The sequence below is a fragment of the Leucopleurus acutus genome (genome assembly GCF_964270905.1).
Source record: "Leucopleurus acutus genome assembly, chromosome: 4".
Taxonomy (NCBI): Eukaryota; Metazoa; Chordata; class Mammalia; order Artiodactyla; family Delphinidae; genus Leucopleurus; species Leucopleurus acutus.
The window spans coordinates 29,268,808-29,412,986 of record NC_139146.1 but is presented as its reverse complement, the minus strand read 5'-3'; positions in this window follow the sequence as shown (position 1 = coordinate 29,412,986).

Here is a 144,179-nt window from a genome sequence, read left to right as displayed (position 1 = left end):
GGTTTACTGCCCGCCGAGGACAGAGAAATAGCTCTGAGAGACCGGCTCCTCCAGTTCTCCCCCTTCTCCTCCCCGGCAAACCAGATCTTCTCCAAATTTCCAACCACAACGCAGCGAGCCAAGCGTTTAACGTGCGCCCCCTTCTCCGCCACGAGCAAACCGGGAGAGGTGGGTGGCGAGGGGCTCTGTCGGGGTGGGTAGAAGAACTGCGGCTGCTTTAAAGACGGAAGAAAAGAAAGGTGCCCGCTCCTCAGGCCCCTTGGATCTCGGCGCCTGCCTCGCTCCACGCTACCCAGGGTACGCCGGCGGCGGAAGGGCCCACCTCACTCAGGTCCGGGGCTGGGGCTGGGGGGCGGGCGATACCCGGCTGCGCAAGGGGCGGAGGCTGGGCAGGGAGCTGGGGGGGTCTGGCTCTGGCGGAGTCGCATTTCCCGGCTCCTCGGCCTCTCCTGGAAGGAGCCGGGGCCCAGGGGCCTCTGGCCAAGGTCGCTGCCTAGAGGAGGGGCTGCCCCGCGCGGCGGCGTGGGGCTCCAGGGATGGGGACCGCCAGGCGGTTCCCCCACCCGCTAGCGTGGACGCGGGCGGGGGCTCTGCCGATGCTTGCGGGCCCGGGGCCCCAGAAGTAGCAGTTTGGCGGCTCCAGATTTAGTGATTCTGCAGTAAAATCACAGGATTAGTCCCTGATTGAGATGTCTGTTCATGAGATATTACAAAATTCATTATCACAGCTTTCTACTAACTCGATATGAAGTAACACAGATGGGATTTTATTAGTCCAGACTTCAAATGTTTACTTATGATAATTTCAGGGGAAATTTGCATGTCATCATCATTTCGATAATCTTTTTTTTTTTTTTAACTTCTGAATTGGCTGCATTATTAGCCGGTAGCCAGAGCTTTGCAGATGGTAACTGCAAATAGTTTTTATTTTTTTTAATAGTAAAATATACAAGAGAAAAAGATCGAGTAGCTCAGTGTAAAGTCAGTCAATTATTACACATTCTCCCCCCACTCCCAAGCTTCAGTGCTGAAGACCAAACAAAGCAATACAAAACAAATCTTCAAGAACTCCTCTCTAAAGACTGAAAAGAAGGTCAAGGCGTGTTTCTTAGCTCACTCCTACATGTCCTTATGACTTGGGGATTTATTTTGCAGTCAGAATGAGTCCTGAAACCTGCTTTTTTTTTTTTCTCCTTCATATAATGACCAGGCTTACTAGATGAATTGAGTCTAAATATCTGGGGAAGGTAATTTTTAGAAAGAGACCTTCAATTCCTGCCTGCTGATCCTTAAACTTGCCCTGTCAAGGCAAGTCTTACAAGACAAATTTGGCTGCCGGATTTAGAGACTGGCTTCAATGGCTAATCTCACAAATTAAGATGAGCAACTTTTCCCGTTGGGAAGTTGTTCTCACCCCAAAAGTTCATGTCCTGCTTGGAATGTATACGCCAGGCAATCTTGTTTTGGCCAACGTGAGTTTTCTATTGTGAGCTTACTAAAAAGCACGACACAGCTAATGGGAGCACCCAGAGCCACACTGGCGCAGGCAGGCAGGCAGGCAAGCCCTAAGGAATAAAACAATTTACTTAAAAATTATTTCTGCTGACTGCCAAAAGATGAAATTGCAGGAATGAAATATAGTCCTAATAATTCCACATCCTTTCACATTTCCCTCCTTTCCATTCAAGTTGTTACCCTATAACAAAATCTTTAATGGAAAGTTTAAAAATAAACATGGCAAGAACATATGTTTTCAATGAACTAAATTAGTGAGATTAGTCAGTAAATTAATTTGCAGTGGGTAATCATTTAAGGAAATTAAAATACTGCTTAACATAGTTCTGTATTTTAGCAGTTGAAGCCTTCTTTTAAACCAATTAATATCGATGCTTCAGGAACACTTGAGGACAAACATGCTCAACTTGAGGAACAAAGCACCTGAATAATTTAAGTGTAGTTTTTCTGAGGTAGAGCAAAACATTCCATAAATGAAGTAGCTATTTCATTTTTAGGGAAGGTTTGATTGTTGAAACCTTGTATACTTATTTTGTTACATCAACAAAAATCCTCAATCTATATTGCTTAAGTGCTTTGTTTCCTTGACATAACTGGTATTTGAATTTTTAGATGGATTTCCTCCAAAATGATATTAAAAGCATCTTTAATTCTTATTAATGGCCTAAAAAGAATGCAAGGAAATCTCTCAAAATCAAATTTTTCATAAAATATTTTAGAATTATGAATTCCTATATTATTTTAATTCATGATAGTAAATTTCTTTAAAAATTTAGTTTAGTAAGACATGCTACTTGCACAAATAGAAAAAAAGAGTAAAATAAAAATCACACTACCCTATGATGGTTTGATTTCTAAACTGCTTAGGAAAGTAAAATCATTAAATTGTAATAAAAAAAGAAACATACTTCTCAGATTTAGAATCATAATTTTTTTCTTGCTGGACGGTTGGAAAATAGTCCTCTCCCCTGCACCCATTTAAAATGTATCTCTCGAAGTGCAAGATTGGAATTGACTGGTAATCAATTTAAAGGATTTATAATCCGAAGTAATTGTGTGAGCTTGGCATTCAGGCCTGGCTCCCAGGTAATTCGCTTGGGCCTGAGAGGTCACTCACTGCCAGTTAAGATGGAATCTTTTTCCAATTGGTAACAATGGGAAGGGGGCTAATCTTCCAATAGCTGAAACTTTGTACAGAGCCCTTTATCTTGAGAATGCTAATCCTCAGTTTGAGGATTTGTCCCTGTAGTGTTGGCACCAAGACTTAAGGGAAGATACCTCCTTTTAAATGCCAGCCATGGTCTCGCTTCCCACTCGACTTCAGCACCCCGTAGATTGTTAGCGTCTGTGACTGGGGACGAAAGGAACAGGGCTTTGCGAGGTCTGTTTGCCAACTGCGTTACCTCGGGGGAAAGGCAGCCCCAAGAGCCACAAATCACCTACGGTGAAGATTCTCCAAAGTGGAACAAATTTCCAAACTCGCATTATCTCACATCCCTGCGGGAGAGACGGCCTCCACTTACCGGCTACCGGGAGAGAGCTGCTGTCTCCGCGTCCCGCCGCGTCCCGGAGAGATTTCCAGCGAACCGAGGCACGGGCTGCACCGCAAACGCCCGAAAGCCGGGCCGAGAGGGCGGCGAGGCTCCGGAGGGCGCCGAGTTCCGAGGGGGTCCAAGGGCGCGCAGTGGCCTCCGGAATCTAGCCGTCACTGGCCGTTTCTTTCTGCTCTTCTCCAGCTTTCTCGCTCGCTCTCGCACTCTCTCTCCCCTCCCTCGCTCTCATCCCTCTCTCTTCCCTCAGCTCCGACTCCGTGTGGGGAGTGACGTGACGTCAGCAGAGATTCCACCAAACTCCACTGCACAGTGGCGGGCTGGCGGGCGGGCGGGCAGCCGAGCCGGCAGCGCGGCGGGCGATCAAGGGGCGAGCGCAGCGCTTGGGCGAGCGCGGGGGGAGCCCGCAGGGGCGACGGGAAACGGGGCAGGGGAGAGAGGTGGAGGCCGGCGGGCCGCGGAGTCGGGAGCTGGAGAAGGAGCCGGGAGAGCGAAACAGGAGAGGGAGCCGGGCAGGGCGCTTAGACAGGAGCCGACTGAGCCGCAGGCGCAAGCACTCCCACTGTGGAAAGGAGCACAAGAAGGGAGGTTGGGAAGGAGGAGAAGAAAAAGGAATCTGCGCCAAACCGGGAGCTCTAATAAATCAGAGGGGGAGCGCAAGGGCGTCGGGGAGACGGAAACGTACTCCTGGGGGGTGGGGTGGCAAACCCAGACGGGTAGGGAGGAAGGGATGGAGAAAGTGGCCCAAGAAATGGAACAAAGGACAGTGTACATGGGTTTATCTGGGGGCAAGGCTTGTGGGGTGTGAGTTTGAATGTGCCTCTGTGTGACCTTCTTTCAGGCCTGCAGGGTTGACGAAAGAGGTCATAGAAACCAGGGATTGCGGGGGACACTGGAGGCTGGAGAGAAGGCAGGCGGGGTGGGGTGAGAGAGGATGACTGAGGAGATATCCGGAAAAGTGGGGATGAGCGGGGGGTCGGTGGGGTGACTGGGTTTGGGAAGAGGGTGGGAGAGAGACAGCGAGAAGGGAGCGAGCAAGGCTAGTCAGCCGGGGAAGGCCGGGATGCCTGGCCCAGCACTACCAGCCGGGACACCGGGCCCGAGATCAAGGCGGGTGGACCAGACGCGCAGCACCCGGTGTCGGCGCGCAGGTGGGCATGGCCGCGCACTGACCAGTGTGCACGAAGGGATTGCGCTGGACGAGGCTCGGGTGTTCACTGAGTCTAGAATTTCCTCTCCTGTACCTACACTCAACAAGTTCACTCCGGGTCACGGCTATCTCATTTTTTAAAATGACGAGGTTAAGGTTCCTGGCGAGCATGGTATTAAATTGCAAGGGATGATGGGGTGGGGGGGAAGGAAGCTCCCCTCAAATCAACATTTGCTCCTAAAAATCGAAGAACGTGTGAAGTTAGAGGGGTCACCCTCCAGCCCAACCCCGAAAAGTGTGCCCTACTTTTAAACCCTGATTTTCCGATTTCCAGCAAGAGCTTGTGTTTTGGTAGTGAGAGGATATTTTTGCTCTGTCCTGCCTTTGAGTGGAAGGACTTTTAAACACGATTCGCCTGGAAGACCAGGTGCGAAGGCTTCTGCCAGGCATATTGGACAAAGTACTTTTAATCTCAAGGGCGTCCTGTTAATGTATGTTTTTGGAAAGTGTTGGAAAACAGCCATAGCTCCCAGTTCCGTATTCCCACCCATATTATTTCCTGCATAGGAGCAAAACTCAGCCAAGGCCTGCCATTAGAGAGTCCCCCCTTTTGGTCCTCAAGAGAGGATAAAATGCCCTGTAAAAGTTGTATTACTCTTCCTAAATCAGTATACCAAATCTCATAATTTTAAGAAAATATAATGACATTGAGGGAACGTGTGTGAAACGTATACATTTTTGAAAGCCTGGCATTTAAAATAACCCAGGTCACCATATAGGTGCTGGGCTTTTCCTACATTTGGGGGCTGTCTGGAACATGTTATGTGTTTTCTTGAATTACTCCATGTTTTGAATTCATTTGAGTTAGCAGTAAAAACAGGCAAACAAACTCGCTCAATTTGTTTTGAGTGCTAAATCCCTTCACTTTGAAATAGCTAACAGTCGACAGATGGACTCATTTTATGGAACGGGTTAGCCTCTTCAGCCACGAAGAAAACTGACGAGAGGTCTACATTTTTAAGCCATTTCTAACCTCCACGTAACATCCGTGAAAACTCAAACTTTCTCTCTTTACCGGTGGAAATTCAAGACAGTTTTATTTAAGGGGAGAGAAATGAGGGGGGAATGCCTACGTGCTGTTTTTACTTTTATTTCTCCTCTGTCCCTGAGAATTTCTATTTCTGGTTTCTGAAATCTTGCTGAGGCAAGAAAATCAAATTTCTTCAAGTCCCACGACTGAAATCTAAGGTCACAGCATACCACATAATGTAGTCCAAGAAAAACATTTTCGTCTCTGCCCATCAAAGACTTTTGCTGCCTCCTCAGCCCCCTGAGTTATGGGTTAAATGTCTCCCTCCTTCTTTTCTTTTCATTTTGTAGAGATTAAGAGATGCTCGGAGCAGAACAGCCTCGCCTGCATCTGGAGGCGAGGATGAGGCATCTCATGGAAAAGTGGGAAAAGAGGGAGAAAACCGGAGACGGGAAGATTCAGAGACGCGCAGAGAGACAAGGGAAAGAGAAAGGGACTGCGCTGCAGAGACGCGCAGATAAGCGCGTGCCCCCTCCTCCCCCCTTTCAGGATTCAGAGGTTTGCAAACCAGGGCTGGGATGGAGGGGCTCCGGGAAGCTCACATTCCCCTCGTCCCCCTTCTGTCTGGAGTCTCGCCCGCCAGGGGCTGGCTAAGCCCAGTCCCGGCCGCCGCAGACACCGCGCGGAGCTTTTGGGTCCTCGCCTCGCCCAGCGCCAGTGCAGCTGAAGTGAGCAGCTGGTGGGAAATGTAAATGGCCCCTGGAGAAACAGAAGATACAGAATGATTCCCATTCCCTCCTCGCGTGTGTGGAAGGGGCTGGACATACGTTTCGCGCTCCTAATCCTTCTTTTACATTTTTAGTCATACTCCTATTAAACAACTAATTAATGCCCAGAACCACCAGGGAGTACGTTAGGCATGCAGCGGAGAGGCAGGGTGCTGGGGGGCTACAGACCACCAAGCTGATTTAAGACGTGGATTTCAGGTTTTTCCCTCTTCAGAGCACAAATGGAAGAGTGGGCCGTGGCGCTTGTATTTAGATTCCGATTACTTCAAATTAGAAGGGGGTGGAGGGAGCGTCCAACCAAAGCAAGCAATTCCCTGCCTTGCAGATGTAAACAAGATTGTAGCATCAAAGGTACCAGCTCCTTAAGGGCCAGATCGCCTGGCTGGGAGCCGGGTGTGGGGAGACACTGGCCTTATGTATCAGTGAATTTCAAGGATGTTACACTTTTACATAAACAACTCCGGAGCCGATCGCCTGGTGAGACTCACTGTTCTAGAATATCTTAAAAAAAAAAATTTCCCGGAAGTAGATACTCTTTTTACTTTTCCAAAATTTTGAATTATGTCTAAAGATAATAACCTTCCAGTAAACCAGTGCACTGGCCCATTTCCCCCAGCCATTCCTTCTGTCTTTTTGATGATTGAATTTAATGTGTGTGGGACACAGAGGATTAAACATAGCACACCGCCCCTCCAAATAAATTAGCATAGGAAGAGTGGTGCTGGCTACATGGGGTTCCGAAAATTTTTGTGAGATTCTGAATTATGCCCCTCCCTCTAATGTTTTGAAGCCAGTGACAGAACTGTTAGAATAGAATCGAATTGTGAAGCTCAGAGAGGACATAGCAGTTTGTGATCAAAACTCGTCAAAACCGAGGACAAGTGTGGGGCGGCGACATCTGCCACCTCACTCTCACCCAAGAGTTAGGATTTGGGAAAGGTACAGTATTATTTTCAAGCCCGCCTGTGACTGCCTGCGTGCTACCATTTACTTTCTTCATTCTGGATTATGATTTCAACCCTGGCAAGCAATTTCCCCAGCTCCTTATCTGACAACAAGAGAGTATGTAAATACCAATGGCTAGAGATGTTTAACTGCCTCAGACATTATTGATTTGTTGGCTGTTCTAAATTTTCTTCCCAGTCCAGGTCTTGTTTCCAAATGGTCTATTCAGGAGGCTTGAGGCGTCCCTCCGATGCTACAATACAATAATTTTTTAAAAAGGCATTTAAGATGAACCAATTGATTTGCATATAAATTAAAATTACTATGCGTTGCCTATTCTGGTGTTTTATAATCATTTCGAAATTAGTACTTAACCACTTGAGCTAAAAGAATATATAAATGTCTGTATTGACTCACTAATGAATTACCTAATTAAAACGTCTCCTCCTGATGTTGGGCTCTGGAAAGCTTGTTAAATCAAGACATATTAGGGAGAGATGAATATTGGAAGGGTAACAGACCAAGGTCTGGAACTCAGAACGGAGTTTCCGGTGACCCCAAGCTTTAATTTTGGAGCGCTGGCCCTTTTCTGTTGTTAATGATTTTGTGCTTGTTAGTAAATAAACGAAGTGGAAGAAGCGCTCCGGAGGCCGCGATCGCTCTGGCCCTTTGCTCTGGCAGGACCTTCCAGCTCTGACTTAGAAGCGCTCAATCCTGGGAGAAGCTGGGCCAGCCCGGGAGGTGTGTGGCCCCGCGGGCGGCCTGGCCAGCCTGCTCTTCTCCTTCTGACTCTCCGGCTGGCTGGTGAACCGAAGCAGCGCTCTCTCCGCCTGATCCGAGAGCTGGAAGTAGAGCCGACATTTAATAGATATGCTAACTGAGCACTTACCTTCGTCCTGAGAATAGGAATAAAAGGTAGCTCTTCTTAAGAGAGGCGGTGCAAAGGCACGCTAGGAGTTCAGAAAAGGCTAGCAGCGGGAAATCTGTAGCCTGGGGGCTCGCCAACATCCCCTTTCATTTCAAGCACTTATTGATTTGCTGTTGTCATCTTTGGCGACGCAGAAGGACACTTGAAAGAATTTCTGATGGGGCTCTGATCTGAGAAAGGAGGTGACCTGCCCAGGCTCTCACCAAATTCTTAATTACCACATCAACTGCTTTTTTTTTTTTTTAAATCCCCCATCCCACCTTCTTCCCCCGTGGCAACTGAGTTTTCTTATCCTGAACTTTTTAATTATTCAGGAACTTCCTTACCTCTCATTGGCTTCCCTTCTGCAGCAGTTTTCTATTCGAATCTCCCCCACACACTGCCCCCCATGGTAGGGTCTGTATATTGATCCTTCTGACCTTTGGCACATCTGGGCCTTCCACAATCTCTCAATCTTTTTAGATTTGAGGTTGGAAGGCTCCACCCTCTCCACTATGTGCACATACTCAGAGATACGAAAACTTACACAGACTGTCCTCAAACCCAGGGGATCTAACAGATGTTCCCTTTTCAGTTGTCTCTTGAAATCTGAAATGCCTGCCTGATTTGAACTTGGATACCGCTCTCTCTCTTTCTCTCTCTTACTCATTCCTCTTTCAAAGCTGTTTGAACAATTGTGCACATGTGCTGGCAACATCTCCACCTACAATCTTTACCAAACTGTAAATAAAGAGGAACTCATGCAGTAGATTGGTATACAGATTGCTTTAGTAATCAGAATCCCCAATTTCAGGATTCCTCAATCAACTCTGGTTATCATCCACATTGAATCATTCCAAGCAGGAGACCCACAGGAACCTGCACTGTGGAGCAGTGGGTAAAACCACAGTAAAAAGAATAATTTTAGGATCATTTCATTAGAATGCAAATTAGGTTTCTGGGTTCTGTTTGTAACCACTTAGTTTCAGTATATGCAGAATTAGGAAAAATATGTCAACATGGTTATTGGCAATAAAGAGGAGGAATACCTTGGTCTCATCAGTGAAAAGAAGACCCACAAAGTCTACAAGTTTCAGTCATTCATTTCATTTATAATAATGGGAATAAATAAGACATAAACTCCCTTGTATATTTTATGTACATCAATCAATCTGAGTTCCCATTAAAAGTAGCTATACAAAATTTCTTTTAATTTCTGATAACAACTTTAGAAGGTAAAGCCATAGCAGCATGGTGAACTGGGGGTAAATCCCTTGAGTTGACTGTTTCTGTAAGCTCAGAGGTGTAATATTGTTTGCCTGTGGCCTTTCTAGACTATCTGCTAGGGTTTATTAGTTCTTACCAGACTTCACATCATTGTTTGAATCCACCTTCATTATAGGGCAAGTTCAGTTACTATGCTGATTGTGAAATAGACTTTTCTGCCAGTATAATCTTGATTTTCAAATAACAGAAATCTTTAGTTTAATATACAGAGCTCTCAGTTTTCACTTCCTTCAGAACTTCCAGTTTGATTGTTGCAAGTAATAATAATTTGTATGACTATATGTACTCCTTTTACTTTTTTGTGGAGTGGGTTGTGTCCACTAACACCACCACCACCACAGACAATAAAATATAAAAAGTAAGATCATTTTTGTATAATAAATCATACTTGAAATGCATCTGACTTAATGTCGTCCTACAAATGTACCTTGTAAACTTTCTTGGACTTTCTAGCAACTGTTTGCAGCAATAGGAACAGCTTTTCTCACAGACGATATTCTCTTTGCTGGGTTCTCATTTCTGGAGGAGCGGCCTTTAGAGCAATGAAGGAGGAAGAGGACATTGGAGGCTGTCAGCCATTTCAGCAGAAACAATCCTGAGTTCAGTGAAGTGACTGATGCAGTGGTCAGATCTCCCACCCTGACTCTCTCTTAAATCGGAACACTGAGTTCCTCACTGTGGGCGCCTGAAGCACTTGGTGTATGTGTAGATTCCTACCCCTCATCGCGGTCTTCACCATGTTGCTCTATAGGTCTCTGGTTCAATGATGTTTTGTGGTTGTAGCTCTCGTACTTATTATCACAATCTCAACATTTAGGTTCTGATGCATTTATGTGAAAGTTGCTCTGTTAGTAAGCTCTAGCATACAGAAGAGATGGGACAAGTGAGGACTCACCAGAACTCTAATTCAGATATGTCTAAATAGCATTGACTGTAAAAAGTCTGGCAATGCTTCTGGCTCCCCAGATCTCTGCTCTAAACTTCACATGGACCCTGAGAAAAAGCCTCTGACTAATGAGACCTGATAAATTCTGAGTTTAAGAAGTAATAGCGTTTGTATTGAGAACAAAGTGAAGTCAGGAAACCTGTTACATACCAAATGGGCCTGATCATTTGAATTGGTAATAATGGTAATAGCTAATATTTATAGAGTGATTAGTTTATTTTTCCATTGTATTGATCATCACATTTATTTTTTTTATTTTTTAAAATTTTATTTATTTATTTATGGCTGTGTTGGGTCTTCATTTCTGTGCGAAGGCTTTCTCTAGTTGCGGCGAGCGGGGTCCACTCTTCATCGCGGTGCGCGGACCTCTCACTATTGCTGCCTCTCCTGTTGCGGAGCACAGGCTCCAGACGCGCAGGCTCAGTAGTTGTGGCTCACGGGGCTAGTTGCTCCGCGGCATGTGGGATCTTCCCAGACCAGGGCTCGAACCTGTGTCCCCTGCATTGGCAGGCAGATTCTCAACCACTGCGCCACCAGGGAAGCCCCATCACATTTATTTTTCATACTAATATTGTAAGATAGGTACTGTCATTTTGCAGATGAGGACAGTGAGGTTTGGAGTGATTGTGTCATTGGCCCAAGGTCACCCACCTGGTAAGAGCGAGAGCTTCTAAGCACTGGAGTGCAGAATGAGTAGGAAACTACTTCAGATCGCGTAGGCAGTAAGTGGCACAGTGGGAATTTGAATCTAGATTTTGTCTATCTCCAGAGTCCCAAATATTAACTAGTACACTGAACTGGTGGTAACCATACTGGAGGGTCAGAAGCCTCTGAGGGAAAGAAATATAGAACTTCCATGTAGAACATGTCAAAAAACAAAAGGAAACTGCAGAGACAAGAAAAGCAAATATATCACCCGGGGGATGGAGAAAGTCAGAAATGTCTGAAGTTCTAGAGAGGAGGAAAAGAGAATTGACTGAATAAGAGACAGTAGGAAAGCCAAGCTCCAGTATTTGTCCTGGGCAGGTCATTCCAGGAAAGAGAAAGAGAAGTTCATGGATGTCTGTGAACAATAGGAAAACTACTGCTCAGATGGTCAGGTTGGCTTGAGCCTAATAAGATCTAGAAATCTAGTTTATAAGAACTCTTTCCCAGAGATTCCAAGGGAGGATAAAGTAACTGAATTGAGGTTTGAGTAGCTTTATCCTAGAACCAAAGAGAGATGCAAGTAAGGACTGAGTAATAAGAACATCCATGTTGTAGGAACATGCAAGTTGAGTGGGGAGTGAAATCTAGAAAAACCTGTTAGGAATCTGGTTATTGGTCTAAACCTTGCCAGGCTAAAGGAGAAATGAGATTTTACCTATCATCACCTACCTCTGTCTAGTTTGCACCCTAGTATCTCCATTACTAGAGTGAAGTCATTTGAAATTTCAAGTGAGATGACTTCCTGTGCTGAAGAAGAAACCTTGTGTGGAGGGGTGTCAGGAGACAAATGAAGGGGAGAGATAATGATCCCAAAGACACAGTTTGTGAGAGCAATGCTGGACCAGTTGTTGGTAGAATGTTAGCCAGGAGAAAAAGCCAGGGAGCCTTCTACCAGGTCCATTTCAACACCTCAGGCCAAAGGTTGGGAACCCAAAGGTTATTCCCAATTCAAGCTTGTCCTTTTGTCAAAAATGAGCCAACATTGGCTCCATTTGGGCCTTTTCCAGATGGGGTAGATAAATATAAGTGTATGTATGAATTCCCAATGTTATGAAGCACAGGAGAAAAAAAAATAGAAGAATCAACCCAATTCCTTGTTTTCTGGCAAAAATTCTCTTATTCCTTTGTGATACGTGTAGAATAAGGAAACATGAAGAGAATGTTCATACAAAGAAAAGTGGTATGAGTTCATTTCAAGGGGGATCTCAACTTGTGCTGTTACAGGAATCCAGACTATCTCCTGTAAATACCATGGTATTTTTGAAAAAAATTTGAGGACACACAGTCTTATTTTCCATCTCTGTCCTCTGGGTTCCATAGTATTATTTTTTTCCTAAACCGGGAAGAGAAATTAGGATCCAAAGAAAGTAAGAACTAGAAAGGATCTAGAGGATGCCCTCCTCCCTCAGCCTATGTTTAAATTAATCCCAGAAAGATAGCCAGTTACCCTTTTCAGCAAAGAGCCCCTTAAGGTCCTTTGGTAATGCATTTGGATGCTTCATAATTTCACATATACACTGTATATCTGTCGGAAGGAATGATGTCATGTCAAATAGCTCCAATGAATAGAGGGCATTTTTGCCAGACTCTTCCAAATTTTCCTATGTCTTTTACCCTCAAAAAACTATATGAAAATATTATTAGCTTCATTTAACAGATGGATAACTGTGTTATAGGGACTTTTAGAGAGGTACCCCTGGTTATGCAGCATGATGTTGGAAGAACTAAATTAAAGTCAGAAAATTCTACGTTCAAGACTTTCCTAGCAGACACGTCACTTCTTGGGGCTAGTTATGATTTTTCTCTCTTAGTAACGTACACGTTTGATTGTAACTCTATCTGTCCCTTCTGTTTGTCTGCCTGTGTGTAGTTTATCTTTTAATCCATCAATTTATCTATCTCCTTGCTGTTTTTTTAATTCACCATAAGTTAACCAATGTTGATAAAATTTCACCCTTACCATGAGTGCTACTTGAGCGGATTGAGATGGTAGTCATATTTTTCAAATATCACATGTAATTAACAGCGCTGCCACTGTTTATGTGCCATGATTTTGTTCTTATCTGGGAATTGTACACATATCACACCTTCTGTCATGAGGGGGCCCGCCTACACTTGTTAGCACGTTTGATATTTATGCTGTCCCTTGGGAGGATGTTGATCATTTTGTTCATGTCACTCATGACGTTATAACAACTGCCTTTTTGTTTAGATGTGTGTTTTCTCACAACTATATTTAGTTTTCTTTCCCAAGCCTGACTTCAAGATACTGAAGTCACTGATTCACTTTAAAATGTTTACATTTCCTGTAAGAAAGTGTTGGAGTAATCCTGGGATGAGTATGATTTTGGATGCATTCTCCTTATCTGGATATAAATGTTCTTTCTTTTTTTAAATCCACATATTCCAAAATTTGGGGAGAAGTTCTTTTTCCTGAATGTAATTTATAAACCCAAAGCAATAAGATTCTTATTCATTTTCTTTTTTGATATTTGCTCTCCTTATTCTCCCCTGAATTATTTCTTCTTTACTCTCAGATCTGCATTCACTGAAAGCATTTTGTATTATCTTCCTCTCACAGGAGAGCAGCTGTGAATTGTACAGGTTAAAGCTGCATCCTCTCAGTTCTTTATTCTTTTTTGAATAAATATGTAAATCATATACCCTTTCCTCATCCTCCATCATTTCCAAATCCACAAGAATATGTGGAATGGAGAGAAGAGAATCAAGAAAGGAAAAGGAATGACGTGACTCAACTAAAATGAGAAGAAAGCAGAGGCAGAATCTAGGATTGTGGTTCAACAAGATGATTCAGTTAATTTGGTAGATTCATTTTGTGGTGATTTGTTAAACTGAGTTCTAGACGATGGAAATGTGTTTCTCGATCTCTAATGGGCATAAACTGAGTTTTAAAAGGCTAACCAAATCTTTTAATTATATGCAAATAATCACAGAAAAAGGAAAGAAAGGAGAGATGGCTAAACAGATGTGGTAGGGGGCCGGGTTGGGGGACGATGAGAGAATTTTAGAGCCTACTGGTTTGCAGATTGACTTTAGGAGACTGTTTTTTGAGTATTTTGTTTCCCATATTAAATTTAAATAGGATTGCATTTTTTAATTGAAAATTTACTTCTAATTTCAGATGAAGTTAACTTCTCACTTCCTTAACCATTTTGTTGCCCATTATTTGTGTTGTAAGGAATATTATGATTTAGTTTAAATGTTGCTATCTTAGTTTTTTTCCTTTAAACATATGTTTTGGAGGTTTGAAAAAAGTAGGAAAGTACATTATTTCCAGGCCCTTCCAAAGATTATTTCACTGAAAAGCTATAGTCCAATCGCTGAGCTAGTCCCAACCTCAGAGGGTTTGCAGGGTTTGAAAAAAGGCAAGGATGGGAGTTGGACCCGCTTCAAGGCTGCTCTCGCTTTGCTTTACTACCGAACCAGCAAACCTGAATCTTACACAGGTAGGGATATCTAGGAGAGTTCTTCAAAGGAGCATATGTCCCAGAAGTTCCAAGTTTGAAGGTCACATAGCCCATGTAGAATGAAGAGTCTTCCAGGACAGAGGAGCTTGAGGAGGGATGCTGGGATAGAAGCAGTGGAGCCCTTCAAGGTTCCTTCTCCTCTGTTACCATGTGCGGGAATCTTTGCTGCCCCCCTAGGAATCTGCTTCTGTATTCTGTTTATTACTGATTGGGTCATTGGCCTATGTGGGCCTGGCTATGGCCCATAGATAGTGAAAGGCAAAGACATGATATGTGGAGTCAAAGATTTGGCAGAAAATAACCAAAACCAACATTTCTTTGTAAATTTTCTTTTTTTTTTTTTTGCAGTATGCGGGCCTCTCACTGTTGTGGCCTCTCCCGTTGCGGAGCACAGGCTCCGGACGCGCAGGCTCAGCGGCCATGGCTCACAGGCCCAGCCGCTCTGCAGCATGTGGGATCTTCCCGGACCGGGGCACGAACCCATGTCCCCTGCATCGGCAGGCAGACTCTCAACCACTGCGCCACCAGGGAAGCCCTCTTTGTAAAATTTAAAAATATATATTAATTATGTCTAAAATAGGATGAGTTACTGATCTGGATAAAATTCTTGGATTTTAATTGATTTATGATGTCTGATTTCCTACCTCAGGTGATAAGCAGATATCTGAAAACTGTGAAACTGACGTTATTCTGGATCTTCAAAACAACTGATAACCAAGGTGACTGTGCTATAATAGCCACATTATTATTATTTTCTTTTTTTTACTACTATTAGGTTTTAGTTGATAAGCATTACTCTTGAGCTGAAAAATATCTCACTGTTGTGGAAGTCATTGACTGTGGTTTTCATTACTATTCTGAACTATGCATTTTTTTGAGTTTTCTTATTCTTGCCAGACTTTTTTCCCTTTATGTTTGAGTTCATACCTATGTTTAAAAACACTAATGACAAATAAGCTGCCATAAAACACTTAAGAAAGCTAAATCAGATCTCTCTATCCTACTTAGAAGTAAAACAATTAAATTTTATGATAGAGTTTTGTTACATTTAATTTTTAACCCTTTTAAATTAAAAAACAGTTTAAAATAGTCACATAATTATGAACATATTCTCCCTGTCTGTACTCTGTATTCTATAGAGAGAGAAATGAATATGTGTTTAAATATTCCCAATAGGAGGTCCATGTAAAGCATTATGATTTTAAATAGGCCACCGTGTATAAATGTGTGTATAAATATTTATGCACATATATACATACATTATATATCAACATTTCCTGTAAGTCCTATCTGCTTATAATTTTGACAACAAAGACAAAGAATAAGATTAATAATAATCAAAATGAGAAAATGCTTTGACTCAGTTAAAGAACTCTATAAATACTTTTAAATCACTTAAAATTTATTTATAAAAGATGTTGCCTCATTCCCTAATGAGCTCATGTAGTCCTTGTTTAATATCTAGCACAAAATTTAACTGCATACTCATTCAGTATAGGATAATGCTTAAATGTAAAATCAATGCTTTATATTTTAACAAAGCATTGTGACGTATTGATGAATTGTAAAAGAACAAGCAATCCAGTTTAGACTCTCTCTGCCTCTCCTACCCCTAATCTCTTCATTCATAGAGGTAATTTTCCAATAATAATAAAAGCTATTTAGAATATATTTAATAAAGGATTGACTCTTAGTTTAAATAAGAGTAAAGTCCCTATGGTAAGATTCTTAGTAAGGGTTATAAGGGAGCTTTTTATTTTTCTTCCCCAAGAACACCTTGGCACAGTTACACATAATTAAAAAAGTATATGGCTTTAATCTGAAGCTGACTTTTCTTTGGAATAATGTTGGTGAGAGTTAATGAAAAACTCCTTTTCTCAGGCCAATTAAAAAAAGTAAGTGACATGGTCTTAGTAGCATAAAATGATATGTTGAAATATTTTTAGATCATGTATCATGTGCCAGGTTCAATCACTAGAATGTTTTGGCCCTGGGAAGGTAAAAATAATCCCCTTTCATTCATCCTAATACTCAGTGTCAAAAGAGCTGGCTAATTATTGTATTGTATTGAAACTGTTTTGAAAGTACAAGAAATTTGGAATTTATGAAAAATTTTATTTCTCCCTAAGAACATTAACTGTTCTGGATTATATTCAGTATATTTTGCTACTTGCTTTTAAAATTTATTTATATGAAAAAAAATTGGAAATCGGATTTGTTGTCCTCTGTCATAATGAAGAGAAGATTCCCAAGTGATTTGGCTACAGCTTGCTAAGCAGGTTATCTTGTAAAAACCAGAATGACAACAACAAAAAACACCAGGTAGAATGACGGGGCCCATTAGTGAAAGTCAAAATTAAAGAATATTTTAAAAGAAAGGCTGTTTTATTTTTTTTTCAAGTATACATGTAGTAACCTGGGTCAGGCTCCTAAGTGCTACCTACTTGAGCTAGTCGTGCTGCTTCAGCTTAATTTTTGCAATAGGGAAGAAATAAATAAGTAGATAAGCCGGTAGAGACAAATGAGTGAATCCAATTGATAGCTCTGAGAGCTCACTCAAATTTGTCAAAATTTCTATATTCCTATCAATTGTCTATATTTTTATTGTCTTCAAAATAGCTTCAATATTAATGCAGTGTCGAGGGAGGAGACCTTCAAGATGGCGAAGGAGTAAGACGTGGATATCACCTTCCTCCCCACAAATACATCAGAAATGCATCTACATGTGGAACAACTCCTACAGAACACCTACTGAAAGCTGGCAGAAGACCTCAGACTTTCCAAAAGGCAAGAAACTCCCCACGTACCTGGCCGTGTGGCTGACAGGGTATTGCTGTCAGGCTTGTGCCTCTGAGGTGGGAGAGCCGAGTTCAGGACATTCGTCCACTAGAGACCTCCTGGCTCTACGTAATATCAAACCTCTAAACCTCTCCCAGAGATCTCCATTTCAACGATAAGACCCAGCTCCACTCAACGACCAGCAAGCTACAGTGCTGGATACCCTATGCCAAACAGCTAGCAAGCCAGGAACACAAACCCACCCATTAGCAGAGAGGCTGCCTAAAATAATAATAAGGTCACAGACACCCCAGAACACACCATCAGATGTGGACCTGTCCACCAGAAAGACAAGATCCAGCCTCATCCACCAGAGCACAGGTACCAGTCCCCTCCGCCAAGAAGCCTACACAACACACTGAACCAACCTTAGCCACTGAGGGCAGACACCAAAAACAATGGGAACTACAAACCTGCAGCCTGTGAAAAGGAGACCCCAAACACAGTAAGTTAAGCAAACTGAGAAGACAGAGAAAAACACAGCAGATGAAGGAACAAGGTAAAAATCCACCAGACCAAACAAATGAAGGGGAAATAGGCAGTCTACCTGAAAAAGAATTCAGACTAATGATAGTAAAGATGATCCAAAATCTTGGAAACAGAATGGAGAAAATACAAGAAATGTTTAACAAGGAACTAGAAGACATAAAGAGCAAACAAAGAGTGATGAACAACACAATAACTGAAATTAAAAATTCTCTAGAAGGAATCAATAGCAGAATAACTGAGGCAGAAGAATGGAAAAGTGACCTGGAAGATAAAAGAGTGGAAATAACTACTGCAGAGCAGAATAAAGAAAAAATAATGAACTAACACATCATTGTAAAGCAATTATACTCCAATAAAGATGTTAAAAAAGAATGAAAAGAATTGAGGACAGTCTCAGAGACTTCTGGGACAACATTAAATGCACCAACATTTAAATTATAGGGGTCCCAGCAGAAGAAAAGACAAAGAAAGGGGCTGAGAACATATTTGAAGAGATTATAGTTGAAAACTTCCCTAATATGGGAAAGGAAATAGTCAGTCAAGTCCAGGAATCTCAGAGAGTCCCATATAGGATAAGTCCAAGGAGAAACATGTCAAGACACATATTAATCAAACTATCAAAAATTAAATGCAAAGAAAAAATATTAAAAGCAGCAAGGGAAAAACAACAAATAACGTACAAGGGAATCTCCCTAAGGTTAACAGCTGATCTTTCAGCAGAAACTCTGCAAGCCAGAATGGAGTGGCACGACATATTTTATGTGATGAAAGGGAAAAACCTACAACCAAGGTTACTCTACCCAGCAAGGATCTCATTCAGATTCGACGGAGAAACTAAAAACTTTACAGGCAAGCAAAAGCTAAGAGAATTCAACACAACCAAACCAGCTTTACAACAAATGCTAAAGGAACTTCTCTAGGCAGGAAACACAAGAGAAGGAAAAGACCTACAATAATAAACCCAAAACATTAAGAAAATGGTAATAGGAACATACATATCGATAACTACTTAAAATGTAAATGGATTAAATGCTCCAGCCAAAAGACATAGACCGGTTGAATGGATACAGAAACAAGACCTGTATATATGCTGTCTACAAGAGACCCACTTCAGACCTCGAGACACATACAGACTGAAAGTAAGGGGATGGAAAAAGATATTCCATGCAAATGGAAACCAAAAGAAAGTTGGAATAGCAATTCTCATATCAGACAAAATGGACTTTAAAATAAAGACTATTGCAAGAGACAAAGAAGGACACTACATAATGATCAAGGGATCAATCCAAGAAGAAGATAAAACAATTGTAAATATTTATGCACCCAACATAGGAGCACCTCAATACATAAGGCAAATGCTAACAGCCATAAAAGGGGAAATTGACAGTAACACAATCATAGTAGGAAACTTTAACACCCCACTTCACCAATGGACAGATCATCCAAAATGAAAATAAGTAAGGAAACACAAGCTTTAAATGACATATTAAACAAGGTGGACTTAATTGATATTTATAGGACATTCCATCCAAAAACAACAGAATACACTTTCTTCTCAAGTGCTCATGGAACTTTCTCCAGGATATATCATATTTTGGGTCAGATATCAAGCCTCGGTAAATTTAAGAATATTGAAATCATATCAAGTGTCTTTTCCAATCACAATGCTATGAGACTAGATATCAATTACAGGAAAAATCTGTAAAAAATACAAACACATGGAGACTAAACAATACACTACTAAATAACCAAGAGATCACTGAAGAAATCAAAGAGGAAATAAAAAAATACCTAGAAACAAATGACAATGAAAACACGATGACCCAAAACCTATGGGATGCAGCAAAAGCAGTTCTAAGAGGGAAGTTTATAGCAATACAATCCTACCTCAAGAAACAAGAAAAATCTCAAATAAACAACCTAACCTTACACCTAAAGCAATTAGAGAAAGAAGAACAAAAAACCCCCAAAGCTAGCAGAAGGAATGAAATCATAAAGATCAGATCAGAAATAAATGTGAAAGAAATGAAGGAAACAATAGCAAAGATCAATAAAACTAAAAGCTGGTTCTTTGAGAAGATAAACAAAATTGATAAACCATTATCCAGACTCTACAAGAAAAAAAGGGAGAAGCCTCAAATCAGTAGAATTAGAAATGAAAAAGGAGAAGTAACAACTGACATGGCAAAATACAAAGGATCATGAGAAATTACTACAAGCAACTATATGCCAATAAAAGAAACAACCTGGAAGAAATGGACAAATTCTTAGAAAAGCATTACCTTCCAAGACAGACCAATCACAAGCACTGAAATTAGACTGTGATTAAAAATCTTCCAAAAACAAACGCCCATGACCAGATGGCTTCACAGGTGAATTCTATCAAACATTTAGAGAAGAGCTAACACCTATCCTTCTCAAACTCTTCCAAAATATAACAGAGGGAGGAACACTCCCAAACTCATTCTATGAATCCATCATCACCTTGATACCAAAAGCAGACAAAGATGTCACAAAGAAAGAAAACCATAGACCAATATCACTGAGGAACATAGATGCAAAAATCTTCAACAAAATACTAGCAAACAGCACATTAAAAGGATTGTACACCATGATCAAGTGGGGTTTATCCCAGGAATTCACGGATTCTTCACTATATGCAAATCAATCAATGTGATACACCATATTAACAAATTGAAGGAGAAAAACCGTATGATCATCTCAATAGATGCAGAGAAAGCTTTCGACAAAATTCAACACCCATTTATGATAAAATCCCTCCAGAAAGTGGGCATAGAGGGAACTTACCTCAGCATAGTAAAGGCCACATATGACAAACCCACAGCCAACATCATTCTCAGCGGTGAAAAACTGAAACCATTTCCTCCAAAATCAGGAACAAGACAAGGTTGTCTACTCTCACCATTATTATTCAGCATAGTTTTGGAAGTTTTAGCCACAGCAATCAGAGAAGAAAAAGAAATAAAAGGAAACCAAATCAGAAAAGAAGTAAAACTGTCACAGTTTGCAGATGACATGACACTATACATAGAGAATCCTAAAGATGCCACCAGACTACTAGAGCTAATCACTGAATTTGGTAAAGTAGCAGGATACAAAATTAATGCACAGAAATCTCTGGCATTCCTATACCCTAATGATGAAAAATCTGAAAGAGAAATTAAGGAAACACTCCCATTCACCACTGCAACAAAAAGAATAAAATACCTAGGAATAAACCTACCTAAGGACACAAAAGACCTATATGCAGAAAACTATGACACCAATGAAAGAAATTAAAGAATGATAAAAAGAGATGGAGAGATATATCATGTTCTTGGATTGGAAGAATCAACATTGTGAAAATGAGTATACTACCCAGGGCAATCTACAGATTCTATGAAATTACCAATGGCATTTTTCACAGAACTAGAACAAAAAATTTCACAATTTATATGGAAACACAAAAAACCCCGAATAGCCAAAGCAATCTTGAGAAAGAAAAACGGAGCTGGAGGAATCAGGCTCCCAGACTTCAGACTATACTACAAAGCTACAGCAATCAAGACAGAATGGTACTGGCACAAAAACAGAAATATAGATCAATGGAACAGGATAGAAAGCCCAGAGCTAACCCACACACATATGGTCGCCTTATTTTTGATAAAGGAGGTAAAAATATGCAATGGAGAAAAGACAGCCTCTTCAATAAGTGGTGCTGGGAAAACTGGACAGCTACATGTAAAAGAATGAAATTAGAACACTCCCTAATACCATACACAAAAATAAACTCAAAATGGATTAAAGACCTAAATATAAGGCCAGACACTATAAAACTCTTAGAGGAAAACATAGGCAGAACACTCTATGACATAAATCACAGCAAGATCCTTTTTGACCCACCTCCTAGAGAAATGGAAATAAAAACAAAAATAAACAAATGGGACGTAATGAAGCTTAAAATCTTTTGCACAGCAAAGGAAACCGTACACAAGACCAAAAGACAACCCTCAGAATGGGAGAAAATGTTTGCAAATGAAGCAACTGGCAAAGGATTAATCTCCAAAATTTAGAAGCAGCACATGAAGCTCAATATCAAAAAAACAAACGACCCAATCCATAAATGGACAGAAGACCTAAATAGACATTTCTCCAAGGAAGATACACAGATTGCCAACAAACACATGAAAGAATGCTCAACATCATTAATCATTAGAGAAATGCAAATCAAAACTACAATGAGATATCATCTCACACCAGTCAGAATGGTCATCATCAAAAATTCTACAAACAATAAATGCTGGAAAGGGTGTTGGGAAAAGGGAACCCTCTTGCTCTGTTGGTGGGAATGTAAATTGATTCAGCCACTATGGAGAACAGTATGGAGGTTTATTAAAATACTAAAAATAGAGCTACCATAGGACCCAGCAATTCCACTACAGGTATATACCCTGAGAAAACCATAATTCAAAAAGAGTCATGTACCCCAATGTTCATTGCAGCTCTATTTACAATAGCCAGGACATGGAAGCAATCAAAGTATCCATCGTTGGATGAACGGATAAAGAAGATGTGGCACATATATACAATGGAATATTACTCAGCCATAAATGAAATTGTGTTACTTGTAGTGAGGTGGATGGACCTAGAATCTGTCATACAGAGTGAAGTAAGTCAGAAAGAGAAAAACAAATACCATATTCTAACACATATATATGGAATCTAAAGAAAAAAAAATTGTTCTTAAGAACCTAGGGGCAGGACAGGGCTAAAGATTCATATGTAGAGAATGGACTTGAGGATATGGGGAGGGGGAAGGGCAAGCTGGGCCGAAGTGAGACAGTGGCATGGACATATACACATTACCAAATATAAAATAGATAGCTAGTGGGAAGCAGCCGCATAGCACAGGGAGATCAGCTCAGTGCTTTGTGACCCCTTAGAGGGGTGGGATAGGGAGTGTGGGAGGGAGATGCAAGAGGGAGGAGATATGGGGATATAAGCATATGTATAGCTGATTCACTTTGTTATAAAGCAGAAACCAACACACCATTGTAAAGCAACTATACTATAATAAACGTGTTAAATAAATAAATAAAATTTAAAAATTAATGCAGTGTCAAAATAAAAAATAATCAAAATAAACCATGTACTTCCCAGGCTGTTTAGTCAAAGATTTAAAGATCTTATTCAACACGTTCTTTAATTTTACCAATAATCTTGAGGAATAAGCAATGAATGTAACTATTTCCATTATAAAGATGAAAAACATGAAATTAGCTAAATTTCTAAATGATTACCTAGACTACTTGCATGATTATTGCTGCACAGTTCATGTATATAAGCTTTGGGAGGCCATGGGCTACGTATTATTAATCTCTGTGTTCCTAGCACAATTCCTTGATATAACAATTGCTATTGTGGAATGGAAGAGTAAACGAATCAAACTGACAATCTGTCCTTGTGATGAAAATAATCAAGACTAAAAAGGACCTATTTGGCACTTTCGATAATAATAACTGAATTGGACCGAATTGTTGGCAGCCTTGTTCATTTAAAAAAAATTTTTTTTTAAATTTTATGTTTCACTCAAGTCAAATTGCCCATCTTGGGTCTGTTATGTGGATACACAAATACGTCTTATCTATTGATTAATGGGACAAGCAGCTCTTTACCAGGCAATAGTGTGAGACTATTTTGTGCTCTTTAACATTATTTTGCAGTTAAATATTTCGTTAATTTAGAGTGACACTTCTCTCATTCTCAAGACTGAAGTAATAAGCTTTCTTTTTCATATGTATATGTTTTGGATGATGATCATAGCTCATATGTAATGAGTATATTATACTAAGCAATTTATTATGTTGGTACTATTATTGTTCCCATTTTGAACGTGAAAAAACTAAGACAAAGAAGGACAGTAACTTTCCCAATTTCTCACAAAAACAGAGAGTGAGCAAATAGTTACAAGCTGGGATGCAAACCCAGACCTGTCTGACTCCAGAGTTCAAATGTAAACACTCACTTCAACTGCCTCTGTCAATGAAGAGTATAATTTTAGCACGTGTACTTTTTGGAAACTTCATCATTATAGTTAGGAGCCATAGGAGTATTTTCTTGGATGACAGCTGTGGGAAAGGCTTGGGCATGAAAAAAATCATCAAATATTAACAAAACACAAATTATTTCAGAAAACATTCATTATGCATCTTGATATCTTGGGGGCATAGGAAGTGGTCACACTATGTAAATTAGGGGAAGGTGAATGTGACAATGGAATAGGCTTCTCATTCTTAAGAATATACCCTGTCATTATTTTATTCAAACCACCTCTAGTAGCAGATTAGAGTGAGAGTCCAGCTTTCAGCCTGGCTGTGGTGAGAAACAGAAGAGTCTATGTACCATTGCATTCAGTCTTTCCATGCACGTCCCAAATGTCTAATGAGATTCCTCTCCTGAGTCTGGAGAGGGGGCCCAATTTCATTTCAAGCGACTTCAGAATCAACTTCTCTGCTCCCACCCTGATCTTCTGTCATCTTTTTGTTTATATCCAAATATTCTTTGACATACATTCTACAGTTAGTGACAAAATAATTGCAAATCTGCTTCAGGCAACATTTTGGTATGAATAATTTCAGTTTAACCAATAAACAACTGTAAATGATAAGCTCCTTGCCTGGAAGGGTTGCCAACAAGAGGGAAAAGAAAAGTACAGGAAAGCAGGTGAAAAGTGAACTTCAAACACTTTCCAACTTTGTTTAAGGTCCGACCTGTTTACTTTCTCCTGGGCAGGGCAAACGGAAGGAAACAACACATACCAGGCAGCTGCCACAAAATGTCTTCCATACCTTCTCTAGTCGGGGCCTCACCATTTTCCAGTGGAATATGCATTCTTATGGTTTTTCCCATTTTCCCCATGAGCAAACAGATTCTGGAAGGTTAAGTGAATTGTTCAAGATCTCACAGAGTTGGGATCAATCTCAGATTGAACTGAATGAAGAACTCACACACTTTCTTTTCCAGCACAATGTTCCCCTAGCACAGAACAAAATCAGGTGTCCCGAGTGGCAACTAGGCAGTTCTGCTTCAGCTTAGTTATGCCAGGTTTCTTTCTTCTCTTCCTCCTCCTTCTTTTTCTTCTTTTCCATAGGACAGACTTTGTATAAAAGAGTTTAATTTTGTGGGGGCTTGTTAATTTTAGCATCACAGAGAGATTTCGGGGATTTGTTTTAGTTAATGTAATAGTTTATTTATCGATGTACTTATTTATCGATATACCCTTCCTTTTCCTGGCAAAAAGAAGGCATTCAACAGCATTTGCTGATTGGAAGACTAGCTGTGATAACATTACTTTTGTCTGTTTTCTAACTGTAGGCTTGCTGGGCTTTAAGATATGCGTGGAATTTTCTGTAGAATCATAAGATATTGAGGTTGGAAGAGTACTCGAAGAACATTTGAGCAATGCCTCATTTACAGATAAGAAAACTGAGGCCCTAAAAGGATAAGAGAATCATCCAAGATCACATGCATGCTTATCAATATTGTTGGGACAGGTACCCAGTGCTCTTTTCTGGCATGCTCCCTACAGCATCACTATACAACGTCTCATTTTAGCATTTTTCTTGATAAGGTGAGTTCTAAAACAGTGTACAACTCCATTATATTTTTCCACTTACCCTTCAGATGGAGTAGAGTTGAATGGTGGTCCCCTAAAATATATATCCACATCCTAATCTCTGGAATCTGTGAATGTCAAATGATTTGGAAAAAAGGTCTTTGAAGCTGTAATTAAGTTAAAGATCTTGAGATGATGAAATCATCCTGGATTAGCTTGGTAGACCCTAAGGCAGAAGGAGACTTGAGACTGGCTGAAGAGAAGACAGAGGAGAAGACAAGGTGAAGATGGAGACAGAGATTGGGGTGGTGTGGCCACAAGCCAAGGAAGCCAGGATGTGCCCACTAGAAGGTGGTAGAGGCAAGGAAAGATTCTTCCTAAAGTTTCTGGAGAAGGTGCAGCCCTGCCAACACCTTGATATCTGACTTCTGGCCTCCCAAACTATGAGAGAATAAATCTCTGCATTCAGCCACCCAGTCTGTGATAATTTCTATTGTAAATGAATTCGCTAAGTGATATAATGTGGCTTTGCTTCCTGTCAAACCTTCTACTTGGACATGATTTTCTTTTCTTTCAATTACTTAATCTTTCTGTGCCTCAGTTTCCTCATCTGGAAAGTGGAGATAATAATGGTACTTTCCTGATAAGCTTGTTCACCCTCAGTGAACTGAGTTAATCTGGGTAAAGCTTTTAGAGCAGTGCCTGCCACACAGTGAGAACTCAATAAATGTCAGCTATTATTATTTATTAGAGAGAAATGCCTCTGGTTCCTGACTTCTATGAGGAAGGATCACACCTATGTACTCCCAACCTTTTGACCAGTTTCTTACTTCTCTTGGTGATGTGTTTGCCTAGTGACAGCCATTATTCCAATTTCCTTGATTGTGGGGAGCTAGTCTATTAAAGTCCATGAGCAAGAGGGGATGTGGTGTCTTTCTCTTTCACTCTCCACTCAGAGAAATGGAGAGTGACTTGGGTAAGCAGGTCTGCCTCATGGTCTCAAACTTTTCCTCAGGCGGGCTCTTCTGAAGGCTAGACTGAGGATCAGAAGTGAACAAGTCAGTTTTGGTTCTCACAGTAAGCTAAGTCCTCTAACCTAGTCTGTATCGGTAATAAAGTTGATATTTTTGTTTATTAGCTGACTCTTTTGTCTTCTTATTTGTTCAAAACTTCTTATTTGTTGAAGTCCCTTGAAAACACCAACATGGTTATTGTTAGGGAAAACTTAAGCCAGAATGGATGGAATCTTGCTTAAGGAAAAAAAAAATCTGTGTCTAAGTAGGTGCCTCAAATGCTTCCCAGTGTTTGAAGGCAGAATGCAAGGTTGAGGACCCATGCTCCCCTCTACCTCCAATTCACCCACTGAACTAACTTGTTCTCTTGTCTTTCTAAAGCTTTATAAGTCAATCAGCAACGAAAGAACATCAAAAGTCACTTCTTCAAACCCACGTGCTCCCCTGACAGATGCCTTTAAGGGCACTGACAATTCCATACTGCAGAATGAGAAAAATCCTGCAGCGGAGGGATCATAAACAGAAGATTTTTATTCTTGAGCAAGCAAAATGAAAATTCAGCAAACAAATGGAAGAATCAAGATAAAGACCTAAAAGATGAAATGGGGACGCGAACTAGATAAAAATGAACATGAAACAAAATCCTCTCAACACTCAGGCAATTACACTGGTCCTGTGGTGAGTCAGAGTGAGCAAAATACTCCTTTAGAGGAAAGTGTTCCTGCTTGTAGGAATACGAACATCTTGCATCTACATATTACTTTAGACTACACAAAGTGCCCTCACATCTGTTTCCTTATATGAGTTTTATACAAACTCTATGGTGTTTGTAGAGGATTACAACAGATGTGAAAAAAAAGGACACTCTGGGAGGTAAAAAAAAATCATCTGACTTACAGCTGATCAGATGACGGGTGTCTGATCCAATAACAGATGACAGTTCTCCGTCTTTTGTCACATTACCGTTTCTACCACTTTGGGTAATAGTTAGAGTAATACTTAAGCTATTTTTTTTTTTTAGTGTTTTGGAGACTATGACTCTGCCAACTCTTATGACATTGAAAAAATTATATATCGTTGTTTACACATGAATTCTGGAAACACATGAATTTTTCCACCAGTGCCCGAATTCAGAGGACTTCCCTTTATTGGTTTATAAATGGGAGATTTGGATTTGCTCATTTTTAAATAGTGGTCCAGAATAAGAGGACTGTCTGTTTAATTACACTCAAGGGTGTTATAAAGAATGGTTCCACTGTTAAGGGTAGAAGATGTATGACTAGAAACAAAAAAATTGAAGGCCGAAAATGAGTTAGCTGTGAGTTTTATCACAGAAACAATCTTGTTTTTAGGATTAACTAGAGTCCTCAGATGTAGGTTAATAAAGAAATTAACATGGTACTTAAATCACAAATATACATGTATTTTAGAAAGTAGTGGTCAATTCTTACCTTGCTGGGACTTGTCCTTACTGTTGGTAAATGGATGTCACCAGCAGGTTGTGCTGGAACTTCACCTATCAAGGTATCAAGACATGTTTCCCCCACTTACTATTTGACAAATATCTTCTGCTTGCTTGCTCCTGAGGGTGAAGTTCCAGAGGATACTGTATTCCATGCTTATGGATGGCAGTATCTGACAGGGTTCTCAGAATCTGTGCTTGGTAAAGCCATCTGACAGTCTATCGCCCTTCTCCCCAGGTCTTTCTTCATTTCTGGATTTCTTTTTCTTAGCTTTCTGGTCTCCATCAGGGAGTTGGGCCCACCTTCTACTGTAGCTGGCTTTGGGGGCTTGTTTCCTGGTCTCAATCCTATAAGCTCTATTTCCTAGAGTTGAGTTCCCTTCCCTATCTCCTTCATATTGCATTCAGATATCTCCTCTAGTCAATGTTATGGTCTGTAATTGACTCTGAAAATTAACATTATAGCAAATCCTGAAGCATTTCATTCTTGCATCAGCTCAGCTGAGGTGCCTCCTGATCACTACTTTTCTGGCCTTAAGTTTTTGTTGTTTTTGGATGGTTGCTCTTTTGCCACATTTGGTGAAATGGACTGCTCATTTTCTGCTGAAATGGAAGTTGCTGTTCCTTCTCTGCGTCGCCGCCCCCGCGCCGCACCCCCCCCCCCCCCCCCCGCCACCAAGTCTACTTGTTTCCTTCTTCTAGATGCAATCCCCTATACTCAAACATGCTCTTTTGCTTTTGTGGTACCTTTCATTTATGTCATTTTTTAGAGTAACCTCAACGATAAGAAATAGTGGGATATTACCTTAAGAATAGCTTGCAATCAAGGGTATTGATAAGACTTTGTAATAGTGAATAAATATAGTAACTTTTTTTTGAATTTTATTTTATTTATTTTTTTATACAGCAGGTTCTTATTAGTTATCTATTTTATACATATTAGTGTATACATGTGAATTCCAATCTCCCAATTCATCCCACCACCACCACCACCACCCCCCTGCCAGTTTTCCCCCTTGGTGTCCATACATTTGTTATCTACATCTGTGTCTCAATTTCTACCCTGCAAACCAGTTCATCTGTACCATTTTTCTAGGTTCCACATTTATGCGTTAATATACGATATTTATTTTTCTCTTTCTGACTTACTTCATTTGGTATGACAATCTCTAGATCCATCCAGATCTCTACAAGTGACCCAATTTCGTTCCTTTTTATGGCTGAGTAATATTCCATTGTATATATGTGACACATCTTCTTTATCCATTCGTCTGTCGATGGGCATTTATGTTGTTACCATAACCCGGCTATTGTAAATAGTGCTGCAATGAACATTAGGGTGCATGTGTCTTTTTGAATTATGGTTTTCTCTGGGTATATGTCCAGTAGTGCAATTGTTGTGTCATATGGTAGCTCTATTTTCAGTTTTTTAAGGAACCTCCATACTGTTCTCTGTAGTGACTGTATCAATTTACATTTCCACCAACAGTGCTGGGGGTGGGTTCCCTTTTCTCCACACCCTCTCCAGCATTTATTGTTTGTAGATTTTCTAATGATGCCCATTCTAACTGGGGTGAGGTGATAACTTGTTGTAGTTTTGATTTGCATTTCTCTAATACTTAGTGATGTTGAGCAGCTTTTCATGTGCTTCTTGGCTATCTGTATGTCTTCCTTGGAGAAATGTCTATTTAACTCTTCTGCCCATTTTTGGATTGGGTTTTTTTTTTTTTAATATTGAGCTGCAGGAGCTGTTTATATATTTTGGAGATTAATCCTTGTCCGTTGATTCATTTGCAAATATTTTCTCCCATTCTGAGGGTTGTCTTTTTGTCTTGTTTGTAGTTTCCTTTGCTGTGCAAAAGCTTTTAAGTTTCATTAGGTCCCATTTGTTTGTTTTTATTTCCATTACTCTAGAAGGTGGATCAAAAATATCTTGCTGTGATTTATGTCAAAGAGTGTTCTTCCTATGTTTTCCACTAAGAGTTTTATAGTGTCTGGCCTTACAATTAGCTCTCTAATCTATTTTGAGTTTATTTATGTGTATGGTGTTAGGGAGCATTCTAATTTCATTCTTTTATGTGTAGCTGTCCAGTTTTCCCAGCATCACTTATTGAAGAGACTTTTCTCCATTGCACATCCTTGCTTCCTTTGTCATAGATTAGTTGACCATAGGTGCATGGGTCTATCTCTGGGCTTTCTATCCTGTTCCATTTATCTATGTTTCTGTTTTTGTGCCAGTACCATACTGTCTTGATTACTGCAGCTTTGTAGTATAGTCTGAAGTCAGGGAGTCTGATTCCTCTAGCTCCATTTTTTCTCCTCAAGAATGCTCTTTGGCTATTCGGGGTCTTTTGTGTCTTCATACAAATGTTAAGATTTTTTTGTTCTAGTTCTGTAAAAAATGCCATTGGTAATTTGATAGGGATTGCATTGAATCTGTAGATTACTTTGGGTAGTATAGTCATTTTCACAATATTGATTCTTCCAATCCAAGAACATGGTATATCTCTCCATCTGTTTGTATCATCTTTAATTTCCTTCATCATTGTCTTATGGTTTTCTGCATACAGGTCTTTTGTCTCCCTAGGTAGGTTTATTCCTAGGTATTTTATTCTTTTTGTTGCAGGGGTAAATGGGAGTGTTTCCTTAATTTCTCTTTCAGATTTTTCATCATTAGTGCATAGGAATGCAAGAGATTTCTGTGCATTAATTTTGTATCCTGCATCTTTACCAAATTCAATGATTAGCTCTAGTAGCTTTCTGGTGGCATCTTTAGGATTCTCTATGTATAGTATCATGTCATCTGCAAACAGTGACAGTTTTACTTCTTCTTTTCCAATTTGTATTCCTTTTATTTCTTTTTCTTCTCTGGTTGCTGTGGCTAGGACTTCCAAAACTATGTTGACTACTAGTGGTGCGAGTGGACATCCTTGTCTTGTTCCTGATCTTAGAGGAAATGCTTTCACTTTTTCACCATTGAGAATGACGTTTGCTGTGGGTTTGTTGTATATGGCCTTTATTATGTTGAGGTAGGTTCCCTCTATGCACACTTTCTGGAGAGTTTTTATCATAAATGGGTGTTGAATTTTGTCAAAAGCTTTTTTGCATCTACTGAGATGATCATATGGTTTTTCTCCTTCAATTTGCTAATATGGTGTATTACATGGATTAATTTGTGTATATTGAAAAATTCTTGCACACCTGGGATAAATCTCACCTGATCATGGTGTATGATCCTTTTAATGTGTTGTTGGATTCTCTTTGCTAGTATTGTGTTGAGGGTTTTTGCATCTATATTCATCCGTGATATTGGTGTGTAATTTTCTTTTTTTGTAGTATCTTTGTCTGGTTTTGGTATCAGGGTGATGGTGGCCTCATTGAATGAGTGTGGGAGTGTTCCTTCCTCTGCAATTGTTTGGAAGATTTTGAGAAGGATGGGTGTTAGCTCTTCTCTAAATTTTTGATAAGATTTGCCTGTGAAGCCATCTGGTCCTGGACTTTGGTTTGTTGGAAGATTCTTAATCACAGTTTCAATTTCATTACTTGTGATTGGTCTGTTCATATTGTCTATATCTTCCTGGTTCATTGTTGGAAGGTTATACCTTTCTAAGAATTTGTCCATTTCTTCCAGGTTGTCCCTTTTATTGGCATAGAGTTGTTTGTAGTAATCTCTTATGATGTTTTGTATTTCTGCAATGTGTGTTGTAACTTTTCCTTTTTCATTTCTAATTTTATTGATTTGAGTCCGCTCCCTCTTTTTCTTGATGAGTCTGGCTTTTATCAATTTTGTTTATCTTCTCTAAGAACCAGCTTTTAGTTTTATTGATCTTTGTTATTGTTTCCTTTGTTTCTATTTCATTTATTTCTGCTCTGATCTTGATGATTTCTTTCCTTCTACTAACTTTGGGCTTTCTTTTTTCTTCTTCCTCTGGTTCCTTTAAGTGTAAGGTTAGATTGTTTACATGAGATTTTTCTTGTTTCTTGAGGTAGGCTTGTATTGCTATAAACTTCCCCCTTAGAACTGCTTTTGCTGCATCCCATAGGTTTTGGATCGTCGTGTTTTCATTGTCATTTGTCTCTAGGTATTTTTTGATTTCCTCTTTGATTTCTTCAGTGATCTCTTGGTTATTTAGTAACATATTGTTTAGCCTCCATGTGTTTGTGTTTTTTACATTTTTTCCCCCTGTAACTGATTTCTAATCTCATAGCGTTGTGGTCAGAAAAGATGCTTGATATGATTTCAATTTTCTTCAATTTACTGAGGCTTGATTTGTGACCCAAGATGTGATCTATCCTGGAGAACGTTCCATGTGCACTTGAGAAGAAAGTGGAATCTGCTCTTTTTGGATGGAATGTCCTATAAATATCAATTAAATCTATCTGGTCTATTGTGTCATTTAAAGCTTGTGTTTCCTTATTAATTTTCTGTTTGGATGATCTGCCCATTGGTGTAAGTGAGGTGTTAAAGTCCCCCACTATTACTGTGTTACTGTCATTTTCCTCTTTTAGAGCTGTTAGCAGTTGCCTTAGGTATATAACAGGTGCTCCTATGTTGGGTGCATATATACTTATAATTGTTACATCTTCTTTTTGGATTGATCCCTTGATCATTATGTAGTGTCCCTCCTTGTCTCTTGTAACATTCCTTATTTTAAAGTCTATTTTATCTGATATGAGTATTGCTACTCCAGCTTTCTTTTGATTTCCATTTGCATGGAATATCTTTTTCCATCCACTGACTTTCAGTCTGTATGTGTCCCTAGGTCTGAAGTGGGTCTCTTTGGATTAGATTGAGCTCTAAATCCCATGATGTGTCCTTATAAGAGAAAGGAGAGAGAGACTTGAGACACAGAGAGACACAGCGAACAGGGCTAGGTACAGAGAGAGGCAGAGAATGGGGTTATTATGCTGCCACAAGACAGGAAAGTCAGGAGCCACTGGAAGCTGGAAGAGGCAAGGAAGGATTTTTCCCTAGAGTCTGCTGACAGGGTGAGAGGATGCATTTCTGTGGTTTTAAGTTGCCAAGTTTGTAAGATTTGTTATGACAACCCTGAGAAATTAAAACAAAGGATAACGATTTTTTTAAAAAATTTAAATTAAGTTTTACTTTTTTGAGGTACCACTGGTTTATAACATTATATGTTTCATGTAACACTTATTTTTTTTAAATGAACAAATTGGAGATTCATCTAAGTTATAAAATGAAATTTAAACACAGACCTGATGATTTCTTCTTGGACATTGTGTTTATGCCAGACTTGAAAGAAGTCATTAAAACCATTACTCTGTCATTTAGAAAAAAGTCATTTTCTCCCAGAGTATATTTATCTTACTGGGATTCTTCTTATTAGTACATGAGAAATCCATTGTACTTAAATATAGGTATAAGTGTCTCTTTGAAGATTTATCAGCTGGCTAACGTTCATCGATGAAAATCAAATGAACAACTTTTGATTAATATGATACTGCCTTTCCTGGACAAATGGATGAAGTGTTTCACTCTCTTCAGAAGGAACTCAGGTTCTATAGCAACAAAAAATAGCAATTAGGATTGGTAGTAAAACAGAATGGCTACAAACACCATTTATCAATTTTGTAGGATGGCAAACACTATTTTAAGAATCAGTTATTAGGGGCTTCCCTGGTGGCACAGTGCTTGAGAGTCCGCCTGCCGATGCAGGGGACACGGGTTCGTGCCCCGGTCCGGGAAGATCCCACATGCCGTGGAGCGGCTGGGCCCGTGAACCATGGCCGCTGAGCCTGCGCGTCCGGAGCCTATGCTCCGAGACGGGAGAGGCCACAACAGTAAGAGGCCCACATACCGCAAAAAAAAAAAAAAAAAAGAATCAGTTATTAAAAGAAACAGGATAGCTGAATATTGGCATGCCAGTAAGTATATTGAACTGATTTGCCGCTGGTAGGGATGAACTTTAGGTGCTTTGCGTGTGTGTGATTTATGTGCTTTATTTTCATAAACATTTTATTATTTCACCAACTAGAGACCCACTAGTTTGTGAACATTCTACTCTCAAAATGTCACCTGGAGAGTAAGGGAAGAGGATCTGTTCCCTTGTTAACTGGGATGCATTGGATCTCGTGCATCTCCCTCTTCTCTTTTCCCACTACCTGAATGACTTCCTGTGATATTTAGTACCTATGAGAATATAATACATATTTTTTTCAGGTGTACAGCAAAGTGATTCAGTTATATGTATATATATATATATATATATACACACACACACACACACACACACACACACACATGTTCTTTTTCAGATTCTTTTTTCTTATAGGTTATTACAGAACATTGAGTAGAATTCCCTGTGCTAGGTCCTTGTTGATTATCTATTTTATATATAGTAGTGTGTATACGTTAATCCCAAACTCCTAATTTATCCCTTCCCCTCTTTCTCCTTTGGTAACACAACATTGTAAATCAACTATACTTCAACAAAAAAATAAAACTGCATACAAACAAAAAGTTGTACAAGAACAGCAGCACTGTAGGAAATATCTCCAGACTGGAAATTACCCAAATGCCCATTAACAGTAGAGTGGACAAACAAATTGCACATTCACATAACAAAACGATATGGCAATGGGAATAAATGATCTATAACTACATATAACAACATATGTGAAAACAGTTGAAAAACATGATGCTTAATAAATGGAGATAGTCACACTCACACACATAAAGAATACAATACACATTTTTTAACATAACCTTTTAACATAAGGATCTAATGATATGTCCCCTGCCTCTCAGCTTGGCCTCTCTCTCCCACCCCAGGTTGCACCATCCACAGGCATGTTTTTTCAGTTCCCTGAACGAGCCTGACTCTCACGTGCTATTCCCTCTGCCTGGAACACTCTTTCCCCAGCTCTTTGTCTGGTGAACTCCTATTTATCCTTCAAGTCTCAGCTTATGTATAATGCCCTCAGATAGGCTTTTACTTTGTTGCACTTATTAATTTTTAATAGTTTAGTTTACTTTTTAAATAGTCTGTTTCCTTGTTAAATGTCTGCTTTTTGCTTCATAATCTCCTTAAAGAGTGTAGCTCTTGTTCTGTACTCTTTACTTCCCCTCTGTAATGTAGCCCAGTACTTGGGACATAGCAGGCACTCAGCAAATGTTTGTTGAATGAATGAATGAAAACAACATTTTTAGTGAGGTTACTGGATATACCTTAATAGCTCAAATTGCAACTTCAGACAAACGAAGGAAATAAATACAGTTATAATAAGAAAAAAAAGTCTAGGTTGATGGTAAAAGAAGAACAATGTTTCTCAATTCTGGCTGGTCATTAAAATCACCTAAGAAGATTTTATAAAATGATGATGTGCAGACCTCATTCCAGAAGTTCTGATTTATTTGGTCTGAGATGTGGCCTGAACATTAGTCTTTTTGTAAATTCTGATTCTGATGTGTGGCCAAGGACAGAAAAACCACTGGCGCAGATTCTGGGTGGTAACTAATAATAGAATATAATGTTTTCCTCTGATATCTTCTTTCATTTTATTGGTATTAATAATTTCATTCTAAGTATTCTGAACAAAGATGACAGTGATTGGAAGGAAGAAAGATAAAAATATAAATCATGATATTTGGTAAGTTCTCTTGACATAGATATCCACAGCATATTTTGTATAGTGAAATATAAAAATGCCTTGCCACAAATCGAAATTAGATTGAATTAACAGCATTATACATTGGATTAAAAAGGAGTAACTTTGGTGACTGTTCTTGCAAGCAGTGATGTAAGCCTAAACTCTGGGAAAATGGAAAGTGTGTCAGAAAGGTCTACCTTATCTTTTGTTACTTTTTCAAGAAACTGATGTCAATTGGAGACAGAAAATCCGCATTTCTATCTTCCCAGAAGTAGAGCCTAAGGCATTCCTACACAGTAAGATGTTACCATGCAGGAATGTCCTAGCTCTTTTTTTTTTTTTTTGAGCATTTTTTAAAATCTTTATTGGGGTATAATTGCTTTACAATGGTGTGTTAGTTTCTGCTTTATAACAAAGTGAATCAGTTATACATATACATATGTTCCCATATCTCTTCCCTCTTGTTTTTTGAGCATTTGTAATGGATATGTTGAGATGACAACAAAAAGTTCATGCTTAGAGGGATTGTCATTTCTGGCCTGTGGGAAGGTCTCAACAATTGTTCACTATGAATTAAAATAAATTTAAGGTAGACACCAATCAGGAAAAAATAGAATCCATGGTAAAAGTAGCAATCGTAGGATAAAAACTGTGCTCCCAGTGTACAGAGGAGGGAATCTTTTACTGGAAAATAAGAGAAAGTTCCCCAAAGTAAGTGGTATTTGGAAATCTACAAACTCCCTGATCAATGAGAACAAAGTAAGAAATTCCATGTGTCTTAGTATCAAAATCAGTGCAGCGGTTAATTTGTTTCCTGTTGTATATGCTCTTTTTTTTCTTAATGTGAAAACCTTTTCTTCCAAGTGTTATTTTTGTTTTAATTGAAGTATAGTTGATTTGCAATGTTATATTAGGTTCAGGTGTACAGCAAAGTGATTCAGTTTTACATATATATGTACATATATATGTATATTCTTTTTCAGATTCTTTTACCTTATAGGTTATTACAAAATATTGAATACAGTTCCCTGTGCTATACAGTAGGTCCTTGTTGGTTATCTGTTTTATATATAGTAGTGTGTATGTTAATCCCAAACTCCTAATTTATCCCCCCCCTTTCCCTTTGGTAACTGTAAGTTTGTCTTCTATGTCTGTGAGTCTATTTCTGTTTTATATATAAGTTCATTTGTATCATTTTTGTTTTAGATTCCACACATAACTGATATCATATTTCTCTTTGTCTGGCTTACTTCACTTAGTATGATAATCTCTAGGTCCATCCATGTTGCTGCAAATGGCAAAATTTCATTGTTTTATGGCTGAGTAGTATTCCATTGTATATATATACATCTTCTTTATCCACTCATCTGTTGATGGACATTTAGGTTGCTCTAACTATACAAATGTTCTGGAGGAACAAACACCACGGTTAGGTAGGAAACATGCTGTGCTGAGCTAAGAGGAGTGTGCTCTGGTGGAGAAACATGAAAAATGAGGACTCTTCTGAGCGCTCTTAAGAGTTCAGCCTAAGGGGCCCTTTCTCCCACGTTCCCAGTGAAGCTTGCCCACACCTCCACTATAGCAATTAGCTGATTGCATTGTACTTGTTTGTATGTCCTGCCACGGCCTGTAAGCTCTTTGAGGTCAGAATGACACTTTTTATTTACTTTGGTATTTCCAATATTTTCCATCCTTCCTGGCACACAGTGGCCACTCATTTGCAATTTCTGAATAAACGGACTTTTGAGTCTGATAGACTTGACTTGTGTTAGCATACTGGCTCAGTGATAACTGTGACTTTGGGAAATTTCCTTTATCTCTTGGGATGGTTATTTCTTCATCTGTTAATTAGAGATAACCTTTCAAATTTGTTACAAGAGTACTTGTTTTGGCCAGGTAGGGTAGATTGAATCATTGGCCTAATTTCTTCACCTCTCCCTAGACCCACAGCCTTTGCTCTGTAATCTTGGAGTTAGTTTCTCTCTACTTGAATTTGGTCATGTGTCTGGCTTTGGTCTATGAGGTGTTAGCTGATGTGGCATAAGCAGGGGCTGGAAAGGTGCTTATGCTACTGTGTTGCCATCTTGCACCTGTGCCATTGATATGAAAAGAATTTTCTTTGGGATGCTGCTGCTCCTTCAGTCTGAGTTTCATGATTAATACATGGATCCAGGCAGAGCTGACTGGACCCCAGCCCCCAGCAAGGAGCTAAGCCCAGGCTGACCCACAGCTACAGGCAGAGTCACCTTCACAGCCCCAGCCTGAAGTGAAGCTGCCACCACCGCCTGGCAAATCTTTGAGTCAAAGTTAAATGCTACTTGTCATATGCCACTGAGATCCTACAGTTGTGTTATGCAGGAATACTTAACTAATACACCAAGGTTTCCCAGAAAGTAGACAAACTGAGGCAAAAGTTTAAGTGCTTCCCCTTTTAAATAAAGAGACATAAGAAAGGAGCTCAATCTTAGGGAAACAGGAGTGAGGGGACAGAAGGGGAAAGAAGGAGGAAGCACAAATAACACACTTATAAGAGGTGGCTGATACCATGCTGTAATTAATGGTAGTTATTATTATTAATATTGTATGGGGAACTGATCGAAATCTTTCAAAGATAATTCATGGAAAAGCAGGTCTTTATGTTTTGCTATTTTCAAAAGTGAAAATTTTGATTTGGGACAATGGGAAAGTGAGCAATGGCTGTTTTTTCTCACTTCTTTTACTTTTAGGTAGTCCAGTTCTTTGCCTTGCAACATCTTTAACACGCTCTCTGACTTTGTAGATATATTTCTACATAAGGTCACTGGAGGCTCTGCAAGCATTTCATAAGTGAAATAAAAGCCTGATGTTTAGGGTCTTCCCCGGTGGTCCAGTGGTAAAGAATCCGCCTTCCAATGCAGGGCTACGTGGGTTCAATCCCTAGTCGGGGAACTAAGATCCCACATGCTGCGAGGCAACTAAGTCCTTGCGCCACAACTACTGAGCTTGCACGCCTCAATGAGAGAGGCTGCGTGCCGCAAACTACAGAGCCCATGGGCTCTGGAGCCCATGAGCCACAACTAGAGAGAGAAAACCCACACGCCACAACTAGAGAAAAGCCCGAGTGCTGCAACAAAGAGCCTGCGCGCCGCAACGAGAAAGATCCTGCATTCCTCAGTGAAGATCCTGAGTGCTGCAACTAAGAACCGATGCAGAAAAAAAAAAGCCTGATGTTTACATTGTATTATAACTGTAAAATGAAATAATTGACAAATAAAGAAAATAAGACTTTGGGTGATGTTGGAAACCGAATGCTTTCTTTCTTACCTTTGTACTATAATTTAGGAGAGGTGAGATTTAGGCTAGTGGTCTGAAACGATGAACTGTATAGGCACTAATTCTGATGAATTTATGACCAGATCTTTAGCAGAGTCATAATAACCGGGAATGCGATAATAAAACTAGGAAGAAGCAAAAAAGAAAATATTTGTGGTAAAGAAATTGATAAGCACGACTTTTTAGACTGAATATTCCTGCTGCTAAGGTAGATCTAATTTAGAGTTTCTTTCTCACCAGTGGGGATTTGTTTAAAGAAGGTACTTGAAATACTAAAATCTGAATACGTGTGGTTGAAGATAAAGATGTGTACTTCTGGGAAAAATTAACAGCATTGCTGTGGGGCTAACCAAAAACCAAAAGTTACATAAGCCTAGAGTAAATGGGAGAAAATGAAGACATTTAAGAGCCAGATGGAGCTTTGACCTGTATTGCTGGTCACACACCAGTTTCTTAAAAAGCCCCAACACACACTAAACTTGCCAGCATGTATTGAAAAATAAATGTGGTACAAGAGTGTTACATCTTGTATACCAAAGGATAAAGAGAATACTTATTTACTGACATTTATGGCTAATATAATCCTTAGAGTGCTTAAATTAAATGTTAAAGTTAATCCTCTTTCTATAGTAAACCTCATCAGAATTTGGATGAGAGGACTCAGGGAAAAAGCAAAGTCTTGGACACTAAATATCATTTTCAAGAATTTCTTTAAAATGAATAACCTAAAAAAGGGAAATGAAACTTTCCATAGGACACATGCCTTTGGAGCTTATTTTGAATAGAAATTCTTTATTAGCAGCTACATAAGGAAGGTATAAAAAGAGGACATTTTTTTTCTGCAAACTATAGATATTCACATTTATTTGAATTCTTTTTTTTCCTTCATAGATCTTAAAATGTGATTTTCTCTTATGTTTATTCTGACTCACCAATAATGTTATTAGTAATTTAAGCCCTGGTAAAGCACAGGTTCCAGAGCCCTGAGAGGTAGCTTGTAAAGAGTTGGTACTTAGAGGTAGTTAGCTGATTAGATGTTAATATAAGGTGGTGGGAAGGGAATGATCCTGAGGCCAGCTATACCCCCCTGTGAAAATGTCCTCCTGATGTGAACAAAACCCGACCCCTTCTCTCTCCTGCCAGCCCGCAGTGGTTCTGGCGGGGGGTAGGGAGGGGGCAGCACTGCTTGGGCTGGGCTTCCAGGACCCAGAGCTAGGTGTGTGGAGTGACTGTCCCAGGTCGCAGGGCATGACGCCAGGGACACTGGGGTTAAGGGCGGAATGGGAAGTAAAGGAACTGATAAAGCTCTCAGCTAAGGCAGATGGCAGAGAAAGAAAACACAGAGCTGGAGAGAACTGGTGGGTGTGGATCTGATAACAGCAAAAGTGAATGAGCAGGTTTGAAAGGTAGGGGCCTGAAGAAAGTTTTTAGAGACTGTGACCTTGGCTGAAACTGCTTCAGACGGTCAAGCAGGAGTGTGTGTGCTGTGCTGGAGCCTTCCTCGAGCCTTCCTCTCTCTCTTGATTAGCCAATAGGCTTCAAAGAGAAGGATGACGATGGTCAATCAGGAGGACACTCCAGGCTTACGAATCCGCAGCACTGTTCATTTGTAGACCATCATACACTTGCCTTGGGAGCAACATTTTCAATAGAGCAGAAACAAATGCTTTGAAATAAGGGTGAGAAAAGAGATTGTGAAAGTTTTCGCATTCAGACGCTAAAGTTTGTGGTTTTTATGCGTTTTCTTTTTCCCCCAAGCCACCGCACGTGCCTCTAAATGCTTTCTCTGCGGGGAAGAAGAACCTGCAGTCTGGTGGTCCCTCTTCCTCTCTGGTTAGGAGAGGGGCACAACCGGAGAAGCAAGGCTGGAGACTGTCAATGCAACCATGACCGCGACTGTGACCACAATGACCACTGTGGACACTGCCAAGGCCAGTGCTACTATTAGAAATAGGGCCCTCGTCCGCAGGAATCTACCCCTGCTTTTTTTGCGGGCCTCTCACTGTTGTGGCCTCTCCTGTTGCGGAGCACAGGCTCTGGACGCGCAGGCTCAGCGGCCATGGCTCACGGGCCCAGCCGCTCCGTGGCATGTGGGATCTTCCCGGACCGGGGCATGAACCCACATCCCCTGCATCAGCAGGCGGACTCTCAACCACTGCACCACCACGGAAGCCCTACCCCCTGCTTTTTAAAATGTATATGTGTTTCAGGGAGTTTCATTTCAGAACGGAAATATATTGATGTGAAACTAAGATGGTAAATACTTTGGTAATGTGTTAAATCACCTGAAATTTATTTCATTCCTTTTGAGTCATTTTTGAGGCCTACATGGGTGCAGGGGTGACACTCCAAACACTCAGCAGACTGTATGGCCTGGGCCTGGCCATCGGGAGAGATGTCAGCAGGGCCCGGGAGCTCCCTGCTCTGCCAGGCGCTACCTCTGGGGTCAGTGTCAGGGGCGCCCAGGGCAGGGAGATGACACTGCTGGGGCTCAGAGCATCAACTGTTTACCAATCAGTATAGAGGTATTTCCATTTTGTACCCACGGGTTGGCCCTGTGAGCTGGGTATTAGTCCTTCCTTATGCTCGTCCTCAGCCTGTGTCACTTTAATGAACTCCGTCAGCTCGTCAGCATTGCACTCTGCTGGACTGTTTATGTCCCCATTTCCACAACATGGGCTGTTTTTGTTGGCTTCTGAATAGTATTTCCCCATGCCTGTCCTCAAAACGTGTTCATGTTAAGATATGCACTCAAAGGGTGGTCTGCACAGCTCTCAGTTTCTTACGTTATTCTATGGTTTGGGGCTCGGTCACGTTAACTCCTTGTATCGTACAGAGGATTGAAAATCTAACATACCCAAAATGTTTTGAGATCTTCAAATGATTGTCAGGAGCCGAACATAAAGAGAAACTTTTCAAATTCAAATTCTTCTGACAACCTCTAGCTCCCCACAAATGGCTTGTGTGAAGAGCTGAGAGAGTGCTAACTGCCAACATGTGTTTTTGTTGAAATGTATTTGCTAATGTAAACAACTTATGCCTGCCAGTGGCACCCGGCACTGTCACGTGAGGCTTGCATGCTACTTGGAGAATGCTCCTCTCACAAAGATTAATACATGTAAATCTGTGACTCATACTTCTGTGCTCACATGTGTCTCATGCAATTAAAGAGAAAGGCAACTCATTTACATTAGGCCAGCATTCGGAAAACGTCAACATTTGATCACTAGAAGCAGAAGGAAAAAAAAATCAATGAAAAATAGGGGGGAAGTTCAGAAAAGGTGAATTAAATGATAGGGTATTTTTCCCCTACATCTTTTAGTTTGAATTTTTTTACTGCGACTCTTTTTTTTTTTTAAATGCAGAGTATGTTTTTCAAGTAGCTTAGCCTTGAATGTTGGAAAATGAAATGGCTTAGGAGCTGTTCTGCATGTTTAACTAGATAGATCATAGCTCTTGACTAACAAAATATTCTAAGGCAGTGGTTCTCAAGCTTGAACATGTGCCAGAATCACCTGGGAGCTTCTTAAGACACAGCTTGCTGGACCTCCTCTGCAGAGTTTTTGCTTTAGTAGATCTGGGGTAAGGTCTGAGGCTCTGCCTCTCTAACTAGTCCCCAGATAGCACTGCTGCTGCTGGTCTCCAGGACTACACTTTGACAACCATGGAAAGGCAGAGGTTATCAAGCTCTGATGCACAGCAGAATCACCTGGAGAGATTGGAAGCAAAACTCAAGCTGGGGCTCCATCCCCAGGCCTTCTGATCTGATTAGTCTAGGGCGGGTCCTAGGGAAATGGTAATTTTTAAAAACTCTCCAGGAGCTGATAATGCCCAGCTGGTGCTGGGAGCCACGGCCTAAAGATTAATCACTAGCATTGGATTTATTATTGGATGATTTTCCCTGAATATTTGATGATTTTGAATCTAGGAGTAATGTTTGCACTCTGCTATAACCAGCTAAACGTTTTTTGAGCGACTATAAAATTTGGTGGAAGCCAAACTTATTTAAAAAATAAGAGCTACATTCGTATCACAATTAGCAGGTACTTTAAAATAATGACAGTTTCCTCTTAATTCAGGTGTGAGGAGGAGAGAAGGGTTGAGACTGGGGTCTTACCCCCTTTTCTCTACATCACCCCCTCCCACCTCACCCTCATCTCCAGTTTCTGAGCCTTCTTCCTTTTTTTCAAACTTTTGTTCAAAGGTCAGTTGGCTGACTGCTTGACTGTCCTCCATGTAGTAGGTGCTGTAAACAGGAAAAGCTCTAAGAATGGCCATAAGAGAGCTCAAGGGCACCCTCTAGGGGTGGGGTGATTTATTTTACAAGGTACTGCTCTGGGAGTCAAATGACCAGAGTTCAGATTCTTACTACTATCTCAGCCTAATGGATCTGTGATCGTAGGAAAATCGTTTAATCCTGTTAAACTTCACTTTTCTTAACCATAAAATAGGAATAACACCTACCTCTTGTGAGTTTGTTTCAAGGCTTAAATAAAATGGCAGGGATAGGACGTTGATCTCCTTGTTGGCCCCTGACACCAGAGCTCCCAAGACAATTTGACCCCACAGAAGGCACTTGATGACTGTTGGTCAAATTAGAACAAAGTTTTAATTTGTTTTTTTTTCAGAACTGTAAAGTACTGAGTCAAAAGAATTACCCTGAGGGAGCATGCTCTCTAGCCTCAAGCTCTCTCTGTACTTCCCCTGCACTTTGGCTTACATCGTTCTTTGGCCTGTATTCAGCTCAACAGGCATTGAGTGTTTACAATCAGATGATGGAAGCAAAAGTTGATTTAAATGCATTCTTTCTCGCTGGAGTAAACATCTGATTATTATCACATTTCATTTCTCGAATATTCTTTCAATAAAGAATGCAAAATATAGCCTGTTGACACCGTTCCTTTTCCAGAACTTCAGAGGTAATTCTTTCTCTCGGTTAGGAAAGAGCTGTTAGCAGAAGTTAGGAATGAAAGTCCTGAGTTTTATTTATTCCTAACAGTACTGTGGTACCTCATGCTTTATAAATAACCTTTATTAACTTAACATTGGCACGCCTCAGGTTACTGGTGATAATTAGGCCAACACAACATCTTTCTCTCTTCTAATAATAATTTTTCTGTTTTGTTATAAACTTGGACTGATAGAGTAGAACCAGTCTCACTGAATGAATTGGGGTGGGAGTTAGGGATGTCTCATTTGTCAAATTAGATGATTGTGAGAATGGAAGGGAGCCAGATTTCGCTGTAAGAGCAGTAGACTTCATATGCTTGACAAAGGACATCATTGAATATTTCGGTTGAATAAGTTTTACCATGACATATAAAGTTCCTTGGTTAATGAATACTTGTTCAATATTATCAGAGCCAAGAGGATGGACATATGCATACATGTAAAATATAGGAAAAATCTTACTTATAATCTTACTTTATAAATTATTTTGTAGGGTATGTTATGTGTTGATGCCTTTGTGCAAAGCTGACATGTTGATCCTACCTCTTTATTTTTTCTGAATAGTCAGTATTAAATGAGAAATGATTACACCATAGCTACTTAAATTTTTCACACAAAGTATTTATTTTTGAAAAGACAGAGCATTTCTATTATATAGGTAATGCTATGACGTGATATTTTCTTGTATTGGTACAAACAAAACCCTCCCAAAACAACTTTGAAAGGAAATCCAAGATTTACAAAATGATTAGAAAGTTCTAGCTTTCCCAAAGCTGGGAGTCTCAGAGAAAGCTCCTTTCCTCTATCCTCATGTTCCCCCCCCCCAACCCCCCCCCCCTCCCCGCCAGCCTGGATTCAACAGGCAACAGCTTTTTTTGCAGTTGTAAAGTTAGCCTTCAAATATAAACCAAGGTCCTGGGCTCCATTACTGTTTCTGGCCAGAAAACTAGAGTCAGTGTTATCTCTAAGTTTGTGAAATTCAAAAAAAAACAGCTCTGTGGTGGCAGGGCTAGAATTTTATAGCCCGGGTAAGGAATGCCATTGAAGTTGTCAGACTCATAAACTTAAAATGTTTAGATCTTTTGGAGGGAGGCAGCACGGTGTGATGGTGGAGGTAAAGAGCACCAAGTCTACAGGACAATGTTTTGTTCCTAAGACTCAAATATTTTTACAGCTTTAGATCGTGTCTTCCAGCCTCAGTTTCTCCACCCGCATAATGAAATAATTGTGAGAATTAACATACCTTTGCTTAAGGTCTCAGCTTAGATGCTACTTTCTCTTGGGAAGCCTTATTTGAACCTCTGATTTTTGGTTTGCTGCCTAATTTTTGAAAAACCACCCCCTGACACCCTTCCTGAAACTCGCTGATGACTTACCACACGGTTCCATGTTCGCCTGTTTACTTCCTTTTCTACTCCACTTCTTCAGCCACCCCCCCTCCATCCCCCATCCCTTCAGATTATAAACTCTGGTCTAAAACTGGATTTTCACTGTTATCATTGCAGTGCCTAGCCTTGTGTCTAGGTAGTGGGACACTCAGTGCAAGTTGATTAACAGAATAAAAGAAAGAAAGAACAGATAATCTTCTTAGTGCCCAAGGACAAGTCTATGTAATGTAATTGTTACAAGATTAAACAATTTTTTTTTTTTTGCATGTGTATGTATGTGTGGTTGGCAAGTGAAAATAGTCTCATTAGCAGGGCTCCAAAAGAAAAGAGAAGGTCATGCTGGCGAATCATTCTTAACAGCCAGAATGATTCATGGAGGTATGTGAGCCTGGCACACACTCATGGCTGGAGTGAGGGGCAGGGCACAGCTGCTGTGGGAAGCTTTCTCCCTGCTGGATGGACAGCCTTTACCCACGAAAGGAGGGGAGGTTTCTTCTGTCCAACATTCATGTAGGACACACCATATGACTGTGAAGGGACTGGACAACCCACACTACTTCAAGTTAGTTGAGTTCGCGAGTCAATAATGCTAATGTTTACTGAGCATTTGTTATATCCAGATACTTTTCTATGCACTTAAATGATTGATTCGGTTCATCTCAGAATAGAGATTATTATATTCCTCTTTTAGAGACTTTTTAAGACACAAAGAAGTGAGGTAAATTGCCTAAGTTCATCTAACCAGGAAATGGAAGACGTAGGCTTCAAACCCAGACAGTCAGCCTCTGGAAGCGTGGAACCTTCTTGCGATCCCACCTCTCGGTAGTAGGGCCGTCCGTGCTCTCAGCTAAGCAGCTAAGAGGGCCAGTGTTTCTATCAGTCAGTCAGCCAATTGATCAGTCACTACTTGGGACTACATCTTGGTGCTGCGGGAATCATCAAAACAGTGGATGTCAAGTCCCTGTCGTGACAGCTTTGTGGTCCTGCAATTCAGGCGCGTTCTTAGAAAACATTTCAAGACGGTATAATTAGGTGCTTATTTGCGTGGTGTGGTGAGTACCCTTCATGCCCAGATACTGAGAATCATTCCTGCCCTCCTGGGGGTGAGTTGTGAGGGAAAAGCGTTACCTACATGCATCCCTCACCTGAAATGATCCGAACTGCTGATCACCACGGCATCACTTCTGCTCCTTTGAGGAAAAAGGGTGCAAGAAAGACTGGCTTGATTACCCCTGAGGCAGGGGAGGATTTTTTTATGTGACTGGGAAAAGGATCAAAATGATAATGATGATATAATCCCAGTAACAACAGCAATGAAGCTAGCACTTACTGAACACGTATGTGCCATGCACTACTCTAATACGTATCTACTCATTTACTGATATACCTATTCGGTACAAGGTAGGTACTGTTATTATTTATATTTTGCAAATGACAAAACTGTGGCACAGAGGGAGAAAGCAACTTCGGTGTTAAAAGACAAAGTCTGGACTTTTATTTATTTTGCCTTAACAGTCATACTCTGTGCCAGAGACTGTTTCAAATGCTTCACATAGATTAACACATTTGATCCTCATAATACACCCATTTCACACACGGGGCAACTGAGGCAGAGGGCGATTAAGTCACTTGTTGAAAGCACACAACCTAGTAGTTCTAACCAGCGGCCTGTTTGATGTGAAAGCTTGATCTTGTAACCATTCTGCTCTTTAGCCTCTGCTGGACTTTTCTCTCATGACTTACCGAGACTGCCTGGGTTTTGTGATCTGAAAAATGACATCAACAAAAGTAATACCTATCTTATAGGATTAGATGTGACGGCTTATGTGAAGTATTAGCACAGGGCTCAGGACATTGTAAAAGTTCAATATGTGTGAATTTAGAATGTTACCAGACTTTACACATTTTTATTTACTTTCGAATTAGAACTAGGTCCAATCATTTATTTTTCACTTATTCGCTGGGTGGCTTGGGCAATGTACTTAACTTGTCTGTACTTCAGTGTCCTCCCCTGTAGAATGGAGGAAATTATTTGATTTAGTTAATTATCTCAGAGATTGTTGTGAAGATGAAATGAGACAATCTATTTAAAGAGCAGAGCTCTGTGCAAGTGCTCAATTAATGTTCACATCTATTACTAGGAGAAGGGAGGGCATGGAGTTGGGAGAGCCACAAAGAATGTTCACCATGGAGACTTCATGGTGTCATTAAATATGGGTGACTCACTCACACAGCAGGCCCAAGAGTGGGGTCAGGAGAACCATTTGCCAGGAAGACCTGATCTGCCATCATCTCCTCAGAGTCCAGGAACCCAGGGAGCCCGTGTGCAGGAGCCAGGCAGCCCTGGGTTCTCGTCTGCTCTCTGTGCAGCTCTGGCAAATGATTGCATCACTCTAAGCCTCTGATTCCTCATCTGTGCAATGGGGATAATATCACTGCCTTCATGGAGTTGTCAGACGGGTCAGCTGAGATATTGTATGTAATTCACTCGGCACAGTGCCTGGCAAATAATCAATGTGCCGTAAAGGTTAACTATCAGGGTTACTAAAAGTTGTCATGGAGGATGAAAAATACAGCCTCATGACTAACACAGTCGTGTAACCGTTTCTGACTAATGCATGGCCTACTCCCACGCTCCTAAGGACTTTCATTACGCGGTTAGGCCCTTTGCTGTCCCGGCTACAAGTTTGGCCTTGGTCACAGAGTTGGGGAACTATGGAACTGAGAGAACAATGGGTAGAGTAGAACAAAATTATAGAGATTGTTCGGTTTGAATGTTTGCTTTAATAAATCAGAAAAATGAGATCATAGCATTTAAGGGACATGTGCAAGATCAGAGACCTGAGTTTTGGTCAGTAAGGTCAGAACCTGTGTCTTCTGGTTCCCATACTTAAAAATCTCCGTTGAAGTTAACAAGCAGATTTCTAAGTCATTTCAATTTTATATTGCTGTGGTGAGAGGTGCTAAATGCAGCTGTAATCACTTAAAAGGGTTAGTATGCTGACTGAGGTATTGGGAAGAATCTGATTTCATGAGTTTTTGTTTATTGAGGAACCATGATCCCACAAATGAAAGTTTTATGTGTACATGTACTTCTTTACAAAATATGGTTAGAACAAATGTAGAGACCTCACTCAAGATATGTGAGACCATGAATTGCAAAAAATCAGAAACAAACAAAAATCCCCCAACTCAACCAAAAACTGTTTCAAAGTAGCAGAAGATTCCCTTAGACTTGAATGCTGTCTTTTACTAATCTCAGGAAAAAAGTTATAATTACCAAACAAACTATATCATTTCAAATTACTTAATAAGTGTTTCTACATGGGAAATTTATATATTACTTTCAATTTTTTAATTCATAGAAGATTTCATCAATTAGATAAGTTGATTTTTTCTGTTTTTAAAATCATAATTTAGAAAAGGAGAATTGAGTAGATGATATGTTAATTTACCTGTATTAATGAGGTGTCATCTATGGGATAATTGCTAAGTCTAGAATTTGTTTTACATTTTGAAATAAATCTCAGTTTTTATACCAATATTATTAATATTTCAGCCACAGAGAAATCACATGGTGCATTGCACAGTAAAAGAAAGAGGAATATAAGAGAAGATAAGAAAAAGTTCTATTTTAAATGTAACTCAAAATTACAGCCATGATCTCCAATGTCTTTTAGAGTAATCCTTTATAGTTTAAATACCATAATTGTTTAATTGAACATTATGTATTTTAAACTCATAAACCAAGTGTTCTTGTGTTTAAAGGTAAAATCCAATAATTTGTCCCATTTAGGATTATGTTTGACTGCAAAGAAAGAAAACACTCCAAAATCAAAGTGGCTTAACAACATAAAAATTGATTTTTCTCTCAGGTAAGAGAAACATAGATGTCGTCAGCATACAGTGCAGCCCCGAAGTCAACAGGGCCTGGACTCCTATCATCCTGCCTTATCCTCTGTCCGGAGTCTGGTCTCTGTTTATTGAAATCTGTTTCTCTTCTTCTTCCACAGTCATAGAATTGTAGCTGAGATGGGACTGTCCAGGTAGATACTGAATTTCCTAGTTTCTCTTGTAGCTGGATGTGGCCATGTGATGAAGCTCTTGCCAATGGAAAGTGAGGAGAAGTGAAACTGGCAGCTATCTCCTCTCTTGCCTAAGAGGACATCTCTGATCCTGGCCTTCCGCCCTCCCCCATTCTGGCTTTGTCTGGACGGTGATAGTTAGAGTGACGTTGGAAGCCACACAACAAGGATGACAGAGTCACTATGAGCCTGAGTCCTTGGCTGATTGGAGCAAAACCGCCCATTGCCAAAGCCCTCGCTTCGATCCATTACACAAGAGAGAAGTAATCTGTTTTCTAAGTCACCAAGCCTGGATCTTCTCAGTTGCAGCACCTTAAACTCTCTTAACTAAATATCAACTTAGGTACGATTCACATTCTCAAGGTTACCTCATGGTCCAAGATAGCTGCTTGGGCCATCTGTGCGTGACAGTTCCAGTTGTCATATCCATGTTGCAGAGCAGGAAGAGGGAAGGCAGGATGACAAAAGCTCTCTCATCTTAGTCAGGTCCTTTCAGCAGGCTTGCTGGAAATCACCCACTTAACTGCTCACGGGAAAGAACTTTGTCCCATGGTCACACCTATCTGAAAGGGATCTTTATTTGGGGAGGCAATATGCCCAAGTAAAAGGTCACAGTTTTATTCCCCAAAAGGATATTGAGGGTAAACAGCTTCCATTCTCTCCCACAGATGACTTTGTCAGGTAAAAGGTAAAGATTCTAACCACCCCACTGATCCTAGAGCCTTAATTCTTTGACTCCGAAAAGTATCAATGAGGAATGTAATTATTCTTCTTATTAGAAATTATGCTCTTCATAGCAGTTGCTGTGTGTGTGTGTGTGTGTGTGTGTGTGTGTGTGTGTGTGTGTGTGTGAGATAGTATAAGCATTTTCGGGAAGAGAGATGGTGGGGTTTGTCAGTGGTAATGAAGCTGACAAGGGCCGTGCTCTCGCATGATGCTTTTTGTTCAAAGGGGAAAATACAGTTCCTCCAGGATTCAGAGAATGTCATCTTTCTCCCAGAGTTGGAGATATTACAGATGTTGCAGCTTCCCCTTGGGAGATGGCCTGCCAAGGGGATCTTACTCAGCTGATGAAATATGTTTCTGGATGGCTGTTTGTAGTGTGTTACACTGTAGAGGAGTATCTCTCTTCTTTTACAATTTATATTGTTAAGCCCTCAAATAAACTCAATGTAGGGATTTTCTAACTGGCTTCCAGACCCATATCTAATGCTGCCACATACAAGATGTTCAACGGTGCCCTTACAATGTAACATAGCTACTGGATGGTATGTATACATGCTCTGGACAGTGGTGAGAACCTCAAATTTCCCGTCATGTGGGATGTCTTTCTCGGTATCTTTGCTGTGAGTAGTATTAATCCAAATAAATTCCATGCATACATTCAACCCAGTTTTGATTAGAACTGGGTATGATTCATTTCAACCTTAGATTTAGTGTCCTCTCACTTTATTAATGTAGTGACTGCCTAAGATAGGTAAATGGAGAGAGAACTGAGAAATGTTCTCTTAACTGTCACTTTCAAACTATCATTAAAATAAACAGTAACAGTTTCATCATCTTTTCATATCTTCCAAGTATTAAAGTGATACCGTGTTCTTAGCGGGCCAAAAAGTACATGATTTCTCTAATAGGGTGCAGAGACCATTTATTTCTCATGGATTGATATTTCTCAATAAAGATAAGGTTTCTTTTAATTACAAATTAGTTCTTACACTTGTCTTAAAAGCAAGTGCTTAAAAAATATCAGTAGGGGCTTCCCTGGTGGCGCAGTGGTTGAGAGTCCGCCTGCCGATGCAGGGGACGCGGGTTCATGCCCCGGTCCGGGAAGATCCCACATGCCGCGGAGCGGCTGGGCCCATGAGCCATGGCCACTGAGCCTGCGCGTCCGGAGCCTGTGCTCCGCAACGGGAGTGGCCACAACAGTGAGAGGCCCGCGTACCGCAAAAAAAAAAAAAAAAAAAAAAAAAATCAGTAATATATTCATGAGGCTAGTCACTCTGGAGCAGTCTTTGTAAGCTAATTTTGAGCTTGCAGCTCTTACTTTTAGGAGTGGCCGGTGACTTAGTGGCTCAGAAATGGGGTTGCAGTTCAGGTGGAACAAGAGCCTCATTATTACAGCAAAGTGTGAGAAAAGAGCTGCAGTTGAGTCGAGGGAAGAAGGCGATGCTCTGTTTGCAATAACTCTTCAGGGCTGGATCTGTGGCTGAAACAGCTGGCTGTCTTCCTACATCTGCTTTCCCTTGTTTCTCTAATAGCAGAAGTTTTAGCTGGGCCGCCCATGCAACTAGGTGTACACAGGTGATGGTGTTCTAACCAGTAAGATATTAGCAAGAGTGCTGTGTGCAACTTCGAGACTGTGTCCTTAAAGGGAGAGAACGTGCATTTTCCTTCTCCTCTTCCTCTCTCTGCTGGCTGCAGTGTGGCGGGAGAACTGCAGCTGGAGCAGCTGTGACTGAGCCACAAGCTAGAAGGAGCCTGGGCTCCTCGTGCCATGGAACTGCCACACCTGTTGGATCGCTTGGACTGACACTTGAGAGAGAAATAAATGTCTATCTTGTTTAAGACACTGTTAGGTTAGGTCTGTCTACTACAAAAGCCAACCAATATACCATAAATACAAGGGGCATAGTCTTTCCAGTGGTGCAGTCCGCATGCCTCATGGTCCAGTAACAGATTCAATAACTTTTAGTACAGCTGAGCTTACTCACTTCCTCCTCATCTCCACCAGAGACTTCCACTGGGGCAGCATCTTTTCCTGTTCAGTGGTATGTAGAGCTGAATCCTAGTCCAAACCCATGTTTTTCTCCTGCTGACTAAGGAAAAAACATCCCAGGTTTCTGGAGAGAATGAGTAGATTTACAAGGCAACAATCTGGTCTTGGGTAGATTTCACGATCACTTCCAAGACTGATATTTTTCCTCCTCATGGTCTCCTGAGTCTCCCTTAGTCTGTGGTAGAAAGTACTGACCTCCAAAACCTCTAAGGTTTTTTTTTTTGCGGTACGCGGGCCTCTCATCGCTGTGGCCTCCCCCGCCGTGGAGCACAGGCTCCGGACGCGCAGGCTCAGCGGCCATGGCTCACGGGCCCAGCCGCTCCGCGGCATGTGGGATCTTCCCGGACCGGGGCATGAACCCGTGTCCCCTGCATCGCCAGGCGGACTCTCAACCACTACGCCACCAGGGAAGCCCACCTCTAAGGTTTTAACAACTCTTGTTTCCCAAAGTTTGCTCTTTCTCAGTGTTAGATCCAGCATGGCAAAAAAAAATTCTACTCTAGTTATTGAATTGGCATGGAGCACAGAAGAAATCAAATTTATTTGTATCATATCTACACGATGCAATCACATCTATCTGATTGATCTGACCCCAAAGCATGTTTTCCTATTGAGATTTTACTCTCTCTGCTCTGTTTCTTCACACAGGGAAGTGTAAGAGGCAGTGTCTTGGTGGAAGAGGTCTCAGGACCCAGAAGACTTTTGAACGCATCCAGGGTGGGCTATTTACTAGCAGGGCTCTCCGATTCTCAATTGTCCTGGTCAGATGGGATTTTAATATTTTCCCTGAGTGCTTCAATAGACTCATTCTCTGAGGAACCTTTAGGTGCATGGCAACAGTGAGGATAAAAGCACCTTGAAAATCATTAAGTCCTATATCACTGTAAGTTAGGATGAGACTCCATGAATTTGCTCTTGCTGGCCTCTGGTGAAGGTGTTTTTTTAATTCTCAACCGCAGATGTGAACTTGGATTGCATTTCCACAGACAATCTAAGCACATCTCTCAATAATTCATATATGTTTACCCTCTTTCCTAGGAAATCTCCTCCCTCCCGACCCCCCAAACAGGTATCTAGATAATTTCTTCAAGTTACTTCTTAGTTTTGTCTATAGAAGATGATCTTACAGATCTAGGTCTTCAGAAGTATAAATGTTAAACCAATGGCACGTCAGAATTATAGACACATATCTGGGGTTAAGTATAGTTGCTCTCCTTGGAAGGCAAGCTTCCGTTTCCTTTGAAGAAAGGAGCTAGTGTTGGTTGCTACTCCCTTTCTGTATCTTTATTTTCTGTTTCCCTCTTTTATAGTATTTGTTACTTAATATCGTCATTACGGGTTCACACTGAAGAGTAGCAGGTGTTAAGCTTTGTACCTCGGTAGGTATCCAGCATACAGTAGTTTTTCATTACATGGACGTGGAAAGAAAGAAAGAATGAATGAATGAATGAAGGTAAATTGCTTATTTGGGACAGGCAGTACGTCAGGGACAAAATACAGATGAGTGTTTTACTGGTGATTAAATGACACTGAGTCAGTCTCACCCGTATCACTGAAATTGAGACCTTGGATGTTTAGCTCTATAGGAGAGGCATATGGGTTAGAGAAAAAAGTAAATGAAATAAGTCGCTGACCTTGGAGCAGGAAATACAGCATGGAGAACAGAGTTAAACGTCTGTGGAAAAGTAGTTTGGAAGCTTGGAACGGGTCTGGTGCTGTGTCAGGCTTGCTGCTGCAGCTCTGGGAAATATCTCGTTCAGAACCATACACTTCAGCCTCTGTAAATAAATCACTGAGAATTATTTATTCCTGCTGTGTCTGTAGGCTTTTTTTTTTTTTTTTTTTTGCCACCATATAGGAAGAGCAGACTCCTTCAGAAAAAGACATTCATATCTTTCTCAAGTATTTTAACAAGTGATCATCTCAGAAGCATTACTTTATTTTAACCAGACAAAACTTAGGATGCCTTATCTATTATAAATTGCTTGGGGGATAATAATGTTGTTCTGTAACTTCCTTTATTTGATGATTCTTCACGCAGGTCAAGGAAGAATGTTTAGGTGCCAAGTCATAAAAAAAAAGACCGTTTCAAGCAGGGATGTCAGTGGGTACATAAAAGTGAACAACCAAGAGAAACATTCATTAAGGGTAACGTTCTAGTAGAATCAGAGAAAACTCACTTTTTGCTACTTTAATTCTTCTCTCCCCTCCCCCAATTTCAACCATATGACCAGGTTGAAAAACACAGAGAACGGGAGATTAATCATTAGTAAAAACACACCCTTTGGGTGCTCCCCTCGTTTTCTGAAATTTGAGTGAGTAAAAAATATGTAACATTTAATCAGAGTGGTTGATTTTTTCCATTAATGTACAACCCCCCCTTTCCTTTCTCTGATGCCTTTTGAAGGGGGGAAAGGGTGATTTTCTGGCTCCACTCACGTCTAGTCAACCTTTATCCTCTCCCTCTCCCTTTTCAATCTCTAGGGTGTCTTTTGGAGAAAAATCCACCCCAACACACTGTTCTGGCATTCATTATTTTCTTTACTTTTAGATACTATTGATTTCAGAAACCAATCTCAACATATGACTCAGTTATGTTAGAAAGGACTGTGCTATGTTTTAGATCTTTTTCAGGCTTCCTCCACAAGCTTCCAAGTACAGGCTAAGGATATGTTCCTTTCTTTGTACTTGAAAAAATAATTTTTATTGGAGTATAGTTGATTTATAATGTTGTGTTAGTTTCTGCTTTGTATGTTTTACTGTGTCATTTTTTCAGTAGTAGTTGAAAAATGTAGTTTTTTTCAGTAGTTTCAGTAGTTGGTGATCTAAATTGGCTAAAAGTCTTTATTCTTATAAGGGTATCCAAGTGGTTTTATCCCTCTCTCTTACTCTTTCCTTTTCTTTGTTTCTTTCTTTTTTCCTTCTTTCCTTCCTTCTTCCTTCTTTTTCTCTCTTCTTCCTTTCCTTCCTCCACTGCCCTCCCCTCTTCAGATTCTCAGGACTTGCACTAGATGCTAGGAATTAAAAAACTGATAAGAAAAAAATCCCAGCTCTCAGGAAACGTGCAACTCTCTCTACACTGCTAATTCCCCGGCAGTGGTGAGTATCCTCGGGAGGGTGGAATAGTGTGCAGGAAGGAAGACCAGAGAAAGCCCTACTGCCAGGGCTGGAGGTGGCAGTTTCCCTATAGGAGGTAGAAGAACTTGAACCCAAAAAGGAATTCTCTAGGAAGATTTTACAGGGTGAAGTGGGAAAGATAGTACATGGAGAGGAAGGAGCAAACTCAAAGATAAAAAGAAAATGAGAAGTTTGGGGAGATGCAAATTGAAATAAATACAGAGGTTGGCCAGAGTTGGGGCCCAGAAGGTCTGATAAGGTCTGCAGATGAGTTTAGACTTGGACTGTAGGTATTTGGAGCCATTGATGACTTTTCGAAGTGGAGGCACCTGCCCGGCTGGAGGGTTAAAGTTGAAGGGGAAAGAAAGGGAGGGAATGGAAAGAAATAATAAAGGAGTATTGCAATAGTCCAGGCAAACATTCATAAAGGCCTCAGCGAAGGCAATGGGCAAAGGGTGACAGTGCGGAAATGAACCTGTGGCACGTCTGCAGTCCACTGGACAGGATGGATGGACCGACGTGGGAGCTGGGGAGGCAGGAGGAGTCTCCAAGCACAACCAGCTTTCTGTCTGTGACCCGGTGCTGTCTCCTGAGCTGGGTAACACTGGAGGTGGAAGAGGTTTTGGGAGATGAAAGATGAGGAATTCTTGGCACCAGGGCAGCCTATATCGTGACGCTAGCCAGCCATCTTGCCAGGGGAAGCTGTTGCTGGATAGGAAAACCAGGAAAGCTAGTTAAATCCATACAACCATTCTGATATGTCGGTGAGGAGGCTGGAAAACCACACAGCCAAAAGTACCTTCATAAGTCTTGTCTACAAGACAAGTAAGGGGCAAGGGAAAGGAGAATACATTCTGAGTTTGGGAATGTAAGGAGATTTTCCAGTAAGGTGATGATAATTTAATTATAAAATTGACCTAAAATTCTGATACTGCTAAGTGCTTCTGATACTGATACTCAAAACTAATAGAAGAGGCTTCCCTGGTGGTGCAGTGGTTGAGAGTCCGCCTGCTGATGCAGGGGACATGGGATCGTGCCCCGGTCCAGGAAGATCCCACATGCTGCAGAGCGGCTGGGCCCGTGAGCCATGGCCACTGGGCCTGTGCGTCAGAGCCTGTGCTCTGGAACGGGAGAGGCCACAACAGTGAGAGGCCCACGTACCACCAAAAAAAACCCAAAAAACTAATAGACGAGAAACAACCGGAAACAACTCACCAGAAGCTGATTAGGAGAAAAAATTGTAAAAATACATCTATAGCCAGTACTTTGCATCTAGATGAAAGCATTGGTTGGGGATTAGACTTAAAATAACAGTAGGATGAATTTTATTAATATCAATATATTTCTAAAATATTTTCAGAAGACGAGGAAACGTTATGCCCTACCTTCCCTAAGTTAAATAAATTGTACATCACATGCCTCCTTTTTCTCTTGCAGTTTCAACCGCTAGAAAACGACTCAGCTCTATTGTCTTTAAACTTCATTTCAGGGGTAAAGAGAACTTGATTTAAAGAAGGCTTTGTGATTATTGAAGCTGCAGAAACACAGCATTGTTACATGGTCAGTAGCTGAGGACATACAACCTATCCTTAAAAAGATCCAAAGAATTTCGGATTTGAGCACCTCTAGGGCTGCATTCAGGCTAGAGCAATTATCTAACTAATTGGGCATCCCTCCAGAGGACTGGTTACCAGATTGCACTGGGTTCATGCTGAACTAGCAGTTATTTCATAAGGATTTTCACTAGTGCTTATCTGCATGTGTGGAATTCCTGTTCAGAGGTTGTTTTTCTGAGCTGGTTAGTTGAGCCAGATTACAAATTGACTCTGTTTGGTGTGAACAGAAACCTATTTACAATGCAGATCTTCCAAGCCACTTTTCTGGTTAAATTAAGTTATCCAATAATTTTTTTGCTATTCTTTAAAAAAAAAGTTCATGTCTATAAAGTATTTTCCTTTATAGATTTCAGGTTGTAAAGTAACAATGTAGACTGCCTTGAAATCTTTGGAAAATTTACATTTCTCTCTAGAAATTAAGTATAGGAATAAATATTACCAGAACTAATTTTAATTGATCTATAAAAAGAAGGAATAAGAAGTACCAAAAACTCATTTACATAACCAAGAAAAGCAGATTTATCTGAATTGTGAGTTTGAATCTTGTTAAATTAGGTAGATTTCTGAATTTTCTATGTTCACAGAATTTTTGTTTTTTCAGTTAACAGAACTCCTTTTACATTAAACATTAATACGAATTAAACATTACTTCGTCATGAAAACGCTAATGATTTTTTTTTTTGGCAAACAGACACCAGGTTTTTTTCTTAGACTGTATTATTAATTTTGTGTCATCACAGAAGGTAGCCCAGTTTTATTTTGAGATTGGTTTATTTTCCCTGGACATTTGGGATGAATAGCTCAGCATAACAAATTATTCTATATGCTCTAGTTTCAAGCGTTTAAAGTGGAATCCAAGTTTTAGCATCAGGAACCAATTAAATGATAGTTAGATCTGACTGAAAAATTAATGGTCCAGAACAGAAACTGTGTAGTTTTTTTTTTTTTCTTTTTTCAGTTTTTTTCCCCTAGCATTTCTGTTTTAAATAAAAATCTGGATGGTTCCCAATAAAATACAAAGCGTCATTAAAAAAAAAAAAAAAGAACAAATTGATATAAATGGAGCCACACCCAGGCTTAACAATCACTTAATGATGATTGCATTCTTAGTCTGCTATTAAACACAAGGTGTTTATCAGCCTTCCCAGGCTGTTAAGACTTTGGCTATGAAACACAAAGCACTGTGGGGCAATGAAGAAGTGACATGATACTGTGACTCTTCATGGTATGATTTGCTGTTTAAAAATGATCATTCTGTAGTTACGTCATCTAGTACGATTGTGGTTAACATTTGATTTTTGCCACAGAAATCAATCAGACTCATGTTAATATTTTGTCCTAATGGTAAATAAATCAGGAGAGAAAAATGTTGATGTTCAGTCCACTAACTTAAAACTTGTTAATGTGCCTTGACAGAACATGGTGGCCTTGGATTACATGCTAGTGAGAGGGTTCAGGCTTGAACATTTGGCTGCTGCTTCAAGCACCCTACATGGAAAGCCAGTATAGTACCTTTAATCTGGCTCTAATTCAAACCTATCAGTAATCACTTAGCCTGCTCTACTTATTCTGTCAGTCCTTTTGCCAAAAAAGATTTCATGGGTAGCAGTATCAGAAGCAATTTTGTGATTAAATTATTGTCGCGTTACTGGAAAATCTCCTTACATTTGCAAAGGCTGAATTTGTTCTCATTCCCCTCGCCCCCTACTTGACTTGTAGCCTACCAGGGTGCTTCTGGCTGTGCGTCTTTCCAGCTTAATGGCCTCCTTACCGCAATATTCATTTTGGTTGGTTTACTCTAGTCATCATTTTCCAGAGACAGTCAAAATCCCTCTACAATGACAGAAGTCATTTGATCATGGGCAACAAGAAATAAAAGAGCAACAATGATTTCTTTAGGACCTTTTCCTGCCTTTTTAAGAGAAGAGATTTCTGCGATAAGAATACAGTCTGTGTTTCCAACCCGAGATGTATCATTTTAACATGTTTCCTGAGGGAATTAAAAGAGCATACTTATTACATAAAAGGTACCATTCAGACTGCTACTCCCTTCACTGAGTTCTCATGTATCTTACCACTTCGCACATGCAGGGTTGTAATTACGTGCTTACATATCTGTCCCTTCCAAAACATCTTAACTTCTTTGGGACTTATTGCATTAGTTATATCTGCCCCAGTGAGAATCGCCTGGCTCACAGCAGGTGCTCATTTTGTATGCATGTTAATGAGCGGATGAAAATCCTCATTCTCGTCCTTGACTCCTGCGTCATAGATCCAGCTCTATTCTTCGTCCTTACTCAGCTCTGCTCTACGTCTCAGAGAACCTGATCCCAGCAGGTTGCATCTCAGGCTCCCACACAACTGTCTTCCTTCTGGGTTTGGGCAAGAGGAGGCAGTGGTGGGAGACTGAAAGGCAGGCGGAAGGGGGCAACCAGGGTATTTTCTGCACTGGGTACCTGCACAAACTATGCGACTCCAGCCCCTGCTGCACTGGCTGCAGTGATTCCAGCTTCTTTTGGGTGGCACCATTCTCTGACCTCTGGTAAAACTGCTTCCTTCTTTTGTTCCTCCAGTATAGGGAGTGGCGTCCTGCTTTTGCTGATTTCTGGATTGTTACACTTTCTCCAGCTTGGTTTGTCAGCAATTCCATCACCTGTGTAACCAGTTCCTTGCATTAAATTCCCTCTGTTTTCAATACTTAGAGTGTGTTCAGTGCTGTACGGTGAGGCAAAATTGAAATTGTACTTCTTGACCTCAAAGCTGCTTAGTAAAGAATTGCCTGGACTCTATGCCTTGTATCCCAGGCCTACCATTGCCTGGGATATTTGCTTACACTGCAGAGTCTCCAAAATGGGCCTCCACTGAGGCGAGAGTCAGAGCTTCCTGTGGGATCTGATGCCCCCCACTTTCTGAAAGTGCCTGATCCTTACACGTGGCCCTGGTATCTTTGCTTTTGTCCTTCTGCGTGGATCTGTTGCAGCACCTTAGGTCATAGCCTTCCTCCCTGGGGTGAAGGGGCAACCCCAATCTAACTCAGTTATTTGGCAGGATAGGAGCAGGGCCATGGTTCCCAGAGCAACTGATAACAGCTCTTAGGTACAGAGAAAAGACAGATTCTGACAGTGTTACTGTTCGACCTGGTTATGAAGGTGGGAAATGTCCGGAGCCGTTTTAATTGTGTGTCTTTTAATTTTTACCATACTCTAGTTGGATGGCTACTGGAATAAACAAATTGAGTGGCCAAATTCTCTTAGTACCCTCAGATTCTGGCACTTTAAAATACCTGGTACATATTCACAATGAGCTGAAGATTAATTCAAATGTACATAGGTTCTTTTTCCTCCCTTCTCTTATCTTTATAACCCTTCTTTGATAGTACTTCACTGGGGGATGGGAAGGAAAGGGAATCTGGCTGACATCAAATTATGAATATCGGTTTAAGTTCTTAACAAGCTTGCATTTCACATGCACAGCTAACCCACAAAAGCCACTGGATTTTCCAGTGAGCTAGTTTCAAGTCTACAAGAATGAGGGATTTCAGCAAGGATCTCTGTTCTTATTTTCTCCTGTGGGTTTGGTGGTGCAGCCAGGCAATGGTCAGCTATCTATTGTTGGGAAGGGAGTCCTCTAACATACAAATTAGTGAAACATCAAACTTCAGTAGCAGGTCTGATTTTTCCCATACATTATCCTGTTTGGGACTAAAAAAGTAAAATGCTTTTTGGGGAGAAAACGGTTACCTGTGTGAGTTTAATTGGGCTTAATGATATTATAGAAAAATTTACCTAACTGGATTAAATACTTCTTTCCACAAGAATTTCAGGACTTTAGAGCCAGAAAGGATCTTAGAAATCTCTTGATGCAATGTTTTTATTTTGCACATAAGAAAACTCAGGCTCAGACAGGTTAAGAACAGCCGGTGAGTAGCAGAATGGAGATTAAAATCTGGAATGGTTTTCGTCTTGTTACCTTTCAGCAAAACTTATTACCTGTCAGTTTATAAACCTCAGCTCTCAAGCCTGCTTCTCTTTCTTGTATTTTGACCTTAAAACTATCAGATCTGGCCCTGATGCCTTTATGAAAGACAGTCAAAAGTGCACATAGAGTTTGAAGACATGTTATAGGGCATGAATGTCCTTGACAATGGGAAGGAGGGAAGAAGTGCAAGGGCAACAGGGGGTGGTTTTGAGTTCCTACTCTTTGCCAGACATGAGGGGACCACTTTATGTTACTTTAGGTGGTACTGCGATGGTGTGTGTGATCAACAAAGGTGGAGGGTACAAAAAGATGGGAGGCACTTGGCAATGCGTAAGTGAAGAAGGATTGCTCTGAAGATATACTGCTGTGTTTAATAGGAGTATAGGAAGAGCCAAAGCAAACAATGACCACGTTTGTTGCCCCTCATCTTGTCAAATAGTTAGCAGGTTCTAGGGAAATATATTAACTCTCAGGTTGTTAAAACACCCTATTCTGCACACCTTCTCCAGCACTTAATAACCATAGTTTATAATTATTTATATTTAAGTATCTTTATATCCATTAACCTGATACATCTTCTCATTAGGGAAAGGCAGTTTGTTATATGTGTAAGGAAACAAGTAGATATTTGAGATATAGGCTACTGCTATTGTTTCAGAGTAGTGTTTTGCTTCTTCTTTACAATGAAAAAATCTAGAATATTACCACACCATATAAGGAACTGTTTATTATTAATTTTTTCCCGTGTCTTCCTACGGTATAGGCCTCAATCAGGTATTCTATTCTCATTCAATAAAAGCTCTTCATTGAAAATAAATGTCATGTTGTAATGAGTTTCAATATCTGTTGACCTTACCTGGATTTTGGAGGGTGAGTTGGCTATGAAAGATTCAGTAACTCTTTATCCTTCTCCTGAGACATTAGTGACTCATTAAATTTCCTTTTTATCCTTTTTGCTATATTTAAAAAATTCCAAAGATCAAGATTTTTGGAAAATGAGAAATTGGTGGAAATGCCTGAGAGTGTTTCTTTAAACTGAAAACTGCAGAGAGCCAAAGGTGGAAAGAGATAATGCAAACTTTTTTGTCTTTATTTCAACTGGTTATAACTAGATTAGACTGAAATTGGGTATTCCAAGTTTCATCCCGAAGCAAATTTCTATAGTTGCATTATAAGCCCCTGAAAAATGGGGTTTATGATGAAATGTTGAAAGACTATCAACTTTAGGACAAGGCACAACTATAATTTTACAGGCATTAGGTACCTAAAATAACTTTGTATGAAGATTACTCTGGGATTTGTCCCCCATTTTGTAGAAAATGCTTAATGTTGAACTATATTTTATGCACACAAAAAGATTTCATAAGACAAGGAGCTCAAGGATTTTCATTTCAATATTCAACAACACTATGACTAAAGGGGTCTCTCCTTCTGCTCTCATAATTAAGTGATATTTAAAAGAAAATATCATTCTGCTAAACTTATATGTAAAGATGATATATATGGCAGAGCGATTTAAAATTTTCAAGTAGAATGTACTCTGACCATGTATTTGGTATGTCATGGAACTGAATTAATGTATCATAATAATGTCTTAATAGTCTGTTCTATAGCAGCTAAGGAAATGAGTTTTTAATTTTTGTTTGTGTAGAGCAGTAGCTGAAGTGCTCATTTTTTTGTAAAGACTTTTTTTAAAAAAATATGAATTTATTTATTTATTTTTGGCTGCATTGGGTCTTCGTTGCTGCGCGTGGGCTTTCTCTAGCTGCAGTGAGCGGGGGCTACTCTTCGTTGTGGTATGTGGGCTTCCCATTGCGGTGGCTCCTCTTGTTGCAGAGCACGGGCTCTAGGCACGGGGCTTCAGTAGTTGTGACTCGCGGACTCTAGAGCGCAGGCTCAGTAGTTGTGGCGCACGGGCTTCGTTGCCCTGCCGCATGTGGGATCTTCCCGGACCAGGAATGGAACCCGTGTCCCCTGCATTGGCAGGTGGAGTCTTAACCACTGTGCCACCAGGGAAGTCCCTGAAGTGCTCATATCTGAGAGTACAATGTAATAATAAAAACTTTTTGCCTAATGGAAAAACCCTAGTGCTGGACAATCCTTGCCTGTCTTTGTTAGTTCATTATCTTGCTCCTTAAATGTAGATAAACCCAAGTCCTATTCATGATATTTTTCTCTTCTTTCTCTACATTTTCTCCTCCCACCTCCATGCAGATGACTCTAAATTCAGATTCCTAGTCCCATCTTCATCTCCAATTGCAGAATGCTTTCTTCTCTCTCCAGTCGTTAACTGGATGGATCGGGAGTGTTTAAAATTCATCTTTAAAACCCAGCTCATCCTCTCTCTTTATCTCTTTCCACCAGCTTCTCCTTCAAGTTTATATATGTTATATGTTGATATATAACTTTTTAACTTTTTTTTTTTTTTTTTTTTTTTTTGCGGTACGTGGGCCTGTCACTGTTGTGGCCTCTCCCGTTGTGGAGCACAGGCTCCGGACGCGCAGGCTCAGCGGCCATGGCTCACGGGCCCAGCCACTCCGCGGCATGTGGGATCTTCCCGGACCGGGGCACGAACCCGTATCCCCTGCATTGGCAGGCGGACTCCCAACCACTGCGCCACCAGGGAAGCCCGATGTATAACTTTTTAAAATAAAATTTTCATGGCACCGTCATCCTTCCAGTTGCCCCAAATCGAAATCCCACCATGTTTCTTGAGAGCCTCTTTGTGCTCTTCCGGTCCCACAACCACTCTGCTTCTGCCAACTGAATCAGTTCTAACATCTATATATTCACACCAAAATTTCACTGTTTTATTCTTTTACACTGCCAGTATCCTTGTTGAGAAATTTACTGCTTCTTGCCTAGACTATTATAATGGCCTCTTCAACTCGTCCTCTCTCTTACTCTGCTGGCAGGTGAAACGTAAGTTCATATCATCTTGAGGAATGCCAGTTTCTTGTTGAATTCAGTACCAACCACTCAGCCTGATTCCACAGGTCAGGCCAAAAGAAAGCCCCCATTGGCATCATAATTTTACCTTACACTTCCCCAATAAAGTGGAATACCTTTCATGACTGTGCTTTCCTGCTCTCATTCTTTGGTTCACATTCTTTTCTCAGTGTGAAGCAACCTCTCTCCAACCTATCAAAATTGTACATCAGATGCTATTTCTTTCGTGGAACCTTTTTCAACTTCTGACAGGATGGATGAAAATCACCCTTGCTTAGAGCTCCCTATTGGCCTTGAAATCTGCATGTCATATTTCATTTGGTCAAAGGCCATACTTTATATGATTTCAATTCTTTCAAATATGTTGAGATTTGTTTCATGGCCGAGTATAATCTACTGTGGTTTAAAAAATGTGTTTTCTACTGTTGTTGGGTGGAGTTAGTTGATGGTGTTGTTCAAATTTTTATATCCTTCCTGATTTTTTGTCTACTAATTCTATAACTTTACTGAGAGAGGATCTTTGAAATCCCTAACTATACTTGTGAAGTTTTCTATTTCTTCTTTCAGTCCTATCAGTTTTTGCCTGTGTATTTAAAGTTCTGTAACCAAGTGCCTGCAAATTCAGTGTTCTTATTTCTTCTTGATATATTTTAACTTTTCATCATTCTTGACAGCTCCCCTTTATCTTGGTAATATTTCTTGTACCAAAATCTGCTTTGACTTATTAGTATAACTGCTCCAACATTCTTTTGATTAGTGTTTACATAGTTCCTCCCATTCTTTTACTGCATATTGTTTGGTTTTGTTTTTTTTTTTTTTTGGCTGCATTGGGTCTTTGTTGCCGTGTGCAGGTTTTCTCTAGTTGCGGCGAGTGGGGGCTTCTCTTGTTGTGGAGCATGGGCTCTAGGTGCGCGGACTTCAGTAGTTGCGGTGAGTGGGCTTAGTTGCTCTGTGGCATATGGGATCTTCCCGGACCAGGGATCGAATCAGTGTCCCCTGCTTTGGCAGGCGGATTCCTTTTTTTTTTTTTTAAACTTTATTTATTTTTTTATACAGCAGGTTCTCATTAGTTATCCATTTTATATGTATTAGTGTGTATATGTCAATCCCAATCTCCCAATTCATCTCACTGCCCCCCACCCCCCGCACCCTGCCACTTTCCCCTTAGCAGGCAGATTCTTAACCACTGTGCCACCAGGGAAGTCCTGGTCTTGTTTTTAAAATCCAGATATGACAATCTCTGCCTTCTTTTGTAATGTGTAGGCTATTTACATTTAATGAACTCATCAATAAGCCTGAATTTAAATCTACTGTCTTGCTCTCTTTGTGTTTTATTGTTCCTATCTGTTCTTTGTTTCTCTTTTCTCTTTTCTTTTGCAGTGAGTATTTTTTATGATTCTATTTTGACACAACTAATATTGGCTTATTACATATACTTCTTTTTGTTTTAGAGGTTGCTCTAGAGTTTACTGTATATACATCCTACTAATCAGAGTGTATCTTTACATAATGTTATGATACTTCACATGTAGTGTGAGAACCTTATAATAGTATACCTTTATTTCTTCCCCCCATACTTTGTGCTATTGTCATAAATTTTATTTCTGCTCATGTTATAACTTCTAGAATGCATTGCTATTGTTTTTGCTTCAGTCAATTATCTTTTTAAATGATTAAAAATAAGAAAAATGTTTTTCATATTTATCCTAATTCTTCCTGTTTTGGTTCTTTTCATTTCTTTGAAAATCCAAATTTTCGTCTGGTCTGACCAGTAGCACATGCCTTTGCCTAGGAATGAAGGTGTGTAGTTTTCTGTCTTCTCCCAACAGGGGATGGCTTTTGCTTCTGCCTTCCCCCAGAATCAGTGGATCTTCACCTGGGAGGGTGGCTTTTCTGCTCCTCTCTCAGAGCCTTAGGCTTTTGCTTCATATGGGAGGATCTGCGATGCAGGCAGGGCTTCCTGCCTATGCTTTACCAAAGAGGGCTCTCTCAGATCCTCTGTTATGCTCTAATCTTTGTCATAAGCAATCAGTGGAGGCTCATGGAAAAGAGCTGGAGAATGAATGTGTGCTATCCTTGGGTCTGGATCTCCCAAGCAGTTTAAATTGTCCTTTTAACACACAGTTGACCTGTAAAAATTTGTTTTTTACTTATCCACTTTTACATTGGCAGATGCGTTTTCCCTCCTCTACTGTGCCAAAGATGAAACAGTTCATGCATCCAATTTCTCTTCAGAGGGGCTTATTACTCTTTCAAATTTAGTTCATCTGATCATCTTGTGACTTTTTGACTTCAGCTCTCTCCTAGGCTCAAGAGGAGTTATGATTTTGTAGGTTATCTGTTTGTTTGTTTTTTCTCCTTTTTGTTAGAGAAGGAGTAATCTTTTGTGGCTTTTTCAATCCTAGGAGAAACAGAACTCCGTGTATGATTTTTAGTGTTTGAGTGTGGGCTAGGAGTTAGCTTTCTTAGCAAACATGAAGTCCTAATATAAAAAAATACAGAGTCCTAAAACTGTTTTTTTTAATATTGATTTTTACTGAAAGATCAAAATTGCCACCCAATTCTATGAGCACTGGAATAAAAGCATATCCCTATAGTAATAAAATAATTCATTTTGTTGTAATAATGTTCTTCTTTAAAAGACCATGCCTGTAATCTATAGTAACTTTTTTTCAAGTCAGTAAGAATTAAACCTATTAATGTCATGGAATGTTTGATACGCTGTCACTTACATTTATTTAACACTTCCAATTCATTTGTAGGGATAGGAAATATTTGATATTCAGAGCAGGACTTGCTGCTTAAGTGATATTTGGTGATGAACTCTAATGCATATATGAGAGCAGGAATTTTTCCCAAATGCTTTAATTTGGTTTCTCCCTTACCTCTAAGTAAGAGAACATTGTTCATTGTGGTAAATTGAGAAATGGTCCCCCCAAAGGATATTCATATCCTAATCCCTAGAACCTGTAAATGTTACCTTTTTGGAAAAGTTGTTTTTACAGATGTGATTAGTTAAGGGTCATGAAATGAGGAGATGGTCCTGGATTATCTGAGTGGGCCTTAAACCCCATCACAAATGTCCTTATGAGAGAAGCAGAGGGAGATTAGACACACTAAAGAGAAGGTAATAGGAAGACTGAGGTAGAGAATGGAGTGATGTGGGCAACCACGGAAGCTGGAAGAGGCAAGGAGCAGATTCTCCCCTAGACCACTGAGAGGCCATGTGGCCCCGCTGACACCTTGATTTCAGTGCAGTGAAACTGATTTTAGACTTCTTGCATCCAGAACTGTAAGAGAATACATTTCTGCTGTCTCAAGCCACCAAATCTGTGGCAATTTCTTACAGTGACTGTAAGAAACTAGTACATTCATCTTAGTCTTGTCTTAACAGAGGGAATTTTAACTTCTTCCCGTCTTACTATTTGAAATGTCATTTGATAAAAGTCAGTTGCGGGGAGTATGTAGTTACTACGATCTACACTCAAAATTGCCACTGAATTTCAGCTTTAACTTGGTTACATTTTTTTAGTAATAATGCAAAAGGGAAGTTTATACTTGGCTTGGGATAGCATTATACACATTTACAGGTTACTTGAATGAGTGATTAGTTAACAGATTTTTAGATGCTTCCTTTCATCAATACTGATTTGAATTCTTACCAGTGGTGATATATTCATATATTTGAGGCCCCAAACCAAAATGACTCAGAGAGTTTCCTCTACCTATTGTTGACTGTCAGTTTGAAACCCCTTTTGGGGTACCCTGAGCTTCACCACAGGTGTACGTTTGGGCTTTGTTCACGTGTTCAGGTGTCTTTCAGTCAGTTCACAAGTCCACTCATGAGGTTGGAAAACAAAAACTTATTTGATTTTGCAGATAGTCCAATGAAAATGAAAGGATAAATGGGAATCTCTGGAAATGTATTAACTGTCTGCCTAAGAACATGGGAATTAATTATAATTTTATTCTTCGAGACTTATATATGTTCCCACGCCCACTGTGACTTCTATCCTTTTATCCTGCTTTATTTTTCTGGTGCCTATGCACCATATACTTATCATCTTCTATATACTGTATAACTACTTTACATTGTGTTTATTGTTTATTTGTCTCTTCCAATTAGAAAATAAGAACCAAGAGGGCGGGATTTTTCATTGTTCTTGTTCGATGACGTATCCAAGTGCCTAAAACTGTGTCTAGGACTTAGTAGGCCCTCAATAAATATTTGCATAGTGAATGAAGAAATGACTGGCTATACAGAGGTTAATAGTTTCATCCCAGGTAGGTGTTAGTTTGCAATAAATGCAAATCAAACCCTTTTAAGAATTTCGAAGAAAATAGGAAGGTACTTTTTTTGAAAGTACTTTCTTTAATCATCTATCTAAGAGTTTAAAAAAAAAATCCTCCTTGCCTCCAATTTTTTCTGATAAACTAAAACTCTTAAAAGAACTCAGTTACCTGTGGGATTCCTGGGATCTGACTTTGGTCTCTCTGTATGATACCCCCTCCTACCGCTCTTGACACACCTCACCATGCTTTGGCCACCCCAGTCTTCTTTTGGATCTCTTTTCCCACCTTACAGTGTTTGCCCTTAGCCATCCCTTTGCCTTGATCCCAGATGCTGAGTCCCCAGATCTTTCATGGCTGTCCATATCATGTCATTTGGCCTCAGGTCAGACATCACCTCTTCAGAGTAGACCTTCTACGATCCCTTAAGCCTGTGGTTCTTAACTGGCATGATTTTGTTCCCCAGGGGACACTGGGCAATCTTGTTGGTATAACTTGACAATAGGGGTTGTACTACTGGCATCTAGTGGGAAGAGGCTAGGAAGCCGCTAAGTCCCCTACAGTGCAAATGACAGCCCCTCCTGCCCACCCCCAACGCATACAACAGAGAATTATTTGGTCTGAGAGGTCGAGAGTGCCACCTTTAGGAAACCCTGCCCTAGGCTAAAGCAATCTCCCTCTCTAACACGAGTCATTTTCTTGCCATCAGCGTCCTAAGTCCTCACAGCACTTGCTGAGAGTCAAAATTACTTTGCTTATTAATTCGCTTACTTCTTCCTCTTCTTTTTTTTTTTTTTTTGCGGTACGCGGACCTCTCACTGTTGTGGCCTCTCCCATTGCGGAGCACAGGCTCCGGACGCGCAGGCTCAGCGGCCATGGCTCACGGGCCCAGCCGCTCCGCGGCATGTGGGATCCTCCCGGACCGGGGCACGAACCCGTGTGCCCTGCATCGGCAGGCGGACTCTCCACCACTGCACCACCAGGGAGCCCTCGCTTACTTCTTTTTAACCATCTCTCTGCCCTAGTAGAATGAAAGTTCTAGGAAAGCAAGGTCCTTGTCCGATTTATTCACATAATACTCCCAGCGCCTAGCTAACGGGCACCTAGTACACATGCAATTATTTATTACTCAGATAAATAAATAAATAAACATTTATTTTTGTATTCATTCATCCAGGTATTCAGCTCTCCATAAGTGCTTTCTTACTAACATTATGGGGACCTTAACACACATTTTATTCTTGAGTAAGAAGCACATCCATATTAAGCATGTGCGAGATACTTGCCACCTTCAAATTGATGGCAACAAGTCACCGAAGATGAATGTCTGGTTTGATAATCCTAAAATGGAGGCTAAATAGCAAGTCCTGAAAGTAAAGATTTGATTATAGACATAGAAGAATAGGAATTGGGTTTTATAACAATTGAGTAACTATTAAGAATACTTCAAACACCTTGAAAGAATCCTTAAAATACCAAGGTTTAAAACAAGATCTAGATATGGGCTGAGGATGTTTCCCAAGGAAAAAAAAATCCCACTCAGTTAAGCAACTTTTAAAAACTGTCAGTATGATGGTTTAAATATAGTCTCTCGGGGTTCTAAAAGAACAAATTACATGGGAAAATTAGTACTGAGGGCTAAGAAGATGCGACGGTGTTCCTCCACAATCATGTTTGGATTATATTCAAAATGCAATTCTAATCACTGTACAATTTCTCAAAGGTTGATGGTTGATTAGTGACCTTTCATGAAAGCTTTTCAAGAGGTTCAATTTGTTGGGAAACATTTATTAAGTGAAATTTTGCAGTGTAAATTTTACAGCCTTTACTCATGAAATGTCCTGAAGTAATTGAAAGGTTAGACATGTAGTTACTTGAACTAGAGTGTCAAAAATGAGTTCTGTGCTGGCTGGAAAGACATTTGTACACACACAAGTTTGTTACAACCTCAGAATATGGGTGTGGCACATTAAAAAAAAAAAAAGCCTCATTAGGCTGGGAACATGTAGCTTCCAATGGAGAAATAGGAGTAGTTTGGTGAGAGAGTAAGGAAATCCAACTGACAATTTTCCCAGGGATCCACAGAGTGCTAGTGGCCAATCATGCCTGGAACCCAGGTCATCTGAGCCCAGACCAGTGACATTTCCTCTCCCCCAGACGCTTCTCATCAATTACCAGGACCTTGGGGGCCCAGACTTCTTGAAGTTGTGGTCTGTCCTCCCCTCCAGCCTGCAGCTGGCTGGTTTTAGCTGCAGGGCAATGGCTGACCTTGTGATGGAGCACAACCTGGTCTACCTGCCCGAGCGTTTGTGTTTCTTCAGTTCAGCTTGATCTGTGGGAGAATTTCATGAGCTAAAAATCCATCAGTGTTTCCATTTACCAAGTTGCTATTTGATTGTTCTACAATCTAACCATTCCAAATTTCCCTCAACTGAAACATGGCACACGTCTTGACAATCCCAGATGCAATTTTTACATTGAAAATGGTTGCTGACTTTTGATTTACGTGTAAAAACAACAATGCACAAGTCCCACGATTCAGATCTTTGGCTTGATTCTCAGATGACTGACTGCCAGTTATGACCACATGACACCCCTGCTTTCTACAAGTCCAGGAAATGTCATGTGTTGAAGGCGATTAGGGTCTGGGAGAAGTCTTCCAAATGCGGTTTGGTTTACATTTCTGTTCAGCATTTCATAGGCAGATCTGAGACTCAAGTGGTATAGGATTGTGTGATGGGAAAACGAGGACTAGTTTGTTGTCAAAATAGGGAATAATTAAATGATTTAAGAATGTGAAGTGGAGATGGCAAAATAGGAACTTACATTTCTCGGTGGCATTATCGGCTGAACATTCATTTAAGAACAGGCCTGGACCTGTAGAGAAATATGAAGTAGGAAATGTTTGTTCTCCTTCCCCATTCCAACCATTTTTTGTGTCCCTCCCTACTCTTTACTGTCCTTCCTTGCTTCCTACTTCCCATCCCCACTGATGTCATGTCTGAGTCACTGGCATTAAGGAGTTTCTTATTTTCACTTTGTGTGGAGTGAAGGATTTCAAGAATATTTTTGGTATGTTGCAGCACACATTCAATAGTCTTAGCTCCTAAGGCTAAGACAAGTCTTGCTTAAGATGATCACTTTTTGAAAATGAAACTATCATTTCATTTTATGTAGCTTCGAACTCTAACGATAAGAGAAAAAGATAGTCACAAAACATATACAAGTGTGAAATTAACAGGGTAGTTGAATTTTGCACTGTGGCTATATTTAAAATGCAACTGTGCATAGCATTTATAAAAATAGAAACCAATAATGAAATACATTATTTAAATATTTTAAGCATAGTTGTAAGCATTAGGTACCTTACAATGCAAATATAACAGGAACAGAGTAAAAAGTATTTTTTCTTATTTTTTAAGTAACGTGGGACAGTTTTTAGAGAGTTTGGGATATGACATGAATTTTTTAAAATCAAAAAGTATTTATATGGGGGCTTCCCTGGCGGCGCAGTGGTTGAGAGTCCGCCTGCCGATGCAGGGGACACGGGTTCTTGCCCCGGTCCGGGAGGATCCCACATGCCGCGGAGCAGCTAGGCCCGTGAGCCATGGCCGCTAAGCCTGCGCGTCCGGAGCCTGTGCTCCGCAACGGGAGAGGCCACAACAGTGAGAGGCCTGTGTACCACAAAAAAAATAATAAAAATATATTAATATGAATTCTATCTTCTCTGTCTTTTCTTGCCTGCCTTCAGAGTGTGAACTACCTAAATTAAATGCTTGAAAGCTGAGAAAGGGTAAGAAAATTATTGTGATTCTCCACCAGCAAAACAACCTGCCCCAAATAACTGAAGTTGTTGCTACAGAAGGGAAATATAAATGTCCAAGTGATGACTTTCTTGGTATGACTGAAAGCTTTCCAAAGGGATTTTTTTTCTTAAATACCACAAACACTTCTGGAAGATCAGTTAATAATTATCACTCATGTAAAAGTTTGCATTTAAGAAAAGTCATTCATTTGGATTAGTAAAATTTCTTTTACTGATTCAATTAATTGGTAGCTAGATTCCTACATCCTGTGTTGTTCTAAAACATATACTTATAAAATGTCAGTTAGATACATCTCTATATTTTACACTCAATCTATCCCCCCCCTTTTTTTTTCATTTTCACAATGTTGATTCTTCCAAACAAAGAACATGGTATATCTCTCCATCTATTTGTATCATCTTTAATTTCCTTCATCAGTGTCTTATAATTTTCTGCATAAAGGTCTTTTGTCTCCTTAGGTAGGTCTATCCCTAGATATTTTCTTCTTTTTGTTGCAGTGGTAAATGGGAGTGTTTTCTTGATTTCACTTTCAGATTTTTCGTCATTAGTGTATAGGAATGCCAGAGGTTTCTGTGCATTAATTTTGTATCCTGCTACTTTACCAAATTCATTGATTAGCTCTAGTAGTTTTCTGGTACCATCTTTAGGATTCTCTATGTATAGTATCATGTCATCTGCAAACAGTGACAGCTTTACTTCTTCTTTTCTGATTTGGATTCCTTTTATTTCCTTCTCTTCTCTGATTGCTGTGGCTAAAACTTCCAAAACTATGTTGAATAAGAGTGGTGAGAGTGGGCAACCTTGTCTTGTTCCTGATCTTAGTGGAAATGCTTTCAGTTTTTCACCATTGAGGACGATGTTGGCTGTGGGTTTGTCATATATGGCCTTTATTATGTTGACTAAAGTTCCCTCTATGCCTACTTTCTGCAGTGTTTTTATCATAAATGGGTGTTGAATTTTGTCAAAAGCTTTCTCTGCATCGATTGAGATGATCATATGGTTTTTCTCCTTCAATTTGTTAATATGGTGTATCACGTTGATTGATTTGCATATATTGAAGAATCCTTGCATTCCTGAAATAAACCCCACTTGATCATGGTGTATGATCCTTTTAATGTGCTGTTGGATTCTGTTTGCTAGTATTTTGTTGAGGATTTTTGCATCTATGTTCATCAGTGATATTGGCCTGTAGTTTTCTTTCTTTGTGACATCCTTGTCTGGTTTTGGTATCAAGGTGATGGTGGCCTTGTAGAATGAGTTGGGAGTGTTCCTCCCTCTGCTATATTTTGGAAGAGTTTGAGAAGGATAGCTGTTAGCTCTTCTCTGAATGTTTGATAGAATTCGCCTGTGAAGCCATCTGGTCCTGGGCTTTTGTTTGTTGGAAGATTTTTAATCACAGTTTCAATTTCAGTGCTTGTGATTGGTCTGTTCATATTTTCTATTTCTTCCTGGTTCAGTCTTGGCAGGTTGTGCATTTCTAAGAATTTGTCCATTTCTTCCAGGTTGTCCATTTTATTGGCATAGAGTTGCTTGTAGTAATCTCTCATGATCTTTTGTATTTCTGCAGTGTCAGTTGTTACTTCTCCTGTTTCATTTCTAATTCTATTGATTTGAGTCTTCTCCCTTTTTTTCTTGATGAGTCTGGCTAGTGGTTTATCAATTTTGTTTATCTTCTCAAAGAACCATCTTTTAGTTTTATTGATCTTTGCTATCGTTTCCTTCATTTCTTTTTCATTTATTTCTGATCTGATTTTTATGATTTCTTTCCTTCTGCTAACTTTGGGGTTTTTTTGTTCTTTCTCTAGTTGCTTTAGGTGCAAGGTTAGGTTGTTTATTCGAGATGTTTCCTGTTTCTTAAGGTAGGATTGTATTGCTATAAACTTCCCTCTTAGAACTGCTTTTGGATCGTCGTGTCTCCATTGTCATTTGTTTCTAGGCATATTTCTATTTCCTCTTTGATTTCTTCAGTGATCACTTCGTTACTAAGTAGTGTATTGTTTAGCCTGCATGTGTTTGTATTTTTTACAGATTTTTTCCTGTAATTGATATCTAGTCTCATAGTGTTGTGGTCGGAAAAGATACTTGATACAATTTCAATATTCTTAAATTTACCAAGGCTTGATTTGTGACCCAAGATATGATCTATCCTGGAGAATGTTCCATGAGCACTCGAGAAAAATGTGTATTCTGTTGTTTTTGGATGGAATGTCCTATAAATATCATTTAAGTCCATCTTGTTTAATGTATCATTTAAAGCTTGTGTTTCCTTATTTATTTTCATTTTGGATGATCTGTCCATGGGTGAAAGTGGGGTGTTAAAGTCCCCTACTATGAATTTGTTACTCTCAATTTCCCCTTTTATGGCTGTTAGTATTTGCCTTATGTATTGAGGTGCTCCTATGTTGGGTGCATAAATATTTACAATTGTTATATCTTCTTCTTGGATCGATCCCTTGATCATTATGTAGTGTCCTTCTTTGTCTCTTGTAATAGTCTTTATTTTAAAGTCCATTTTGTCTGATATGAGAATTGCTATTCCAACTTTCTTTTGTTTTCCATTTGCATGGAATATCTTTTTCCACCCCCTTACTTTCAGTGTGTATGTGTCTCTAGGTCTGAAGTGGGTCTCTTGTAGACAGCATATATATGGGTCTTGTTTCTGTATCCATTCAGCCAATCTGTGTCTTTTGGTGGGAGCATTTAGTCCATTTACATTTAAGGTAATTATTGATATGTATGTTCCTATTCCCATTTTCTTAATTGTTTTGGGTTTGTTATTATAGGTCTTTTCCTTGTCTTGTGCTTCTTGCCTAGAGAAGTTCCTTTAGCATTTGTTGTAATGCTGGTTTAGTGGTGCTGAACTCTCTCAGCTTTTGCTTGTCTGTAAAGGTTTTAATTTCTCCATCAAATCTGAATGAGATCCTTGCTGGGTAGAGTAATCTTTGTTGCAGGTTTTTCTCCTTCATCACTTTAAATATGTCCTGCCAGTCCCTTCTGGCTTGCAGAGTTTCTGCTGAAAGGTCAGCTGTTAACCTTATGGGGATTCCCTTGTGTGTTATTTGTTGTTTTTCCCTTGCTGCTTTTAATATGTTTTCTTTGTATTTAATTTTTGACAGTTTGATTAATATGTGTCTTGGCGTGTTTCTCCTTGGATTTATCCTGTATGGGACTCTCTGTGCTTCCTGGACTTGATTAACTATTTCCTTTCCCATATTAGGGACGTTTTCAACTATAATCTCTTCAAATATTCTCTCAGTCCCTTTCTTTTCCTCTTCTTCTTCTGGAACCCCTATAATTCGAATGTTGGTGCGTTTAATGTTGTCCCAGAGGTCTCTGAGACTGTCCTCAGTTCTTTTCATTCTTTTTTCTTTATTCTGCTCTGCAGTAGTTATTTCCACTATTTTATCTTCCAGGTCACTTATTCGTTCTTCTGCCTCAGTTATTCTGCTATTGATCCCATCTAGAGTATTTTTACTTTCATTTATTGTGTTGTTCATTGTTGTTTGTTTCATCTTTAGTTCTTCTAGGTCCTTGTTAAATGTTTCTTGCATTTTGTCTATTCTATTTCCAAGATTTTGGATCATCTTTACTATCATTATTCTGAATTCTTTTTCAGGTAGACTGCCTATTTTCTCTTCATTTGTTAGGTCTGGTGGGTTTTTATCTTGCTCCTTCATCTGCTGTTTGTTTTTCTGTCTTCTCATTTTGCTTATCTTACTGTGTTTGGGGTCTCCTTTATGCAGGCTGCAGGTTCGTAGTTCCCACTGTTCCTGGTGTCTGTCCCCAGTGGCTAAGGTTGGTTCAGTGGGTTGTGTAGGCTTCCTGGTGGAGGGGACTAGTGTCTGTGCTCTGGTGGATGAGGCTGGATCTTGTCTTTCTGGTGGGCAGGTCCACGTTTGGTGGTGTGTTTTGGGGTGTCTGTGAACTTATTATGATTTTAGGCAGCCTCTCTGCTAATGGGTGGGGTTGTGTTCCTGTCTTGCTAGTTGTTTGGCATAAGGTGTCCAGCACTGTAGCTTGCTGGTCGTTGAGTGAAGCTGGGTGTTGGCGTTGAGATGGAGATCTCTGCGAGATTTTCGCCATTTGATATTATGTGGAGCTGGGAGGTCTCTTGTGGACCAGTGTCCTGAAGTTGGCTCTCCCACCTCAGAGGCACAGCACTGACTCCTGGCTGCAGCACCAAGAGCCTTTCATCCACACGGCTCAGAATAAAAGGGAGAAAAAGTAGAAAGAAGGAATTTGTAGAAGTAGAAAGGAAGGAAGAAAGAAAGAAAGAAAGAAGGAAGGAAAGAAAGAAAGGAGGGAGGGAGGGAGGAGGGAAGAAGAAAAAAGAGAGAAAGAAAGAAGATAAAGTAAAATAAAATAACATATAATAAAGTTTTTAAAATAAAAAATAATTATTAAGAAAAAGAATTAAAAATAAAAAGACGGACGGATAGAACCCTAGGACAAATGGTGGAAGCAAAGCTATACAGACAAAATGTCACACAGAAGCATATACATACACACTCACAGAAAGAGGAAAAGGGGAAAAAATCATAAATCTTGCTCTCAAAGTCCACCTCCTCAATTTGGGATGATTCATTGTGTACACATGTATTCCACAGGTGCAGGGGACATCAAGTTGATTGTGGAGCTTTAATCCGCTGCTCCTGAGGCTGCTGGGAGAGATTTCCCTTTCTCTTCTTTGTTCTCACAGCTCCCAGGGGCTCAGCTTTGGATGTGGCCCCGCCTCTGCGTGTAGGTCGCCGGAGCGCGCCTGTTCTTCGCTCTGACAGGACGGGGTTAAAAGAGCCGCTGATTCGGGTCCTCTGGCTCACTCAGGCCGGGGGAGGGAGGGGCACGGCGTGCGGGGCGGTCCTGCGGCGGCAGAGGACGGCGTGACGTTGCGGCAGAGGAGGGCGTGACGTTGCACCAGCCTGAGGCTCGCCATGCGTTTTCCCGGGGAAGTTGTCCGTGGATCCCGGGACCCTGGCAGTGGCGGGCTGCACAGGCTCCCCGGAAGGGGGGTGTGGATAGTGACCTGTGCTTGCACACAGGCTTCTTGGTGGCGGCAGCAGCAGCCTTAGCGTCTCATGCCCGTCTCTGGGGTCCGCGCTGTTAGCCGCGGCTCGCGCCCGTCTCTGGAGCTCCTTTAAGCAGCGCTCTTAATCCCCTCTTCTCGCGCACCAGGAAACAAAGAGGGAAGAAAAAGCCTCTGGCCTCTTTGGCAGGTCCAGACTTTTCCCCGGACTCCCTCCCGGCTAGCTGTGGTGCACCAACTCCTTCAGGCTGTGTTCACGCCGCCAACCCCAGTCCCCTCCCTGCGCTCTGACCGAAGCCCGAGCCTCAGCTCGCAGCCCCGCCCGCCCCGGCGGGTGAACAGACAAGCCTCTCGGGCTGGTGAGTGCCGGTCGGCCCTGATCCTCTGTGTGGGAATCTCTCCGCTTTGCCCTCCGCACCCTTGTTGCTGTGCTCTCCTCCGCGGCTCCGAATCTTCCCCCTCCGCCTCCCGCAGTCTGTGCCCGCAAAGGGGCTTCCTAGTGTGTGGACCCCTTTCCTCCTTCACAGCTCCCTCCCACTGGTGCAGGTCCCGTCCCTATCCTTTTGTCTCTGTTTATTTTTTCTTTTGCCCTACCCAGCTACGTGGGGAGTTTCTTGCCTTTTGGGAGGTTTGAGGTCTTCTGCCAAAGTTCAGTAGGTGTTCTGTAGGAGTTGTTCCACGTGTAGACGTATTTCTGGTGTATCTGTGGGGAGGAAGGTGATCTCTGCGACTTACTATTCCGCCATCTTCCCGAGTTCCCCCCACATCCTGCTTTTGAGAGACCATGTCTTCAGATTTCATTTCATGTCTGCCTTGGTAAGTGTTTTCTGGGAAGATATATTCTTGAGTGGCCCGGGGGCCTCCAATTAAATGTCACTTTGTAAGAGACTTTCTTTGGTCACTGGACTAGCCTCTAAAGTTGTTAAAGCCTGCAGATGGCTGGCTGGTGCAACTTAATTAAACTATAGCAAGTTGCTATAGGTGCTAAAGCTATGTTTAAAATTTATGGTGTGCTTTTCTTTGCGTTATTTATTTTTCAAGGGTGGTGGCTTACCGCTCCCATGAATGCCTGGCTGGCCATTTTTGATGAGTCAGAATTACTCTTGACTGGTCCCCCACAAAGGAGACTCTGGCTTCTCTGTATATGGTGAAAAGTAAATATGGTAGTTAATGTGAGATATCATCTTTCAGTCAACACAAGATGCTTTTATGTTTCTGAACAATTCATTGGGTGTGCACTTAGATAATAAAAACTTATTTTAATATTATGTCATTAAAAGACAATAATGCTTATTTCACAAAATTTATATAGTCTTGTGTATAGGACATTTAAAGTACCTGTCACTACATTCCTCCATTGATACTAATAATAGATGGTTGATTCTATAAGGAGTTTAACTTAATTTTCACACATTTGATGTATAGGGTTTCTTTTTTTTGTGAATTCTATTAAGGGAAATTTATCATCACCAACCAAGAGAAATTACAAGGGTTTTTGTGTGAGTTCTATAGCTTAATCTATGTCATGATACGATGCAGATAGAATCTGAAGACTCCATAAACTCTAAGTCTAGTGGGTGTGCAAGCCCTAGGCTCAGTGGCCCAGTAGGCAGGCTTCAGCTGCCCTTTGCAGCAGATGAATGTTATTTGGAGCGGTGTTCTCAAGGGGATACCATAACTGTCACGCACAAGTAGGACATGTAAGTGGTTATGGCACCCTTGAGAGGTGTGATCTTTGAGATGTGAGCCTGGGACTGGACTTGGGTATTGATTCCTCCTGGACTACTAGAGGGTTGACTCCAGTGGCAGTTGGAACTCCTCTTGATGGTAGCTAAAAATAATTTCAGCACCGGAGGCAGGTTTATTTTGACTAGACATGGTAGTCGGATGGTCAGCAGTGATGCCTACGGCTGTTCATCAAAGGTACAATAAGGAGGGAGAATGCTCTGATTTTCCACGATCTTTTCTTTTCATAGTTGCAAGAATGAGAAGAAGAATTGACCTCATAGTAATGGCACACTTATGTCTGGAGTGTGAGGACTGCTGTAGGGGCAAGAGGGTATACTACCTGACCTTTTCTCCTAGACCTGAGCAAACTCCCAGGTGGACTTACTTGAGAGGATATGTGACATTGTTAAGACCTCCTTAAAATGAATCTTTATACTTGCCAAAAACTTAATTATTTCCAGGATGCCAAGAAAGATGTCAATCCAGATTTTCTTGGAGTTTATGAAACTCCCTGGCCTTTTGACATTTTTGGAAGATGAATGCATTACTTTATGCCTGCTAAATATTTTTTGGTTTGTAAATGACACTATCCTCAGCACCTCTGCTGTCTTTCAGGCAGCGTTAGATCTTGGTTCTTTAATTTTTGTGGTCTAGGGCAGAAATGCATCCACATAAAGGAGTATATTAGGTAGGGAAAGAAGCTAGCTCTTTCATTAAGTGATGTCTCTCTCTTGACGTTATCTTCTTTCATCTAATAACCAGATTTGGCAGTAGGCTATGGTGGGTTAAAGTGCAGGTTTCTGTTGCTGCTTCCAAGTCTCTTCCATGTGGACTAGAGAAACTGCTTCAAAGCTCTAGATCTTGTCAGTTTTCCATCAAGGCTGCAGAAGCAGTTAGTTTATAATCTTTTAAAATAAACTTTAAGATAGTTTTAGATTTACAGGAAAATTGTAAGAATAGTACAGAAAATTCCCGTATATCCCACTCCCTGTTTTATCTATTAGTAACATCTTACATTAGTATGGTATATTTGTTTTAATTAATGAACCAATATTAATACAGTAGTATTAGCTAAACTCCATACTATATTTAGATTTTCTCAGTTTTTACCGAATTGTCTTTTGTCCAGGATCCCATCTAAGATACTGCATTACATTTAGTCATCATGTCTCTTTAGGCTCCTCTTAACTGTGACAGTTTTTCAGAATTTTCTTGTTTTTGATGACCTTGGCAATTTTGAGGAATACTGGTCAGATATTTTGTAGAATGTTCCTCAGTGGGGATTTGTCTGATGTTTTTCTCATGATTAGACTGGGACCATGAGTTTTCGGGATGATGACTACAGAGGAAAAGTGCCATTTTCATCACATCGTATCAAGGATACATACTGTCAACATGACTTGTCAGTGTTGATATTAATCGTGATCACTTGGTTGAGGTAGTTTGTCCGCTGTAAAATTACTAACTTTTTTGCTCTTTTCCATACTGTACTGTTTGGGAGGAAGTCAACACAGCTCATCTGAAGGAGATTATCAGCATGAACTGAGAAATTACAAGCGTTTAGTGGTGAGCTATATAGCTTTATCCATGTCATGGTATGATGCAGGAATGGGGAGCTATGCTCCACCTCCTTGAGGGCGGAGTATCTACATCAATTATTTGGCATTCTTTTGCTGAGAGGTTTACTCATTCTCCCCATTTATTTACTTATTATTGTTTACTTATGGATGTTTGTTTTCAATTCTAGGTTATAATCCAATACTACTTTATTTTGTTTCTTAAAATGTTCTAGTTTTGGCCATCGGGAGCTCTTCAGATTGGCTCCTGTGTCCATTTGACATGCCTCTATCTCTGAGTTTGTTTGTTTTTTAAAAAAATGATTGTATTTATTTTTTAAAAATATATTTATTTGTTTGCACCAGGTGTTTAGCTGCAGCAAGTGGGCTCCTTAGTTGCGGCTCGTGGGCTCCTTAGTTGTGGCATGCGAACTCTCAGTGGCATGCATGTGGGATCTGGTTCCCTGACCAAGGATCAAACCTGGGCCCCCTGCATTGGGAGAGCAGAGTCTTATCCACTGCACCACTAGGGAAGTCCCCCTCTGTGTCTGTTTTGAGCACTTCCTTACTTCCTGCCACTGTAAGATGCCTCAGGCTCATTTTGCATATTTTCTGCTCCAGTCCTAAAATCAGCCTTTTCTCCAAGGAGCAGATTTTAAAGAACTGTGTTTTGCACTCTCTCTAAGTCTTCCCTGTGTTTGGTGTATGCAACTACGTTAATGCTTTTTCCTTGGCTGACACTGAAACAGATTTTTTTTTTATTCAGAGAAGTTCAAACATTTAAAAATAGGGTAATGAACCCCCATTTAGCCATCGTCCACCTTCAACATTATCACCTTGTGGCCAATGTTATTTAATTTATACTTTGACCCACTTCTCCTTACATCCCAATATCATATCATTTCACCTATGAATATTTCAGTAATATCTCTAAATAATAATAATTTAAAAAATATGACATAGATAAAAGAAACTTAATGATAATCTGATTGGTGATAGATTAAAAGTGGTAACAATTATTTGATTCTTCTCCATCACTTGGTGGGGTCTAGGTCCCCTCCCCTTGAGTTTGGGCAGGCTCTGTGGCTATACTATGGCAGAGGAGATGCTGTAGTAGCTTCAGGGTCCAGGCCTTAGATCCTCCACTTCCTGTCTCTTGGAACAATTTTTTTGGGAGTCTTGAATTTCATATAAGAAATTTAACTACCTTGAGACAACTGTGGTGAAGAGGCACGTGTCTGTACTCCAGTCAACAGTCCCAGCTGAGCTCAGCCTTCTCGCCCTTTCTGCCAAGGCACCAGACACATGAGTGAAGTCATCTTGGACCCTGCAGAACAACCCACCTGCCACTTCAACTGACAATAGATAGAGCAGACAAATCCTCCAGCCTACCGCTGTTGGATTTCCTAACTCAAAAAATTATGAGATATAATAAAATGGTTATTGTTTAATCTACTAAGTTTTGAGGTAGTTTCTTGGGCAGCAATAGGTAACTGATACTTAAGCTTTTAAAATTTGCGCTCCCAGGGTTTCTTTATGAGCATAAATCTCTTGGGAATGTGACTTACCTGTCCCTTAGAAGGTCTTTTTGAAATTGTGTTGATCCACTTGCCACGTAAACAGTTTTGAGTATTTCTTACCTTTGTTTTTAGTACAGTTTATTTAATTACACATTTATATAGTTTAAATTTTAATAATCACTGTCACAAGATTTCTGAAAATGTAACAGTTGGCTTTCTTACCTTCGGAGTAATGGCTCCAGCACATAACTGACTGACAGTCTCTCCTTGATCAGTTTGGGCTGATTTTTCCTCAATCCTCAGCGCTGGTAGAACAGTTAAGTTACCTGGCTTTGGAGTTAGGGTTGAGTTAAAATTCTGGCTTTGTGCCTTAGTGGTGTGACCTTGGGTAAGTTACTTAATGTCTAATCCTATTGCCTCGTATGCAAAACGAGGATAATCGTAGGTACCCTACAAGGTTGTTGTGGAAGATCGAAGTCAGGGAAACACAGAACTTTGTACATTGTCAGCCCTAATGTTATTAAAATTATTTAGTTTTCCTCTAAAATGTATGAATGCATTTTGGCAGTAGTGCTATTAAAATTTACAGCAATGAAAAGAAAGCCAGCCTTTCTTGGGAGGTGAGATTAGGGAGAATTTTCTGTCTTTGGTTCTTATTTCAGCTGCATTGGGGGTGTGGGGCTTTCATCTTTATGGTGAGGTACGGAGTGTGAGCAAAGAGCCGATGGGAAAGCTTGTGCATACCTGAAAGAGGATATTAGCAGAAGGAGGCACCGACTTTCTTAGCAGGAGGATGCTTGCCATGCCCATCCTCCTGTGAGGTGCTTGGGAGAGAATTATATGGTCTGCTTTTTGCAGACTGGCAAACTGAAGATAAAAGAGATTATAACTTGCCCCAGGATCACAGTAGCAGGAACGGAAAAAGAATGGCAGAAATATTCAGCACAGCTTTTTGTTAATGGATTCACTCCAGTACTCAGGCCATGCAGGTTCTTTAATTTCCCCCAAACCATACCCTTAAATGAGGCCTGTTTCAGGCAGAGACACTAATCCAGCCCTGAGGTGGAATAATTCCTCCTCAGCGCCCTTCTTTGATGTGTAGCTGATATGGAACTGAGTGCCAACATATGTTTGTACAAATATATTGGCAAATGTAAGCAGCCTACTGCTAATTACTACACTCTGAACCTCATGTGAAGTTTGAATGATGCCTCAAGGAAGTGGAATCTAAGAAAATAATATATATATATTTTTTCAAATGTTAGCAAAAATGGGTTAACTTCTTTGTGGTTGAAACTGGAAGACACCCATGAATTATCTTGTCTTCCCAAATCTTGGCAATAATGTTTTTACTTAAGGAATTCAGGTCTAACCGTTGCTAGCATAGATTGAAGCATTTTAGACACTTTTAAAATGAAAACGGGCAGCTTACATGTAAAAACCTAAGATCGCTTAATATTTTAAAAATAAAAACAATACAGTTTAAACTGACTCTACACAAAACAGAGAGAGTGACATAGCCCTGAGGTCACCAATTAAAAATCATTTATCGGCAGGAAACAAAGTTACCCGTTGAAAACAAAGAGTAGGGAATTCTGTGGGAATTTCAGAGTGGCCTGTCCTGCCTAAACGTATTCATATTCAAATCATTTCTGAGTACTGTGCTGGCTTAGCAGAGTTGAGAAGGCCTCATCAGGCCTTTGTCCAAAACGTGGTGACCCTTTGATTTAATGTAAGTTAAAAAGATGGTATTGTCATAATTTTACTACATATTTCAAACTAAAACATTAGTTTAAAATTTGAATTATATGAATACTTTTTTACATTAATTGTGCTCATTTTAAAGGTTGATTTAATTGGCCATCAAAATGTTATTTTCACTTTTAACAGCGGATATATAGAACTATTCTGTTGATCAGCTTCTGAATGTCTCAGATTTCAAATAAAGAAATGTTGTAAGAATATTTCCTTTTAATGAATATGAAATGTTTGCATTTTGTGGCGATATGGAAAAAGCTGTCAGAAACTGAAATGGATACCGAGAGGGAAAAAGCCTAAGTGCAGGGGAGGCTTAATCTCTGTTTCTGTGATGAACTGACTTTTGCTGGTCAGTTGGTATGATGGGGAAATTTAGAATATTTGATCATTGCACTTAAGTAAAAGGAACTTGCAATGATGTAATTCGATATCCTTAAATCTAGCTATATGGATTAAAATATTTAAATTTGGCTTAGTTCAATGAAGATATCTAAATTGAAAGTATAGAAAAACAAAAGTAGTTTTATGTTTTAAAAATGGTAGGAATAAACCTACCTAGGGAGACAAAAGACCTGTATGAAGAGAAGTCTAAGACACTGATGAAAGAAGTTAAAGATGATATCAACAGATGGAGAGATATACCATGTTCTTGGATTGGAAGAATCAATATTGTGAAAATGACTATACTACCCAAAGCAATCTACAGATTCAATGCAATCCCTATCAAATTACCAATGGCATTTTTGACAGAACTAGAATTAAAAAATCTTAAAATTTGTATGGAGACAGAAAAGACCCCGAATAGCCAAAGCAATCTTGAGGGAAGAAAACGGAGCTGGAGGAATCAGGCTCCCTGACTTCAGACTATACTACAAAGCTACAGTGATCAAGATGATATGGTACTGGCACAAAATCAGAAACATAGATCAATGGAACAAGATAGAAAGCCCAGAGATAAACCCACGCACCTATGGTCAACTAATCTATGACAAAGGAGGCAAAGATATACAATGGAGAAAAGACAGTCTCTTCAATAAGTGGTGCTGGGAAAACTGGATAGCTACATGTAAAAGATGAAATTAGAACACTCCCTAATACCATACACAAAAATAAACTCAAAATGGATTTGAGACCTAAATTTAAGACTGGACACTATAAAACTCTTAGAGGAAAACAGGAAGAACACTCTTTGACATAAATCACAGCAAGATCTTTTTTGATCCACCTCCTAGAGTAATGTAAATAAAAACAAAAATAAACAAATGGGATCTAATGAAATTTAAAAGCTTTTGCACAGCAAAGGAAACCATAAACAAGACAAAAAGACAACCCTCAGAATGGGAGAAAATATTTGCAAATGAATCAGCGGACAAAAGATTCATCTCCAGAATATATAAACAGCTCATGCAGCTCAATATTAAAGAAAAAAACAACCCAATCCAAAAATGGGCAGAAGACCTAAATAGACATTTCTCCAAAGAAGACATACAGATGGCCAAGAAGCACATGAAAAGCTGCTCAACATCACTAATTATTAGAGAAATGCAAATCAAAACTACAATGAGGTGTCACCTCACACCAGTTAGAATGGCATCATTAAAAAATCTACAAACAACAAATGCTGGAGAGGGTGTGGAGAAAAGGGAGCCCTCTTGCACTGTTGGTGGGAATGTAAATTGATACAGCCACTATGGAGAACAGTATGGAGGTTCCTTAAAAAACTAAAAATAGAATTACCATATGATCCAGCAATCCCACTACTGGGCATATACCCAGAGAAAACCATAATTCAAAAAGACACATGCACCCCAATGTTCACTGCAGCACTATTTACAATAGCCAGGTCATGGAAGCAACCTAAATGCCCATCGACAGACGAATGGATAAAGAAGATGTGGTACATATATACAATGGAATATTACTCAGCCATAAAAAGTAACGAAATTGGGTCATTCGTTGAGATGTGGATGGATCTAGAGACTGTTGTACAGAGTGAAGTAAGTCAGAAAGAGAAAAACAAATATCGTATATTAATGCATGTATGTGGAACCTAGAAAAATGGTACAGATGAACCGGTTTGCGGGGCAGGAGTTGAGACACAGATGTAGAGAACAAACGTATGGACACCAAGGGGTGAAAGCCGCAGCGGGGTGGAGACAGTGGTGTGATGAATTGGGCAATTGGGATTGACATGTATACACTGATGTATATAAAATTGATGACTAATAAGAACCTGCTGTATAAAAATAAAATAAAAAAATTAAACAAAAACAAAAAATGTAAACAAACTAGTAGAATAACTCTCACTAACTAATCAGCTAATTAACCAAATAAGTAATTGGGTAAAAATTGTGGTTTAGCTTTTTACAAGACTCGTATCAGTGAAAAGAAATGATGGATTTGTAATTAGTATTTAAGTGTTTGGATTTACATGGTTGTTTCTAAATTTCCCTTTACTTGAGTGTAGATTTTCCTCTTAAATGTTGTAAATAATTTTCTGAAATTTCAGTCACTTTATTAAATTTCCCTTTCTCTGTAGGCAAGGATAGTTAAATAAATCAATTATGTATATCAATTTACTTGGTAAGTTATACACATACAAGTTATTGTGAATGATACCACCACTGCCTTTAAAATCTTTAAATATCCCATTCTCTGACTCCCAGCACTTACTTTCCCAGCTCAATTGCTCTAGTACACCCACTGCAACAGTTCTTCAATGTCATGGGGACCTCCAGTCCATCGACCCTTCATGCCCTATACATCAGTTCCTCCCGTCTTCATTTCCTTTCTTGTCTAGCATAATGTCATGGTCCATCATTATTATCACTCCCTTGCTAATGCCCTAAACTCCCTTGCCCCTCTTTTCCTTCTTTGCATTTGACTGGCAAAAGCTCAACCCTGATTGAAACCAACCATCCTCTTTCCTTGAACACTGGGGAAAAATAGTCACACTGTGCAGCTGACTTATTCAGTTTTAAATTCTTGATCTCAAACTTCAAATGGGTTCAAACACAATCCAGAAATTCTTTGAGTTTTCCTACTATTGTTGGGTTAAAATATTACACACTGTTTGTTTGATTTGAAAAAAAAGGATAATTTATTTTTTGTAACTGATGTGATCTCCCCCTCCCAGGTCTCACTTACTTAGTAGCAGAGGTAAAAGTTGGGGAGATGAGATAGTAAGGTAGGGGAAACTTAGATATAAAATTTAATCAATGGAATCTCAATTTCAGATTTCATTGCTTCAGGCAACAATTGGGTACTTTGTTTTTCAAATCCCTTCACTCTCTCTAGCTCCTTTTCATGATAACTTTGAGATATACGGAACAGCTTATTTGATTTTATGATAGAGGGCAAGGACACCTCAGACTCAAACTCTGACCTTTGTTGTCTTTACTGGGGAGGAGAGATGTCTTACCTGTATTGAGCCCTTTGCACTGCAGCTCACTGAGGTACATTTGATCTCTTGTGGCATTTTGGAGGTATTGTGTGTGCATCAGTTTGTGAAATCTATTGTCTTAGCCAATGATCTGGTTGCCCAGATCTCATGCTTTGTGGTCCCTTTTTTATGGTGCCAGCCCTACTCTGACCAACCAGTCCTCTCAGCACCTTTATAGCCACACATAATCCACATAAACTTTAAGAAACCAGTAGCAATATGTGTGCTCTTCGTTCCATGCAAATCGGACATGGTGCTGAAACAAATGTGGGACTCGTGCCTGTGGTATGTGTCTCCAGGCTCTGCCTGGAGAAGCAGTCTGCTATCTCTAATGTTCTCTATTACCTCTCTACCTTTTAGAATGTTCCTGCACCTGCCGCTACTGAGATCCAATGCTGACCGGGAGGAAAGAAAAAGACCTTGGTCTACCTTTTCCTCTTCTCCTTTCCACACTCCTCCAGGGCTACGTCAGCTGGGCATGTTGTAGGGACTTTTCTTGTGCCCTATCTTGAGTTTTCTCCACTGATAATAAACTTGATGGTCAAGTCAGCCAGACTGGCTTTTGATATATTACGGAGAGTTTAAGGAATTTAGAAAATCCCTTTTCTCTTGAAAAGCCTGTTTTTCAAATTTGTAGTGTTGCTAGGGATTCAACTGAACATTGGTTGCTTTCTTTCTATTCCTGTTATAATTGTCTTCGTCTCCACCCTCCCCTGCCCCTTGACACCTACTCTCCAACTCCCCTGTAGATGGATGCCTTTGAGTAGAGAGATGGTCACGTCCATGGAAATGCAAAAGAGAAAGGCACATTAATATATATCAAAAGTTGTTATTCTAGTTACATTGCTAAGTTTAGTTTTCTGTTTACAGGATGACTGTTTTATCTGTCTGCTTGCTCCTCAGAGGTCTCATTACCCTTTCCCCCTTCCGTACCCAGTTCTCAGCAGAAGACCTCATCTCATAGATCATTGAGAAAAATGATAGTCACTGGAGAACTCTCACGGCTAAATCTATAAATAACCTGCGTCTCTTTCTTCCTTAGAGAAATGTGGAAAGAGAGTCAATTCTTTCACCAAATGCCAATCCCTCCAATTTTGCTTGGGATCTCATTCCTTCTTGTCCTTTAGAACACTTCGACCCTTCCTTTAGCTTTTACATTGTGAATTTCTTTCTGTTGGATTATTCTCAGCAGTATAAAAATATGCTCTAATGTCTTTCTTCTTAAAGAAAAAAAATACCGTTTACCTCCACATCTCCCCCAACCCTCAATCTGCGGCTTCATCTCTCTGTCGCTCTCCCTGGCCACATTACTTAAAAAAGAGTCTACATGTGCTCTCACCCTTTCTCACCTTCTATTCGGTTTTCAAGCCACTGCAATCTGCCTTGCATCTCTACCACCTCACTGAAATTGACCAAATTCTGTGTACAGGTTTCTGTTCTCATCTCACTCAATGCCCTGGCAGCCTTCAGCAGAGCTGATCATTTTCTTCTTTTGGAAACGCTTTTCTATCTTAGCTTCCACAGTGTCACACTCTTCTGGCTTTCTTCTTGCCTCATTAGCAATTCAGTCTATATCTACTTGCTCTTCCTCTTGACTCAACCTCTAAATGTTGGAGATCTACAGGGCTTAATCCAGCCTTCATTCTTTTTCATACTTGCCCCCAAAGGTGATCTCCCCCAGCTTCATGACTTCAAATAGCACATATACTAGAACTTTTCACATTTGTATCTTCTCTGCAGACTTTTCCTCTGAGCTACAGACTCAGAATATTCAAACTGTCTTCTTGATGTCTCTATTTGGAGGGACCACAGGCATCTTAAACGTAAGATGGCTAAAACAATTATGGATTTCCAATCCCTCACCACTGAATAACCCTCTTCAGTTTTCCACATCTTAGTAATAATGCAATCATCCTCTAGATCCTTAATCTAGAAATCCGGTATTCTTTCTGGATCCCCTAGCTACTTCTTCTTAGTGTCTTGTGGCTTTCCTTTTCTTGGTGTATTCTTTAAGCAGTGGTGTTTTGTCTTAGCATCATTTCTCTTTTCATTTGCATGTTTCTCTGTAATTAATTGGATCTACTCCTATGGCTTCATTGTTATTATATGTTGATGACATTCTATATTCCATCTCTAACCCAAGATTTGCTTCTGAAAATTGAGACCCATATATTTAAATACTCAGTTACCATCTTTATTTTACTGAGTTCCACAGGAAATTTCAAATTAATCAATCTGGAAAAGAACTTGCTATATTTCCCCAGTAATTTATGCTTGCTTCTTGATCCCTTTCTCAGTGAATGATACTAATACCTAATAGAGTCACAAACTAAAATCTTGGGTACCATTCTTTTTTTTTTTTTTCTGTACACAGGCCTCCACTGTTGTGGCCTCTCCCGTTGCGGAGCACAGGCTCCGGACGCGCAGGCTCAGCGGCCATGGCTCGCGGGCCCAGCCGCTCCGCGGCATGTGGGATCCCCCCGGACTGGGACATGAACCCATGTCGCCTGCACTGGCAGGCGGACTCTCAACCACTGCGTCACCAGGGAAGCCCTTGGGTACCATTCTTGATAAGTTGTCCCTTTGTCATTAACATTCAATCCATCAGAAGGTCCTCTCTCCTCAACTTCTGTACTATACCACAAATTCATCAACTCATCTTTTTCTCTTATAAGACGACCTTGGAACAGATCTTTCTAATTTCTTGTTTCATTTTCATTTTGCATTTCATTCTTCAAGAAGCCAGAGTGATTTCTGAGAAAACAAATAGAATCATGTCTTTCTCCTGTTTAAAGTAATTAATTTTTATATTACACTTCACAAATCTGCAATAGTTTTATTTATTCATTTGTTTATCTGCCTATGATTATAATCCCCCACTGGAATTTATGCTGTATGTGAACAAAGCCATATCTGCTAAATTTTGTTTCTCAAGCACCTTGCACAGTGTTTGATAATAGTAGAACGCGATGAAAAACAACAAAGGGGCCCAATTATCAACATAGATGACTAGTTACCATGAATTGCAAAGTAATGTGGTTCAAGATTTTTACGACAATGACATTTCAGAGAATTTAGACTAAGAATTTTTAGTAAATAAGCCAAGGTAGGTAACTTCACTTTTAAGCTATACTTTAAAGAGATTGTGAATCTAGGAACTTGAGTGAAGAGCTATTCCTTATTGATCTATATTTGGCTATACCTTGCTCAAGCAAGATCAGAAGCACAGCTAGGTCATTCTAGCTGTGCTCAGCTAGGTTAGAGTCTATACACACAGCTATACATATGCTTGTGTATAGAATTCTAACCAGGCCAGACCTAAGTTCTAGATATTCACGAAATAACTTTTGTCTTTCTGACATACTAAGCTTCAACACGATATTACAGTTTCTGTAAAACAAAGGAGGCGGCATCTATTTCACAAAAACAGGATATGACCAAGTCACTTGGTAAAGAAAAGGATTGTTTTTATTTTTTAATTAATTAATTAAGTTTTAAATACCAGTTACTAGTAAAATAAGCCAGTCCCGTTGCTTCTCCCCACAGAACCCCCTCAAACCAACAAATCCATATCCTGTGGTACTATTTAAATGCTGATAGGAAAAGTGACTTAGTGTTTTGTGGCTTAATATTTCTTGATTTCTCTTATTTGTCAACTGACTCTCAGTCTTCTCTTCTCTGGAGAAAGAGCAGCCTGTGTCTTGTGTTTTTACACATCGTCAATTTGAATATGTTTCAAATTAATTGCTAGTGTGAGGGATTGAGATAGGGGACTTAAGAGTAAGATGATGGGAGTGTTAAAGAGAGATTTGAAATAAATATTCAGCTCAGTTTAAAAATATATATTTTACCAGTGGCAGGGATCAGGGTGTGAGTGGGGCTGAGAAGTTTCAGGGTATAAGGGTTAAGCCCTGTCTTCATTTAAATATCACATGTAACCATTGAAGTGCTTTCTTGGGAATCCCACAGTGACATGGCAAGAATGTATACGCTCAGCGTGGTTAGTGGAGAGAACACTTAACTGGTAAGATATGTGAATTATATGTATACAGTTGGCCCTCCGTATCTGTAAATTTCAAGTCCCTGGCTTTAAACAACTGCAGATCAAAAATATTCTAAAAAGAAAAAGAATTCCAGAAAGTTCCCAAAAGCAAAACTTGCATTTGCCACAAATGCTGGCAACTATTTACAGAGCATTTACATTGTATTAGGTATTATAAGAAATCTAAAGGTGATTTAAAATATATGGGAGGATATGTGCAGGTTATATGCAAATACTGCACCATTTTTTATAAGGGACTCGAGCATCTACAGATTTTGATATCCTTAGGGGTCCTGAAACCAATCCCCCAAGGATACTGAGAGGACTGTATAGGCAATTACAAACACTAGGTAAAATAATGTTAGTCATATAACCTCAGAACCTTATGTTTGGTGTGGACAGCTGAAGTGAACTTGACAGTGACTTAGCAAATCTAAGCACTTTTTTCCCCCATTATCTTTGTGTCATGAAAATGGTGGTTAATTGTGTAGTTAACTCATGACTGACTACAGAGGGATCCCATTCTCCCATTTCAATCCCATATAACATGAGTCTTATCAGCCTATAAAAGGAGGAGTTGCATTTGACATTAATTTTTATAAATTGAAGCACATTCTAAATGTAATAATAAAGCTCTTTATTAAAAAAAGATATCTAAAAAAAGGGTGGGGGGGAGAAAGAAAGAAAGAAAGAAAACATATCTGAGGAATCCTCTTAATATAAGAATAACATCTGCTCCATCAACTTACTCACCAAATATGTGTTAGGAGGTAGCAAGTTGTGGTACAAACAACACAGAACTTAGCCCCGTGAGATCTGGGTTCTAATTCTTGTCCTGATCGTCAATAGTAGTATGACTTCAAGCAAACCTAACACTGAAGGATGACTTTTCCCATTGGTGATGGAGCTGTACTAGATGATGCCCAAGAATTTCTCCAGCTCTAGAGTTTTATGTTTTATTTTCCAAATTTGGATATTCATTGATTGCAAGATGTTTTCACGGTTGCGTACTTATGTTATGTAACCAAGGTGACTGAATGCAAAATTAATGTTAATCCCCGGGACTGATTTAAAGCTATTTGAAATTGTGATGCATTGATTACCATCTTATTATCCTGAAAGAGATAATGAAACTTCCAGAACCTCTTGATTAACTATAGAGATTAGTTTTTGCTTTTGGGGAATTTAGTCCTAGGTATGGTATCAATATGCGTGATCGTTGCTTTGGATTTATTGGTGAGATAAGGAATGGTTTCAAAAGTCATGGAACTCCTCTGATGTGCTTGAACGAATAATAAACATGCAAAATGCATTTTGAATTTTGGCCCTATCTTTTAATAACTATGTGGCATTGTTCAAGTCACTTAATTTCTTTGATGTTTAATTTTTTGCACCTCTAAGACGGGGGGCATACCTGTTTTGTATGCATTATAAGGTGACTGTGGGGGAAACCAGTTATTTATGTAACAATTCCCTTTATGAATTACAAAATGTAAAACATTTCAAGGATTATAGTTTAATTTTTGTTCTGTGGCAGGGAGAAATTATTTGCACCTGCTAGTTTAGGGAAGTAAGCAGTAATATTTTATGAGTGTCTTTCTGGGATGGAGACTCAGTAGGAACTCATATACAGGCAACACCATTTTGACCTCAGAGGAAAGAGCAATGCCACCCTGCTTACCTCAGTATCCATTGGCAGAATAGGGGTGTGTCTGAGGAATACTGTATGCCATTCTACTCTCTGAGGATTATGGCAGATGTGGTATCGTGGACCATCTGACCCGGTAATTTCATTTCTTTGGTCTAGTCTTCTTTATCCTGGCTCTCCGTCTTATTGGTCATGTGACCTTGTGTATGTATGTTACATAATCTTTCTGAATCTCAGTTTTCCTATGCATCAGTTTTCCTCTCCCTCAATAATAGTAGCTATTACATTTGCTACTCTTATATTATCATTCTCTAAATGCAAAGATTTGTAGGCATACACATCTTCTCGAAGAAAGGGTATTTAAAGCTCCATCGTTAAGTCATTTCTGTTTTTAATTCTCTGTTGCCATTGGACATTATTATTTAGGCTTAGATTTTACTGAGAGTAACAGAGACCCAAAATATAGTGTCTTAAGTAAAATGAAAATTTATTTCTTGGATATGGAAAGGTTTTATGGATAAGTAGTTTAATACTGATATGGTTGGTAGGTCTGTTCCACAAAGTCCTCAAGGATCCAGCACCTTCTCTGTGAGTGCTCTTTCATATACAGCTCCATTACCAAGGTCACCTGCTGGCTCAAGATAGCTGCTCGTGCTCCAGCCATCATGTCCATATTCTAGCTAGCAGGAAGGAGGAAGGGAAAACAAAAAAGTTAAAGAATGTGCGTTACTTATCATTTAAGGATGGTCCCCCAAAATGTTGTATGACACTTGTTCATTGAATGAAAATGTAGCTACCTAGATATTTCTAGACAAGGAACCCTGTGAAATATAGTTTTTCCATGTCCATGAGGAAGAGAACCAGATATTGGGAGAAAAACTAGCTCCTTTGGCACAAGACCAGTTACAGAATCATTTACAGCATGTTCCAGATTATAGAGACAAATAGTAAAAAAGGGAGCATATATAGTTAAGTTAGGCTGAGTTTGGTGACTATTATTACATGTAATTATCAAAAAGAAGTTACACCTGATACTGAAGCCTAGCTTGCATCCCTGAGTTTTTATATAGATGTCCATAGTAGGAAGCTTATTTCGTTCACTGCGAAGCATATATATTAACTTTAGAAAACACATTATTCATAGTCTCTAAAAGTTATTTTTTCCCACAGGAAAGCCATGTATTTTAAAAGGACCTAATAACTTGGTTCAGGGTGTCAATCAATATAGCACATGAATAACCAGTGGAAAGCAGTCACTATGCTGCCCAAGGGGAAGTCATCCAAGAATGAAATCAGGACAAAAACAGCTGAATTGCATCCTTCATCAGACACATGTAAAACAGATCAGAAGGGCATCAATTCCCAGTGCTGGCATGGGTGGTCTTTCTACTGCATGTGTAATTTCCAATTTAACAAAGGTCAATATATTTTTGTTATTTGAAATGTCAAAATAGTAAGTCTTATGTGAGTAAACTAGGTGGCAGCTTTAAAATTTATCATGAATGTCCAGTTAAAATAATAATGTCATTTTAATTACATTTGCCTAGATTTTCTCTTTTTAAACTAGTGGTATGTATTTTGGCTAATAGTTTTTAATGGGTCAGAAATAAAATATCTAATATCTGACACAGTTGTCTTTTAGGTCAGTATGGCCTCTGTATGACAGGAAGGAGGCAATGAGGTGTTGTTAATTAAGCGATTCTAGCTACTATGTGCTTCCTTTTGCTACCTTTTAATCACCTGCTATTTCCATTCAGTTGTTTATTCCTTGGGATAAATTATTTTAGATACGAGTTGGAATATTTAATCTGTTCTTGTTTTTTTATTTTAAATTTCCTTTTAAATTTTACTTTACAGTATTGTTAATATTAAATTGATTTATTCTTGAGATAAAATGTGTTTGTAATTTTGGCTTTCTGTAATTGACTTTTATTTTTTTTTACCATTTTAATTAAAAAATTCCCTCATAGGAACAAGGCATGAAAGGCTTAAGAGGTTAAATTTGTTTGTCTTCTTTATCTGCAGTAAATTCACTTTGACAGGTGTGTTTCTCAATACTGAAAATTTTCTTCATTGTTTTTATTTTTTATTTTTTTAAATAGCCAGGTCAGCAAAATTTGGTTACCTTTCAGGTTTTGGTATTTTACTACTCTTTCTTTTTGGATATATGTTAGTTCAATTCATTTCAACAGCACACGTTGAAAGCCTACTCGGTTCCAGGTGCTTTGTCAAGATTGAGAGACTAGACTAAATTTGAACTTCCTAATTTCAACTGCTTTTAGAGAACCAAAATAGAATATCAGTCATTCTGAGAGATCTAAATGAGGGACTTAAGATAAGAAATGGATGATTTAACCAAAATGGAAAGCAATATAGAGATAGGTTTTTGTTTTAAATGTCTATCCCTGTACAGAACTTACATGTGAGTTTTCCATTTTTTCTATATCACTTATGCTCCAGAAGAAGCGTGGTTTGATAACAGAAAGATCCCGTTATACCAAATGCATTACAAAGACCGATTTGGATATGACTTGGGGCCTGTGAAAATCTAGTTCTCTTTTCTTTACCCAAGATCTTTTCTATTTTATAGCATTTTGCCTATAAGAACAGTGTTAAAATTGGAAGAGGTATTCAAATCTCTTTTTTTGGGCAGTGATGCATTTTCTTCCAAAGCTGAAGATCAAATGATCAAGGATAGATAATAATGCCATATACCTCAACCTCTGTGAATCTGTTATCTTTCGAAAATCAGTTTAGTAAAAAGCATTATTTCCTTAGGACTCTACTGCATGTGAAACACAGAACATCTGAGAAAAAGAAACACCCAACCGTAATCATATTACAAACGTAATTTATTGTAAAGTAATAAACATTTAGTAGACTTATATATGTAAGTAGGGAATTTTTAATGTTACTTGAGTGCAAAATTAGGAATTCTTATGTCATCTCAACACAAAATAAAAAGGAAACAAGGGAAATTTTATATCAAAGAAGCTGAGTCCAAAAGACACATGAATGTCAAATTGTCCTCCACAGCCGGCCTATTGATGAATTTCTTTCTCCTGTTTCTCTTCTTCTGCATTCAGCAGGGCCATCTTTTTTCTTTCTTTACCCCTCCCTTTCTTCTCCTTTGCTTCCTTCTGAGTTCCTTGCTTCCTTTCCCTCATCTTTTTGAAAATGTCATATCATACCCTACCTTGCCTTGTCCTGGTTGGACTCCTCAGACTTCTGACAGTTCTTCTGGTAGGAAGCAGACCAGTGATTGCTATAGACTTCACAGAGAAAAGTACATACATAGGCTGTTTTCTTAGTGGCTTAGAGAAAGGTGAATGGATGCTTTCAATTTTGGAGGGAAATCTGTAGCGATGAAATGGATGGGCTTCCTTGGATGGAAAGCTAAAATATGCTGTGCACATGCTCCGAGGTCCTTTGCTTCCCTAAGTTCTTCATGCCTCTCCTTTAAGAAAAGATTCTAGAAAACCAATTCCCAGCTTTTTGTGGTTAGGTAACTCTTGGAAAACATGTTTCTCTGCCTGATGGAATGTCAGTGGTCCTAGGACTAGAAGCTCTTATTCTGGCTTTGAGTTCTAATTTATTGCTCCGTGATATATGTGGGTCCAGCTGTGGCTTTAATCTTTAATGCAGCTCATTTTTTGCACCAATTTCACAGGCAATAGGGATGCCCTGTCTGGTCCTTGTAAACTCTCAAGCCTCTGACTTCCCAGGCCTGTGCCAGTTTTGCTCCAAGGACCTGGATCTGTTTCTTCTCAACCGTACCTCACAGCCCGATCGTGGTCATACTTATATTACTTGATAATACCACTATTTTATTTGAACTTGGCCCTACAGATCTCCCAGTGGGGCACCTATCATGTTCTACTGCTAGAACTGAGACAGGCTGGGACCTGGGACCCTTTGCTGGGACCTGGGACCCCTTGCTGCAGTGCTTGCACATGGACACACCTCTCCTCAAGCAAAGGAATGCAAAGAAACTATATGGGACTAAAAATAACTGTGTGCATGCGCCTTTGGGGCAAATTCTGAACTCAAAAGATACAAAGAGACCAAAAAAACCCAACTGCCACTTTTGAAGAGCTTGGAGCAAAAACAGGGTGTTGGGAGCAAAAGCTGGGTGCTGTGCATGCCCCTGCACACATCACCTGAGGCAGTGGTCCCCAAGCTCTTCGGCACCAGGAACTGGTTTCGTGGAAGACGGTTTTTCCACGGGTGGGGGTGGGAGGCGGTAATGAGCGCGATGGGGAGCCGCAGATGAAGCTCCGCTCGCTTGCCTGCTGCACACCTCCTGCTGTGCAGCCTGATACTGGTCCACAGCCCTGGGGTTGGGGACCCCTAACTTAAGGGGTGGGCAAAACACCTAAGCCACCCCTCTGGCCCGACCCCGGGACACACCCTCACCCCATATAAGAAACAAACTTGCCCCTCGCCTTGGGGAGCGAGAACAAACAAGGGAACCTGTTGTTTGTTCTCGCTCCCCCCGGTGCAGCAGGAGCCCCAATAATGCCTTGCCTGAATTTCTTGTCTGGCTTCTGATCAATTTTTATTGATTAAGGAGGCCAAGAACCCTAGTCAGTAACAGTACAGTAAGTGAGGTGGACAGTGGAAGGGACACAGGCTTAGAGGTCAGGCAGATCAGGGTTTGTGTTCGAGCTCTGTACTTTTCTCACTATGTGACCTTGGGCAAGTCTCTCTTTAACCTTGGCTTCCTTGGCTATAAATGGGCATAATAATTGCAGTCCCCTGGGAGCTGCTGTGGTAATTATATGGAATACTCATGTAAATCATTTGCCCCTTTGTATGACAGCAGTGAGAGCTCAGGAGTCAATTCCCTTTCTCTATCTATGGATGCATGTGTGTATGTGTGTAGCAAGCATGTATATATGTTTGTATGTATGTTGCCCTGATGCTGCTCTTGTGTTCTTTTCTATTTCCCTTGCTTTAGCAAAACAACCCATTTCTCTTGCTTTAGCAAGAAGGCATAGGTTGATTCATATTGGTATGTTTGTCCTACAAATTATTGCAGAATGGGAATGTGTCCCTTTTTTCTACTTTGCAACTCTGGAGAGAAAGAAACACATGAAAAATACCCCAGTTTTCTTCCCCAGAGGCAACCATTTCCAACTCTTTTTGTTAATTCTTCTGATTCTCCCTCAATATTTTGCAATGGTGATAGTTGATGATTTCTTGACATATATACTTAGACATCACTTACACACTTATAGTAGTTGAGGACTTAACTTTTTCCAGCTACCCCACACTTCCCTTCCCAATATCACAGTTTTGGTTAAATCACTATTCAGTGTTGTCATTATTATGACTTTGTAGATATTGTTCACCTAAGTGAACTAGTCATGTACTGTGATTATGTATCCTGTCATGGACAGTATTCTCCTCTGGAATTATTATTTCCTTAAAATAAAAAATGTTTTTAGTTTAGTTTGCGTAGTTTTCTATGTCTCTACTGAGAGTTTTTTCAAATACAGAGATTTATCCATCAGATCTGTAAAAAGCCTCCCGATACCCCACAGTCACATGAATCAGCTGATATACCAATGGCCACTCCTCCATTTGCTTTCAACCTTCCAAAAATGTGTTAATATTTTTCATTCACTGTTTTGTCTGTCTTACTTTCTCATTCCTATGCCTAGCTGGCCCCAGGGTTTGCCCTGACTCATGGACACTTAGTGATTAAGGTCCATGTACAAGGCTCTGTACAGGTCAATCCGTTCCACCTCTGGTGCTGTTAGACTGGGATTTTGCATTGAACCAAAATTTTATCCAGTGACTCTCATCTACTTGTACTCTTTCTGCTGTTTAGCACTATTTAGACTATTTAACTCTTTCTAGCTTCCTACTGCTGCTGTAAGAAAAATGACCACAAACTTAGTGTTTTAAAACAACACAAGTTCATTATTTTACAGTTCTGGAGGTCAGAAGTGTAAAATGGGCTGGCAGAGCAGTGTTCCTTCTGGAGGCTCTGGGACAGAATCGATTTCCTTGCCTTTTCTAGCTCCTAGAGGCTGCCCGCATTCCTTAGCTCATGGCGCCTCACCACTCTGACCTCTGCTTTTATAGTCAATTCTCCTCCTCTCACTCTGACCTTGTGTCTTCCTCTTCCACCTTTTAAGAACTCTTGTGATGACAGTGGACCCATCTGGATAATCCAAGATAATCTCCCTATGTCAAGATACTTAATCATATTTGCAGAGTCCCTTTTGCCATGTAAGGTAAGATATTTACAGGGATTAGGATGTAGACTCTTTGGGGGACCATTATTCTGCCTACCACACTCTTCTATATGATAACTCTACAAATATTTGCACAAATGTTATGTATCTTCTAAGACTTTCTTTGTTTACGTTAACATACGAAAATATCTTTACTTGTTTCATGTTTGACACGGATCCCTGATTCATCACCCTCCTTATTGCCCCCATCTATATTTATTCCCTTTTGTCAATGTCTTTTTTAAGTGCTCAGAACTGAACATAAATATGATTAGACTCAGGAAGATTCAACAAAGATAACATTTCCTGCTTCTGGAAACTCTACTTCTATTAATGCAGCTCAAGATTTCATTATTTTCTTGGGGAATATTGTTGACTTATATTGATCTTTTCACCAACAAAAATCCCGTAATCGTTTTCATGCAAACTACTTGCAAGTGAGGTTTTTCCCATTCTGTATTTCTGCAGGATTGTTAAATTAAAAATAAAACAACAACCAAGAGGTACTCAAGTCCCATTAGGTGCCAGAAACTGGACACTGTTACACTTACGTAGGCCAAGTGTCAGCTGCCTAGATATCCCCAGAGTCCTCCAGTTTGCTTTCAGATTTAAATAAAAGTGGCATGGATCCTATCTAAAGAATGGAGGGAATCACATCATCCCTCACATTGTGTTCAGAGTTTCTTGGTGAAGTTTATGGTGTGTTTGGTCACCTTTGGCTAATCATCCTTTTTCACCAAACTCTCCACCCCCGATCTGCATTTTATCTTCGTGCTGCTGTCGCTTTTCTGCACTCTGTTGTCACATGCTGGACACCTCAACTCCTGTGCTCCCCCAAAGTTCCACTGACCCAAGCTTATATATGTGGACTTTTACTGAAGGTCTGAGGTTATGGAGGGAGATAACATGCGGCCTAGAAAATGATTAACAATGGATATTAGACCTGAGAAGTCCCTTTGTGATTCTTGTCTCTGGGAGCTCCTCATAGGACCAGTTCTTGGCACGGAGCCCAGGTTTACAGAAGCTGCTTGGCTTCTCCCTTTTTCCTCTACTCAGACTCTCAGGCTCAATCCTCCTTCTCCCATGTTTCTTGCTTCAAAGCAACGTGGCCCTTGTTTGCAACTTCACCTTTTTTTTTTTGAACAAAGAAATTATCAAGGTATTTGATGGAATAAAAAGTAGCTTCTCTACCTAATAAAGAATTCATTACCAGGAAGTTAGCATGAGAAAAAGGTTCACCTTTGTTACATTTAAATCTCTGAACAATTCAACCCCAAATTCCAGAGAACTATATATATTATGAAAATAAAATACCGGTATGTTCAAAAACTGTTCATGCTTTAAGAAAGCCATTATTATAGATTATCATTTGCAAAATGAAGATTATGATTAGCTATTCTGAATTTCAAACTACAAAAATAACACCTGTGAGGTTTTGCTCCCCATGGTGTATATCTTGGAGTTCTTGAACATACACAAGTCTGCCTGCATAAGGACTGCAGGATCAAAATCAGGGCAAATACCATGAATCTAGAGGTATCTCTCACAAAGAGTGATTTTTCCCCTTTCACTAAGAAAAAGAAAGATTATTTTTGATTTAGTACATTTTATGGGTTGAATTGTGTCCTCCCAAAAAGATTCATTGAAGTTCTAAGCCTTGGTACCTGAGAATGTGACCTCATTTGGAAATAGGGTCTTTTTAAAGGAATCAAGTTAAAATGAGGTTATTATGGTGGGCCATAATCCAAAATGACTGGTATCCTGATAAAAGGGAGGAATTTGAACACAGATGACACACACACACACAGGGAGAGTATTATGTGAACATGAAGACAGAGATCTGATGAAGCATCTACAAGGCAAGGAACAGCAAAGATTGCCACAAACCACCAGAAGCTAGGAGAGGGGCATGGGACAGAGTTTCTCTCATAACCTTTGGAAGTGATTAATCGTGCTGACACCTTGGTCTCAGACTTCCTGGCCTCCATGAACGTTGAGACAATAGATTTCTAATGTGACCCAGTTTGTAGTACTTTGTTACAACAGTCCTGGTAAACTAAAACAGTGCATTTGAGTAAAACAAAGGTTTTATTAATCATTTCTTAACTCCTTGGTCTATTTCTAACCTAAAATACGGTGGGAAGACACTTTATTTTGGTGAGAGAAGCTTCTGTTGATAAGTAAACTGTTTTTCAATACAAATCAACATAATTTGTCAAATAAACTAAATTGAAATTCCTTCCGATTAACCAAATAAGCTATCTGGAAAAGATACTTCCAAGTGGGGAGGTCAAGTAGACATTTATTGATGGGTCTTGTGTTTCCTCTCTAAAGGATTATCTGCTTGTAGATGAACTGGATGCTTGTGAGAGTGGACCAGGTCCAGAAAGCAGAAATGAATGCGCTGGGAAGACTGGGGCAGCACCAACACCCCCCCAGTCCATTCAGCCAATTTATCCTAAAACACAAAAGTAAGCAACAAAAACCTCTCTTGACTGTGCATTCCCCTCCACACCGCCACCCTCCCCCGACCCCAGCTCCATTGCATAAACACACTTTTAAAAAGAACTATCTATGCACTCTGTGTTCACTTCCTTATCTTCTTTTTCTTCTTTGACCTGCTCCAGTCTGGCTCCGCCCCTTGCCATTCTGCTGAAACCGCTCTTGCCCAGGGCCTGGTGACTCGTCTTACTCCTCCTGTGGTAGCATTGGCACTGTTCACCATTTCCTCCTGTTGAAACTCTCCTGGATTCTATGATCCCACGCTCTCCTGGTTTTCACCACGCCTCCCTGGTCGTGTCTTCTGTCTTTGCCGACCCTTCCTCTTGTATCTGCTCCATTTATGTTGCTTTGCCCTGTATCCTCTTTTCTTACCTGTCTATACTCTCTCCCTAGGTTATCTCATTCAATCTCATAGTTTAAAATGCTATATATATGCTGAGGAATCCCAGATTTATGTCTTCAGGTCAGACCTCTCTTCTGAGCTCCAGACTTTTACATCCAACTACCTGCCTACTTACCCTCTCCATTTGCACACCTCGTTGTATCTTAGACTAACGTATTCCAAACTGAATCTTTGATTCCCATGCAACCGAATCTGCATTTCTTTTAGCGCTTATCATCTCCACAGAATCCGCTGGAAGTCTAGAAATCAGCCTGCATTCCTCTCTTACCTTACTTGCCATCCACTTCTCTCCATCTCCGTCGCTACCACTCTACTCCAGGCCACTGTCACTTATGGTTGAATGAATTTAACAGCTTCTGACCAATCTCTCTCCTGCTCCTCTGGCCTTCCCCCTCCTACAGTAATTTTCCACACAGCATCCAGAAATATCTTTGTAATGAGAATAGGATCATTTCATTCTCCTGCTTAATACTCTTCTGTGACTTGGTATTGCACTGAGATTAAAATCGAAACACAGTCCAGTAGCCTTCAGGGCTTGCGTGGCCCTGTCCCGGCCTTCCTGTGGTGCACCATCTGGGGCCTCCATCCGTCACTCACCGTTTTCCATCACACAGTACTCTTGAATTTCTCCAGCAGACCAATGCTTTATCTACCTTGAGGCATTTTCACATCTCTCTTCTGCCTGAAATGTTAAGCTAATAGCATGTGTGAAAAAAGACAGGTAGTTAAACCATATTTTGGCTTTGGGCCGCTTATTACAGTCTCCTTTTGTGGCAGAGAACCTGGGTGTGCTTCTAGTGCAGTTACTTGGGATTTTATGAGGCAGAGCCTAAGAGGAGGAGGTTTTTTTTTTTTTTACCAATACCTGTGTGTGGAGCAGAACTGTAGATGGTGGGTACATCCTTGGCATTTAAGAGTCCTTCTGAGGGTGCTTCCATGCAGGTAGTTGTTTGTTGGAAATATGGTCAAAATTCTCTGCACTTACACTATTGATTCCTTTCAGTTTTGTATCCATTCTGTGGCGAGCTGATTTGGTGGCATACAGGTAAAAAGATGTGATAGAAGCTGCTTTGTATGCTAAGTAATACGTAAAAATTAATTATAGTAATTGATGTTCCTGAGATCAACTTTTCCTTTTTTAAAAATAGGAATGCAATTTCTAAATACATATTTTCTAATATAGTTTTATTTCAGGTGTTTTTTTTGTGGTATGCGGGCCTCTCACTGTTGTGGCCTCTCCCGTTGCGGAGCGCAGGCTCAGCGGCCATGGCTCACGGGCCCAGCCGCTCCCCGGCATGTGGGATCTTCCCGGACCGGGGCACGAACCCTTGTCCCCTGCATCGGCAGGCGGACTCTCAACCACTGCGCCACCAGGGAAGCCCAGGTCTTTTGTTTTGAGAACATACATCCATTTCCCAAACTTCATTCACATTCCAGTTTCAAGATTTTTCCAATATTTCTGCATGAATTTTGTTAATATGTGTGTATTTTAAACTTCATCTTAACAATAATACCTGGGAAATCAAGGTTTGATGTTTTAGGTTGCATCTTTCTATTTATAACAAAACAAGTGCATCATTATCAAAATGAAAGCTGTTTACCTGTGTACCATGTAGGATTAATTATGAATCATCACAATTTAAGTAGTACTTTTAGGAAAAACTATTACATACCATCCCTAAAGTCACCCTTACTTAGCCAACGTAGTTTGACACCATAGTTAATTATGGGTTTTTTAGGCTAAGATTAAAAGGAATTTCTATTTCCTGGGCATGCACCAGTTGAAGACATCAAAGATATGGGAAGCATGTAGCCAGGATGAAATTAAAATTTTGCCTTGTGTAATAAAAAAGATGTAAAATTCACCTATGAAGGTAAAGAAAAGTGGTTTACCGAGGTATATCTTTTTCTATATATTTATGTTTTGTTAATATATATGTTTTGAATTCTGCTCTTATTGATGTCCATTTGTGAAAAGGACTGGTCACTTCCATTTAGCGTTAAGAGACTCTGAGTCTGTCTTCAGTCTTTACAAATGACAAACTATTAAATAGAGCACACATATGCAGATGAACCCAATTTTGCATGTAATGTCATGTATTCATTTTATTCCATACAAAATCTCCGTATAAAAAAGTGAAAGTTACTTTTCCATAGAATCATGGTGGCTGATTATCTATTTATTATTCCTTGGTCCTCCTTTTCATGAACTACACCTATCTGTTACTCAGGCAATATAGTTAGGTTGGGACCTTGGTAAGAGAACAGATCAAAATGAATTGGCCTATGTGGGAATTGAACTGACGACCAACTTTGACCTCATTAACACAATGATATAGTCAGCTAAGGTGGTCAGATTCAACACTCATGGAAACACTCAAAGGAAAAACTCATTTCAAGGAGAAGTTGAATGTACAGTTTTTACAGCATTCAGCTTTGTAGATAGAAGATTAAAAAGAGAATTGTAAAAAAATATCAGAGAGCACATCCTAAAGTTGGATTTTTATCTCTGTATATTTGTTTCTGTTTCTTATCTTGTAGTCAGTGGTAGGAAAATGCTTAGGAAAGAGCACTGCTATATTAACAGATATAGTCGCCTAGAATGCGACTGTAAGCTATTAGAACGTAGTCACTCTACAAGCATCCTTGAAATCATGCTAATTGTACTGGTGCCAGTCACATGAGAATGAACTTTCAGGGGTCCATTTCAACTGTTGGAGACAAAGAACAGGCTGACCTCTTCTGGGTGGAGTGACTGGATACTATAGCTATTATTGCTGCCACTTAAGCAAAAAGACCATGTTCAATGAGAAGGTTAAGGTTAGGATTTCCTAAGCAATAGACTATAGAGGCAGTGAAGGTAGTCTTTATTCAGGAACAGGACACACATGTATAATAGCCTGTGGGGTGTACCTCTCTGGCCACTTTTGTAGATGTAAGAAATAGCATTATTTCAGAATCATCAAAGGACAATTCTCTACATAGTTCTTTAAAAATCTTTATTGAAATATAGTTCACTTACAATGTTGTGTTAGTTTCAGGTATACAGCAAAGTGATTCATTTATACATATATATAACTGAATATATATATTCTTTTTCAGATTCTTTTCCATTATAGGTTATTGCAAGATACTGAGTGTAGTTCCCTGTGCTATACAGTAGGTCCTTGTTGGTTATCTATTTTATACAAAGTGGTGTGCATACTTTAATCCCAAACTCCTAATTTATCCCTCCCCCACTGCTTGTATATTTCTGATCACATCTGAAAACTTGTTTTCCTCTTTAAACTAACGACAGGAAGCTTAAGTTTTTCCTCCCCCACTTCTCTCTTTTTTATCCCATTTTTCTCCTGAAAGGCATTTTCTTCATACTTGTTTTCCACAGACAATTTTATTGTTGAACTCTTTAATTTATCTTGACCTTGAATTCCTTGTTTGGTAACTGTGAGTTTGTGTTAATGATACTCTCCTGGTACCAGGTGTTCCCTTTCCCAATCTAGACTGGCCTTTTGAGGAAGGTATGATTTGAAGAGCAGCCCCTTCAGCCCCCCAATACCCTTGATTGTGTCCTTAAAATTAAATTATTAGAGAGTAATTAATTTATCTGGTTCAGTTATTAATTGAGCAGCTACTGCATGACAAGCACTGTGATAGGTACTGAAAATAAAATGGTGTGCAAAAACAGACAAAATATGGTGTTTCACAGCACTTGCAGTAACCTAATAATAGTTGCAACAATTATCTTTTGAACTTTGAAGCCCCCATTCTAAAGCAAATATCTCTGGGACTAAATACCAAAAGTTTAGCTGTTAATGCTTTAGAGGGGATTTGACTTCAAGCTGAGAGGAAGACTCTGTAGAAACAGCTTTAGATTTAGTCACTTGAGAGGCAGGACACAGGATAAGAGGAAATGCCATTTTGCTTACAGCATTGATTTGAGAAAGTGCAAAGCTGGTGAGGGTGTCCTGAGGGCTAAGTCTATATATTGAGAGATAAGAGGAAGCTAGAGCCTTCATTTGTTTGCCTTTCTTTGCCCATTATTATTGTTTTTCTGGAGGGTGTAGAAATTAGATGTCTGAGTTTCTGAAAATTCATCTCAGTTGCCCTGGTTTAGTCATTAACCTTGCGTTTGTTTTGCAGGTAATCCATTGTGGCTTTTTTCATTTTCTAATGTGTATTCCCCAAAATTGACTATCTTTTTGACTGTTTACATGTTATTAATGCATATATTCAAAAGCTATATGGTGTTATCTTCCTAGGAGTATAATATCATTATACTAAAAGGCTTTGAGTTAGAGTTTGGGAAACTTTTACTCTTTGTTCACCATTCTTGATCTCAAGAAATGTATGCTTTCCTCAAATATTTACTTCGTTTTATACCAATATCTAAATCATTCAAAAGATAGAGAACCATATGTTCTCTATGTTGAGTTAAGTGACTTTAGGTCATCCACATATTTTTATATGAGAGCAATAGGTTGTTTGCTCACCTTTATAACAGCACAGTTGTTTGAAATTACATGTTCTTTTGATTGGGATTATATAATCTTAATAAGATATTATTCTATTATATCATTGTGGAGCTTAGCACAATTTATACTGTGCCCTACTAATCAAAATGGTTATTTCCCCTGATCTAAGGAGGAAGTACTCTGAATCACTTCACCCTGATATTATAATCATGGTAAAGCTTAATAGCAATCCATTGCAAAATTCAAATTCAAGGTCTTCATTTCCATTCATCTCATTCCACAAAACCTCTCTGGCTTGATGAGGATTTACCCACTCATTCATTTTCTTCAAATTCTGCCTCTTTCTTTTCTCCCACATCTAATCAATGACTAGGTTTTGTTAACTGTACCACCAAAATGTTTCTCATGCTCATCAGCTCATTTCCATCGTCTCTGACACTGTCTATATTTAGCTCCTTACTTCTTCTCAACCAGAAAATTGCAAATCCTCCACCTACTTCCTTTGCCTTCGGTGCACCTCTGTGAGCCTGACCTGTCTAGAGTTCAGCTCTGATTGTGACTTTTTCTAACTGAAAAGATTTCAGGCACAATGGAGATATTGCTGTCAGAACCAAGTTCCAGATCCTGTGCTTGCATTTACGGCCTTCTACAATCCAGCCATAATTTGTCTTTCCAGTGTTAGCTTCCATTACAAGCTCTCCTTCCCATGTTCCTGTACACTGTTCCCATCTCATGCCCTTCATCTTACCCTCCAGAAATTTATCCACAAGATTCCTTCCACCTGACTTTCCCTTCCCATACTCTGACCTTCAAAGTCCGGATCCATTCCTCATAAATGCCAGCTTCCAAGCAAATTTTCCCATCCTCCAACCAGAAAACATTTCCACTTTCTCTCTTCTATTACTACATATATTATCAGAGTTACTCTGAGTTAAAGTTACTCTGTTGTGTTAGTTGTATGTATTCATGCATGTGTCAGTCAGATGAAGGTTTGTAAAGCTGTCTTTGTTGAATTCAGTTTGATAATATTTTGCTGAGAATTTTTGCATTTATGCTCGTGAGAAATATTGGTCTCTAGGTTTCCTTTCTTGCAATGTGTGTCTGGTTTTGGTATTAGGGTAATGCTGACCTCAGAATGAATTATATTTGGAAGTATCCTCTCTGCTTCTATTTTCTGGAAGACATTATTGTAGCAGAGAGGATATGTCCAGATACCTAAAATGGGAGCTTAGATTGTTGATTTTAGATATTTCTTCTTTTCTAATAGCACTATTAATTTCTCATGATGTATGTGAAAATTATCATAAGACGGCACATTTCTGAAGCTAGCAAGTGTGTCTTGCTCTTCTTTGTATTTGCCCAGGTCACAGGGAAGCATCCACAAATCAACATTTTCCAAACCTCAGTCGTTCCCATTTTGTCTTCATGTTTTGCCGTAGTCTTGTGCCATTTATGATAATAATTAATATTTTTAGAGAGCAGCACTTTTTAAATTAAATTAACATCCGTAGAATGGAATCTTTTAATTACAACTATAAGTTAAAAACAAAAATATTTCCCATAAATAGAGGTTGTCTTGAAAAGTAAATATTAAACTATTAAAATGAAAATATTGTTTGGATACTGTCTAAAGTCATCTCAAGTAGCAGCAGTGATCTTTGTAGCATGCTTTTGGAAACACTAAAACAAGTATTAGTGAAAGAGGATGCAAATATATGTCAAAATTCTTTCCAATGTTTGGAAATATTTTTACTTTATTTTCTTGGGGTGACGTATAGCAGCATTAACACAATGTTTGATTTAATGTGAAGGGAAAAAGTATTCAATTTGTAGTCAGAAGATTTGGATTTAAGTGCTCTGTTTTTCTACTTGCTGCATGATACAGAAAGTCACACAGATCCTCACTGGTAGCATCAATGTTACCCACTTGATTGTGTTGTTAGATATAAATGAGATAAACGATGACTATGCTTTAAATTTTTCTTGTTTTATGGAAATATGATTCTGAACAGATATGCCTGTATCTAACCCTATATAGTGTAGAATTTACGGTGTACCAGAGATTAATTATTTGCTTTTTTAGCAAGATTTGTATAACTTTTTCTTTTGAAATGAATACTCATCCAGAGGCATAGATAGTTACGAACTGCCAAAGAAGATTTATATTAAAGAAAAATTTTAAATCAAAATTAGTGGAGAAAAGAATTTGTAAAAATTTTTTAGCTTGGAAAAATATTTCTTTCTGAGATTTCCTTAAAGGTGAAAAACCTATTCTTTTTTCCTGGGTGTCCACAGTTAGAGTACGGTAGTAAATTGTACCTGCTATTTTGGTAGGTCAAGCCAATGGGCCTTACCCTTTCTTTTTTCTATTTCTTAAGCTTCTTTTACTCATTCTTTTTTTATTGTCAGAACCTTCTAAGCAGTTATTTCAGAATTGCATACAGAGAAGATGATGAGCAGTTGTTCGGTACCATAAAAGCAAAAATCCCTAAATGATTGTTTCACCCATTAAATGAATGATTAGTTTCTGAGCCACTATACTAAGTAGTTGGAATAAGAGCCACGGCAAATTAACAAATAGTTTCTGAACCAAACAAAAGTACATCTTAAGATACAATTTCTCTTAAGATAAAATTCCTCTTAAGATTAAGTTCCCAGAAACATTTTTAATTAAGGATCAAGTTTTTAAAAAAGGTGCATTTGGGAAGTGATTTAGTACAGAAGCATTAGAAAATTTTGTGAACGTTGAAGCAATGGGAACAATCTTTGGATTCAATGGCAGTCATAGTTTTTTGAGGACACAGTAATGTCTGTATTCTGAAGTATAATGAATAAATAAATAAATTTAATTTTTTTACATAGCCTAATTTAATAGTGCGTACTCTTGACATGAATAGCAGACATAATCCTGCCTACATAGATAATCAAAGGTCTGAAAACTACACTTTCAGTGAATATGTACCCTTTGAGCAAGACTAATAATGAAGAATGGGAGCCAGGTCCTGTGATATTTATGCAACTGCTAAACTCTCACTGAAGTCAATGGAGCTTGCTTACGTAAGGGCTGCAAGCCTTAGCCTCCAGAGATTAAAGGGGAAAAAAATCTTAAACTCTTTCAACATTAATATTGCCTGTAAGGAATCCAGCCATGATCTAAGCCATGGAGCTTTTTGAACCTAGCAAGTAGAAGGGTAAACAATAAACACCAGTTATTTTAAGCACGATCTCATCAGAGTTCAATGAGAAGCAATATTATATTTGATCTCTAAGGTATTAATACTTGTATATCACGATTAGACATTTTTATGTAACCCATTATCCAAACAATGGCTTAAGTCTGTGGTATTTAATAAATCAAGGTTCCATGGCCATGGGGCTGAGTGGGAGTGGGGATGAAGCGTCTTCTCGCCACTTTTTTTCCTCAGGTGCAATTCTGTGTTAATATAAGAGAAGTGTGGCCTTCCTTCTCATAGTACTAAAAGTGAGTTAATCCCTGTGTAAGAAATCAGTAAGTACGGTCTGCTTAATCTAGTCCCAGTGTGAAACTGTTGACATTTGTTCTTTTTTCTATCATTATGTGACTGGGCCTGTTTTGTGCTGGATTAGGCACAAATCTCTTATGCAGCACATTTGGCATGTTACTAGTAGTTTAATTTCATTAATAATGTATGAAGAAAATGTAATCCACGATGAGGAAGGAAAGAAAAGTATTTTTTTTTTGCTTCTCTCAAATCCTCTGGAATGAGTAATTATTCAACATTTTATGTTTGATGTTATACTGTACAGTTGAACTCCTGTAATGATATTTTAAAAAGAAACTTTGGCAAATGCTTGCCCAAAACACACATTTTAAAATTTTAAATGTGATTTACTGATGGCCAGAACTTGTTAAACATAGTAGGAAATTAAATATTTATTCAGCTTATTTCATTTTCAGGGTCATAAATGCTCTTTCTGAGTCATCCCCAAGAATGACTCAGAATTACACCAGCAAAGCCATTATCAGGCATCAAGAGAGGGGAGCACTGACTTAAGATGAGATTGTATATACAAATAAGAACACACGCAGACTTGCATAGGACTGCAGAATGATCATTTCTGATTGAAATGTTTTTAGCTAAGCGAGTTTGGCTGCATCGAACAAAAATGTGCCACAAGATAAGCCCCCTCGCTGCTGCTGCTGCTGCTGCTTTTTTATGTTTTCTAAGCCGCTTTACAGATGAAAATGGAACTGTATTTGGAACAATGCTTTCTGTTTTTCCATACTATTGATATTTGCAGAAAGTCACAAAATGGCCTAAGGAAGCTAAGCTCACCCCAAGCAGTCATCACTTACAAGCACTTTTGTACTCTGTACCCCTGTCACATTTGGGCGATCAGAGCAACAGCTGGGGAGACTTTTTCAACAAAGATGAGTGTCAGATAATCCTGATGAGATTCCACATCCAACATCTTTTGTAATTATGTCACATTCAGCTGTAATGGAATAATTCAAGCTGAAAGGACAAGCTTTGATCCTTTCTTAAACCTTTCCCTGTGGACTGGCTATCTAAAAGATTTAAAGATATTTCTGTTACAAGGTCTAGTGTTTCCTCAGAGAAGTCATGCTCCCAAAGCATCGTGATCTACAAGAACAATATCAAGTTTGCCAAACGCATTTCTGAAAGCATCTTTTTCTGGGTGGGAGGGGTGTATTGAATGAAGATGTCAATAATACACCGTTCTTCAATTTTTATTGAAACTATCAAGATTCATCGCCTTATTCTGTCATCTTAATGGGCAGATAGAAAAGTGATTTAAATGCATGTTGGAAATGTCTCGTTGCACATTTCAAGCATCTGTGCAGATTCATGCATGTGCTTATGAAACTGCATTTTACAAAAAAGTGGCCTAGTGAAGTACTAGATATGTTGTAGAATTAAAAAATAAAAGGTCATTAAAATACTAACAAATTAAAGTTCCAAATTTCTTATTTATAAGAATTTTTTGTGCAAAATATTGACATTTTAATTTTATTAGACTTTCGCATTATACCAATGAAGCTGACAGAATAGGTTTTTAAATTCTAACTTAACCCAAGATTTTTGCTTAATAATAAAGGTTAGTCATGTTAAAAATCACTTTTTGCTTATAATTATCCTATTTCTAAGTTATCATTTAATTCTCTTTTATGTTTCAGTCTTACACTGTAATTGTTTTTTTCTATCTTTCTCAGTTTCTTTTTCCTTTCTAGTCTCAGTTACTTTTTTCTGAGACTAAATTGCTGACAAAAGGAAAAGAATGAGACAGAGAAGAAAACATAGACTTGACTTTAATTTTGGTTTGAAGAAAATTATTACTAAAATAAAAAACAGTGTTAGAGGATAAGATTTGAGTGCCGTCTTTAAAGAATGACTCTACAGAACTCTCAAAGAATGAAGATTTCACTGCTCTTTGATTTACTGATCAAAGAAAAGATGATCAATGCATGGACACCCCCAAATGAAAATCAAAGTTTGATTTGGTAGAAATGCAAAGAGGCAAATCAGCAGGACTAAGTGGTACAAATATTAAAACAGATTTTGCCCAAACTAATGAAGTAAGCTTTAATTTACGTAATAGAAGTCCTCTGGAAGATCATCTTTTCCCACAGAGCATTTCCTTTCTGCCCCCATTAGGAATAGCAGAGGATCCTGTTGCTAAATACAACGTGCTGTGCCCTAAATAAAACATAAAACGTGCATGTCTTTTTAAAAAATTAATTAATTAATTAATTAATTAATTTGGGGGCTGCGTCTGGTCTTAGTTGCAGTCCGCAGGATCCTTGTTGAGGCAGGTGGGATCTTTCATTGTGGTGCGCAGGCTTCTCTAGTTGTGGTGCACGGGCTTCTCTCTATTTTGTGGCGTGTGGGTTTTCTCTCTCTAGTTGTGGCACACAAGCTCCAGAGTGTGTGGGCTCAGTAGTTGTGGTGCGTGGGCTTAATTGCCCCAGGGCATGTGGGATCTTAGTTCCCCGGCCAGGGGAACCTACGTCCCCTGCATTGGAAGGCAGATTCTTTACCACTGGACCATTGGGGAAGTCCCCAAAACATGCATGACTTCAGCTCACACATTAATAAGTGTTTTTGTTTTATGTGTATACATATATGAAGAATAATTATGGATTTTCTTTTGTTCCATTGAGGTCTTTAAATGTATGTTTGATTTAAGCTTAACTTTCCCAGCTCTGAAGTCTCATTATCATCATTTTGCAGATGAGCAAACCAAGTGGTTAGTGGATTTAATGGGTAGGAGACAAAACTGGAATTGAAAATTGGAGCTTCTACCTGTAAGTTTGACACTCTTTCTGGGGAACTATAGTTTTCTTTTTCTGATTTGGTTATTGTGGTGGGAAAATAAAGAATAAGTAATATGGCTATTCAAGACTGTATGTTTTTTTCCCTTACATGTTACATTTAATTGTAAAATTCACAATGAATTTTTTTCCTGGGATCTAAATTTCTTTTTAAGAATGTGTGTCATCTCTTTTAAAAAATGCTGGCTGAAGAAAACGAAAATTGTGCTCTTTGACTGTGACGCACCAAAAACATTGAAGGCAACAGACTGGATTTGTCATTCTTGCGTTTATGCCTAAAGTTTCGATTCTGACTCTATGGATATGTACTCAAAAGAATTTTGAATATTTACTTGAGTGCAACTCAATTTTCTCCCTTTTTGTAATGGTTGAATGAGTCATTTATGGTAAAACAACAAATTGTTTTTCAAACAAGTGATGAATTTAGAATATTGAAAACCTGGTCACTACCAGTGTCTTTCTTGTTGGTGAATATAAGAAAGACTGGCAAATATTTTCCCAACAGATAAAAAGTTTGGTGGACTGACAACTTAAATTTCTACCTGGTGTCCACTTCACTATATATAACTTTACAGTAGTTTTTTTTTTCCCTTCATAATGGATGTTTTATCTTCCATCTCCAAATTACTGCCTACATTTTCATATTAAAATTGAAGACGTAGGTTACATCCCTAGTGAATTCACCAAGTGAACCTTCTTGCAAATTTTACATGTCTAATATCACTTAATTCTTTGGATGAAAAATCCAATAATACAAAACCCATATTATGTGCTTTTAGGTTTTTGTAAATAAATAGGAAGTACATGAATGAAATTTAATCTTCTATTGGCATTACTCATCTCATACTTTCTTGATATTTTTCCAGTTCAGCATCCTCAAAGATGTTTTGGGGAAAAATCTCCAGTATTTTATGCCTTTAAAATACATTATTGGCCAGAAAACTTCAATCTTCTGCTTACTGTAGTTGATCAGATTTTAATGCTTTGTATGTGAAGCAGAAAACACTTGCTTTCTTCATTTAGTCACCATTTAAATCCAGGTATGCCCTCCAGAGGAGACAGTTGTGGTTTTGAGGGCAGTTTCAAAATAACTAATGGTATTGCATGTTTTACTTTTTAAATGTGGCTATAGATAAATCATTGTCTTATACTGGAACAACTTTTCATTTAAGAAACCATATAGCTAAAGATCAGTTTCATTCATAAGAAGCAGAATGGTTTATTTCTCATTTATGGAAACTCTTTCTAGAAAAACAAGTCTCTTTCTCTGTGTATACACACACACACACACACACACACACACACACACACACTTACTTTACATTATTTTAAGGGGTATGTTAAAAAACACTTTTTATTATCTCCAAGCAGAATAAAAGTAGAATGAATAGTACTATAATCCTGTACTCATCACAACTTCAGTAATTATCATGACAATCTTGTTTCATCTATATCCCCTACCCCACTGGATTATTTTGAAGCAAATTCAGACATAATATTCCATCTGTAAATACTTTTGTATATATCTCTCAAAGTAATAATTCTTCTTAAACATGTAAAGCAATCCATTAACACACAGAATAATTAACCATAATTCTTCAAGCATCTTCACATTTAGTGAGCAGTCATTATGTTCTTGGTTATTTATGTTTTTTTTTAAATTTAAATTCTCAAGAGCTGATAAAGTTAATTTCCTTTCCCATACCCACATAGTGTAAAACAGTGGTTGAGAGTATTGATTTGAAAAATTAGGGGTCAAGTCCCTGCTTTGCCATTTATTGGTTATGTGGCTTGGGGCAAATTAGTAAGCCTCAATTTCCTCATCTGTAAAAATGGGAATAATAATATGAGTATTAAATGATTTATATATGGAAAGTGCTTGGTTTAGTGCCTTGTAAGTAGAAAGTTCTCAGTAAGTATGAACTATTTAAAAAAATCAGATTTGGAATTTGAACCCAAGTCTGTGTAACCCCAAAGCCCGTGAACTTTCCACTGTGCCATGCTCAGTGGGCATGGGGACAACACTGGCAGCACACCAGCCTGGACACTCTTTAAAGAGTACTTAATGTGTACTTATTAAGAGTCCACTCCTTGATAGCCCCAAACTTTCCACCATCCTTGGCAGGCTAGTGACTGGAATTCTCCAGTTGTGGCGATCACTAGGCACGGAGCACAGCTGAGCCTAAACAGGCGGCTGTTGAAGGTGAGTGGAGCCAGCACGCGGCACACAGAAAGCCACGGCAGAACAAAGTGGGGGCAGGTGGAGTTTGATGTGGACGACAAGACCCGAGAGATGCTCCCTCCACCCTTCACGGACGGCAAGTTGCCACAGCCCACATTCTACATTCATCAGCTTCTTATGGAGAGCTGTGATCCTGCCATGACTTAGATGCCACGAGAGTGAGGCTGCTCTGTGTACTGATTTATGCTCACAATTACAGTTCTTGTGCTTTCCAGCTTCGTACTTTTTATGTCAAGAAATATTCCAGTCTAGATTTGGTCAAACCAGAGAATACAAATCAAGTTTTGGGAGTGACTGGATGCTAAAATGTTACAGATTCTTACAGAGCCGAAATGCAATTCTGTCACAAAGCTAGAAGATTTAGAAGATTGGGGCAAAGACTATACAACTAATATTTATTAAGCACCTAAAATGGGTCAGGAACCGAGGGACAGAAAAGAGATTGCGTTTCCCCCCTAGCTCTCATTTTGGTAAGGAGTAATAGCTAAAGCAGGAGACTTCTGTCAAATCTGTGCTATTTTTTTTTTGGCGGTACGCGGGCCTTTCACTGTTGTGGCCTCTCCCGTTGCGGAGCACAGGCTCCGGACACGCAGGCTCAGCGGCCATGACTCATGGGCCCAGCCGCTCCACGGCATGTGGGATCTTCCCGGACCGGGGCACGAACCCGTGTCCCCTGCCTTGGCAGGCGGACTCTCAATCACTGCGTCACCAGGGAAGCCCAATGAGTATACATATTTTAACAAAAGATAAGAATCTGTGTAATCCAGTTAAACACACATAAGATTAAGGTACACTTATTACATCGAAAGTTGGTGTTTATAAGTTACAGATATTTAGTATTTTCCAGAGTGTTCTTTTAATTAAAAAAAAAAATTAAAACCATTTCAAACACCTGTTCATTTTCCCAGTGCAAGAGAAGGTTGTTCAAGTCAACTTACCTCTTTCCTAAAGTGTATGGGGAAGAAAAAAACCCCCAAACCCACTACCATTCGCAACTCCCAACACTACAAGGTATCACTTTAAATTTAATGTTACCAAGCAAATGTACTTTCTGTAGGTGGTCCATTCACTCACCCACATGCCTAGGTGACTCTTTCATGCCTTTCTTTCTTTGCAAAATTCTAACACTTCTTCCCCCATCTTCAATCTTAGCAGATGACCTTTTTCTTTTATAATGAGACATTTAGAGCAATCAGAAGAGAACTTCCACAGATTCCCAACACCATGTCTGCTCATCAGCATTATATTCCCATACTCTGCCTTCCCACCTCTATGAAATATCCATGCTCTTATTGAAAGCCCATCCCTCCACTTGTGCAGGAGATGCTATCCCTTCTCACCTACTCAGTGACATCGCACCAGCAATACTTCCTCCCTGCTTCTTGCAACATCAGATTTGTACTGTACTGAATTCTTCACCCCAGCGTACAAACATACTGTTATTTCTCCCATCTAAAACAACAACAAACTTTTATTGGCTCAGTTCTCCTCCCATCTATCACCTTTTCTTTGCCCCTTTTGCAACAAAGCTCCTTGAAGGAGTTATCTATACGCCCTGTCTTCAATTCCATTTCTCCAATTCTCTCTTAACCCACTTTAACTAATCAGTCTTTCATTCCATTCCACCAAGGTAACAAATGACCTCCATCTTGCTAAATCAAAAAGTCTGTTCTCAGTCTTCATCTTCCTTGACCCATCAGTAACATTTACACAGTTGATTATTCTCCTCTCTTTAATATATATCTGCCTTTGGTTTCTAGGACAGCACATTCTCTTGGTTTCGCTTCTGCTTTGCTGGTCCCTCATTCTCTGTCATCTTCACTGGTTCCTCCTCTTCTTTCTTATATTTTAGAGTTGGAGAGTGCCCTAGAACTCCATCCTTAGTTTTCTTCTCTCTTTACATTCACTTCCTCGATGAACTGTGCTGTCATCCGTCCGTAAGTTAATGACTCCCACAATTATATCTTCAGCTCAATCTCTCTTCAATTGGTTACTTAGCATTTCCATTTACACATCTAACAGACATTTCAAAATCAATGTCTTCAAAACAGAACTTCTGAAACTCCTCACACTGTCAAACAAACAAACAACAAAACAAAGCTACTTTGGTTGATGACAACTCCATTTTTCAGTTGCTCAGGTGTAATCCTTGACTTTTCTCTGACTCTCATATTCCACATTCAATACTTCATTAAATTATGTTAGCCCTACCTCTAAACTACATCCAAAATCTGTTTTCTTTTTATCACTTCTACCGCTATTACCCCAATGCAGGATATTATCATCCCTTGATTGGATTAATACAATAGATTCCTGACTAATCTACCTATTTTTACAGTGTCCTACTTTTAGTGTTTCTAACAAAAACATCCTTTAAACCATATGTCAAATCATATCTCACCTCTGCTCAAAACCATGCAATAGCTTTCTATTTTACTTAGACTAAAATCCTAAGTTCTTATAGGATTTACCCCCTGACTCCCACTCGTACCTTCCTGACCTTATCTCTTTATTTCCAACTACTCTCTTAGCTTTGTTAAGAAAATGAAAAAATAGAGAGCAATCATAAAGTAGTCAGTAAAATAAAATTGGTAAACTTCCATCTAGACTTATTAATAAAAAAATAAGAGAAAGCATAAACAACCACCGAAGTGAAAAGGGGCCATCACTACATGCACTGTAGACATAAGCACATACGAGGATATTGCAAACAATTTTATGGCAAAAAATGAGAAAATTTAGCAAAATTGGCTACTTCCTAAACAAATCTAATTTACTAAAATTAACTTAAGCAAAAAATAAAAAAATATGAATAGTTGTTTATCCAGAAATAAGTTCAACAGTAGCCAGATATTTTCTTTAAAAACCTTGAGGATTGAAGGAAATAATGCATATAAAGCACTTACCCTGGTAAGCACCAACAATTGTAATTATGACTACAATTTTTGAGACCTATACCTATGGGTGGTTTGTGAGGTTCTTTGAATAGATAACTTATCTGAAGAGTGAAAATGCTGGAATCAAACTTGTAGACCTTAGTGTTGGAAGTAACTCAGAGATCATAATCCATCTATTTCATTTTATAGTCAAAGAACCTGAAAGCCAGAGGAGTAATAGACTTCTTCAATCTCATATAGCAAGTTAGTGGCACTGTTGGGACTAGAACAAATTTTTCCTGACTGTTAGTCTAGAGATCTTTCTGAAGAACTCTGAATGTGAGTAAAAACAAATCACTATATTCACATAAACTAGCAAGATTAAGCATTACCATGGAAATATAGCTGTTGTGAAATAATGGAATTCTGGATGCTCTCTTTTAATTTACAGATCTAATTATAATTTATTTTTCTACTTTTCTACCTATTTTAGTGCTAAGCTAGGTGATAATGGAGTTGACAAGTCAGTTTCCAACCATGTAGTTAAAGGCCTGTGTTGATCTGGTGGAGTGATGGTTACATAATTTGAGTTACCCAGTGCAAAATGAAAATGTTGGGCTCCTGATGGGGTCAGGGAATCAACCTCTCCTTCCCGCAGGTTCGTGTCCCAATATATGGTGGACTGATGTCCCCCTGTGGATCACAACCTTTGTTCTGAGATGTGCTTGGTACCTGGCTTGGCAAGACCCCATGCCAACTTACCCACTAAATATTGTGTGTTGCTGCCAGTCCAGGGTAGAGAGAGTCACTGCCTTGATCTGCTCTAGGATGTCATGGGGTGTGTGTCCAACACCAACCCTCTCTGCACCTGCACCCAGGCCCTCCTGAGACTAAAGGGCAAGTGACCACAGATTTTGAGCCTTCCGTCCCTCAAGGCTAGGGTGCTAGCAGTCACAGGGTAGATCGGGGCAAGGAAGCTGGGCAGAGCCTAGGTGATCAAGAACCCATCCTGGGTTGGTGGGAAGGCAGAGAGATCATAGGAGGTGTGCACACCTGCGTGAAGCACCAAGACCCTTGCGTGCTCCATTTCCCCATCAGATTTCACTTACGAAAGGCAGATTCAAATGATCTCAACTGGTGGATGATCTCAGCCAAGTCTTTTAGCTTCTCCAAGTCCTGTTTTCCTGGATTGTCATTTCAAGACAGAGGCTACAGAGTATCAAATTGCAAGTGTAAGGCTTTTCTGAGCACAGAGCCCTGTGTGACTGTACTCGTTGTATGCCCGTGAAGCCAGCCCCGATTTGGTGTCATAATGCCTGGTTAATCAAAAATAATGTTCCCTTTAATTGTTGTCTTTGACCTCTTTTACTAGTAATCTGACTCCCCCTCCTTCCGGCTGCCCAGTTGGTGCCTCTTTTAGGTTGTCAAGTGTTATCCAGACTGTCAAAGTTTTGTGAGGGACTTGAAGAAGATTTGGACTCTGATCTTTGAGAACCCACTTACTTATGAGTTAATTAATGCTTTTGGTTTCTTTTGCATGTAAAACTTAAAAGTGTGGATTTTGAGGACAGCCAGGCCTGAGTTTGAGTCCCGTGTCTGCTCTCACTTGACAGGTGAACTTGGATAAGTTATTTAACTTCTCCAAATTTTCCTTAGATCATTCATTTGGAAGGCTGTGTGGTTAAGAGTGTGGAATTTGGAGCCAGACTGTATGGCTATAGGCAAGTCTTTAACTTCTCTGAGCCATAAAAATAGGAATTATAATAGTATCTACCCCATGGGATTGTACTGAGGATTCACTGAGTTAGTTTACGGAAAGAGCTTAGAACAGTGCCTGGCACATACTAAGGGTTGAGTAGCTAGCTAGTAACTAGCTATTAGCATTAATTCGTTCATTGAAAGAGTGTTTATATATCAATTACACTGTTCCAGGCATAATGTTTCCTATGTCATGAGGAATATTATAGATAAATACCCATAAATGAAATAACACTTGTTAAGTCTTAGCACCATAACTGTCACACTGCATGACCATAATAAATGTTAGGTACCATAATAATCATAAATACCGATAATTTATTAGGAGCTTAGTCAGAAAAAATATGTCATAGTCAGAGCTGTCTGATGGTAATCAGGTGATAGCTGGTGGGGAACTGAAAGCCGCACAGTGGAAAAGATATTCAAAGAGCATCTTGGTCCTATCCCTCTGAGGCTTCCATTCTTCCACTCTGAGTGGGCAGCATGGAACCCGGATGGCAGCTTGGTTTCCCTGCACCTTCTGGATCTAGACAGAGTTGAACTGTGCCCCCAGTCTCACAGATGACTTGTGTAGCCATCAGTCTTTCTATGATTTCTGAAAAATTCCCACCCAAGGATTTACACTTTCATAATACTGTTTTCTTGTGAGCTATCATCACCCAGCAGGGTGTCTAGCAAGAAAAGAAAACTGCAGACTTCTCAAGTTCCCCAAAAGATTATCCTCACATTAGTGAAAGATGTAAAATTTACTGAATATTTTGTAGGAAGGCAGAAGAAGGTTTTATTCCATGACACGTTGTAGAGCAAACCATAATAAAGCTCCACGTTAGTAATTCTTGTTCTCCCAAGTTTCTCAGGGCTCTGCTGCCATCCAGGGTTTTCTCTCTCCCTCTTTAGTGAGCACCTCCATCCAGGTTCCATCTCCACTTCAGGGTCCCCCAACAGTTTGGAAAATGGTTGCATGTTTTCTGGCTTATACTCTCAAACTCATACTTAGACATTCATCCAAGTGCTCAATTGAGCAATGGCCTTCTAGTAACATAATTCATCCTTTCTAGAGGGGATTCATTGTTATAGATAGTGAATTCTTTCCTTATTATATTTGATCTGGCAACGTCTGGCAACATCTATTCTTTCTTTTATTCGTTTATTAAACAAGTATTTAGGAATGCAGCCTATAGTCTAAGCACAGTCGTGTTTGGCTTTTAGGAATACAATGGGAGTCCCTGACCTCATGGGTAAAAGATGATTGGATTAAAATCTATACATATATACGGTAATGCATACCTATTTCCCACATCTGTGTAGTGTGGAAAAGATTTCAGAGTATAGTACTCAAAATATAGTTCTTATAAGACACACTGTAAAAGAGCCTTGTCAGAGCTGGATTAGATTTGCATCAACACTGTCCTCACGCTCCAGTCCTTCCACTGAACTCAAAGATCAGAGTGAGAAGCTGCAGGATATGGTGATGGACAGAAGTGGCTGGAAGGTGGGTCTCTGAATAACATCCAGGACCCAACAACTTTTCGGGGTCACTTTTCTCATGAAAATAACCACAACATAAAAAGTTAATCGAAATGGTGAATGGATGAAGAGGGTGAGTCATGGTTACCAAGAATAAAAGTGCTGAGTTGTTGATGAGGTACAGAAATAATTAGTAACACATTTTAAATTGCTGACACTTCCTAACCACTTTCAGCTGGTTCTTTGGTGTGTCCTATAGGGAACTTGGTAATTGGAACTCATTTCATGTTAAGTAGGAGCCAAAGTGTTCTTTTGCCTGGTCTAATCCTTTCTCCTTTTCTTGAAACTTCTTTGATGGATAAAAAGAGGAAGGGGAGGGAGAGAAATGTGTAAGGGAAGACCTGTCTCCAGTACAGAAAAGAGAGAAGAAAAAAGTGTAATTTTCAATGATATATATTCATATGTAGTGCAGACCAAACTTCTTGCTTAAAAATGATAAATTTGGTCATGCTTCTTAGGCTCACAGCTTGCTTCCATCTGTGGGCAAAACCAAAACAAAACAAAACAAAAAATCAAGACAGACAAATCCAAAGATGGTGACAATCTAGAGGATGTATTTGTTTGATCTTAAAGTGAAAATCTACACAATACTAAGGAACAATGTCACAAAATATGCTAGAATAAAAGTAGTTCATCTCTAACCAACAAGCTACTTTACACATACATCCTCTCGATTATGTTCCAGATCCTAGGTCTCAAATATGATTCAGCATATATATGAACAATGAGAGTTGAAATGAAAGATCTGCAACCAATAATTTGTCATGCCCGTTTAACTGGTCTAAAAGAGTGTGGACCCAGAAATATCATTTCTATTAATCTGTGACACTGTCTTAATGAACTGAGAGGAGGTAGTTAGATTCAGTAACTTCAGCCTTCAAATAAAATTTTTCTAAGTTTCCTTTTTCTTAGTCCATTGCAAGATAAAATATTGATTTCTCTTCAGTGGACATAGTGGTTGGATACTCTACTACTCAAGAGACAAAAAGAAAAAAAGGCCACTTGGAAAAATTTTTTTTCTTAGTTTCACTTAAACTTATTCTCTTCTGGCTGTTGTCTGTAGTCCTTTGAATTCTGAAGTCACATTGGTTATTTACACTCCATAAATCAAAGCCATGGTTTTCAGTTATTTGACATTTTCTGCAGAAGTTTGGTGGACATGGGTTTTTGCATGCAAAATCAGAGGTTTAGCTGATATTCATTTTACAGATATATTCAGCATTATATGAGAATTCTGAGATAGGTCCTTAAAACTCATTTGTTGAATCCAGGGAGGTCTTACATAGGTAAGGAAATACTGTTCCCAAGCTGACCCACTGACTTCTGGGTTTGTCACTTGGGACCTCTGTAGTGAATATTTGTTGATTTTGGCATCTCCTATCTAATTATCCCACCTCTGGTAACATATTTTGATGTTTATTTAGGGGTCAACTTTTCTCCCATTTTTAGTTTACCCAGTTAGAATTTACTCCACCACTGATTCTAGTTGTGTGGTTTGTGAGTTCAGACAACTCAGAGCTTTGCCTTTCCTGGATCACCATGCTTAGCATGAGTACATGACCCAATCTGAGATAGTAAGATACCAAGAGAATTTTGCAGATGATTGTGGAAAATTTCTTCCTGCAGAACTTAAATCTGAAAGGATGAAGCCAACCAGATATAGGCAGAGCTGAGTAATATAGAAAAATTTCATCCTGATGACATTGCCTGAGCCTTGAATCCAGACATACCCCAAACCAGTCCTACCCCTAGACCTTTCAGTTACAGGAACCAATACATGTCCTTTTTGTTTAAGCCAAATTTGGGTTGGACTTTCTGTCACTTGTCACTAGAACAAAAAAGTTCTAATTGATATATATATTTTTTTAACCTCCAGTACAAACTTGAGTAAATCTGTTTGGACACTGGGCTTGCATGTACAGACCCAGTTCTTTCATTTTACCCAAGTTGGTCATACTCACAGAGACATGTTCTGATGTTGTTTCTTTACTCAGAAGATATATATATTTTTTTAAGGTAAAGAATTTTCTACATCAAGTTTTACACTGGTGTCTTGTATTGAGTTGTATGCCTCCCTATCAAATCCATATGTTGAAGTCCTAAATCCCAGTACCTCAGTGTGATCTTATTTGGATAAAGGGTCTTTAGAGAGGTAACCCAGTTAAAATGAAGTCATTAGGGTAGCCCCAATCCAGTATGAGTGGTATCATTGTAAAAAGGGGAAATTTGGAGACAGACTCACATACAGGAAGAAGGCCATGTGAAGAGGCACAGAGAGAAGATGGCCATCAACAAGCCAAGGAGAGATGCCTGGGACAGATCCTTCCCTCACAGTTCTCGAGGAACCAGCCCTGCTGACACCTCAGTCTCAGACTTCCAGCCTCCAGAACTGTGAGACCATACATTTCTGTTGTTTAAACCACTCATTTTTTGGTTCTTTGTTATGGCAGCCTTAGTGAACTAATACAAAGGGTAGCGGGGACTCACTTTGAAACTTGAATGTGATAAATTTAAAAAGTATAATTTTATTTGCTGTAATCTGGCATTACTTTTAACCACAAGTTGTTGCTATTTATAGAGCTAGAAATGGATTAAAAAAGCACTTAAGAAAATCAAGGGTGGTAGAGTTTTCAGCTGAATTACAGTAAGAGATGCAATACATTTAATATTCAAAGCTGATTTTAGGGATGATTGCTTTTGGCATGAAAATGAATGGGCCATATTTTTAGCATGTGTGACAATTTCTATGTTTCTATCCTTTGATGAGAGATTTAGAAAATTATTGTGATGTGATATGGCATTTCATGCTTTCTTAAAAATATGTCCCAACATTTATCTTTTGCAAATCCTTCAATAAAAAAAATTAAAGAAGTTTCAGGATAATCCCAGTATTTGCGCATTTTCATTGCTGCCTTCCTTTAAAATTCGTCATGAACTAATCAGTGAAAATTAATAAATTTCCATGAATTGCAGTTGTCCTAAAATCACTTAATTTCTTCTATGGAACTACATAGATAAAATACTAAAACCCAAGTTAAATTCCTACTTAAAGCCAAAACTCTTTAAGTTTAAATTCTGGACTCCCAACCAAAGATTTGGGGTCAGAGCTTGGCTAATTATATGAAAGCAAACAAAATTCTAGTGAAGGGATATCCCTGTCTTTCACATATGTGTTTGGTATACACAGATTGTCCTAGACTTCCAATAGTTCGACTTATGATTTTTTTTTTTTTTTTTTTTTTTTGTGGCTTTACCGTGGTGAGAAAGCAATATACATTCAGTAGAAACCGTACTTTGAATTTTGAGTTGGGATCTTTTCCCGGGCTAGTGATTTGCAGTATGATACTCTCTCGTGATACTGGGCAGGGCAGCTGCAGCTCCCAGTCAGCCACGTGATCATGAGGGTAAACAACCCATATACCTGCAACAATTCTGTCCCCATATAACTATTCTGTTTTTCACCTTCAGTAGAGTATTCAATAAATTACATGAAATACTCAACACCTTATTATAAAATAGGCTTTGTGTTAGATGCTTTTACCCAACTATAGGCTATAAGTTTATCAGGACGTAAGCCTATGGTAAGTCGAGGAAGATCATGCATAAACAGACACACACACACACAAGCACAGAGCATTATATAAGATCTGTTTTTAAATGAGAACATTTGAAAGGTCAAAGACAAAGGGATATTTCATCACAGATTACATATGGTACCTCTAAACTAAGTGGGTAAATTTTTAAGTAGGCTAATCCATGGAAACCATGTACAAATATAAACTCTTCCTTCCAAGTGATTATATATAATGACTTAATCAATTCTGCATTGTTTTCTTAAACTCCTGCACATTTACAGTGTTGGTCTTGGTGTTGGATGAGGGAGCAAAGAGAATGCTGTTTTAGAGAAAAGTTACATTTCTCCCAGTTCATGACAGAGAGGGATAGAGATAAAAAAATTAGTGTCCTGGGCTTCCCTGGTGGTGCAGTGGTTGAGAGTCCGCCTGCCGATGCAGGGGACACAGGTTTGTGCCCCGGTTCGGGAAAATCCCACATGCCGCGGAGCGGCTGGGCCCATGAGCCATGGCCGCTGAGCCTGCGTGTCCGGAGCCTGTGCTCCGCAATGTGAGAGGCCACAACAGTGAGAGGCCCACGTACCGCAAAAGAAAAAAAAAAAAAAAATTTTAGCGTCCTTTTACTCTCCCCCTTCAAATAGCAAAATCTCACCCATAAACAAAAATTGATTTTTAAAAATAAAAGAAGTTATTGTTTGCCCTTTCCATCTGAACTGCAAGATATTACCATGGTCTCAGTTGATACTACACACAATTTATAGGAATTTTTCATTTAAAATCTTTGTGGAAATTCTTAGGAAAAAGAAGTTAGGCCAATAGACAATGAAATGCTCTTTATTTTTTAGCATTTGCAAATTTAGAGAGAAAAGTTTCAGCATGATGTGATTAGTTTTCTCCATCACATTCTGTTTCATGGCTTGAGGTTTGTCCATTTCCAACATTTTGCTTTATTTTCAAAGATCTGTCTTAGAATAAGAGTGAATAGAGATTGTCCATGTGAGAAGCATAAACATATCATTAAACAAATTTTTAATTTTATTTTTAACATGTTGTATTCCTTATTCCCTGTATAATATTGGCCTGATCACTTAATGTTTTAAATATGTCCTTTTATTTTATTTATTTATTTATTTATTTATTTATTTTTCGGTACGCGGGCCTCTCACTGCTGTGGCCTCTCCCATTGCGGAGCACAGGCTCCGGACGCGCAGGCTCAGCGTCCGTGGCTCACGGGCCCAGCCGCTTCGCGGCATGTGGGATCTTCCCGGACCGGGGCACGAACCCGTGTTCCCTGCATCGGCAGGCGGACTCTCAACCACTGCGCCGCCAGGGAAGCCCTCTCTAAATATGTCTTTTTAAAAGAAAAAAATAACAATGTCCTCTCCCACCTCTCATACTTTTGTTTTACTCCAGGGACTGTACAACTTCATAAAGCATATAGCCTGTGTTGAATACACACACACGGTGACAAGAACAACACTACTTAAGGAAAGTATTCTTTCACTAGAAATTTCTTAGTCTGACTAAAGGAAAGGAAAGTTTCTATATAAAATACTAGATACCCCCCACAATTTTTTCCATCTGAATTCGATTTCTTTTTGGCGTACTCTGTGCGTGTCTGTGTGTGTGTGTGTGTGTGTGTGTGTGTGTGTGGTGGTGGGGGTGGATGTGTGTACCCACTGTCAACTTGGGTTATGGAAGCAGACATCAAAAGGTCAAGCAATTGCCATAATTTTTTATTCTTTATTGTTATAATCACATTTTCTCAAAGATACTCTATTGCTCTTAGTTCTATTGATCTTGGTTTTTTCCACTACTATTTTTCCCAATTAATCAAAATAGGCAGAATTCTGATTCTATTGTATGCTGTCTCTTCATTTTTGAGATTTTTTACTGCCAGAAAGGACATTTATCTTATCCAGCTGCAAACTTAAATAAGCTCTCCATTTCTCTAGGTCACTGATGGCAAATGTTAAACAAATTTACATTTGGGATTTTCTATTCATTTCCCACCCGGTTGACACTGAGCCAATGATAACCGCTTATTAACTGTGCAGCTCTGGATCATTTGTGTGACCCAGACTGTGTTTCCAGATCGTTGATGACTCTATCATGCAGGGCTGAATCTAAAGCCTTGCTAAAGTCGTGAGAGATGCTGTCTGCCAGTATCCCTCCGTGTTCTAAGAGCTCCTTCCTTTGAAAAATGTGAAAAAGTTTTCACTCTAGTCAATCCAGGTGTCAAAATACAATTTTTATTGAGCACAAGTTTCTGTAAAATGGAACTTGAAGATCCTGTAAAAATAAAGCACGTAGATACCTTTTCTCTTTCTGGTCATTTGGGCTCATTCTGTAGCAGTGTCCAGTATGGGAACCTGTTCTCTTGTGATCAGTTTCCTCTCAAGCTCTCAGGAGCCTACAGATTCATTTTTTTTTTTCGTAACTTTAAATTATTTAAATTATTAAACCATGACTGGTAAATCACTAAACTGATTAAAGTGAAGAATTAACCTCTGCCCTAGCAGGGTGACAACTTCCAGCAGTCAATGCAAGGGTGCTGACTGGTTGCCAGGATACTTGGGTCCACTTGTCAGTTAGCATCCAAAGCTCATTACATATTGTCGGGCAAGATCCTTTACTTCTGTCTCAGTTTCTTCACCTGTAAAGTGAAGATAACACCTGTTTTACCTAATGTGAAGGGTTTTTCCACTATCCAATGAATTAATATTATATAAGTTGTTTTAACATGCTGAAACACTTAACTATATAAATCTAAGATATTTTACAATAATAATGAATGAAATAATATACTTCACAAAGATAAAAATCTTCAGGTTCTAAAAATTATAATTTCTACTTTATAGCTGAGGCCATGGTTTAAACAATACATGTTAGTGTGTTGTGTGATGTATTGCCTATAAATTAATTTTTTTTTGATATGAATTGGATCATGGAGAAACAAAAAGAATTATTTTGATAATTCAAGATAAAAATGACTTTCATCCAAATTCTCTGAATTTCTTTTGTGTATTCACAATTGTCTTGGAGGACCAAATAACTGATATTTTGATGTTACACATTAAGAAATAGAACAGTAAAATCAAATTGTACTTCTATTAAGAAGATGTATGTGAAATTAAATATTTTTGTACAAACTACTAGTTATAAGATAAATAAGTCACAGGTATATAGTGTACAGCACAGGGAATACAGTCAATATTTTATAATAACTTTGTATAGTATATAATTATAAAAATATTGAATCACTATGTTGTACACCTGAAATGAATATAACATTGTAAGTCAACTATATTTCAATTAAAAAAGAAATTAAATTTTTTGTATTATTAAATTGTGGTCTGGGGCTTCCATGGTGGCACAGTAGTTAAGAATCCACCTGCCAATGCAGGGGACGCGGGATCGAGCCCTGGCCCGGGGAAGATCCCACATGCCGCGGAGCAACTTAAGCCCATGCTCCCCGCAACAAGAGGAGCCACCGCTCACCGCAACTAGAGAAAGCTCGCGTGCAGCAACAAAGACCCAACTCAGCCAAAAATAAATAAATTGTGGTCTGAAAAATTTTTAACTTGTGTTACTATTATTTGGTTAAATTAACGTGTCTGTGTGGCCACATCCAGAGAACACATGTCCTTTGAAGTAATTAGAAAGCGTAAATTAATGCTATTGTTCAGATCTCATTTATTTCCCAGCATCACCTTGGAAGAAATTATTACTTTTAGAATAGGAGGAAAGCAAATGAGGGGTGGTGGATTCCATTTTTATTTTCTTATGACGTTTCCTACTATTTACTTTATATCTCATATTGCCTAAACAATCTGAAGAGTGATAGGAATTATTTTGGGGGTGGGGAGTGAAGTTGTGAGGCTTGGACAAGCTGGTGGGACTTTAACAATTTCACCCACTAAGTGTACTATGCTGTATAAAAAAAATAAACAAAATTCAAAAAAAAAAGACACAATATCCTAGCTAAATAAACATTTAGTTTGGTTAACCATAAAAAAAAAAAAAGCAAAATCAGACTTTCCTATAACTCTCAGAACTCTTCATGTGCTGAAGAAACATGCTCGATATCAGCCTGGAATTCTTTTTCTTTAGTTATGAGTCTTACATTTCGCTTGAAGTTTGGTTTTTTCTTGGAAAATTTATTGCATTTTTTTCATCCAATACAATTTTTCTGAAACTGCCACTGTCTCTGTTCATGGATCTGGAAGTGAAAATGTTGTAAGACCCGTAATGGTCATTATTAAATTTATTTTACACAGGAAGTTGAAACAGAAGCTTGAGATTCATTATTACTTCTGAAGTAATTTCTTCCTTTGAGTACTGTTAGTTTTTTCTAAAGGCTGTCATACTTTTGGATAGCTGTAACCTTATACATGATATAAATAACTTTAAAGGTGCTATTAAATTGTTTATCTTCTATTTTAGAGAAATAATTCATAACTGATTATTCCAAATCAAAGAACTAAGTGAACAGAGTAACACTTATAATAACATGAAACTCTGTGATGCTGCTTCTCAAGGGCTTAGCAGCAAACACGTTACTCATGGTTCTCCTCTGAATTTTTTGGCCAAAATTTCATAATTTAGTGTAATGTATGGCAGAACAGAAATGAGATGGATAAGCACCTTCCTGGTCCATGAAATTTATTTCTCACCCCATCCTAGTAGCATTGTAGAAGAATGTGCTTACAATAATTATAAACATCAAATAATCTGAAGCAATTGTAAAGATTTAAAGATTTCCTGAGCATCCAAAAGCATGTAATAGCTGATCATCTGTAATAGCTCTAGGTGATACAGAAATGTATATAAACCGATTAACATGTCTTTGCACCTGAGACTTTATAGTTTAAAGATGGGTAATGAAGGAGAAAGGTAGATGCCAGAAAAGCATAGCACTGATGATGAATCAATTTTCCTCATAGATATGTCATGGTAAATTTTTATTTTTTAAGAGCAGAGAACATTGTGAGCAGTCAGTAAGACAGGTCAGTGCCAGACACAACCTCCGTCCTATCATTGAGTTCCCACCATCACTAAGCAAAGGGAAGCAATACTAGGCTTATGGATGATAACTCTAGTCATTTTTTAAAAGTATTTTTTCCTAATTACTAACTGAATAATTAGGGGGAAAATTGTTTCCCTTGGTTTCCTTCCAGATGCTGAGGCTGGTCACTAAGTAGGGTCCTGAGAGCTGGACGTGGGACCTAAAAGCCACACTGGGCCCAGCTTCCCCTTTGTCCCATCAATGAAAACTGAGATTGACATTTGAAGAGACTACACACGGCATCTCCATGTGACTTGGCTTCCACACAGCATGGCAGCTACAGGGCAGTTAAATTTCTTGCATCATTGCCCCTGGCTCCAAGTCCAAGTTTACCAAATAACAAGGAGGAAAACTGGGTCTCCTTTTCTGACCTAGTCTTGGAAGTCATGTGGTGTCACTTCCGCTACATTTGTTCGGTTGTAACTCACAAGCCTACCCAGATTCAAGGGGAGGGGACATAGACTCCACTTAGAGAGTCACACTGTCTATGAGTAAGTGGGATGGGAAATATTGTCATGACCATTTTTGGAAAATACAATCTATAGCAGAGCTTATATAAGTTTTTCTCTTTTTTATAGTGCTCACTTCTGAGGTAATCTTTTTCAGCCCCTAAATTTAATTATACACTGGTGAATCCCAAATTATATCTCCAGTCCTGACTTCTACCCTGAGTTCTGCATACAAATATTCAATTCTCTACTTGACCAGTAGCATCCCCTGCTCTCCCACACACAAGTCCCGATAATTAAACATATCTCCAGATATTTCCAGATGTTCCTTGGGGGCAAAAATTTTCCCAGTTGAAAACAATTGGTCTAAAGTGATTTTGATTGATTGGTAATGATGTTCTACTCACTGATGTTAAAAAGTTTAAATGGTAGCTCGCTTGCTCTGCTTAGAGTTCGTTTCTTTGGTTGTTTCAAATCCATAAACACACTTTAATGGAGAATTGATTTCAGAGTCTTATTGGTAACTATAATTTTTAAAAATGGGGGTTGCTAGCATGATTTTCCTGGCTGGTATGAATGAAGGCACTGGGTAAGAGAAAGAGCTGCACACTCATAATTATTGTGTCTGTTTTAAGCTGCATATATTTTACACAGTTTTGACCATGGGTATTGAAAACAAAAGAAAGTTTTAGGAACAAGAATTCAGCAGTGAATTGTAGGATATTTCTGTCAAGGTAAATTCATCTTTCTTTTGTGTTAATCCTTTCGCTTCAATCCATTCTCATTGAGCTTTCATAGAAAATGTCCTACATGTTTGTATTATCCATACTATCTTTCTTTTATTGTAAAATTCATAAAGTAAAGGGAATCAGTTTTCGTGCAGTCTTTCAAAACACTAGGCACTATGCTTCAGACTTATTTTTGTTGCTTCTGCTGATGATAATGAAGACACTATATAACCACATGCCAGATATAAACAGTGAGGTGCCAGTTATATCTGCATACAATAGAATGGCTCTCTGGCTGCTTTGGGCTTCACTGGTGTCCTCTGTAGTCATACAGAAGTATGCGCAGAGTGGGCCCTGTAGAGCGACTTGCTTCTGGAGTTCCTGGAAAGAATTGATGTATTTTTCTAAAGGTTAGGGGCAAAAGAAAGTCCTCCTTCATTATTCACTAGAAAAGTGCTTCCTGCTTCCATGTTAATGGAGAAATAGAATTGAATATTTTAACTTGATAATTTTTTTCATGGTTTGCCGGGGGTAGAGTACCCATTTCTTTTTGAAGCTAAAATTAAAAAAGCAAATCTCTACTATGTACTTCACATACAAATGTGAATTACATATATATAATATACATACTATATATGAAGCTGATATGTATATATTAATATATATTTTTTTTCCTTATTAGCTGGATGTGACTTTAGTCATGTTACTTAATATTTTTTATGTAGTGATAATGATAGGATTTACCTCATATAGTTATTCTGAGTATGGCATGAATATAATATATAGATACTTAAAATATTACACACATTGTATTCACTCAATAAACCTAGCTATTGTTAATAGTATAGTCTTTCTCTCTCTCTCTGTCTATCTCTCTCTCACACACACACACATATACACACCTATCACATTTTTAGTTTATACAATAAGCATGTACTTATGTGCTGGAATTTTACTAGGTGGGCATTAGTCAGCTTGGATCCTGATCTCATGGAATATGCGTTCCAATGAGGAAGACAGACCAAAAACAATTTCACAGATAAATAAGAATAACTACAATTCATCACAAGAGCCAAGAAGGAAATCCATAGGCAACCAAGGTAGAGAATAAGAAGGAGGGTGTGGATGGGAGTCTCCCTAAGCGGGTGGTGAGGGAATGCCTCTCTGGGAAAGTGGTGTCAGAGTTGTGACTGGAGGGCCGGGGACTTAGCCTGTGCCTTATTATAAGGGAAGCGTACAGGTGAGATAGATCTGCTTGCCTAAAAGCAGGTGGCATGTCTGCCATTGTCTTGGTTCTCCATATCCCTTTTGCCAGCACACTAGAAAAAGGGCTTACAAATCATTCTGATGCTTTTTCACTGATTGACTTAATTATGGACTAACCATAAGTGGAGAAGACCTCCAGACCACTGACTTTTACTTAGGTTTTGAGTTAGTTTGAGTTAGGGTTCAGGGAAGTCATCTGGGATAAGAAAATGAAATCAGGAGTTTGTAATAACCAGTAACTTAGAAATATGCTAAGCCTGACAAAATTCTCTCCTTGCTGGCAGCTGCAGCTGTCTGGGTCTCTAGAGGTATGTCTTACTTACTAAAGTGTGATTTTAAAATTTTAAACCAAGATAAATGAAACAACTCCAGTTCCTTTGATTTTTTTAAAAGTTTACTTTTAAAAAATGAAAATAAAAATCATGTATGCACCAAATGTATAGAAAGTTATGAGAACTAAAACTCACCCTCTCTTTTTTTTTAGGCCCCTACTCCTGTTCCCAATAATCTCTTCAAAGGTAACCATTTAAGCTTCATATGTATTTTTTGTAGAAAAATATAATTGCATCTATCAGCACAGACATTATATATGTGCATGTATGTGTATATATACATTTTTTCAAAGTCTTTGCAAATGGGATTGTACTGTAATCGCTGATATACACTTTACTTTTTCATTTAATCAAATGGCTTAAAGACTTTCTGTTTGAGGCCATAGAAATGAACTTTTTTTTTTAATGGCTGCATAATGCCATTTTTAAATGACTCATAATGTTTCATGAGGATATCACAATATATTTTACCATACTCTCATTAAAAAGCCTTTGGGTTATTTTCCTGTTTATTCTTACCTTACATAATCCTAAAAAGGACATCCTAATCAGTGGAAACATCATTTTCTCAGTAGAGTCATTTCCTAATAGTGGAAATGTTATTCAAAGGATGTTTATTCATTGTTGATTTTGAACACTATTACTAAATTGCACTAAAAAATTTACACCAATTAAAACTCCCATCGAGAGTGTCAGAATTCCTCATAACCTGTCTCTCCATAGTTGCATTAACACTGAATCTTATTAAACTTAAAAATTTTGTCAGTCTGGTAGATGAAAATTTATATGTGATTTGCATTTCTTTCATTGAGAGTCAGATGGAGAACCATTTTGCAGATTATTGGCCATTTTGTTTCTATATCTGTGAATTGCCTATTTACATTAATTGATCATTTTTCCATTAGTTGTTTTTCCCCTTAGGTCTTTTTCTTGCTAATTGGTACAAACGTTATGTAAATTAGAAAATTAGCTCTTTAACTATAGAAATAGTTAAAAAATTTTTCTTTCCTTTTGTTACTGATTTTTTAGCTTTGTTTATATTTTTTGGCATTTTCCTTAACAGCTTCTCAGTTTGTGTCATGTTTAGGAAGGCCTTTCACATTACAAAATTAAAGAAGTATTTCCCCATGTTTTCTCTTAATACTTTTATGGTTTCATTTTGTAATTCAAAATCTTTGATCCATCTGGAACTTATTTTGACACAAGGAGTAATTTTCTTTTCAAAATGATGAGGCAGTTGTCACCACACTATTTATTGAATAATATGTAAGTGACTCATTATTATTTTAGTAAAGTGTGTTGGCTCAGATTTTGGAATCAGAGAGAACTAAATCCAAACCTTGGTGTGACTGTTCTTGCCTCGTCTTTATGTAGGGTTAATGCTTCAGAGTCACAAAGTCTTATCTGAAACCATTGTTGTTGCCAGATTGTTTCCCTAGAGATTTCAGCACACTGAGGATCTCCATCTGCACTCCCAGGGTTGAGCCCACTAACTGGGAGGCTTACATGGTGCCAAGACATGGTGGTGGTCATCTCTTCCTTCTGGCATCCACCAAGACACCCCTATTTTATCAGGTCTCTGGTTGTTGATCTATTTAGATTCCTTTTCAAACCTGAATGGGCTTCATTCTCTCAGCTCTCACTCTTTCAGTGACTTTTTTTTTTTTTTTTTTTTTTTGCGGTACGCGGGCCTCTCACTGTTGTGGCCGCTCCCGTTGCGGAGCACAGGCTCCGGACGTGCAGGCTCAGCGGCCATGGCTCACGGGCCCAGACGCTTCGCGGCATGTGGGATCTTCCTGGACCGGGGCACGAATCCGCGTCCCCTGCATCGGCAGGCGGACTCTCAAGCACTGCGCCACCAGGGAAGCCCTTTCAGTGACTTTTGAACCCCTCTTCCTGAGCAGGACCGATTCTTGGTTCTCCCGAGCCTCTCTGGGTGGGACCGTGGGGAAATTTGTGCAGCTATCTCAAACCCTTTGGCCCAGAATTTCCATACCACCATCTTTATTCCGGTGTCCTCTGTGCGAAGCTGGGGGGTGGAAACACTCTGTGAGGCTCCCTGGCTCCCTGACCCACCCCTGCAGAGCCCCTCCCTTCTCAGCTCAGTAACCCTATCTGGAGGCTCCGGCGTTATCAACCCTCCTCTCGTTCAGACACCCAGAGCAGCTCAAACACCATTGTTTCATCTTGCATGTCCCTCCTCTCTCCCCTCCCGGTGGCAAACTTCATCTAGTCTGGGAGTCGGTGGGTAGGAAAAACTGGTTCTAACTGAAAATGCCTATCATTCCAGATCTTTTCGTCCTAGGCCTGCATCTCAATCTTTAAAACTCCAAAGCCAAGGATTTCACTCTTTTGTTCTCTTCTCCAAATTATCAACCCTACCCTAAGGCAATGGATATCTCAAAGTCTTTGAATAGGGAAGGGACACAGATTAAGAAAGCATTACTGAGGAGAAAACACATTAGTTAACATATTAGAATTCGATTCCTCTGTGTTACTAATTGCATTTAATACCATAGAGAAAACCAGCTATGAAGACTTAGAAACAAAAGATTAAATCACCTATGTAGAAAATGTCAACATAGGAAGTTTGCTGAATTTGATGGACATTAGCCAAATGACAGATGCTATGTACACTGCTAAGGGTGCTTCATTATTAGCTGTTCCCATCCTGTCTCATCTCATCCCAAAGAATTATAAATTTATAACTAACACCTTGCCCACAGAAAATCTCTCAGTCCTAATAAAAAATCCTCTAGATATTCATTTGCATGATATGTTCTCCTTTTGCCAAGAAATTGTCTATAAAAATGTTCACATCTGGGTCTAAATAAACAACCCCCTCCATAATTTTGTAAAACTCTGGAACTCTCCCAACATTCAAAATAGCATGGTCTCTTATAGTCTAACTTTTTTTTAGTTAAGAAAAAGCAATTGGGGCTTCCCTGGTGGCGTAGTGGTTAGGAATCCACCTGTCAATGCAAGGGACACGGGTTCAATCCCTAGTCCGGGAAGATCCCACATGCCGCCGAGCAGCTAAGCCCGTGTGCCACAACTACTGAGCCTGTGCTCTAGAGCCCTCAAGCTACAACTACTGAGCCTGCAAGCCACAACTACTGAAGCCCGCGTGCCTAGAGCCCGTGCTCCACAACAAGAGAAGCCACTGCAATGAGAAGCCCGCGCAGCGCAACGAAGACGAGCCCCGCTCACCGCAACTAGAGAAAGCCCACGCGCAGCTACAAAGACCCGATGCAGCCAGTGTATAAATAAATAAATAAAAAAGATTTTTTAAAAAAGAAAAAGCAATTGAAGAGGGGCTGCTTTATTCTTAATTATTCAGATTTATTTCTCCTTTAGTATTTTGAAGATTCTAGACTCTGGCAGTAATGAATTTCATATGAGACAACTTTTCACTGGTTATCAAAATAATTTTCAAGAACAAACTAAGGCTCTAAAATTGATTACAAAATATTTTATTTTATAGTGCATCAAGTGTTTTCACTTAGAATTATTCTGCACTATGAAATTGATAATTTTGACTGTTTGAAAGTATCTCGGTCACTAAAAGTAAGATTTGTTTTAGGTTTCCCAAAGCCAAGAAAATGCTAGCACCGACAATTTTGGCAGTTGGTCTATATAATTCTTGAAGTTAAATGTGGGTTACTAATTACAGTTATAGCTACTAAATTGCTCCCAAGTGGGTTTATTTAGTATTCAATGGTGCCCAGAGGAGGAATTTTTTATCTATAAAGCTGTCATAGATAAGCAACATAGTCAAAACACTCTCCCAGACGAAAATTTATTTTTAACTTGAAAGAACATATCATACTGACCACCCACTCACCGATTGTGAGGTTTGCTGGTACATGGAATCCTTGCTACAAAATTAACTAAATCACTCTTGCTAGGAATTCCAGGTAAGCTGAGTCCATTTGGGACCTTGTCCAAGAAAATCTATTTAGTGTAAATAACCAGAGAAGAACCTCGTTTGAAAACTTTTCACCTATATGTGGTGTCTTGGTAGACAGGGTGCCTAAGGACAGTGTCATGGCAAGTTCCCAGTGAGGTAATTTGATTTGTTAAATTAAACAATTAAATTTATTCTTCTTGTGCCTTGGGGTGGAAAGGAGGAGGTGGGGAAGTGGAGAAAAAAGAACATAGTAAAAACTGGTGCTTGTTTTAAAGTCTGGTTGACGATGCTTTAACTGCAAGCCTTACATTTATCCAGGAACTTCTGCAATTAAGGAAAACTGTCAAAAAGAGAAGACTCATTTTTCACTACAGAGTCATTCATGTTGTGAAAGAAAAGGACATTGTATAAAGTTTTGGTTTGGAGAAACCAGTATCAAAATAATGCTACCCGTTACCTGTAATCAGATTGTGGCATTTTTATAAAAGAATAATACTATGACTCAAATTGACAATGCTTAAGAATTCACTAAAATTTCTCGTTTGGTAGGGATCACACACATGTGCACACACACACACACACACACACATACACTATAGAAAAGTTTCCATGAAACTTTGAATCTTTGTGTCTCATTTAGCTTTAACAAGCAGAGTAAAGAGGTAAAAAGAATATCACTTAAGGAGGTAAAGAAATAGAAAAGGAAATGAAAAATGAATTTCTAGATATTTATGCCTAGGCAAGAAAACATTTAAGCTTAAAAAAAATGACTCTCATTTTTTTGAGAATTGTCAAATGAGAATTGCTTAATTCCTATAATTCTGTTAAGGAACTCAGGAAATGAAAAGGTAAAATGTATAGTGTTGGTACTTCGGTGGAATTTCTGGGTAACAAATGTGTATATTCTGCTCGTAAAAATAGAAAAGCTAATGGTGGCAAATAAAGGGTTGACTGAATTACATATTTTTTAATCTTCTGTAGCATTTTTAGTTTGTTTTAAAAAACTCATGTTCAATTTATAGAGTCAGGAAAATGACAAACTCTTCAAAACAGATTTACAATGAAAAGCAATGGTAGCCCAACTATAATATTTAAAATCCTAAGAAAATGTTCTGCTTTCAGCTGTGATTGTGACAAAGAAAGTGACTACAGAAAATTATCACATTCCATCCAAGTCACTTAGTCCTTTGTTACTCTTTAAAAATGTTTCTCGGCTGATTCATGTCCTGATATACAGATTCTGATACAGAATGTATATCAATTAGTAGGCTTGTTAGCTTTCTGTAGAAATTTGAAATTATGATAAAAATTTCACCCCAAATCCATCCTCGTTTAAACCACAAAATAGCACAGACTTGACTTATACTGTACAATATATTGTTTTGAAGAATTAAAATATAGAATGTAACTTATCTGTGGCTATTATGAAGGGCAGGGAAGAGAAATCATAAAAAACGTTTACTGGAAACCAAGCTGAGGAGACTCGGGAACACATCTGGGCCGGATTCACATCCCATGTAATTCACTATGAGAATTCCCATCAACTTACACAGGGCAGCAATTAGATGAAGAGGAACAGATCAGTGCTTTCCTAACTTGACATTTTTATAGTTTCTCTCACCACACACACCCTTTTAAGTAGTTATTTGCAGGTTTACCAGTGAGAACTTTAAGTATTTGAATATGTTCAGTGAAATACTCAGTTATGATAGTTAAGTAAATAAAGCTGTTGAGGTCTGCCTTGCATGCACGACTCCCTTTTCTGACTTTCATAAGCGTTCTGCAGACTCCTGTTCATTCAAAGAAATTTCACTGTCTAAAAGTGTGTTTGCTATTTAAAATACAGAAAACCCTTAAAATAGAAAAAGTTTAGGGAAACAAATAGGAAGAGTTTAGGCAAAGGAGACTTCCCTTTACCCACCTGAATGAAGGAGTGAATGAAGTAATAGTACTTGTATTGACGGCAGGTCTGTCAGGTGCTGCACGAGGTACCAGATATTACCAGCCCTCCGGGATCTCACAGTCAAATGAGATACAGCAATGCAAACAACAAATTTTTATGCTATGTGAAAAGATAGAGGTATTAATAAAGTGTTATGGGAACATGAAATGGGGAGTGATAATTCTGACTTGGTGGTACTTGGGTTTGGGTTTAGAGCTGAGAAAGTCAGAACAGGGGATGCTAATTTTGAAGGATGAGTAGAATTTTCTGGAAAGAATGTTTGGGGAGGAGCATTCCTGGCAGAGGGAAGCATTTGAGAAAATGGCCTTGGGAATCTTATTTATTCTTTCCAGATTTCAAATCCATCATTTGCACAATGGGCAGGTGGGACTCGATAAGCTCTGAGGTTGTTTCTGGCTTTAAAATTCTATAATTGTATGATTTCCTTTCTGCATTATCTTTGTTTGGTAAGAGCTTGCCTTAATCTGATCCATTCCTGAGCAAAATCTCTCAGATTGACTTGAAGCTCCAGTTTTTACTCTGCTTCTCAAAGCTTTTTGTTTATTAGGTCATAAGTAATGAGCTCTGAACCCTTAAGAACTTGCCCGAGAGTTCACAGAGGTAGCTCATCAGGGGTGTAGACAGAGTGAAAAAGAAAATTAAGGTTTCCCAATTCTCCACTGCAGTATTTAAATCCAGGAGAACAGGTCACCCATGAAAATGCAGAATCTTTGCATATCTGTCCTTTCTTCAAGAGATCTCAAAGCATTTCCCAAATGTATTAAATGAATCCTTTCCTTTTGAATCCCATTTATAAACAACTGGATCGGTAGGTTGTAAGCACATTAATAGAGTGATGTGTGAGTTTGTTTCTGCCACTAGATACCGTAACTGTGATAAAAGGAATCAACCATTTATAAGAGAAACCTGATTCCACAGAGACTGCATTTACAGTTATTAATATGGTTTGTGTTAACACTCTTAACTTTTAAACATCCACTGTTTGTGTTTATTTAGGTCCTAGTTTTGAATGTTAGAAACTATAATAATAAACTCATCTTAAATTCCCTTACCCTTGTGACTGATAGTCAGTAAGTGGGAAGGATTATCACAGGGGAGTGATTGGCTAGACAGTGGGTTGTCCTGAATAACACAGTTTTCCTTGAGATTAAAGGTGGGTGAAGTTTCACTTCTGTCTTGGAACTTTTATTTAAATGGGGCTTTTTTTTTCAACTTAAGATATAAACTTCATTCCTAAATCAAGATAAGCATACATGGGGCTTCCCTGGTGGCGCAGTGGCTGAGAGTCCGCCTGCCGATGCAGGGGACACGGGTTCGTGCCCCGGTCCGGGAGGATCCCACATGCCGCGGAGCGGCTGGGCCCGTGAGCCATGGCCGCTGAGCCTGCGCGTCCGGAGCCTGTGCTCCGCAACGGGAGAGGCCACAACAGTGAGAGGCCCGTGTACCGCAAAAAAAAAAAGAAAAAAAAGATAAGCATACAGCAATGAAGGCACTCGCTTATTTTTTTTTTTAAGGTAGTGGTTGTCATTCTTTGCATGACAGTCTATCCACTGAAATTGAGCAAAATGTTTTTGATTATATGAATTTGTTCCTCACAGCACACTGGCTCTTAGGTATTATACTTATGCAAACTGAGTCTAAGGTATTAGCAGGCTAATGTTCACATGACAGATGAGAAACAGGATTGCTCTGACTCACAGACACAGAAAAAAATAGTGGTTACCAGTGGGGAGAGGGAAGGGGGGAGGGGCAATATAGGGAGGAGGGAGGAAAAGGGTTATTGTGGGATTATATGAAATCATGTGTGTGAAACTTCTGAAAATTGTAAAGTGCTATCAAATTTAAAGAATCTTTCATTCAATAATTTAAAAAAAGAAATAGGAATGCTTTCAGATAGAAAAAAAAGTTCTGAAAGTGTTTTCCACTCCATCATTTGCATACGAATGGGAAGGGAAAAGTGAGAGGAGAAAGGAGAGAAGAAATGAAGAAAGGTGCCTAGAAGTGAAGGTGGACTGAAGAGATATTTGCACCCACTGAGAAATAATGATTTAAAGGTGCCCAAGAAGACCTGGGGACGTGTTCCTACATATCAAAAACTTCGAGCCGAGCCAGAACTGGAGTGGATACTAGTCCCAGGCTAGCTTTTACTGCCTTTGTTTAGTTCTATGGTTTTGACCAATCAACACTGGCTAAAGTCATAATTTTTGGAGCATTACTTATCAACATTATGTTTTGTGTCAATGTTTCTATCTGTAAAATCTGGGATATTCTAATATCTGAAGGAGGAACCAAAATAACCCCAGCTTTGCTCCTTCTCTGCTATATAAAAGAACTGGGAGTACCCTTCGTCAGCACACTTTTCTTTTTCTTCTTATGGCCTTCTTATTTATCATTTTTTCCTTCTGCTTTTTTTTCATCTGAAATACTTTTCTTTATCCAAATCCCACATTTTCTTCAAAACACAGTTCCAAATTTATGTTCTACATAAAGCCTTTGATGACTAAACTGCACAGATATCTTTGCCTTATTTTTTCTTTTTTTACCTCTTCAGCCCTGATGTATTCATTTCATACCAGCAAGTTTTCATTGTCTTCCAGAGTGTCTACTGGTGTCACGAAAATATCTTTGGATTCCCCAAGTAAGGACTGATTTTCCTGCTTCTTGATCATCTTGTGTAATCTCTAGCACAGTGCTGGGCCCCAAATACTTCCGAAATGAATCATTACGTGCTGAAGACTGTGAAAAGATTTTTGAAAAAAATCATCCTGAAACCCTTCTGGCAAAAGTTCAATTGGAATTTATGACAAACATCAGTAGCTGAGGACAAGATACGGGTGTTGTTCCCAGATACGAAGGGGAGATGACACCAACACAGAGAAATGTGAGGCAATTGTTCTGTCTTCTTAACAGTCCCTGTATAATCCTAAATGATACACAGGGGCTGGCATAGTGTGCTCTGTCTGATTCCAGAGATATCTCGGGCTTATTTAACAATGCTACCCTTAGAACAACATTAGCATACTAATCTATACTACTGGCCTCGAACCACATTCCTAGGTATCTTTTAACTAGATGGATTGAGATGCTTGCCCTAGAAACCAGGATACAAGTTAGCATGACGGCCCTAGGATTTTAAGAGGGTAGTATCAGGGGGAAAACTCACGGATTTAAATCATTTTTTCCTTTTCTAAGGTTCTTACCAACAACACACACGGTGAAAACTCCTCTGAAGTTTAAATATCTTTCTTTTCCCTTGCTTGTGCCGCAATATCACTCCTGCGCACTTCACCCAGCTTGAAAATTGCAGAAGACACAGCTTCCCCACCCCCCAGCTCCTAAACTACTCTGTTTATAGTCAGTTTGCCTCCCTGGATCTTATGTTTTAACACATGCTGTAGTGTTCAGATTGCAAACACAGCAGAGGGATGTTTAAATCCTAAAAACAAACTGTTTTCATTGCAATGTGCAAAACAGCATTCCACGAAGACATTTCAATTAATATTAGCTGAGTGAGGGGCGTTGTCTCTCTGTGGCCTGCTCAATGTTTGTTCTCTCTCTGCTGAGACTGCCAGCCGGGGGTGCTGCCAATTAATGCCAGCTGTGATCTATTGTTTGCTTCTGACACCTGGGAAGTCCCAGCTCATGAGAATCCTGCAAACAGCAGCTGGCTTAGTGGAGGCTGTCAGACTTCAGGGATTCTGAGATCTCTCAGCAAAGGTAGGGGGCCTTCTTGTTTTAGTTAAGGGAATAGTCTGGAATAGCCAGCTTAAAATCCAAGATGATTTCCATTAAACAACCCCCAAATCTGGGGAGGATCAGCCCAAACCTATAAGCCTCATATCTCTGTCTAGGCCCCCATAGGGCAGTCTTTTAAAAAATAAACAAATGTTCCTAATCCTTTCTTATAAAGTCCCAACAAGTCCTTGTTGTGCTGTAAAGGTATTTTCAGGACTCCATATATCTCTAGGAGGTTCTCAATCTGGTCCGCTTGTGCTGGACTTTACATGTGTTGAAAAACATGTATGTCCTCTTTCATTGACAATGCTTCCTACCCCCAGGCTCCTTCTGATTCTCTTACTGACAACACGTCAGAGCCAGTGTTTATTGAGCGCTTATTATGTGCCAGGCACTAAGCCTTTTACAAGTTTTATCATTTCATTTATCTTTAACAAGCATGTGTCAGTGTAGTTGTTACTCAAGTGGATGAAAGTCAATCAGGTACAAGGGTTTCTTTTCTCACTTTCACATACTATTTATTGTTCTTAGCTGATAATCACATTTTATTCCGAACTTGGGTTCACTTTGAGGGAGAACTTGAGCAGGTTCTACGGCATGACTGCGTTTCACTGTGGTAGGGTTGTTGGGAGACTCGTCTTATTCCTTTGTTTGGTGGCTTAGGGAGATTTCTGATGTTTCCTCTTAGGCCTCTTGAATTATAAATTCCATGAGGACAGAAACTGCCTGTCTGTGTCACATTGGTGCCTGCCCTACAATTTGGAAACTTTCATAAATCCCTGTAAGAATAGCAGATAATACCAGAGACTATTTCTCGTGGGAGAGACAACGTTGAAAAGGCTAGTTACTGGCCAGGTAACTCTGACCCTGAAATATGACTAGGTATTTTGTCTCCCGATGCCTTCTTTTCACATGCGTGAAGAGGTTCTGAATCCTTTTCATGTGGATGCCCTTCAAAGCTGGCTAGTAGCCCTCCTTTCTGGGCTCCTAGGCCGCCATGCTGGAGCCTACTGATGGCGTTCAGTCCATAGTTACTTTCTAGCATAGATCATTGGAGGCTAAGATGAAGCCATTTGCACTTGATTTATTCAGCACATGATTCCATGTCTCAAGAAGTAGAAATCCAGTGAAATAAGCCACCGCTCTAGCTCTCATTAACAGCTTGATACAAATCCACTCAAAATGCTCACTCATTGGCTCAGTCGTTGGGTGATGATGATAACATGATTTGTTTGCTGAGGTCTGTTAGTTCAATTGGGTAACTATAAATAGAATTTATAAACCGCTTCCAAATAACACTCTATTTCTTAAAAATCAATCTAAAATTTACAAAGGAGTTGAGAAATTTGCTTTATATTAATGAAATATGCAAATAATATAAAGATGTATGCACTTCTAGGTTCAATGTGCAAGACTGCAGAGTTATTGCACATATTTCTTTGAAGTAAGGTGTGTAAAATAAAGAAAATGGAAAAGAAAAATTAGGAAAAGATATTCTAGGTTATTTTTTCCATACAGATGATGATCATTTTTTTAAGTTATATGAGATATTTGATACATTTCATCTTGGCCTGCTAGTTTAGACATCTAGGGTCAGAGCCCTCTCTCGCCCAGGCTCAGTGGACTTTCTGAACCAAAGAATATGTGTTGGCAGTGAGCCAGGCCACTTTATTCAGAGTTGGATCCAGGATAGAATTAAAACCATACTTTGTTCTACCCCCCATACAGTCATTCAGGACTGGAAGTTTGCTTCTATAAACAAAAGGCCATCATCACATCTTCCTCTGTTCTTTAGATCTTTGGAAATCAAGTCAATTCTCAGAGGCCCCATACATAATTTTTATAGCCTAAAGAACAAATCAGATGTAGTTCTACTCTCCCTAACCCTCTTCGACACTATTAGATCTGGAGGAAACCTCAGCATCACATAACATCTGTACCAGAAAATTTTCCTTACATTTACCATAATTGTTCTGTCGGTGTTTTTTTTCTGCAGCACTTTATTACATAACTTGGAACACTATTCCTTTTTTCTTTTTTTTGATGTGGACCATTTTTTAAAATCTTTATTGAATTTGTTACAATATTGCTTCTGTTTTATGTTTTGGTTTTTTGGCCAGGAGACATGTGGGTTATTAGCTCCCTGACCAGGGTTTGAACCCACACCCCCTACACTGGAAGGCGAAGTCTTAACCACTGGACCGCCAGGGAAGTCTCAGGAACACTATTACTTTTAAGCGAATCAAATAGCCACTGTACTAAGGTAAATGTGTTTTATGCATATTCTCCTGGTGAAAGATCTATCAGGGGGTTAGAGTAACACTTCGGGATGCTAGCCAAGGCAAATCTTAAGACCCTTCTAGTTTTGACAACTGCTAGGAAGCTGCTGGCTTCTTGAAATAAAACAAAGGTGTCTTACACCTGATAGGCATTACTGAGCATGTCAA